Source organism: Mchenga conophoros, linkage group LG15 (assembly GCF_057382185.1).
Source record: "Mchenga conophoros isolate Kocher_MC1m ecotype Shallow Benthic linkage group LG15, M_conophoros_male_GT1.1, whole genome shotgun sequence".
NCBI classification, from domain to species: domain Eukaryota; kingdom Metazoa; phylum Chordata; class Actinopteri; order Cichliformes; family Cichlidae; genus Mchenga; species Mchenga conophoros.
In genome coordinates, this window is record NC_140540.1 from 39,124,844 (window position 1) to 39,266,834 (window position 141,991).

Below are 141,991 nucleotides of genomic sequence, written 5' to 3' on the forward strand. Positions count from 1 at the left end.
TTTCCACTTACTCGGCAGTTATTGAATGGCGCCATGGGAAGAAACAGCGAGGAGGGTAGCCACATTACAGGGGCACTGTTGTTTTTGTCTCTCGTAAGTAATTGTTAATGATTTGAAACGTAGAATGTCCTTCTCTACTTGAAAGTAGTTCTCTAAAGTAAAACTGAATTCACTCTTTAAAGTCATGTGTAACACTGAGTTATTTAAGGACTAGTTTATTTCAATGGATGAATTTACTGACTGACGCGCAGAAGAAATAGTTCTTTTATTGTGCGTGACTCAAAGTCTGGTCCTTGATCACTATGGAGCTTTTCTGGGATACCATAATGAACCAGAAAATTGTCCCAGAGACATTTGGCGACAGTCTTTGCTTTTTGGTTTGGAGTGGGGACAGCGACAGCGTACTTGGTAAAGTGATCTGTTATTACCAGGATGTCTTTGGTTCTGCTCCTGTCAGGTTCCAGTGATAAAAAGTCCATGCAAACCAGTTCCAGAGGTCGATAACTTCGAATGTTCACCAGGGGTGCCGCTCTTTCAGGTAAGGCTTTCCGTTTGGTGCATCTCTCACATGTCTTCACTTTATTCCACACATCATTGGCCATTTTCGGCCAGTAGAATCTTCGACGTACGAGGTCAAGAGTACGTTCGATGCCCAAATGACCCATCTTGTCATGCAGTTCTGACAGTACTTCAGCCCGAAATGTCTGAGGTAACACTAACTGGTGATAGAGCTGGTCCCCAACTTGCCTCCTCCTCATGAGAATGGCGATTTGGAGCTCCAGGCGATGTTGGTCTCGGAGTAGAAGGGGCAGTTCTGGGAGTTCATCCCGCAAGATGGGAGGAGGACTAGAGATGGACCGATCCGATATTACGTATCGGTATCGGTCCGATACTGACCTAAATTACTGGATCGGATATCGGAGAAAAATAAAAAATGTAATCCGATCCATTAAATATCACGAAAGCACCTCACAAAACTTGCAACACGCCGTAACTCACCTCAGAACGTTAGCACGTCGGAGCAGTATGCATCACGTGATAGAGCGGCTGTGGCATGCGGGACCTGTCGGTGGTCTGGATAGCATGTGGAGCTTCGCTAGCAACCTGGCATTTCATCTCCGACAAAGTTATCCCCGAGAGAAGTAAAGCAAGTGTGTAAGTCCATCTCTGAATGTTTGTAAAGCATTCCTGCGTTAAGCTTAACGAGCGACTGCCTCTCGCTCTCCGGCTGCTACTTCAATCATGAAACTGCTTAATGATCAGCTGATCGGCTTTTCTGTCGCGAGTCCGTGTCTCTTGTTTGCTTTTGGCCCACTTTGCACCAGAAAGAGGAAACCAGCGGCTGAACAACAGCAGCACGTTTAAGCTTGATCAGCTGTTGTTAGAATTTATTTATTATTACTTTCTACTCCAGGATCTTTTTCTACGTAGCTGACGGCTGGTAACTGTGCAGGGGCGGATCTAGCAAAGTTTAGCCAGGGGGGCCGATAGGGCGTTAACAGGGAAAAGAGGGCACAAAGACATACTTTTCTTTCTTATTCTCATTTAAAATGTCGAGCTTTTAATTATTTAATATTGATCTGAATCTTACACCCAAAGTTTTAATCTGATGTAAAATGTATAGAAGTCCATTATTGTATATAGTAACTGTTAAGTCTAATATACCCTAGTAAGCTATAGTACTTTTTCCTTTGGGAAGGTACCATCTGTGCAGTCTGCAATTTTGTTGAAGAAAGATGTTGAATCTATTTAATATTTCTTGAAAAATAATTGATTTCTGTGTATTTTTTTCACACTGCATCAAATTAAGGTTGATTACGTTGATTAAGCATCATGAGGTGGAGCGTGAGGGGTGGTTCCCTATTTTTTATTTATTTATTTTTGTTGTTGCTGGGAGTTGGAACCCTATTAGTTAGGTTGCTTAATATTTATGCTAAGTACTCTTTAAAATACCAGAATAGGGAGGATGGTGTAGGTCTAAGTTTATTAGATTGATCAGTATTGCTGAACTATGAAATATTTTTTTTTGCATACAGGTATAACAGAATAGCTTTAGTGTAGTTGTTGTTTTAAACTTGAGTATGAACTTATACAAAATGCAGCAAGATATTTAAAAAACAGTTTTGTTGATTAAAACACACTATATCGGATTCATATCGGTATCGGCAGATATCCAAATTTATGATATCGGTATCGGTATCGGACATAAAAAAGTGGTATCGTGCCATCTCTAAGGAGGACTTTCCCCAGTCTCTAGCAGCAATATGACATGCCTCAGGGTCTGGTCTTCCCTCTATCTCTCAGCGATTTCAGCATTCGTCAGCTGAGGAACAACAGGAGGTGCAAACTGAGTGTCGTTGACGAAGCTGTCAGGCAAACTTTCGGCATGGGCAGTTAGTGACTGGATGAGTGCGGTGGTGGACATCTTTTCAGCCATACTATAAACGAGCTGCCGGTCACAAAGGGCCTTGACTGTGTGTTGATCGATGGAAATTGAGGAAGACTGATCCAGATGATGTTGGGCAAATCGGAGAATTCTCTCCTTCTCCTTTTGGGACATCTGGTCATTGGAGAGTTCTCCATGTGGCCTGCGAGAGAGAGCATCAGCATCTGGATTTTGCCTACCAGATCTGTACATGATTTTGAATGAAAATGTGGAAAGAGCAGAGAGCCAACGGTAACTGGTGGCATCTAATTTAGCAGAGGTAAGTAGATAGGTGAGTGGGTTGCTGTCAGTAATGACAGTGAAGTTGGTGCCGTAGAGATAGTCATGAAACTTCTCCATAACAGCCCACTTGAGAGCCAGAAATTCCAGTTTGTGAGCTGGATATTTTGACTCACTCCTCGACAGACCACGACTTGCATAGGCAATCACCTGGTTTTGTCCTTGTTGCTCCTGGTACAGAATAGCTCCTAGCCCAGTAGAACTAGCATCTGTATGGAGAAGGTAAGGCTTCTGGGGATCGGCGAAAGCAAGTACTGGTGCTGTGGTGAGTTTTTTGATAATGGTGTCAAAGGCTTGTTGACATGCAGGAGTCCAGCGACTGGCAAGTGGTTCCTTAGGATCCAAATATTGCTCTCGCTTGAAGGTGGCTCTGAGTTTCCGCTGTGATGGAGGATATCCAGCAGTAAGGTCATGCAAAGGTTTAACGATGTTGGAGAAGCCTTGGATGAACCTACGGTAATATCCTGCGAAACCCAGAAAAGAGCGGAGTTCTTTAAGAGTCTTTGGAACCGGCCAGGACTTAAGTGTCTCGATTTTATCTGGATCTGTCTGCACACCATCCTTTGACACAACATGCCCCAGGTATTTAACGGATTTCTGGAAAAACATGCACTTTTCAACTGAGAGCTTGAGTCCAAATTCCTTCAGACGGTGAAGGACTTTCAGTAGTCTCCTCTCATGCTCTTCAAGCGTTGGTGCAAAAATAATCAAGTCATCAATGAAGACCAAGACTTCTTTCAAGTTCATTTCTCCCATGCACTTTTCCATTAGTCGTTGGAAGGTACTGGGTGCGTTTGTGACTCCCTGGGGCATTCTGTTGAACTCATAGAATCCAAGTGGACATACAAATGCTGTTTTGCTCTTGTCTTCCTCCTCCATTTCAATCTGATAATAACCAGATTTAAGGTCAAGGACTGAAAACTATTCTGATCCAGAGAGAGCTGTAAAAGTATCCTCCAACTTTGGCAATGCATATGCATCTTTGATGGTCTGCAGATTTAGTTTCCGGTAATCAATGCAGAGCCGCACACTCCCATTTTTCTTTCGCACCACGACAATGGGTGATGCAAAAGGTGACTCTGACTCTCTGATGACCCCAGAGTCAACCAGCTCCGTCAGGTGTTGGCGCACAGCATCCCGTTCTTGAGGATGGATTGGTCTTGGGCGCTGTTTGAAGGGAGTAGGGTCAGAGAGCTTGATCTGATGTTTCACTTTGTCGGTTTTCCCAAAGTCAAGGTCGTGTTTTGCAAAGACATCATGGAGGGCGTTTAACTTCTCAGTAATACGACTCTTCCATTCCGGTGTTAAGGGGGAGTTACCAAAGTTGAAGTTGAACCCAGAAGTCACAGGGTTAGGAGGCATACTGTCATGACTCCTTTCCTGACACTGAATAGACTGAATGGCACTGATCTCTGCAATGATGGCTTTGGCTGGGAGGGTTACATCATGATCAGACTGGTTGCAGATTACCACAGGTAAGTGGTATGGCTGGTGAGAAGGGAAATCCATGACACAAGATGGGACCATTAAGCCACCTGGCAGAGGCGACGAAGTTGGATGTTCCACCAACACAGCCTTCTCGGCCTGGAGGCAGCGTCCGCAAATTAACCCCTCCAAGGGAACAGTTTTTCCAGCTGGGATGGTCTGTGGTCCGTCAGTGTGCAGCTTGATGATTCCATGATGGTTACTGTTGGCCAGTCTGTATTGTTGCTCAAGGATTTTCAGCACCGTTCTGTATCCATGTGGGGCTGGAATGGAGGGTTGTTGGTCTGAGAATGCTTTCTCATATGCCAAGTCCAGAGTATTTGTACCAATCAGTATTGACGGCTGTTGAGCTGATTGGACATCAGGAACTACCAGGGCAAGTGTGTCAACAGCTGTGGTGGAACCCAAGAAGTCGGGAGGGAAAGTCACGTTCAGCTCCACATAACCAAGGTATGGAACAGCTTGGCCATTCGCTCCTTCTATCTCCAGGAGATTTCTCAGAGGTTGTATCTCATGGTTAGAAAGATAATCATGGTGGAAGGAGTGAGAGATGGTGGTTACCTGAGACCCAGTGTCTAACAGGCAGTCAAATACAGTTCCTCCAATCGTGAGTCTTTTAGGCAATGTGATGGAATGTCCATCCTGCTTGTAACTGGGACATGAGTCGACTGCAGCCTCCGCCTGTCCCTCCACAGAGACTGCCTCTAGTTTGATGATTTGTTATTGCTGTCCCAAGCCTGCTGTCTTTTTTCAAGTTGTTTCTTCTTTTTCAGAACCAGTGTCGGGTTCGGAGGGTTGGCGCATCCTGCTGACATGTGCCCATCCTCTCCACATTTAAAGCAGTAGCCTGCTCTAGGCCGGGAACTGGTTGCACTGCTGCTGGGTCTTGGTTGTGCTGATCTGAGTTGAGGTGGTGCTGGCTTGGAGAATTGAGATTTCTGTGAGAGAAGAGCAGCCATTTGACTCTGCAGTTTCTGCATCTGTTGCTTCAGCTCATTAATAGCCTTGGTGTCTGAATGGCTACAAGCACATGTGCTCTGGGAATGAACAGCGGCACGAGGCTTGGATGCAGTTAGGTGCTTCTTCATGAGATTCTCCTTGGCCAGCTGTCTACCCTCCTTCTGTGATGTGCAGTACCAGTTAAAAGTTTGGACACACTTTCCCATTATATTTAATTGTAAAATTGTACAAACTTTTGACTGGTACTGTATGTGGCTAAGAAATCAGCTCTTTGAAGTATGCACCCTACACTTTGTGGCACAGCTATTGAATCTGTTGTCTTTACACTTTAGATTCATAACTTTTATGGCAGCTTTGACTATTTTATGTAAATTCCTCTTCTTTCTCGCTATCTTTTTTCATGTCCAGAAGTCAAAGGCTCCTTCAAAGAAAGACCCTGCACAGGAATTCCTTGCAATGTACAGTCATTCACCACCTTCAGTCGCTTATGGTGAAAAAAGTCCAAAAAAGACAGTAATTGGTCTAAAGCGGAAGATCCAAGACCTGAAACAAGAGAATGATAAACTGAAGGAGTTGCTTGTCCAAGGTATCACTTCCTATCACTAATTTAACAATTAAACAGCCAATATATTTGAAAAAGTCACTCTAGCCTATGTATAAACCATTCTGGTAATCATTTTTTTTTATTAATTTACTATATATAGATGTGCCAGAACTCATGAAGACGATGAAAAAGGTGATTAATTTGGCTGAACCTCTTAAGAGATCCAGTTTGGAGCTTCCCCAGATTTCTCCGCAGTCCACGCCCGGTTCATCATCAGATGGTTCGCTGCTGCCCCCTCCCAAATCTACTTCATCCTTCTCAACACCAGCATCTGTCATTCTATCAACAAAGGAATCCCAGTCATCAAAGGTAATGGAATTTTAAAGAATAAATAGATGAAGTGCATAAATTGGATCTACTGTCTTTCTACTTACAGTTGATCCAACCTTGAACACAGTACCAGTAAAAGTTTGGACAGACTTTCCTATTAGATTTAATGGGAAAATATGTCAAAACTTTTAAATTGGTACTCTACTTATAAGTATGATGGATCTAATTCAAGTGTTAAATTCATTGACTGTGTTTCTGCTGTAAAGTTTCCCTTCTTAACAAAGGAGTCTATGGGGATTGACTCTGTTTTAGAGCCAGCCCCTGGTGGAGCAGAGGCAAACTACAATTTTTCTACAAAAGCTTCACTTTTGCATGGGAATGCCTGTGCGAGTAACAAGTGATGCAGAAAAAAGTTTTGCAATCCAGTAGCTTAGCATCCGGACATTGCAGGTGAACGACGGCTCCGGGAATATACATAAATGTCACTGCCTTCAAAACTAGACGAGAAACAGAGTTTTAAGTCTGGAAAGGTATGTAGTTGTTCTTTACGTCTCTTACATTGATCAAAATGTCTTTTTGTTGGAACAGGTGGAGATTTATCCTGGGACTGGAGTCATGGTAGAGAAACTGGCCTGGGCCTATGCTACTAATGCAAATTCATCTACAACCTTTGTGAGGCATCTGCTCACAGCAGTCTTCCCTGTGGAAATACTGCTAGTGAGCAATCTTCGAGGGGGAAAACGAGGCAGAGGAGATGCACGTTTACCGCTCGACAAAAATAAATTGGATGCCATCTACAGTAAGTTTTTAGCTTTTTATGGCATGTTTTCGCAGTTGTCCACACTTCTGGCATTTAAAGATAACAAAGGACCAATGAAAAACAAGGGCCACACATATGAAGAATATCTTCTTAACATTTATGCATATATTATTGTTGATGAAGAAAGGCCTCCACCAAATAGAGGATTCTAGTTGATCTTTTTTGAGTTATATCCAGATGAATGAATGGTCTTTTCATGACATACTATTGTAGGCCTTAGATTTCTCTGGTGTTTCATTTCCTTTATGGTGCATTTTGTTTGTCCAACTTCAAAGTAACAAATGATGGTAGATAAGTATTTTACATTCTGAATGTTCTTGCATTTGATGTATTTCAGTGACTGCGTTTACATGCAGCCGATAACCCATTCAAAACTGGAATGCTAGCAATAACCCGGTCACACATGGCTTTAAAATACCGGCAAAAATCCAAATATAAATCTTGGAGTTACCCAATATTTTGGCGAGAAAAGGGTCATGTAAAACCTCTATCGGCATATCGCCATCAAAATGAAAATGGATTTGTGTTTTGCACATGTTCTATTCCCACGGAATCCTGGTCTTTTGAGTAGAGGAACTTTGTGTATGTGCCGTCTGGCTCTCTGTGACTCTCTCATCTCATGCATGTGAATGAGTTATCCCGAATGTTTCAGAAACCTGAATAGTGAGCCTAACTCGACCATAACCTGAATATTGGCTGTATGTAAATGTAGTCAATGTAGTGAACCTCTCCATGCATCGTCTGCAAATTTCAAAGCTGGCACCATTAGATATTAAGACTGATTAATGCAGGATCATTGCACTATTGTTTAAGATCATTGGGTTCTTTTACACTACTAATTCTGTTCTTGTCATCATCACCCCCCCCCCCCCCCCCCTCCCCCTGCATTTTTGTACATATATTGGTGCAACCCTTGAGAAGTGGCCTGGGACCCATCCTTCCAGCATTGGTACTACAATCAATGCCAAGATCACAGAACTCCGGGCCAGAAATAAAAATGTCTCTGTCACAGCATCCCCATAACTTGACTTTCGATGTCTCGTTTGGCATGTTATTATAATGCCAATTCATGTTTTATCTATTAAAGATAGATTGTTTGTTTTTTAAGTGGGCAGGTTTTTTGCCCTCCAAAGTTTTACTCATGTTAGCAGGTAAAAGTTCAACAAATTTGCAGCAAAAAGGTATGCAGCTTAGCATGCTCTTTAAACAATAGAGCTTAGATTAGGTTAAATATTTCTGTGAAATATTAGTATGTGACTGTTATATCAGAATAATAAAAGTTGATTGAATTTAAAGATTGCCCAGTATTCATGTTTTTTGTTTTTGTTTTCTTCAGTATTACAATACATTGACTGCCGACCTGTCAAAGAAAGTTATGTTGGCTTACGAGTTTGTCTTTGCATTGCTAGTTTTTAACTGATGTTGGTCAAGCAGGGGCAAATGATACTGTTGTCTTTTTCATATGTGATAGATTTTTTTTTCTAGTAATGTTAATTTGTAATTAAGTTTATAGGTTTTTTTTATGAGATGAGATTTAAGAATTCTTAGAAGAAAAATGTAAAAAAAAAAAGAATAGTTTACCATAATAATGTATTGCCGGAACATAAAGAGAAAACATATGTAATCTAACATATTCTTAGAATATATGTATAAAAAGCATTTAAAAAAAGAGATTATTGCCCTGCAAACTACATTTACTTTACATATAAAAAATTTTTATATAACAGATTTTGTTCATATATGTAAAGCATATGTCTTTATGACAAATATGTACTTAAAAACTTTGCAAAAATTATATGGAACATCTATGGAATACATACTTTGACATTTACTTTCCTTATATAACTCATACTTAGTTTTAACATGATCCTTATGTGATCCACTTTATTATCATGTATGAAAGTAACCCGAAAGTGGCCACTTTCAGGAGAAAATCATACAAGCCTTATATGATTCACTATATATGGAGCAAATTAAAGCTGATGCAAATCTTTTCTAAGTTTTTTCTATTTCTTTAACATATGGGTTTTATACGTTTTTTCTATTTCTTTTCCGTATGGGAATCCACGCAGCCTTACACACATGAAAACTTTTACCAGGTGAAAAATGTGAAGGCTTTCATAAACAATGAGTTCTGCTGGGCGCTTCTTACTGTTTGTGTGTGGAAGAGCTTATGATGATGTAAAGCCATGTCTGGACAATTTAAATCCAGGCTTTAATTTGTGTGATCACATGATTAACGTAGACGCACGCTTTGCTTTCTCGTAGCTGATCTGGTGAGTCCAGTCACTGCACCTCAGATGGTCGTCACTAACTTGAGGAACCGTGAACTGAGCAGGAGCCATCTGAACTCCATGTCCCACCTGGTCCTCACTCTTTACCATAACCTGGTGACTGGGTCCAAGGACTTTCCTTGCATACCTTTTAAAGGATGGTTCCACCGGGACCTGGTGACGACACCATTTGTCGATGTGAGGCAGAGCCAGAGAGAGAACACCACTCCTTCTCCTCCTACGGACTCACCAGCTGGCATGATGCTGCCGCCTGCGGGCTCCAGCTCTCATCCACGCTTCCTGACTCCAGTTCTTCCAGAGAAAGCAGATCTTGCTGTGCTGAAGGCAGATCGGAGGAACTGTGTCCGCACCCTGACTGTCGACGGCCTCCCCGTCACCAGAGTCATCTCCACTGTTTACCAAACAGAGGACACTGAGATGAAGAACCGCTGGAGAGTAACAGACTACAGCGCGGACGGCAGAGTTCTCACTTCGGTGCTCTGCCGTTTTCTAAATATGTCGGCAAAGCGTGCTAAGAGGAAGGCGGAGGAAGAGAGCAGCATCCGGAGCCCGACTCAAGCAAGGAAGCGCTTGAGATTATAATATACAGTGAAGCATGTCGAACGTCAGCAAGCCTGAACAAAGTGGTAAGTAGTAAACAGTGCTTAAGGTTGTTTCTAAAAGAATGTCCTAAAATATTTGAAAATCGTCGAGGTTTTAACTTTTATTCTTTCTTTTCTGCCTCTTGTTTCTAAAAGTCAGGCAAAAGAGTCACGCTGCAAAGAAACACCACACAGAAGATTTTCCCTCAGTAAAATGGTGAATATATTCATCTTGTTATGACGTTTGCTCACAATAACCAGGAGTGTTTCTGAAGTGATTCACTCTCATTTGGTGTTATTTGATCCAAAGACAACTGAGGGTCTTCAGAGCAGCGTGAACGGGCGTCATCTGAGAGCAAGACAGTCCTGGCGCCTTTGTGGTTCCCTCCAGGTACTCCAGCTTCATCCCACAGTCCAGAGAGATGCAGTTAGGTTGAATGTGAGTGTGAATGGTTGTCTGTTTCTCTGTGTTAGACTGACCTGTCCAGGTTATACCCCCGCCTCTGGCCCCATAACAGCTGGGATGGCTCCAATGGTTAAGCAGAAGAAATGGATGGAAGGATGATCCAAAGAGAAACATTGAAGGCCCTCTCACAAAAAAAGATAAGAACTCATTTTACACATTGTTGAAACATCCTGAAAGTTATTTGTTGTGTTTAGAAACTGGTTGAACTGTCATTAGAGTTTGTTTCGACTTGTTGTTCATTTCTTATTCGGTTCAGCTGTGTTTCTATGTGTCCTTAGTTCCCATAATCAGCCTCCTGTGTGTAAATATAGTGTCAGTCTCCCTTTGTCCCTTGTCAGAGTGTTAGTCTCCGTCCCCTCGTGTTTCCTTGCCTCAGTAGTTCTGTTTCCTACAGTTTTCCCCCAGTATAGGTTTTGGTTAGACTTTTTCAGTTCCCTTTGTCAGTCTTTGTATTTGGTATTTCCTCATCAGTCTCATCACTTTCCTCTCCAGAGAGAAAACAATAAAAAGACCTGAAGAGACGTCTATGCAAACGCTCTCATTGTGAAAGATAAGTATACATCCAACTAATCTGTGACTCTGTCACAGCTCTGATCAGCAATTCTTTCAGGTTTGTCTGTTTTGATGATGTTATTAATTGTTATTATCCTTTATCCAGTTAACTTTCAGAGAGGAGCGGAGGGAGGAGCGAAGCCAGCGTGCTCTGTAAACTGTCATTAAAAAAAAGATAAGTATATATTGATTTTATATTATTATGACAGCTCCTCCTCAGTGAACACTTCCTCTAGTTGCTGAAATCATTTACTAATTTTTTTCTTCCCATTTGTCTTTTGTTTTTCAGAGAAAACAGAGGAGCCAAGGTGACATTAAGACCTAAGACAGGACGGATTGAACCCTTTCTCGTAAAAAGATAAGTATTCACTCTGCTTTTAATCAGAATATTGATAAATATCTAAAATTCTGCTCACCTGGTTGATAAAGTTACTAAAATGATTCCCTCTTTTCTGTCATTTGTCCTTTAGAGAGAAGATGAGGAGAGTGAACGTCAGCAAGAATGAACAAAGTGGTAAGTAGTAAATAGTGTTTAAGGTTGTTTCTAAAACATCCCAAACATTAAAAAACTTGTTGAGGTTTTAACTTTTATTCTTTCTTTTCTGCCTCTTGTTTCTAAAAGTCAGGAAAAAGAGCCAAGATGAGAAGAAACTCCACACAGAAGATTTTCCCTCAGTAAAATGGTAAATACATTCATCATGTTATGACGTTTGCTCACAATAACCAGGAGTGTTTCTGAAGGGATTCACTCTCATTTGGTGTTATTTGGTGTTTGTCTTTGAAAGGAGAGGAGCAGTAACGACACTGGGAGACAAACAACAGGATGATCCAAAGAGAAACATCAAAGGCCCTCTCACCAGCTTTCATTTATTAAATTTGTCTTTACTGAACGATTTCTGGTGTGTACTTGTGTTGATACTCAGACAACAGCTCGTCTTTCTGTTTGTGCTGGAAGATTCAGGCAAACACATATTACATATATAGATTGTTATATGACACAGTCTCACATTTAGTGCTATATGATAATGATAAGGTCCAGTTTAATGGTATTGCTAGTGTCTAATGAAATGAACACGTGATTTTCAGATCCAGCAAAGTGAATATTTTTCACTGTGGATAAATTACATGGAAACGTTTAATGAGTCATCAGCTATTTCACTACAAAGATGATGTGATTAAAGGTTCTCATACATGCAGGTCAGAAGTTTTGCTCCATCCTGGATGTTAAATGCTGATCAATGTTTACACATATCTGCACATTTCTAACAGCTCATTTCACAGGTCATCAGTCTCCTGACTGCATATGCAGAGTTTTATCATCACGTGTTCATGGCAGACAAACATAATTATGAATTCTTGTTTTAGTTCCATTCAGTCACTCAACATCAGGTGTCTGCTTGTCCTGAGCTGTGAGAACTACAGTGAGTTGCTTTCCTCTTTAGCTTAGTATTAATAAACCAGGTCGTAGGTGGGCACCTGCATCAAGGAGTCAAGAAGCATATTTTATTGTTTAATGGTGAAAACAATGGATTGTTGGTCATTTGTTTAATGGAAAGACTGAAAGTGCGGCCTGGTGTTGACTTACACTTATTCAAAGTGATGAAGTACCAACAGATACTAAAAGTCACAGCCTGAAACACGTCAACTGCTTTATTATTTCTAGTTATAAATAAACTGTCAGTTTATGGCCCCTGTGGCTCGATCAGGCCCTTCCGGGATGTGGAGATATTTATCATTTACTATAACTTGTGCTTATGTTGGTTTTTGCTGTGGTTTCGCTACTGTGTTTTTCTCTTTTTGCTTGTTTTTATTTTTCCAGCAGGTGATCAAACAGATTTTTAGTGTCTCCTCTCTCTGTGTCTCTCTTCTCCTATCTTTTTGCTTTCCATCTCCTTCTGTTGAGCATCTTCCCAACTTCTCTTTTCTTCATCTTTCTCTTTCCCATCCCCAGTCCTGTCCGTTCTGATTGTAATAATTTCAAAGTAAAGAAAAGAAAGAAATAATAAAGAGCTAATACACTTTGACAATCAAGTGGACCAGTGTGGCAAAAGCTGTAATGATCCATTTGGGAAAATAAATCTGTTGGACTGGTAAACTAATATACTATAGTAATACGGTATGAAAAATGGCAAACATGAGAATTCTGCGTGTTTTCCTTCTTATCTGCAGATTAACAGTCCACAGGTTTGGTGCTCAGACTCTGATTTATCCCCTGGAGATGGAGAAGAGAGAGCACAGAGGACAGCAAGGTGGAGGAGTGAAGGAGAAGGTGGTGCAGCTCAGTGTCCAATCAGGAGTGAGCATCTCTATATATATATATAGAATATATATATTTCAAGTTTTTGTTTTGAGTTTTTGTTGTTTTTTGTTATTTAAAGCAAACACTAAAACTGTCACCCACACCTCTGAAGATGAAGATAACTAATCATAAATAAAGGGAATGTTATGATGATGAGGACACTATCAGAGGTAGTTCAGGGAACTGTTATACTTCAGATACCAGAAAAATCGTTTTTCTTTTCTTGTTTTTTGGCTTAACTTCATGGTAGGCAAAATGAAGAAGAGTGCTTGACTGCGCCTAAGCAAGTAAAAGCTGCATGGCAAAACAACACACACCTTCACTGCAGATGCATGCACAGAAACCAGTATTTTTTGTATCTTAAATATTAAGTAGTGTGTGTACAGTAGTCAATATAATGGGATGTGTCCTAAAGCAGCGAAAGAAGAGTTCTTACAGCATTTTGCAATATTTAGGATTTTATTGAACACTTTTACCTTTCAACATTTGTAAGATTAATGAGTAATGAAGCATTGCACAATAATCCTGTGTTTTTGATTATTTATTGTACACTACAAGTAAACAACAATAAGTTAAACATCTGTCACATCTGTCAGAAGCTTGGATACATTTACTCCTACAAGGATTTTACTCTTATGAAATGTAAAAAGAACACTGAAATTATATTTTACAGAACACTGAAATTATATTTTACAGTTTTTCACATAAACAGTTTTGCTTTGCTTACAGAAACTATAACTTTAATCTCAGCCAAACCGATTTACTCAGGAACAAATAAAATACTAAAAAAAAGCCAAACGATAACATTTTTAAGTTATCTAAGTGACCTATATATGTTTAACCTGAGTAGCGAAAGACTGCGGTGGGTTTGAAAACGATTTGCCAGGAGTCCGGTGTTCTCACGGCTCTAGTGACCTAGCCCCCGGCTCGCTATCGAGCTAGTGGGTAACAGACGTCTCCGAAAACGTCGGAGCGCTTTTGAAAATATGTGGTGTCTTGATAAACTGAGCAGATATTTGAGGTTTACACAGTTACAGTCTCGCCTGAAAATATGTGAAACGTTTATTTTGTGACCCATAAAGAATAATAAGAGTAATATTAAAACTAACTAGCTGCCGCCATTGTTGGAAACTGAGCTGGGCTGCGCTATGAATTCTGGGACAGAGCTACTTCTTCTTCTTCGGGGTTTAACGGCAGCTGGCATCCTTGTACATGCAGTGCTGCCATCTTCTGTTTCAGTCCGTTATTACACTCTTAAATCCTACTACTTATTCCTGCGTCTTTTGGGATCTTACAAAGCTTCAAACAACGCGTCGACTTTTGATAGTCAACGCAATCGTGACTCTTCGAGGGGGGGGGGGGGAGCCCAAGATGGCGCTCTGAGCAGTCACGTATCGCTGAGCTCTGCGAACCTGGCCTTTTTAAAAATATATATTACACACAGTGAACAGAGACTTTATTTACGCCTACGCAATAGTCATCTTTTACTTCTCATTTTGGTATCTATTTGTGAACCAAAATGAGCAAACCCGAGAAGAGAAAGACCGAATCTAAGAAGTTGCATGCTAACAGCGGCTCCGTTAGCAAGCTTGCTAATGTTAGCCAAGCTGCTCAGTCTTCTCTCGCTACTGAGATGCCCGCCGACACTAAAAATACTCTCATCGACTCCATGCACGACTATTTGGAGGCAGTTTCCGAACCGCTTCAGTATTCACGGATGGAAGAAGAGTTTCCCCCTCTCCCTATCACTCCACGTGCCTCTCCCGCGGGTAAGCTAAGAAAAGTTGCGGATACGGAGACATCTACGGTTCTCTCCCAGCTCTCATCACTTACCATGTTGATTAACTCGAGTTCAGACACTTGAAAAAATGGTGAGTGACAACTCCATAGCCATCTCCGAGATGAAAAAAGCTGTCCAAGAGAACACTGAACATATCACAGCTGTTAAGGAGTCATTTGATGCTGTCTGTGCTGAGTTAAATGATATGAAGAGCAGAGTTGTCAGTGTTGAGGCACAGCTCGAAAAATATAAAGCAATCGCTGAAGCACAGGAAAAGCGCATCTCTCACCTGGAGAGCTATTCACGGCGTTGGAATCTGAAGCTCTACGGTCTGACCGAGAGGGACAAGCAGGACGTGCGGCAGGAGGTAATCAAAGTCTGTAGATCAGTCATACCGGAGATGCAAGATAAATTCCCCGACGTCGTTGACACCGTCCACCGCATCGGTCCCAAGAGGTCCAACAACAACCAACCCAGGGGAATCATCATTCAGTTTACATCCAGGATCTACCGCGATGCTGTCTGGCGCGCTGCTAAGAAGTCCACCTACCTGAAAGGTAGGGTTGCCAACCGTCCCTTAAAATACGGAATCGTCCCGTATTTAGAAACAAAAGTACACGTCCGGTATTGAGCTAATAAGGGACGCACTTTGTCCCGTAATACAGTGAGAATCACAAAAAGTCTATAAATGTTAATGGATTTAACGCTTTGTTTGAAAACATAATTCCCAGCCCCTCTCCTGCTCTGATACCAATGAGCTGACAGCACACTTAGCACGAGTATAACGATTCAGATTACCGCTTATCTAATTGGTCGAGGAAAGGTGTGCGGAGAAGATACCGGAAGACAACAGATGATCAGCATGGCCAACAGAGAGACAAACACTGACACTGCGGCGCGACTCTGGGACGACAGTACACCTTTGAACAACAGTGCTTGTTCCCCTCCTAGAAAGAAAAAAAAAGGTTGCAAAAATACAGGGAGGAATGGGAAAATGAAAACAACTGGCTGGGAAAAGTGCGCGATAACACGTATAAAGCGCACTGCACATTGTGCCGGCGCACTTTTTCCATTTGCCATGGTGGACTGACTGACGTTAAGCAGCATGCTTCTACTTGTGGGCACATGATGAATATGAGGGGCGTGAAAGAAAGAGGAACCCTTGACCAATTTGTTGTCCACCAGGCCACGGCAGAAGCAGATATGGTATGTAAACATTGTTGTTTTTTTAAACCCTCTGGTTAAGGTTAATATGGGCATGTGCAATGAATATCAGCACTGTGTGGCCAGAAGTTTGATAATATAATTTGTTTTGTGTAATAAACAAGGATAGATGATTACAACGAATAGATGACTAATACATAAAAGTAATACATAGATGAATAATGATGATGAGTTATGATGCGTAATCATGGGAACAAGTGGGTTTACAAACTGGAGCAGCTGATTAGCATTAGAAAAGCTGAAATAATACCTCAACTGAAGCCACAAAGCCCGAATAAATTGACACAGAAGAGACTTCCGTTTCAAGGCAAGGCAGAGATCCTTCCTTCCCACAGTGATTGTGGTCTTCAACAACTCTTTGAAGACTTGATTAGTCTGAGCTGCAACAACACCTAATTTCCCTCTGGGATTAATAAAGTATTACTGAATTGAATATATATAAAGAATACACATTATATTGAAAACATACATATATATGACCATACCCATTTCTTACAAGTTGCATGCGTAATTTATACTTTAAAGTCAGTTGATAAACTACACAAACTATACAGATATACTGTAATATATATATATATATATATATTTCTATTTTATAGGTGACTGCTGCAGAGGTGACCCATGTCTACCACACTGTAAAGCACGGTTTAAGTTATAACTCGGGTGACTGTGCACTCAAACTGACTGTACGAATGCTGAATGACTCCAGTATTGCCAAAAAGATGTCCTGTGGGAGGACGAAAGCTGAAGCAGTTGTCACAGATGTCCTGTCTCCAAAGGCAATAGAAGAGGTGATCAAAAAATTGAAAAGTGGTGCAACTCCACTCCCATTCTCTCTTCACACTGATGCTTCAAACAAGGGAAATCGGAAGATGTTTCCCTTGGCCTTGCAGTTTTTTACACCAGAGGCTGGAGTTGTCAACAAGATGTTGGATTTTGTTGAAAATCCAGATGAGTCTGCAGAGGGAATAGTAAAAATAATACAAAGCTCTCTTGAAAACGTGGGGCTATCCTTAGATCAGGTTTCTGCATTCAGTGCTGACAATGCAAATGTAAATTATGGCATCCACAACTCAGTCTTCACAAAATTGAAAGAGACCAACAGTGAGATCCTTCGTGGCAACTGTCATGCACATATTGTTCATAACACTGTGAAAAAAGCCCTGGACAAGCTCTCAGTAGATGTGGAAAATATTGTCCTGAAGATATACAGCTTCTTTTCCACCTCTGCCAAAAGGAGAGAGTCCCTGAAAGAGTTCTGTGAATTTTGTGACGTTGAATTCCATGATATCCTGCGCCATGTTGTGACGAGATGGCTGTCACTCAACCCTGCAATCACCCGCCTGCTGCAGAACTGGGACCCGCTGAAGTCATATCTCATCAGCATTGGTGAGGAATGTCCAAGGCGCCTGAAGGAATTGCTGAAGTTGACAGAAGATGCTGCTGGAGTTGAGGGAGAGGCAGACATTGTGGAAGTCTACCTCCTCTTCTGTAATAATGTCATGTGTCTGTTTAAAGAAGTGGTGAAAAAACTGGAGAAGAATGTAACCACGTCTGTTGACCTCTATTCCATCATGGAGTGTTTCCTGACAAGACTTATTCAGAGAAGAGATGATGGGTTCTACGGGTACCTAACAAGACAAAAGCTCCAGCATCTCTCGCCATCTGATGCTGATGGTGCCAGGCAGGAGTTTACAGCCTTCCTAGACACTGCCATCAGTTATGTCTGGAAGTGGTTTGACTTTTCAGAAGAAAACTGGCTTTTCCACCTGCAGCCCCTCTCTCTAGCATCTGGGAAGATTTCCTTTGATGACATGGAGAAGATCATTGAACGGCTTCACCTGGCTGGCAGGTAAGAATAAAACATTTAGCAGTGAAATGATAAACCATGTTTTAATAGTATTGATGGTTAAAAATAAACAAATACAATTGATAGATAACATATATAAATAAAACCATAATCATTAACTTTGTTTGGAGTGTATATACACACGCATGCAATCTTTTATACACTATTTTACAAATTGAAGGAGTTCATATACTTAATATAAGGATGGATAAATACATAATAAATAAACTATACTTATTGTATTGTTTAAATGCTATACAACGTTATAAACATATACAATACATTTTTTCCATTTATTTACCACTGTAAATGTTCTATGTACCACTTAGGATTTAGGTCAACTTCTCATCTCTATTGGCAGGTTAAACATCTCTATGGATGAGCGTTATGAAGAGTGTGTCACTGCAACCAGTCTTCTGAAGCACCTCACCAAAGAACATCAGGAGAAGGAAAAGTGGCAGTCCAAGGGAACAGCAGAGAAGTGGATGGAAATTCTTCAGGCAGCTGACCTCCCCAATATGCAGGCTGTTGTATCCTTTGTACTCAGCATCCCATCTTCCACTGGGTTTGAGGAGAGGATTTTCTCTCTTATGAAGAATAAGTGGACTGATGTGCGGAACAAATGTTCTACTGAATTAATTAGAAGTGAGCTCATTGTCAGTCTAAATTATGATATGTCTTGCTCAGAGTTTTACTCTGCAGTACTGAAAGACAAACAACTCCTAACTGCAGCAAGAGCTCAAAAAAATACAAATGGAAAAAGTAGTCTGTTTCCACATAATGTAGCATTGAGCTTGAGTTCATGAGTTTGTTGTTTTTTTTTAACTTCAACTTTCAGCTACAGTCAAGGCCTTTGTATGGAATGCCAGGACTGCCATAATGAATTAATTAAATACACCATTAAATAATTAATTAAATGTGTCAATAATTAATTAAAATTGGAATTAATTAATTAAATAAATAGTTATGACACATGTAATTAATTAATTATTGACACATTTAATTAATTATTTATGTATTTCACATTTTAATTAATTATTGACACATTTAATTAATTAATTATTGACACATTTAATTAATTCTTTAATGATATATTTATTTATTTCATTTTGGCAGTCCTGGCGCCTGGCTCTCATCATGAAATAATTTTATCTGTCAGCCTCACCCGTCAAACTCAGGGGGCGGGGTTAACGCTGCCATGCAGCTTCTCTAACATTTGATTGGTTGCCGTGCAAAGTAAGTCAAAACAGGTCGATCCTAGATAATCGATTGCTTGTGTAGACTTGGGGCAGCCAGGTATCCCAGAATGCAGATCAAATCACAGGCAGCAATGGTGGTGGTGTAGTTTTTCTGTCACCAGCTACACTTTTAACAGTGTTTTAGCCGCGAATGTCGCGCCGTATGTCTGGTCAGGTTGTCAACATAGAACATGTTTGCAAAAGTGCTCAGATGTTTTCAGAGATTTCACTAGCTCTGCTAACAGTTAGCATGCAGAGCGCACCGAGGGGGTTACGTTAACCGGTTTGTTTACATATTCCACTCTCCGTGTTCCACATGTTGCATTCGCAGATTCTCATTTTCACCGAACGATCGTCTCTTTCCGCCTGGTCTTGTGTCTCTGTGCTTCTGTAACATAAAGAACGAGCTGACATTTTTCTCACGAAACCAGCGATCAGCTCAACAGACCCTCAGTTTACCTGCATGCATCCTCCTCCTCATCTGTCAGCTGTTTAACACCTGCTGCTAATTCAAGAAACACGCCTACGTTACCTGGTGATAGTCACAGTTTAACTGGGCAGCCGGTGCTCGATATAAAGCAATGTCAGCGCATTTTTCTGCACAAGATAAGTAAATATAGTGTTTTCCCCGAGCGCAGAGCTGCTGGAGCTTGTTTCCTTACAGAGCACTTTCTAGGCGAACAGCTTCATCAGCGGCTGATGTCCAATCACCGGCACACAGCTTTCAAACCTCAGCTGAGTTTTAGCTCTCAGTGGTTAAACGCTGGACTTCATTCACTCAGGTTCTGTCTGTCGGGTCACGTTTACTTCGCTGTTTTATTTACAACTGAGCAAATCGGTTTGGCTGAGGTTAAAGTTACGTTTCATAACTGCATAGTTTCACAGACGTTTAATGGTTCACTGGCACATGTGTTAGACTGAACTATCATCTAAATATCATCTGTTTTTTAATAGTTATTCAACTGTATTCTAAGCACCAGCTGTCTGTTAGAATGTGATTTTTTTCTCTCTCTCTGTTGGCAGAGGTATAAAAATGCGCAGAAAAATCTGACGTGCATGGCGAACTTCACCGACGATATTTAGGGAGGAATAAACACACATCAAACATAAATGAACCATTTGCCTGTCTCCATAATTGAGAGTATTTTCTCTTCTTATTGTTACGCCCCCTAGTCTAGGCGTGTAGGGACGCACATAAGGTTGGAGGAGAGAGAGAGACAAATCCCCGCCCTGGTTCCCAAGCCAAACATCCAAACCAGTTGTGAGTAAAAAGGTGATTTTATTTAAGGAAAAGAAGCATAGCTCCAGGGTGAGCCCAGGCCAAAATAATAAACAAAACCAACTAAGTCCCACCAGAGAAAAACTAACTAAACCCTAGGAAAGAAACAGAACAAACAAATGACAGAGCTATCCCTCGCTCCCTACCCGGAAAACAGGAGAAAACGGTTCCAAAAGAAAAGGCGGCTCACCCCTTCCGCTTCAGCCCAAGAGTGCCTACGCTCTCAGCTAATGCACTAGGAGCAGCTTTCACAATTCACGCTCACACAAATACACAATAAAAATACAGGCTGGGAAAGTCAGGGTCAGGGCCGCGTCGGCTGTCAAGCTACTCGCTCGCTCGCTCCACTCTCTCTCCCTCTCCCTGTAGATCTGTCAGAGCGGCTTTTTGAAGGTAGTCACCCGCTCCATGGTCCAATCAGCCGCTCACTACTCTTCATTAGGGGAGGGACCTGGAAAGAGTCTTAAGCACAGTACAGAAACACAGAAAGAAAACAGCCCACACAGGGTCCTCATGGCCACAGCCGTAACATTATGTCAACACTCTCTCTCTCTCTTTTTTTCTTTCTTTCTTTCTTTTTTTTTTTTTTTTTTGCTTTTTCGGTCATGTGATGTTTACCTATCAAAGGCTTGTTACAAACACATGAAACAACATGAAACACATGGTGCAGACTTCTGGATGTTAGAAGAAAACTAATACTGCTCATGAATGAGACTAAAGGCAGGAAGGTGTCCTTTAAAACTAAACATGTTAATAGGACCTCCCTATTTATATCATAGTTTATGATATAGCACGTGTATTTCAGTAATAGCCTGCTGATTTCAGTGTAGTGGTGAACAGTCGCACAGCTCACGTAGGCGTTATCTGTGATACTCCTTAACTATAATTTATCCAAGTTAACTTCAGTTAACCATTCAGACAGTTCTTTTGCAGTGAAAAACATAAACACCCATATGCTGCCGGGAGGTTTCCTCAGTGCCAGCTGTTTACATTATAGCTGCTTATGCAGTAACCATGGTAACCACGGACTCTGAGCGGCTGGATCGACGGAGGTCAGACAACAATTTTACATGTATGATCTTAAAACAGGACACAGCCACTATACGTGCTGGCCTCATATCAAATGTGAAGGCAGACTGAGTCTATGTTTGACGTTTTTTATATCTAATCTTCCTTTTCAAACATTTAAACAGCAGCGAGTCTGCAGCTGAGGGAATACAAACTCAAATTGTCGGAACAGGTTTGCTCGTTTCTTGGATTCATTTGGTGATTTATTAAATGTATAACTGTTATTCTAATCTGCTGCTGAGTCTCTTACACTTTTCTTTATGCTGTATATTTTCACGTCTCTGGAATAGTTGGAAGTTAGATAGTCAGCTGGGAAACTTTGTGTTAACTCATGGAGCTGAGGATATCGTGGATATACTGACCTCGCTGCGTGGTGTACAGAGCGAGGTCAGCATGATTAATATTCACAATAAAAATATTAGCCGAACATCATGAAGTCTGTATGTGTTTCATAGTGTCGAACAACCTTTGTACAGTTAAAGCCAGCAGTTACTACATGACGGAAACACCAACGTTATCTCTTTTATGCGTTTATACACAGGTCACACTGATTACTGAACAAAAACCCAAAGATCAGATGTTAAACAGATTTATTTGCTCTCTCGCCTCCTTAAACATGTTTTTAATGTTAGTTATAATTCAGAATTGGCGACTGAAACACGTAGGACACATAAGAACATCAGGAAATAAAACATCGATAAATATAACCTCAGTAAAAGAAGTCAGCGGGGGTTACTACAGCTGTGTACCGGGGCCTGCGCTTTGTCGGTGGGATTGCTTGCGAGGCGAGCGGGTCTATCCCACGCTTTGCCGTGAGACTGGGCTGGGCAGACATCTCCGAAATCATCGAAACACTTTTGCAAAGAGGCTGTATCTTGACAAACCGACCAGACACATGAAGATTAAACCACTACATTCTCGGCTAAAAAAATATTAAAACGGTATTTGGTGACACACAAACAGGGTTTTTCAAAGTTCAGTTCTGTTAGCTTCCACATGCAGGTTGTTGTGTGCTAGAAACAATGGCCACCAGGCCAAAGCAATGGTTTTGACTCGATCAGCGTTAACCCCGCCCCCTGAGTTTGATGGGTGAGGCTGACAGATAAAATTATTTCATGATGAGAGCCAGGCGCCAGGACTGCCAAAATTAAATAAATAAATATATCATTAAATAATTAATTAAATGTGTCAATAATTAATTAAAATGTGAAATACATAAATAATTAATTAAATGTGTCAATAATTAATTAAATGTGTCAATAATTAATTAAAATGTGAAATACATAAATAATTAATTAAATGTGTCAATAATTAATTAAAATGTGAAATACATAAATAATTAATTAAATGTGTCAATAATTAATTAAAATGTGAAATACATAATTAATTAATTAAATGTGTCAATAATTAATTAATTAAATGTGTCAATAATTAATTAAAATGTGAAATACATAAATAATTAATTAAATGTGTCAATAATTAATTAAATGTGTCAATAATTAATTAAATGTGTCAATAATTAATTAAAATGTGAAATACATAAATAATTAATTAAATGTGTCAATAATTAATTAATTAAATGTGTCAATAATTAATTAAAATGTGAAATACATAAATAATTAATTAAATGTGTCAATAATTAATTAATTACATGTGTCATAACTATTTATTTAATTAATTAATTCCAATTTTAATTAATTATTGCCTCATTTAATTAATTATTTAATGGTGTATTTAATTAATTCATTATGGCAGTCCTGGCGTTCCATACCTTTGAGGCAGAAATGTTGTGTTTACAGGTGTTCCACAGACTTTTTTTGCACTTTTCTAATTGCACTAAATGTGCACTGTTACAAGAATGTTTTTCTTTCTATTGTTTTCTATTAATTTATATAATTTTAGGTTAAGCAGGACAGAGTTCCTTGTGTTAATTTTGTCATTTTGCACAAAAAGTGAAGCGTACCAGTCTTTCGTTTAGGAAAGAGACCTATTTTATTGTGTTAATGTTGTCATTTTGCGTTAAAAATAAATGGATAAATGATCATTTGTTTCCCATGTGTTCATATCACAAAGAATATGCATCTACTTAAATCAACTTCAAGTCAAATGGTTAAAAAAAAAAAAATTCACACTCAAAAAAAAGAGCTAAAAAAATTCACCACACAGGGAAGGGTGAAGACAATTGGGTCGCCCGGCCCTGGCCACTAGGTGTCCCTTATTTTTTTTTCAGGGAGTTGGCAACCCTACTGAAAGGTAACAACCTAAAGCTGGCTGAGGATCTGTCCCCTGACGACCGCGCCCGAAGAAACAGACTCTGGCCGTCTGTGGAAGCTGCGCGCAACGAAAACAAGCTGGCGTTCTTCGTAGGAGGTCGTGCGTTCGTGGAGGGAAAAGAGATTTTTCCAGCCCTATAATTTGATCCAAGGTATTTTGAGGTGAAAACTGAAGTATCTTAAGATTAACTTGGTTTCACTGCCGTTCTTTTTTTGTTTGTTTGTTTTTGTTGTTGGACTCATAAAACGATCAGAGTTAAACTGATGCAGTTTATTTGTTATAAGTTTATTGGTCTTCAGTTTGGCTGCAATATTTTTACTGAAAATGTTATGAGCAAGCTGGATAAGCTTCTTTTTATTTTTTTTTATTTTTATTCTTTTTTTGAATAATTAGTTATTTAAATGGAGCAAGAAAATTTCTATTAAGCTCCCTTTCAATGCTCATATGTGAAGCGTTTATTTATTTTATTTATTTATTTATTTTTACCACATTGGTTTTATTGTTTTAGGCTATTGTATTCCTATTATTATTCAAGTTCACAATTTCCTTACTCAGGGGTTGCAGTTCTCATCTTATATAGGACTCTCTTAAGTGACCAGGTTCAACTGTTCTTCATTTACTTGGTTTAAGCTTTTTCTTATTTGTCACTTTTAATTTTTGTTACTATCATTATGTCTCTGTCTGTTATTTCTTTAAATGCAAGAGGTTTAAGAAACAATGTTAAACGTAAGGCTATTTTTTTGTTTTGCAAGCAGTTCAATTCAGATTTCTGTTTTATACAAGAGTCTCACTCAACAGAACAAGAAAAAACATTTTGGAGATCGCAATGGGGAGATGATCTGTGGATGTCCCATGGTACAGAGCATGCTGCTGGTGTCTGCATACTTAAAGGAAGATTTAATGGTAAAATCTTGAATTCTGACATAGATAAAGATGGTCATTACATTTTTCTAATAGTTGAGGCTGCACACTCTATCTATATTTTAGTCAGTGTGTATGGTTTTAACTGTCAGAGGGAGAATAAACTATATTTTGATAGGTTGGAGGAGCGCCTACTGCGCTGGTTATCGAAATATCCCAATTCTTTTATTATTTTTGGTGGAGACTTTAATACAGTGTTTAACAGCTATTTGGACAGATGGCCTTCTAGAAGTTCAGACTCTAACTCATTCATAAGACTGTTTGCACAAAGATTCAACTTAGTCGATTCTTGGAGGGATTCTCATTCGTCTCAGATAGCTTATACATGGTGTAATAAGACTCAAACCAGACACTCACGTATCGATTTTTGGCTTATCTTATAAGATTTAGAAAAAGTTAAAACGGATATTTATCCTACACCACTCTCAGACCACAAAATGGTTAGCTTATCGATCCCGTTGTCATCCTCCCTAATCACTAAAACCTCTTACTGGAAGTTAAATAGTACCATTCTTGAGCATAAAGAAGTGATTTGTGAAGTTCAGAGATTCATTAAACTTTATTGGAGTAAAGCTCTCACAAATAATACATTTTGTAGTAACTGGGAACTTTTGAAATATGAAATTGGAAAATTCTTTAGAAAATATAGCAGTGATTTAGCAAAAAAAAAGAAGATCTGATGAGATGCAAGTGATACAAAAGATCATATGCCTTACTTCTTGATTTGATTTTGGCTCTTGCAAACTTTTGTGTGTGTGTGTGTGTGTGTGTGTAAGAAGTACCACTTTTAACAACTTCATTAATATTGTTTTGTATCATAGTAATAAAGGTTAGTTTTAATGTCTGTATCCCCTCCTTATTTAATCTGAGATGTTCTTTTCTAAAAACCTCAGGATTGTGCAAGTACTTGGTGAGTTTAGAAGGTAAGTGAAACACTAAACAGAAAAGAAAAGAGACAGAGATGTGTGTTTTCTGTTAATACCATAATTGCAGTCATCTTAAACAAACACATGACATTTCTTTGGCACGATTGCTTTTTCACTGATTTGAAACTTTAATGTGTGGTACAACAATTCTTCTAGTTAAATAGAAAAAAAAATACATTGTGTCAAGTTCCCTGGTTAAATGGGCTGTCTGTGTAAAAAGCATAAATGGCTGTTTGTCTTGGTGTATTGGTCTTTTGCCGGCATGGCAAACTAGATCAATCTGCTGGGACATCTGATTTGAGGACAATCACTTGCTTTTCCAAAGGACACTGACAACCAGACATTAGATGCCACAGCCCTGGCCCACGGTATCCCCCCCCCCCCCTCCCCCCCATGCATGCGGTGGGCCTTCTGTAGAAAGAGAGCAGCTTAATGAAGGTGACAAGGTGAAAACAGGAGGACTGATGTGCCAGTGCTGTGAGGGCATGTATAACACCACCTACCCAAGTGATGAATATAAGGAGGCTTTGAAGAATCTACAATAATTGTGTATTGTTTGTACATGAATCACAATGTGTTACTTCAGAGGTGTGATGTTTTCAGGGTTTTTTAAAATAAAAATCAGCTTTCTTTTTAATTGCTATTAACTGACAGTCAGATAACCAGCTTTTAAAAACATATTCATAAACACTTTGCAGTCAACAAAATTTGCACAGAGGTTATAGATGAAATAAAAGTATCACGTGTGTTCTAGGTGTGTTTATAACTCTGTTATTGTACATATTCTGTGTTATACATCATAATCATTCCAGTCATTTTTTTTTACTGTTTTAATCTTTATAAAACTGTTATTTATTTATTTATTTTTGTGATTTCTGCTGCCCTATTGGTCTGGTCTCTCTTGAAAATCTGAGAATGTGATATTCATAATAAAAGGATTTAAGTTTACTGCCAAAAAATGATTGCACTTCATAACAGAAATGTGCTAACTGGCTTGAAATAGATTGAAACTGTTATGAGATTGCTTCAGGGAGCAGACATGACACCGTCTTTTAGGTTTCGCCATCACTTTGTATTATGCGCACAACACCACCCTCCTCTGGCTTCCACATGAACTGCACCTTAAACATCAACTGTTTACAAATGTCATGACACAAACAAACGTTTCAATACCGTAAATCACTTTTTGGACTGCGATCACTTTTTGGCACAACATCGGCTCTGATAACATTTAAAGCGCACTGAAAAACCATTCTTTAATGCTAAAAACCCATTATCAATTGTAATTATTTATTTATTAATTTAAATTTCAGATATCGATCTTCATTTTTGTAAACTGGTGAATTAATGATTTTTTAAAGAATTAAAACGACAAAGTTTGGCAATATATTTTTTAAAAAGGATGAATAAAGCAGTAAAATAAAATGAGAAATATATATATTTTAAAATCTATGATAATTAGACGAACTTTATTTTAAATAAATAAAATTGATTTTCGGTGACCCTGGGTGTCATGGTGATGATGACGTGTTTGAGTGCAGGTATAAAAGCAGGAGGAAAAAGTGGAATTCGGGTTTCACGTTTGAGCGCAAACAGGAGCTTTTTCCCACTAGTGCTGTGAAAACTCGGATTTTTCAAGCTACAGCTAACGTTTGAAAATCTTCAAGAAGGATTTGCAAAATGACTTCTTCAAACTTGAGTCGCGAGATGCACCTGCTCTCCCTTTTCATTGAGGAGGTGTTAGATCAACGCTATGGTGAGTACAGCAGGCTAATATGTCAGAGTGCTAGCAAACAAATACAACTTCGATTTTTGTCTTTTATTGTTTGGAAGTAGGACTTCATGAGTGTTAACATTTAGGATGAGATGTTTCATACTTGAGTAACATCAATTTTAACATGTGCCAGTACGCTATAAAGATGGCGCCATGTTTTTTTTAATTGCTAACGACTTAAGGCGTTGGAGGACGCTGACGTCAGCGCGCGGCCGTTTTTGCATGTAGAGGGTTTGAGTTGACATGTTTGGGCCGCTGGCGCTGAGTTATACGTGAACGTTTCATAGATTGTGAATGTGTAAAGCTGGAGAAGCTGGAGTTTTAAAAGTTCACAGAGTCGCAGGATGAGTTTGAGATTGAAACAGTGTGTGCCTGCAATAAGGAGGTGGGAGGTTTCTCACCTAAATGTAGCTGCTTTATCCTCAAAATATCGATGCTCAACTAATATGAAGATATTACTCCTTAATGTGAATGCGTATTAAAACCTCAGTGAAAATCCACGCAGCCTTACACCACATGGAAACTTTTACCAGGTGAAAAATGTGAAGGCTTTCATAAACAATGAGTTCTGCTGGGAGCTTCTTACTGCTTGTGTGTGGAAGAGCTTATGATGATGTAAAGCCATGTCTGGACAATTTAAATTCAGGCTTTAATTTGTGTGATCACATGATTAACGTAGACGCACGCTTTGCTTTCTCGTAGCTGATCTGGTGAGTCCAGTCACTGCACCTCAGATGGTCGTCACTAACTTGAGGAACCGTGAACTGAGCAGGAGGCATCTGAACTCCATGTCTCACCTGGTCCTCACTCTTTACCATAGCCTGGTGACTGGGTCCAAGGACTTTCCTTGCATACCTTTTAAAGGATGGTTCCACCGGGACCTGGTGACGACACCATTTGTCAATGTGAGGCAGAGCCAGAGAGAGAACACCACTCCTTCTCCTCCTACGGACTCACCAGCTGGCATGATGCTGCCGCCTGCGGGCTCCAGCTCTCATCCACGCTTCCTGACTCCAGTTCTTCCAGAGAAAGCAGATCTTGCTGTGCTGAAGGCAGATCGGAGGAACTGTGTCCGCACCCTGACTGTCGACGGCCTCCCCGTCACCAGAGTCATCTCCACTGTTTACCAAACAGAGGACACTGAGATGAAGAACCGCTGGAGAGTAACAGACTACAGCGCGGACGGCAGAGTTCTCACTTCGGTGCTCTGCCGTTTTCTAAATATGTCGGCAAAGCGTGCTAAGAGGAAGGCGGAGGAAGAGAGCAGCATCCGGAGCCCGACTCAAGCAAGGAAACGCTTGAGATTATAATATACAGTGAAGCATGTCGAACGTCAGCAAGCCTGAACAAAGTGGTAAGTAGTAAACAGTGCTTAAGGTTGTTTCTAAAAGAATGTCCTAAAATATTTGAAAATCGTCGAGGTTTTAACTTTTATTCTTTCTTTTCTACCTCTTGTTTCTAAAAGTCAGGCAAAAGAGTCACGCTGCGAAGAAACACCACACAGAAGATTTTCCCTCAGTAAAATGGTGAATATATTCATCTTGTTATGACGTTTGCTCACAATAACCAGGAGTGTTTCTGAAGTGATTCACTCTCATTTGGTGTTATTTGATCCAAAGACAACTGAGGGTCTTCAGAGCAGCGTGAACGGGCGTCATCTGAGAGCAAGACAGTCCTGGCGCCTTTGTGGTTCCCTCCAGGTACTCCAGCTTCATCCCACAGTCCAGAGAGATGCAGTTAGGTTGAATGTGAGTGTGAATGGTTGTCTGTTTCTCTGTGTTAGACTGACCTGTCCAGGTTATACCCCCGCCTCTGGCCCCATAACAGCTGGGATGGCTCCAATGGTTAAGCAGAAGAAATGGATGGAAGGATGATCCAAAGAGAAACATTGAAGGCCCTCTCACAAAAAAAGATAAGAACTCATTTTGCACATTGTTGAAACATCCTGAAAGTTATTTGTTGTGTTTAGAAACTGGTTGAACTGTCATTAGAGTTTGTTTCGACTTGTTGTTCATTTCTTATTCGGTTCAGCTGTGTTTCTATGTGTCCTTAGTTCCCATAATCAGCCTCCTGTGTGTAAATATTGTGTCAGTCTCCCTTTGTCCCTTGTCAGAGTGTTAGTCTCCGTCCCCTCGTGTTTCCTTGCCTCAGTAGTTCTGTTTCCTACAGTTTTCCCCCAGTATAGGTTTTGGTTAGACTTTTTCAGTTCCCTTTGTCAGTCTTTGTATTTGGTATTTCCTCATCAGTCTCATCACTTTCCTCTCCAGAGAGAAAACAATAAAAAGACCTGAAGAGACGTCTATGCAAACGCTCTCATTGCGAAAGATAAGTATACATCCAACTAATCTGTGACTCTGTCACAGCTCTGATCAGCAATTCTTTCAGGTTTGTCTGTTTTGATGATGTTATTAATTGTTATTATCCTTTATCCAGTTAACTTTCAGAGAGGAGCGGAGGGAGGAGCGAAGCCAGCGTGCTCTGTAAACGCTGGCTTCGCTCCTCCTAAACTGTCATTAAAAAAAAGATAAGTATATATTGATTTTATATTATTATGACAGCTCCTCCTCAGTGAACACTTCCTCTAGTTGCTGAAATCATTTACTAATTTTTTTCTTCCCATTTGTCTTTTGTTTTTCAGAGAAAACAGAGGAGCCAAGGTGACATTAAGACCTAAGACAGGACGGATTGAACCCTTTCTCGTAAAAAGATAAGTATTCACTCTGCTTTTAATCAGAATATTGATAAATATCTAAAATTCTGCTCACCTGGTTGATAAAGTTACTAAAATGATTCCCTCTTTTCTGTCATTTGTCCTTTAGAGAGAAGATGAGGAGAGTGAACGTCAGCAAGAATGAACAAAGTGGTAAGTAGTAAATAGTGTTTAAGGTTGTTTGTAAAACATCCCAAACATTAAAAAAATTGTTGAGGTTTTAACTTTTATTCTTTCTTTTCTGCCTCTTGTTTCTAAAAGTCAGGAAAAAGAGCCAAGATGAGAAGAAACTCCACACAGAAGATTTTCCCTCAGTAAAATGGTAAATACATTCATCATGTTATGACGTTTGCTCACAATAACCAGGAGTGTTTCTGAAGTGATTCACTCTCATTTGGTGTTATTTGGTGTTTGTCTTTGAAAGGAGAGGAGCAGTAACGACACTGGGAGACAAACAACAGGATGATCCAAAGAGAAACATCAAAGGCCCTCTCACCAGCTTTCATTTATTAAATTTGTCTTTACTGAACGATTTCTGGTGTGTACTTGTGTTGATACTCAGACAACAGCTCGTCTTTCTGTTTGTGCTGGAAGATTCAGGCAAACACATATTACATATATAGATTGTTATATGACACAGTTTCACATTTAGTGCTCTATGATAATGATAAGGTCCAGTTTAATGGTATTGCTAGTGTCTAATGAAATGAACACGTGATTTTCAGATCCAGCAAAGTGAATATTTTTCACTGTGGATAAATTACATGGAAACGTTTAATGAGTCATCAGCTATTTCACTACAAAGATGATGTGATTAAAGGTTCTCATACATGCAGGTCAGAAGTTTTGCTCCATCCTGGATGTTAAATGCTGATCAATGTTTACACATATCTGCACATTTCTAACAGCTCATTTCACAGGTCATCAGTCTCCTGACTGCATATGCAGAGTTTTATCATCACGTGTTCATGGCAGACAAACATAATTATGAATTCTTGTTTTAGTTCCATTCAGTCACTCAACATCAGGTGTCTGCTTGTCCTGAGCTGTGAGAACTACAGTGAGTTGCTTTCCTCTTTAGCTTAGTATTAATAAACCAGGTCGTAGGTGGGCACCTGCATCAAGGAGTCAAGAAGCATATTTTATTGTTTAATGGTGAAAACAATGGATTGTTGGTCATTTGTTTAATGGAAAGACTGAAAGTGCGGCCTGGTGTTGACTTACACTTATTCAAAGTGATGAAGTACCAACAGATACTAAAAGTCACAGCCTGAAACACGTCAACTGCTTTATTATTTCTAGTTATAAATAAACTGTCAGTTTATGGCCCCTGTGGCTCGATCAGGCCCTTCCGGGAGATGGAGATATTTATTATTTACTATAACTTGTGCTTATGTTGGTTTTTGCTGTGGTTTCGCTACTGTGTTTTTCTCTTTTTGCTTGTTTTTATTTTTCCAGCAGGTGATCAAACAGATTTTTAGTGTCTTCTCTCTCTGTGTCTCTCTTCTCCTATCTTTTTGCTTTCCATCTCCTTCTGTTGAGCATCTTCCCAACTTCTCTTTTCTTCATCTTTCTCTTTCCCATCCCCAGTCCTGTCCGTTCTGATTGTAATAATTTCAAGGTAAAGAAAAGAAAGAAATGATAAAGAGCTAATACACTTTGACAATCAAGTGGACCAGTGTGGCAAAAGCTGTAATGATCCATTTGGGAAAATAAATCTGTTGGACTGGTAAACTAATATACTATAATAATACAGTATGAAAAATGGCAAACATGAGAATTCTGCGTGTTTTCCTTCTTATCTGCAGATTAACAGTCCACAGGTTTGGTGCTCAGACTCTGATTTGTTCCCTGGAGATGGAGGAGAGAGAGCACAGAGGACAGCAAGGTGGAGGAGTGAAGGAGAAGGTGGTGCAGCTCAGTGTCCAATCAGGAGTGAGCATCTCTATATATGTATATAGAATATATATATATTTCAAGTTTTTGTTTTGAGTTTTTGTTGTTTTTTGTTTTTTAAAGCAAACACTAAAACTGTCACCCAGACCTCTGAAGATGAAGATAACTAATCATAAATAAAGGGAATGTTATGATGATGAGGACACTATCAGAGGTAGTTCAGGGAACTGTTATACTTCAGATACCAGAAAAATCGTTTTTCTTTTCTTGTTTTTTTGGCTTAACTTCATGGTAGTCAAAATGAAGAAGAGTGCTAAGTAAGTAAAAGCTGCATGGCAAAACACACACCTTCACTGCAGATGCATGCACAGAAACCAGTATTTTTTGTATCTTAAATATTAAGTAGTGTGTGTACAGTAGTCAATATAATGGGATGTGTCCTAAAGCAGCGAAAGAAGAGTTCTTACAGCATTTTGCAATATTTAGGATTTTATTGAACACTTTTACCTTTCAACATTTGTAACATTAGTGAGTAATGAAGCATTGCAGAATAATCCTGTGTTTTTGATTATTTATTGTACACTACAAGTAAACAACAATAAGTTAAACATCTGTGACATCTGTCAGAAGCTTGGATACATTTACTCCTACAAGGATTTTACTCTTATGAAATGTAAAAAGAACACTGAAATTATATTTTACAGAACACGGAAATTATATTTTACAGTTTTTCACATAAACAGTTTTGCTTTGCTTACAGAAACTATAACTTTAATCTCAGCCAAACCGATTTACTCAGGAACAAATAAAATACTAAAAAAAAAGCCAAACGATAACATTTTTAAGTTATCTAAGTGACCTATATATGTTTAACCTGAGTAGCGAAAGACTGCGGTGGGTTTGAAAACGATTTGCGGGAGTCCGGTGTTCTCACGGCTCTAGTGAGCCTAGCCCCCGGCTCGCTATCAAGCTAGTGGGTAACAGACGTCTCCGAAAACGTCGGAGCGCTTTTGAAAATATGTGGTCTTGATAAACTGAGCAGATATTTGAGGTTTACACAGCTACAGTCTCGCCTAAAAATATGTGAAACGTTTATTTTGTGACCCATAAAGAATAATAAGAGTAATATTAAAACTAACTAGCTGCCGCCATTGTTGGAAACTGAGCTGGGCTGCGCTATGAATTCTGGGACAGAGCTGCTTCTTCTTCTTCGGGGTTTAACGGCAGCTGGCATCCTTGTACATGCAGTGCTGCCATCTTCTGTTTCAGTCCGTTATTACACTCTTAAATCCTACTACTTATTCCTGCGTCTTTTGGGATCTTACAAAGCTTCAAACAACGCATTGACTTTTGATAGTCAACGTAATCGTGACTCTTCGAGGGGGGGGAAGCCCAAGATGGCGCTCTGAGCAGTCACATATCGCTGAGCTCTGCGAACCTGGCCTTTTTAAAAATATATATTACACACAGTGAACAGAGACTTTATTTACGCCTACGCAATAGTCATCTTTTACTTCTCATTTTGGTATCTATTTGTGAACCAAAATGAGCAAACCCGAGAAGAGAAAGACCGAATCTAAGAAGTTGCATGCTAACAGCGGCTCCGTTAGCAAGCTTGCTAATGTTAGCCAAGCTGCTCAGTCTTCTCTCGCTACTGAGATGCCCGCCGACACTAAAAATACTCTCATCGACTCCATGCACGACTATTTGGAGGCAGTTTCCGAACCGCTTCAGTATTCACGGATGGAAGAAGAGTTTCCCCCTCTCCCTATCACTCCACGTGCCTCTCCCGCGGGTAAGCTAAGAAAAGTTGCGGATACGGAGACATCTACGGTTCTCTCCCAGCTCTCATCACTTACCATGTTGATTAACTCGAGGTCAGACACTTGAAAAAATGGTGAGTGACAACTCCATAGCCATCTCCGAGATGAAAAAAGCTGTCCAAGAGAACACTGAACATATCACAGCTGTTAAGGAGTCATTTGATGCTGTCTGTGCTGAGTTAAATGATATGAAGAGCAGAGTTGTCAGTGTTGAGGCACAGCTCGAAAAATATAAAGCAATCGCTGAAGCACAGGAAAAGCGCATCTCTCACCTGGAGAGCTATTCACGGCGTTGGAATCTGAAGCTCTACGGTCTGACCGAGAGGGACAAGCAGGACGTGCGGCAGGAGGTAATCAAAGTCTGTAGATCAGTCATACCGGAGATGCAAGATAAATTCCCCGACGTCGTTGACACCGTCCACCGCATCGGTCCCAAGAGGTCCAACAACAACCAACCCAGGGGAATCATCATTCAGTTTACATCCAGGATCTACCGCGATGCTGTCTGGCGCGCTGCTAAGAAGTCCACCTACCTGAAAGGTAGGGTTGCCAACCGTCCCTTAAAATACGGAATCGTCCCGTATTGAGCTAATAAGGGACGCACTTTGTCCCGTAATACAGTGAGAATCACAAAAAGTCTATAAATGTTAATGGATTTAACGCTTTGTTTGAAAACATAATTCCCAGCCCCTCTCCTGCTCTGATACCAATGAGCTGACAGCACACTTAGCACGAGTATAACGATTCAGATTACCGCTTATCTAATTGGTCGAGGAAAGGTGTGCGGAGAAGATACCGGAAGACAACAGATGATCAGCATGGCCAACAGAGAGACAAACACTGACACTGCGGCGCGACTCTGGGACGACAGTACACCTTTGAACAACAGTGCTTGTTCCCCTCCTAGAAAGGAAAAAAAAAAGGTTGCAAAAATACAGGGAGGAATGGGAAAATGAAAACAACTGGCTGGGAAAAGTGCGCGATAACACGTATAAAGCGCACTGCACATTGTGCCGGCGCACTTTTTCCATTTGCCATGGTGGACTGACTGACGTTAAGCAGCATGCTTCTACTTGTGAGCACATGATGAATATGAGGGGCGTGAAAGAAAGAGGAACCCTTGACCAATTTGTTGTCCACCAGGCCACGGCAGAAGCAGATATGGTATGTAAACATTGTTGTTTTTTTAAACCCTCTGGTTAAGGTTAATATGGGCATGTGCAATGAATATCAGCACTGTGTGGCCAGAAGTTTGATAATATAATTTGTTTTGTGTAATAAACAAGGATAGATGATTACAACGAATAGATGACTAATACATAAAAGTAATACATAGATGAATAATGATGATGAGTTATGATGCGTAATCATGGGAACAAGTGGGTTTACAAACTGGAGCAGCTGATTAGCATTAGAAAAGCTGAAATAATACCTCAACTGAAGCCACAAAGCCCGAATAAATTGACACAGAAGAGACTTCCGTTTCAAGGCAAGGCAGAGATCCTTCCTTCCCACAGTGATTGTGGTCTTCAACAACTCTTTGAAGACTTGATTAGTCTGAGCTGCAACAACACCTAATTTCCCTCTGGGATTAATAAAGTATTACTGAATTGAATATATATAAAGAATACACATTATATTGAAAACATACATATATATGACCATACCCATTTCTTACAAGTTGCATGCGTAATTTATACTTTAAAGTCAGTTGATAAACTACACAAACTATACAGATATACTGTAATATATATATATATATATATATTTCTATTTTATAGGTGACTGCTGCAGAGGTGACCCATGTCTACCACACTGTAAAGCACGGTTTAAGTTATAACTCGGGTGACTGTGCACTCAAACTGACTGTACGAATGCTGAATGACTCCAGTATTGCCAAAAAGATGTCCTGTGGGAGGACGAAAGCTGAAGCAGTTGTCACAGATGTCCTGTCTCCAAAGGCAATAGAAGAGGTGATCAAAAAATTGAAAAGTGGTGCAACTCCACTCCCATTCTCTCTTCACACTGATGCTTCAAACAAGGGAAATCGGAAGATGTTTCCCTTGGCCTTGCAGTTTTTTACACCAGAGGCTGGAGTTGTCAACAAGATGTTGGATTTTGTTGAAAATCCAGATGAGTCTGCAGAGGGAATAGTAAAAATAATACAAAGCTCTCTTGAAAACGTGGGGCTATCCTTAGATCAGGTTTCTGCATTCAGTGCTGACAATGCAAATGTAAATTATGGCATCCACAACTCAGTCTTCACAAAATTGAAAGAGACCAACAGTGAGATCCTTCGTGGCAACTGTCATGCACATATTGTTCATAACACTGTGAAAAAAGCCCTGGACAAGCTCTCAGTAGATGTGGAAAATATTGTCCTGAAGATATACAGCTTCTTTTCCACCTCTGCCAAAAGGAGAGAGTCCCTGAAAGAGTTCTGTGAATTTTGTGACGTTGAATTCCATGATATCCTGCGCCATGTTGTGACGAGATGGCTGTCACTCAACCCTGCAATCACCCGCCTGCTGCAGAACTGGGACCCGCTGAAGTCATATCTCATCAGCATTGGTGAGGAATGTCCAAGGCGCCTGAAGGAATTGCTGAAGTTGACAGAAGATGCTGCTGGAGTTGAGGGAGAGGCAGACATTGTGGAAGTCTACCTCCTCTTCTGTAATAATGTCATGTGTCTGTTTAAAGAAGTGGTGAAAAAACTGGAGAAGAATGTAACCACGTCTGTTGACCTCTATTCCATCATGGAGTGTTTCCTGACAAGACTTATTCAGAGAAGAGATGATGGGTTCTACGGGTACCTAACAAGACAAAAGCTCCAGCATCTCTCGCCATCTGATGCTGATGGTGCCAGGCAGGAGTTTACAGCCTTCCTAGACACTGCCATCAGTTATGTCTGGAAGTGGTTTGACTTTTCAGAAGAAAACTGGCTTTTCCACCTGCAGCCCCTCTCTCTAGCATCTGGGAAGATTTCCTTTGATGACATGGAGAAGATCATTGAACGGCTTCACCTGGCTGGCAGGTAAGAATAAAACATTTAGCAGTGAAATGATAAACCATGTTTTAATAGTATTGATGGTTAAAAATAAACAAATACAATTGATAGATAACATATATAAATAAAACCATAATCATTAACTTTGTTTGGAGTGTATATACACACGCATGCAATCTTTTATACACTATTTTACAAATTGAAGGAGTTCATATACTTAATATAAGGATGGATAAATACATAATAAATAAACTATACTTATTGTATTGTTTAAATGCTATACAACGTTATAAACATATACAATACATTTTTTCCATTTATTTACCACTGTAAATGTTCTATGTACCACTTAGGATTTAGGTCAACTTCTCATCTCTATTGGCAGGTTAAACATCTCTATGGATGAGCGTTATGAAGAGTGTGTCACTGCAACCAGTCTTCTGAAGCACCTCACCAAAGAACATCAGGAGAAGGAAAAGTGGCAGTCCAAGGGAACAGCAGAGAAGTGGATGGAAATTCTTCAGGCAGCTGACCTCCCCAATATGCAGGCTGTTGTATCCTTTGTACTCAGCATCCCATCTTCCACTGGGTTTGAGGAGAGGATTTTCTCTCTTATGAAGAATAAGTGGACTGATGTGCGGAACAAATGTTCTACTGAATTAATTAGAAGTGAGCTCATTGTCAGTCTAAATTATGATATGTCTTGCTCAGAGTTTTACTCTGCAGTACTGAAAGACAAACAACTCCTAACTGCAGCAAGAGCTCAAAAAAATACAAATGGAAAAAGTAGTCTGTTTCCACATAATGTAGCATTGAGCTTGAGTTCATGAGTTTGTTGTTTTTTTTTAACTTCAACTTTCAGCTACAGTCAAGGCCTTTGTATGGAATGCCAGGACTGCCATAATGAATTAATTAAATACACCATTAAATAATTAATTAAATGTGTCAATAATTAATTAAAATTGGAATTAATTAATTAAATAAATAGTTATGACACATGTAATTAATTAATTATTGACACATGTAATTAATTAATTATTGACACATTTAATTAATTATTTATGTATTTCACATTTTAATTAATTATTGACACATTTAATTAATTAATTATTGACACATTTAATTAATTCTTTAATGATATATTTATTTATTTCATTTTGGCAGTCCTGGCGCCTGGCTCTCATCATGAAATAATTTTATCTGTCAGCCTCACCCGTCAAACTCAGGGGGCGGGGTTAACGCTGCCATGCAGCTTCTCTAACATTTGATTGGTTGCCGTGCAAAGTAAGTCAAAACAGGTCGATCCTAGATAATCGATTGCTTGTGTAGACTTGGGGCAGCCAGGTATCCCAGAATGCAGATCAAATCACAGGCAGCAATGGTGGTGGTGTAGTTTTTCTGTCACCAGCTACACTTTTAACAGTGTTTTAGCCGCGAATGTCGCGCCGTATGTCTGGTCAGGTTGTCAACATAGAACATGTTTGCAAAAGTGCTCAGATGTTTTCAGAGATTTCACTAGCTCTGCTAACAATTAGCATGCAGAGTGCACCGAGGGGGTTACGTTAACCGGTTTGTTTACATATTCCACTCTCCGTGTTCCACATGTTGCATTCGCAGATTCTCATTTTCACCGAACGATCGTCTCTTTCCGCCTGGTCTTGTGTCTCTGTGCTTCTGTAACATAAAGAACGAGCTGACATTTTTCTCACGAAACCAGCGATCAGCTCAACAGACCCTCAGTTTACCTGCATGCATCCTCCTCCTCATCTGTCAGCTGTTTAACACCTGCTGCTAATTCAAGAAACACGCCTACGTTTCCTGGTGATAGTCACAGTTTAACTGGGCAGCCGGTGCTCGATATAACGCAATGTCAGCGCATTTTTCTGCGCAAGATAAGTAAATATAGTGTTTTCCCCGAGCGCAGAGCTGCTGGAGCTCGTTTCCTTACAGAGCACTTTCTAGGCGAACAGCTTCATCAGCGGCTGATGTCCAATCACCGGCACACAGCTTTGAAACCTCAGCTGAGTTTTAACTCTCAGTGGTTAAAACCTGGACTTCATTCACTCAGGTTCTGTCTGTCGGGTCACGTTTACTTCGCTGTTTTATTTACAACTGAGCAAATCGGTTTGGCTGAGGTTAAAGTTACGTTTCATAACTGCATAGTTTCACAGACGTTTAATGGTTCACTGGCACATGTGTTAGACTGAACTATCATCTAAAATCATCTGTTTTTTAATAGTTATTCAACTGTATTCTAAGCACCAGCTGTCTGTTAGAATGTGATTTTTTTTCTCTCTCTCTGTTGGCAGAGGTATAAAAATGCGCAGAAAAATCTGACGTGCATGGCAAACTTCACCGACGATATTTAGGGAGGAATAAACACACATCAAACATAAATGAACCATTTGCCTGTCTCCATAATTGAGAGTATTTTCTCTTCTTATTGTTACGCCCCCTAGTCTAGGCGTGTAGGGACGCACATAAGGTTGGAGGAGAGAGAGAGACAAATCCCCGCCCTGGTTCCCAAGCCAAACATCCAAACCAGTTGTGAGTAAAAAGGTGATTTTATTTAAGGAAAAGAAGCATAGCTCCAGGGTGAGCCCAGGCCAAAATAATAAACAAAACCAACTAAGTCCCACCAGAGAAAAACTAACTAAACCCTAGGAAAGAAACAGAACAAACAAATGACAGAGCTATCCCTCGCTCCCTACCCGGAAAACAGGAGAAAACGGTTCCAAAAGAAAAGGCGGCTCACCCCTTCCGCTTCAGCCCAAGAGTGCCTACGCTCTCAGCTAATGCACTAGGAGCAGCTTTCACAATTCACGCTCACACAAATACACAATAAAAATACAGGCTGGGAGAGTCAGGGTCAGGGCCGCGTCGGCTGTCAAGCTACTCGCTCGCTCGCTCCACTCTCTCTCCCTCTCCCTGTAGATCTGTCAGAGCGGCTTTTTGAAGGTAGTCACCCGCTCCATGGTCCAATCAGCCGCTCACTACTCTTCATTAGGGGAGGGACCTGGAAAGAGTCTTAAGCACAGTACAGAAACACAGAAAGAAAACAGCCCACACAGGGTCCTCATGGCCACAGCCGTAACATTATGTCAACACTCTCTCTCTCTCTTTTTTTCTTTCTTTCTTTTTTTTTTTTTTTTTTGCTTTTTCGGTCATGTTATGTTTACCTATCAAAGGCTTGTTACAAACACATGAAACAACATGAAACACATGGTGCAGACTTCTGGATGTTAGAAGAAAACTAATACTGCTCATGAATGAGACTAAAGGCAGGAAGGTGTCCTTTAAAACTAAACATGTTAATAGGACCTCCCTATTTATATCATAGTTTATGATATAGCACGTGTATTTCAGTAATAGCCTGCTGATTTCAGTGTAGTGGTGAACAGTCGCACAGCTCACGTAGGCGTTATCTGTGATACTCCTTAACTATAATTTATCCAAGTTAACTTCAGTTAACCATTCAGACAGTTCTTTTGCAGTGAAAAACATAAACACCCATATGCTGCCGGGAGGTTTCCTCAGTGCCAGCTGTTTACATTATAGCTGCTTATGCAGTAACCATGGTAACCACGGACTCTGAGCGGCTGGATCGACGGAGGTCAGACAACAATTTTACATGTATGATCTTAAAACAGGACACAGCCACTATACGTGCTGGCCTCATATCAAATGTGAAGGCAGACTGAGTCTATGTTTGACGTTTTTTATATCTAATCTTCCTTTTCAAACATTTAAACAGCAGCGAGTCTGCAGCTGAGGGAATACAAACTCAAATTGTCGGAACAGGTTTGCTCGTTTCTTGGATTCATTTGGTGATTTATTAAATGTATAACTGTTATTCTAATCTGCTGCCGAGTCTCTTACACTTTTCTTTATGCTGTATATTTTCACGTCTCTGGAATAGTTGGAAGTTAGATAGTCAGCTGGGAAACTTTGTGTTAACTCATGGAGCTGAGGATATCGTGGATATGCTGACCTCGCTGCGTGGTGTACAGAGCGAGGTCAGCATGATTAATATTCACAATAAAAATATTAGCCGAACATCATGAAGTCTGTATGTGTTTCATAGTGTCGAACAACCTTTGTACAGTTAAAGCCAGCAGTTACTACATGACGGAAACACCAACGTTATCTCTTTTATGCGTTTATACACAGGTCACGCTGATTACTGAACAAAAACCCAAAGATCAGATGATCAGATCAGATCAGATTTGCTCTCTCGCCTCCTTAAACATGTTTTTAATGTTAGTTATAATTCAGAATTGGCGACTGAAACACGTAGGACACATAAGAACATCAGGAAATAAAACACCGATAAATATAACCTCAGTGAAAGAAGTCAGCGGGGGTTACTACAGCTGTGTACCGGGGCCTGCGCTTTGTCGGTGGGATTGCTTGCGAGGCGAGCGGGTCTATCCCACGCTTTGCCGTGAGACTGGGCAGACATCTCCGAAATCATCGAAGCACTTTTGCAAAGAGGCTGTATCTTGACAAACCGACCAGACACATGAAGATTAAACCACTACATTCTCGGCTAAAAAAATATTAAAACGGTATTTGGTGACACACAAACAGGGTTTTTCAAAGTTCAGGGGCCCGTTCTTCGTACCTCGCTAAGTAGGTTAGCTGGATTTGATTGTTGACGATTTTGCGTGATCTTGGATCGTTCGGTTCCCCGAAGCTCATCCGGGACTTGCTGCCATAGCAACAGAGCCGTAAGCGTAAACCTGCTCGGGAGCAGGTTTACTTTATGTAAACAGGATTAGATCGCGGCCACGCAGGTATGTCCGCTTCATGTATACGAAAGCAACAGCGATATTTTACCACTGTTTCACCATAAATAAATAACATCAATGTAACTAAAGATAATGCAGCACTTGATCCTTTTATTGATGTCACACAGATACATACAGGTCATTTCCTAAAAAAGGGAAATGTACTATTAACATTCTATTACATGTATGTGATTATTACAGATGTAATTCATATTTCAGAGTAGTAATTGCAAATTACTTCGTGTAATCAAGATGGGAGACCACGGCTATAAAAGCGAAGGTGGATTTGGGAATTCTGTCGCAGCCATGTCCTGTCCGTTTACGCGAGCAGCCCATTGCGGAAGGTGCAAGATTGATAAGGAGAGTTTTCAGTATTCAGCGTATATTGCGGGACAGACAGGATCCTTTAGCTCAGCGCGACAGTGTGCTCATTGAGAGATATCGATATTCCCGTGAGGGTATTATTTACTTAACCAACTTGTTGACGAGGGTGTGCAGGACCACCACCTGTCTTTTTTTGCTCTGCCCCTTTTCTTGGTTGCTGTTATGAACAAACAAACAGATTATTCCAGGGTCTCTTTCCAAGAGACGAAAAGCAATATAAGTGATAAATATTACCATTCTGTAGAATGTTCTTATATTTCACTTTTACTTGTTCCCATGTTCTAGTGGGTCCTGTTGTGGCTCTAATGTGAAAGGGGATATAATATAACATATTATAATATAATATAATGTAATATAATATTGGATAATATAGTGTGATATGATAAATCTACCCTACCGCCTACTGGTGTTGGCCAGAGGGGCCGATGGCGCGATATGGCAGCCTCTGTTCTGTCAGTCTGCGCATTGTAAAGCGCTTTGGGTGCCTTGAAAAGCGCTATATAAATCCACTCCATTATTATTGTTATTATTAAATTACTTACGAGTTTAATTTGTCAGCAACTTTCTGCCAGCCCTCTCTCCTTGCTTTTGCAGCCTTTGCAGTGTTCCCTTGCGTTCTGGTTAAACTCTGAAACTCCTGAAATCCCTCACTCAAGAGTTCTTGCTCTGCTGCCGAAAAATACCGAGCCGAGCGCGCTCCGTCGACATTTTCGCCGACCAATCAGAGGGTTGCCGATCAATGTTTCTACTATCGATGCGTAGCCCCTTTTACGACACCCAGTGATCTCACATTACTTCATCCAGCTGTACTGATCGTCAACAGCAGGTGTGTTCGGAGAACCGGATTAGCGAGCTCACGGTTAGCGCGATGATTTGGTCTTGGATGTGTCATTTGATCTTGGATGTAGTAAGCGACGTACGAAGAACGGGCCCCAGTTCTGTTAGCTTCCACATGCAGGTTGTTGTGTGCTAGAAACAATGGCCACCAGGCCAAAGCAATGGTTTTGACTCGATCAGCGTTAACCCCGCCCCCTGAGTTTGATGGGTGAGGCTGACAGATAAAATTATTTCATGATGAGAGCCAGGCGCCAGGACTGCCAAAATTAAATAAATAAATATATCATTAAATAATTAATTAAATGTGTCAATAATTAATTAATTAAATGTGTCAATAATTAATTAAAATGTGAAATACATAAATAATTAATTAAATGTGTCAATAATTAATTAAAATGTGAAATACATAAATAATTAATTAAATGTGTCAATAATTAATTAATTAAATGTGTCAATAATTAATTAAAATGTGAAATACATAAATAATTAATTAAATGTGTCAATAATTAATTAATTCCATGTGTCATAACTATTTATTTAATTAATTAATTCCAATTTTAATTAATTATTGCCTCATTTAATTAATTATTTAATGGTGTATTTAATTAATTCATTATGGCAGTCCTGGCGTTCCATACCTTTGAGGCAGAAATGTTGTGTTTACAGGTGTTCCACAGACTTTTTTTGCACTTTTCTAATTGCACTAAATGTGCACTGTTACAAGAATGTTTTTCTTTCTATTGTTTTCTATTAATTTATATAATTTTAGGTTAAGCAGGACAGAGTTCTTTGTGTTAATTTTGTCATTTTGCACAAAAAGTGAAGCGTACCAGTCTTTCGTTTAGGAAAGAGACCTATTTTATTGTGTTAATGTTGTCATTTTGCGTTAAAAATAAATGGATAAATGATCATTTGTTTCCCATGTGTTCATATCACAAAGAATATGCATCTACTTAAATCAACTTCAAGTCAAATGGTTAAAAAAAAAAAAATTCACACTCAAAAAAAAGAGCTAAAAAAATTCACCACACAGGGAAGGGTGAAGACAATTGGGTCGCCCGGCCCTGGCCACTAGGTGTCCCTTATTTTTTTTTCAGGGAGTTGGCAACCCTACTGAAAGGTAACAACCTAAAGCTGGCTGAGGATCTGTCCCCTGACGACCGCGCCCGAAGAAACAGACTCTGGCCGTCTGTGGAAGCTGCGCGCAACGAAAACAAGCTGGCGTTCTTCGTAGGAGGTCGTGCGTTCGTGGAGGGAAAAGAGATTTTTCCAGCCCTATAATTTGATCCAAGGTATTTTGAGGTGAAAACTGAAGTATCTTAAGATTAACTTGGTTTCACTGCCGTTCTTTTTTTGTTTGTTTGTTTTTGTTGTTGGACTCATAAAACGATCAGAGTTAAACTGATGCAGTTTATTTGTTATAAGTTTATTGGTCTTCAGTTTGGCTGCAATATTTTTACTGAAAATGTTATGAGCAAGCTGGATAAGCTTCTTTTTATTTTTTACTTTTATTCTTTTTTGAATAATTAGTTATTTAAATGGAGCAAGAAAATTTCTATTAAGCTCCCTTTCAATGCTCATATGTGAAGCGTTTATTTATTTTATTTATTTATTTTTACCACATTGGTTTTATTGTTTTAGGCTATTGTATTCCTATTATTCAATCAATCAATCTTTATTTATAAAGCACTTTTCATACAGAAAAAATGTAGCACAAAGTGCTTTACATAGTTAAAAGCAGCCCACCCCACCCTCCAACTCACTCCCCACACTCTCAATACACATATATCCCCCCACCCCCACCCACATACACATACACACACGCGCACACTTAAAGAGTAAAAATTGGGCTGGGCTCGCATGAGCCAAGTGAGGAAACATTATAACAGAGAGCCGTCTGCACCGGGAGCCGGTCACAGACCGCAGCCTCCGGGCTGGGCACACAGCCGGAGGGAGGCAAAGGAGCCCCCCAACCAGGCTGAGAGGACCCCAGAGACCCAGCAGTCACGGTCAATAACAGCCCCGGTGCAGAGAGCCCCCTCCGAGGAAACACTGGAGATATGCCACAATAGGCTATATACAGGGTAAAATGATAAAATAAATAAGAACGGGTTACAATATAAATATAAATAGAGTAAGAAGATTAAAAAATGGATAAGAATAAAATCAATAAATATTAGGTAAAACCTGAATTAATAATAAAATAACAGGATAGAATAAATAAGCATAAAATAAATAAACGTTAGGTGAAAGCTAAATTAAAAAGGTGGGTCTTGAGCCTGTTCTTAAAAACATGTACGTTCTCTGCGGCCCTGAGCTCCTCCGGCAGGCTGTTCCACAGACGAGGACCATACCACTGAAAAGCTGCCTCTCCGTGAGTATGTGTCCTGACTTTAGGGACAATCAAAAGGCCAGTGCCAGAGGACCTCAGGGTCCGCGAGGGTTCATATGGTAAAAGCAGATCTGAGAGATAAGAAGGCCCAAGACCATTAAGACATTTAAAAACCAATAAAAGAACTTTAAAATCGATCCTGAAACACACGGGGAGCCAGTGCAGCGATTCTAAAACCGGTGTAATGTGAGCCCGCCCTCTGGTCTTCGTCAGCACACGAGCTGCCGAGTATTATTCAAGTTCACAATTTCCTTACTCAGTATGGAACGCCAGCACTGCCATAATGAATTAATTAAATACACCATTAAATAATTAAGTAAATGTGGCAATAATTAATTAATTAAATGTGGCAATAATTAATTAAAATGTGAAATACATAAATAATTAATTAAATATGTCAATAATTAATTAAAATGTGAAATACATAAATAATTAATTAAATGTGTCAATAATTAATTAATTACATGTGTCATAACTATTTATTTAATTAATTAATTCCAATTTTAATTAATTATTGCCACATTTAATTAATTATTTAATGGTGTATTTAATTAATTCATTATGGCAGTCCTGGCGTTCCATAACTCAGGGGTTGCAGTTCTCATCTTATATAGGACTCTCTTAAGTGACCAGGTTCAACTGTTCTTCATTTACTTGGTCTAAGCTTTTTCTTATTTGTCACTTTTAATTTTTGTTACTATCATTATGTCTCTGTCTGTTATTTCTTTAAATGCAAGAGGTTTAAGAAACAATGTTAAACGTAAGGCTATTTTTTTGTTTTGCAAGCAGTTCAATTCAGATTTCTGTTTTATACAAGAGTCTCACTCAACAGAACAAGAAAAAACATTTTGGAGATCGCAATGGGGAGATGATCTGTGGATGTCCCATGGTACAGAGCATGCTGCTGGTGTCTGCATACTTAAAGGAAGATTTAATGGTCAAATCTTGAATTCTGACATAGATAAAGATGGTCATTACATTTTTCTAATAGTTGAGGCTGCACACTCTATCTATATTTTAGTCAATGTGTATGGTTTTAACTGTCAGAGGGAGAATAAACTATATTTTGATAGGTTGGAGGAGCGCCTACTGCGCTGGTTATCTAAATATCCCAATTCTTTTATTGTTTTTGGTGGAGACTTTAATACAGTGTTTAACAGCTATTTGGACAGATGGCCTTCTAGAAGTTCAGACTCTAACTCATTCATAAGACTGTTTGCACAAAGATTCAACTTAGTCGATTCTTGGAGGGATTCTCATTCGTCTCAGATAGCTTATACATGGTGTAATAAGACTCAAACCAGACACTCACGTATCGATTTTTGGCTTATCTTATAAGATTTAGAAAAAGTTAAAACGGATATTTATCCTACACCACTCTCAGACCACAAAATGGTTAGCTTATCGATCCCGTTGTCATCCTCCCTAATCACTAAAACCTCTTACTGGAAGTTAAATAGTACCATTCTTGAGCATAAAGAAGTGATTTGTGAAGTTCAGAGATTCATTAAACTTTATTGGAGTAAAGCTCTCACAAATAATACATTTTGTAGTAACTGGGAACTTTTGAAATATGAAATTGGAAAATTCTTTAGAAAATATAGCAGTGATTTAGCAAAAAAAAGAAGATCTGATGAGACGCAAGTGATACAAAAGATCACATGCCTTACTTCCAAACCAATAGACACCCTCAGTGAATCTGATAAGATAGAACTGGTTGACCTGCAGCACAGGTTAGATGAGCATAGCAAATAGCACATAGCAAAATATTGTTCAAACTTTTATTGCAAACTTTATTCTTCTAGTTATTGCCCTGAAGCTTGTCTGACTTTTTTTAAAATTCTTTAGACAAAATGACTCAGCTGAATGAGGAGGATAGTCAGCTTTGCGACAGATCAATTTCTTTGATTGAGGTTGCAGATGCTATAAAACATCTAAAGATTAACAAATCACCTGGAACTGACGGCCTTACTGCCGAGTTTTACAAACAGTTCGCTGACAGTTTAGCCCCGTTTCTTTTAGAAGTTTTTAAGGAAAGTATGGATAGAGGTGCACTCCCTCCCACTTTATGTCAAGGTTTGATCACCCTCATTCCAAAACCAGGAAAGGATCCTTTGCTCTTAGACAATTGGCGACCAATCTCATTACTGAATAATGATTATAAGATATTGGCACAAATTCTGGCTAATAGAATGAAACCTGTATTAGATCAAGTTATTGATGAGAGTCAGTCTGGTTTCATGCAGAATCGTCATATCTCAAACAACATAAGATTAATTTTAGACATAATAGATTACCCAGAACTTGTACAGGATGATAGTCTTATTCTTTTTTTAGATTTCTACAAGGCGTTCGACTCCTTAGAGCATGAGTTTATTTTTACTGCTTTAAATAAATTTGGGTTTGGTCAGTCCTTCTGTAATGCCGTTCGGACACTGTATTCCAATAGTAACAGCTCCATAAAGCTTGCCACTGGTATTTCCCCAAGATTCTCTCTAAAGCGTGGAGTGAGGCAGGGTTGCCCCCTATCCGTATATTTATTCCTTCTTTCTGTGCAACTCCTTAATTCACACATTAAACTCAGTTCTTTAAAAGGCCTGGTCATTGCTAACAGAGAAATACTCATAAGTCAGCTGGCAGACGATACAGCTCTCTTCCTCAGAGACGCCTCGCAAGTTTCAGTGGCCATTAACAATATACAGCCATTCTCTAAAGCCTCCGGACTTTCACTCAACCTGCATAAATGTGAACTTTTACCAGTTAAAAGTTGTTTAGCAACTTCAATTCATGGAATACCTGTAAGAAACTCTGTAAGATACCTTGGAATTCAAATAATAAAAAATGAGCAATCCAGATGCTCCACAAACTTCATTCCTATTATAGATAAATCCCAAAAAATCTTTAATCATTGGCTACAGCGACACCTGTCATTGAAGGGTAGAGTTCTGCTATCGAAGGCTGAAGGTATCTCCCGTCTAACCTATGCTGCCCAGTCACTACATGTTGATAATACAACCTGTAAGTCAATTAACAAATTATTATACAATTTTTTATGGAAAAATAAAACTCACTACTTGCGTAAATCAGTAGCTTTAAATTCATATGATAAAGGAGGTATAAATTTTATTGATTTCGGTGCTCTTAACAACACCTTTAAAATAAACTGGATTAAAAAGCATTTAAGAAATCCCACTTCTATCTGGAACTTTATCTCACATCATGTGTTCTCTCATTTAGGCGGCCTTAACTTCCTACTGCTCTGCAATTACAGTATTCCAAAAATACCACTGAAACTTTCTCACTTTCATCAACAAATTCTTTTGGCATGGGCGCTGATTTACAAACACAATTTCTCTCCACAAAACTGTTTTATTTGGAATAACTGCAATATTATTTATAAAAATAAAACTCTTTTTTTTAAATAACTGGTTTAATAATGGAATAATCTTGGTTAGTCAGTTATATAGAGAAGATGGACTCTTATATAATGACTCTGAGTTCCTCAGGAGATGTACCGATAACGCCTAAAGAATTCTCAATAGTGTTCGATGCCATCCCATCTGGTCTGTCCATGTTACACAGATGCTCCCACAGTGCTGCACTACAGGTCACTCCCCCGGATGTGTTACATTCTTCTCTTGGCAATGTTTGCTTTTCCTCTCATAAGTCTATAAATACCAAAATAAGATCTCTCTTTCAGGATGCAATGGTCTCTGTTCCATCAGCCATATTTTATTGGGCCAATTTTGTAACAGATATTGAATGGAAAAAAGTTTGGACTTGACCACAAAGGTTTTTCTTAACAAACAAAATTAAAGAGATTTCCTTTAAGTTGATTCATAAGTTTTACCCTACCAAACAATATTTGTCCAAATTTATGGCTGAAATAAATGTACATTGTACCTTCTGTCAAGAGCAACCTGAAACAGTTTCTCATCTGTTTTGGTCATATAAATTTACGTGTAAATTCTGGAAGGATTTCCACAAGTTTATTACTGACTTTGTTCTCCCTAATCTTCAACTATACTATAAGGATGTTATCTTTGGCTATTATAATTTTAAAGACAAGGACAATGATGCTTTCTTCTTTATAAATTTGGTTTTATTTTTGGCAAAATTTCATATACACAAAAGCAAAGTCCTCGGCAGAAAGCCTGAACTTCTTGGATTAAAAATGGAACTTGCACAATATATAAGGACAATCTCCTCATCAAAAAACACTAAGGCTCTCAAGACTGTTAACATCTATATCCGATTGAAACTGCTAACTTGATTTTGGCTCTTGCAAACTTTTGTTTATTTATGTTCCCCTTAATTTATTTTATTTTTTGTCTCACTTTTGTCTCACTGTCCTTGTCACTCTTTCTGTTCCTCATTGTACTACCACAATGTCATCTTTTATGTGATCCCTGTTTTACTTGACTGTATGTTTAAAATGTGATAAATAAAGTTTAAAAAAAAAAATCGTGACTCTTCGACTAATCGTGGCAGCTCTAATTACAGATATCATCTTTCACTTGTGTATTTTAATGTGTTTCAGAACAATATTTCTGTTGTGCAGACTTACGGTTGGTAAACAGCAAATATCCAAGTCATTCAAAATAACATCTGTCATGTAGCTCCTGACTCCCTAAGAGTCAAAAGCTTTACAGTATTTTTTGAAGACATACAAACGTTTATTTTCAAACTAATAACTGAGTTACAGGGTCAAAAATAAAAAATTAACCGTCAGTACTTTTGTTGTTCTTTTTGACAAATTCCTGTTAAATGTATTGGACCCTCTGTTTTTAGGTTTTATTTTTTTCATCTTGACTTCCTTGGAAATGCTAGCAAGAAGTCAGTTCAACAGATGTAACTTATAGTGAGATTGGAGGCGGTGCAGTATTAATATCAGAATCCCTTAGTTTTGATTATTAATCCTCTGGCTGACCCCATATTGCATTTTTTCATCTTAAAATGATGCACAGTCTTTATGTGAAATGCACTGTCTTCTTGATATTTATCAACCCATCAGTTTGTATTTCTGTGTGTTAATAAAGTTCCAACTTTTGTATTGTAACATTTTTGTCTTTTTCTTTCTTTAGTTTTTCAGACAACTCAAACTTTTAAACACTTGTAATGAGCCGTGTGTGTGTGTGTGTGTGTGTGTGTGTGTGTGTGTGTGTGTGTGTGTAAGAAGTACCACTTTTAACAACTTCATTAATATTGTTTTGTATCATAGTAATAAAGGTTAGTTTTAACGTCTGTATCTCCTCCTTATTTAATCTGAGATGTTCTTTTCTAAAAACCTCAGGATTGTGCAAGTACTTGTTGAGTTTAGAAGGTAAGTGAAACACTAAACAGAAAAGAAAAGAGACAGAGATGTGTGTTTTCTGTTAATACCATAATTGCAGTCATCTTAAACAAACACATGACATTTCTTTGGCACGATTGCTTTTTCACTGATTTGAAACTTTAATGTGTGGTACAACAATTCTTCTAGTTAAATAGAAAAAAAATGGGCTGTCTGTGTAAAAAGCATAAATGGCTGTTTGTCTTGGTGTATTGGTCTTTTGCCAGCATGGCAAACTAGATCAATCTGCTGGGACATCTGATTTGAGGACAATCACTTGCTTTTCCAAAGGACACTGACAACCAGACATTAGATGCCACAGCCCTGGCCCACGGTATCCCCCCCCTCTCTCCCCCCCTCTCCCCCCCATGCATGCGGTGGGCCTTCTGTAGTAAGAGAGCAGCTTAATGAAGGTGACAAGGTGAAAACAGGAGGACTGATGTGCCGGTGCTGTGAGGGCATGTATAACACCACCTACCCAAGTGATGAATATAAGGAGGCTTTGAAGAATCTACAATAATTGTGTGTTGTTTGTACATGTGTGATGTTTTCAGGGTTTTTTAAATAAAAATCAGCTTTCTTTTTAATTGCTATTAACTGACAGTCAGATAACCAGCTTTTAAAAACATATTCATAAACACTTTGCAGTCAACAAAATTTGCACAGAGGTTATAGATGAAATAAAAGTATCACGTGTGTTCTAGGTGTGTTTATAACTCTGTTATTGTACATATTCTGTGTTATACATCATAATCATTCCAGTCATTTTTTAACTGTTTTAATCTTTATAAAACTGTTATTTATTTATTTATTTTTGTGATTTCTGCTGCCCTATTGGTCTGGTCTCTCTTGAAAATCTGAGAATGTGATATTCATAATAAAAGGATTTAAGTTTACTGCCAAAAAATGATTGCACTTCATAACAGAAATGTGCTAACTGGCTTGAAATAGATTGAAACTGTTATGAGATTGCTTCAGGGAGCAGACATGACACCGTCTTTTAGGTTTCGCCATCACTTTGTATTATGCGCACAACACCACCCTCCTCTGGCTTCCACATGAACTGCACCTTAAACATCAACTGTTTACAAATGTCATGACACAAACAAACGTTTCAATACCGTAAATCACTTTTTGGACTGCGATCACTTTTTGGCACAACATCGGCTCTGATAACATTTAAAGCGCATTGAAAAACTATTCTTTAATGCTAAAAACCCATTATCAATTGTAATTATTTATTTATTAATTTAAATTTCAGATATCGATCTTCATTTTTGTAAACTGGTGAATTGATGATTTTTTAAAGAATTAAAACGACAAAGTTTGGCAATATATTTTTTAAAAAGGATGAATAAAACAGTAAAATAAAATGAGAAATATATATATATTTTAAAATCTATGATAATTAGACGAAGTTTATTTTAAATAAATAAAATTGATTTTCGGTGACCCTGGGTGTCATGGTGATGATGACGTGTTTGAGTGCAGGTATAAAAGCAGGAGGCAAAAGTGGAATTCGGGTTTCACGTTTGAGCGCAAACAGGAGCTTTTTCCCACTAGTGCTGTGAAAACTCGGATTTTTCAAGCTACAGCTAACGTTTGAAAATCTTCAAGAAGGATTTGCAAAATGACTTCTTCAAACTTGAGTCGCGAGATGCACCTGCTCTCCCTTTTCATTGAGGAGGTGTTAGATCAACGCTATGGTGAGTACAGCAGGCTAATATGTCAGAGTGCTAGCAAACAAATACAACTTCGATTTTTGTCTTTTATTGTTTGGAAGTAGGACTTCATGAGTGTTAACATTTAGGATGAGATGTTTCATACTTGAGTAACATCAATTTTAACATGTGCCAGTACGCTATAAAGATGGCGCCATGTTTTTTTTTAATTGCTAACGACTTAAGGCGTTGGAGGACGCTGACGTCAGCGCGCGGCCGTTTTTGCATGTAGAGGGTTTGAGTTGACATGTTTGGGCCGCTGGCGCTGAGTTATACGTGAAAGTTTCATAGATTGTGAATGTGTAAAGCTGGAGAAGCTGGAGTTTTAAAAGTTCACAGAGTCGCAGGATGAGTTTGAGATTGAAACAGTGTGTGCCTGCAATAAGGAGGTGGGAGGTTTCTCACCTAAATGTAGCTGCTTTATCCTCAAAATATCGATGCTCAACTAATATGAAGATATTACTCCTTAATGTGAATGCGTATTAAAACCTCAGTGAAAATCCACGCAGCCTTACACCACATGAAAACTTTTACCAGGTGAAAAATGTGAAGGCTTTCATAAACAATGAGTTCTGCTGGGCGCTTCTTACTGTTTGTGTGTGGAAGAGCTTATGATGATGTAAAGCCATGTCTGGACAATTTAAATTCAGGCTTTAATTTGTGTGATCACATGATTAACGTAGACGCACGCTTTGCTTTCTCGTAGCTGATCTGGTGAGTCCAGTCACTGCACCTCAGATGGTCGTCACTAACTTGAGGAACCGTGAACTGAGCAGGAGGCATCTGAACTCCATGTCTCACCTGGTCCTCACTCTTTACCATAACCTGGTGACTGGGTCCAAGGACTTTCCTTGCATACCTTTTAAAGGATGGTTCCACCGGGACCTGGTGACGACACCATTTGTCAATGTGAGGCAGAGCCAGAGAGAGAACACCACTCCTTCTCCTCCTACGGACTCACCAGCTGGCATGATGCTGCCGCCTGCGGGCTCCAGCTCTCATCCACGCTTCCTGACTCCAGTTCTTCCAGAGAAAGCAGATCTTGCTGTGCTGAAGGCAGATCGGAGGAACTGTGTCCGCACCCTGACTGTCGACGGCCTCCCCGTCACCAGAGTCATCTCCACTGTTTACCAAACAGAGGACACTGAGATGAAGAACCGCTGGAGAGTAACAGACTACAGCGCGGACGGCAGAGTTCTCACTTCGGTGCTCTGCCGTTTTCTAAATATGTCGGCAAAGCGTGCTAAGAGGAAGGCGGAGGAAGAGAGCAGCATCCGGAGCCCGACTCAAGCAAGGAAGCGCTTGAGATTATAATATACAGTGAAGCATGTCGAACGTCAGCAAGCCTGAACAAAGTGGTAAGTAGTAAATAGTGCTTAAGGTTGTTTCTAAAAGAATGTCCTAAAATATTTGAAAATCGTCGAGGTTTTAACTTTTATTCTTTCTTTTCTGCCTCTTGTTTCTAAAAGTCAGGCAAAAGAGTCACGCTGCAAAGAAACACCACACAGAAGATTTTCCCTCAGTAAAATGGTGAATATATTCATCTTGTTATGACGTTTGCTCACAATAACCAGGAGTGTTTCTGAAGTGATTCACTCTCATTTGGTGTTATTTGATCCAAAGACAACTGAGGGTCTTCAGAGCAGCGTGAACGGGCGTCATCTGAGAGCAAGACAGTCCGCGCTGGCGCCTTTGTGGTTCCCTCCAGGTACTCCAGCTTCATCCCACAGTCCAGAGAGATGCAGTTAGGTTGAATGTGAGTGTGAATGGTTGTCTGTTTCTCTGTGTTAGACTGACCTGTCCAGGTTATACCCCCGCCTCTGGCCCCATAACAGCTGGGATGGCTCCAATGGTTAAGCAGAAGAAATGGATGGAAGGATGATCCAAAGAGAAACATTGAAGGCCCTCTCACAAAAAAAGATAAGAACTCATTTTACACATTGTTGAAACATCCTGAAAGTTATTTGTTGTGTTTAGAATCTGGTTGAACTGTCATTAGAGTTTGTTTCGACTTGTTGTTCATTTCTTATTCGGTTCAGCTGTGTTTCTATGTGTCCTTAGTTCCCATAATCAGCCTCCTGTGTGTAAATATAGTGTCAGTCTCCCTTTGTCCCTTGTCAGAGTGTTAGTCTCCGTCCCCTCGTGTTTCCTTGCCTCAGTAGTTCTGTTTCCTACAGTTTTCCCCCAGTATAGGTTTTGGTTAGACTTTTTCAGTTCCCTTTGTCAGTCTTTGTATTTGGTATTTCCTCATCAGTCTCATCACTTTCCTCTCCAGAAAGAAAACAATAAAAAGACCTGAAGAGACGTCTATGCAAACGCTCTCATTGTGAAAGATAAGTATACATCCAACTAATCTGTGACTCTGTCACAGCTCTGATCAGCAATTCTTTCAGGTTTGTCTGTTTTGATGATGTTATTAATTGTTATTATCCTTTATCCAGTTAACTTTCAGAGAGGAACGGAGGGAGGAGCGAAGCCAGCGTGCTCTGTAAACTGTCATTAAAAAAAAGATAAGTATATATTGATTTTATATTATTATGACAGCTCCTCCTCAGTGAACACTTCCTCTAGTTGCTGAAATCATTTACTAATTTTTTTCTTCCCATTTGTCTTTTGTTTTTCAGAGAAAACAGAGGAGCCAAGGTGACATTAAGACCTAAGACAGGACGGATTGAACCCTTTCTCGTAAAAAGATAAGTATTCACTCTGCTTTTAATCAGAATATTGATAAATATCTAAAATTCTGCTCACCTGGTTGATAAAGTTACTAAAATGATTCCCTCTTTTCTGTCATTTGTCCTTTAGAGAGAAGATGAGGAGAGTGAACGTCAGCAAGAATGAACAAAGTGGTAAGTAGTAAATAGTGTTTAAGGTTGTTTCTAAAACATCCCAAACATTAAAAAAATTGTTGAGGTTTTAACTTTTATTCTTTCTTTTCTGCCTCTTGTTTCTAAAAGTCAGGAAAAAGAGCCAAGATGAGAAGAAACTCCACACAGAAGATTTTCCCTCAGTAAAATGGTAAATACATTCATCATGTTATGACGTTTGCTCACAATAACCAGGAGTGTTTCTGAAGTGATTCACTCTCATTTGGTGTTATTTGGTGTTTGTCTTTGAAAGGAGAGGAGCAGTAACGACACTGGGAGACAAACAACAGGATGATCCAAAGAGAAACATCAAAGGCCCTCTCACCAGCTTTCATTTATTAAATTTGTCTTTACTGAACGATTTCTGGTGTGTACTTGTGTTGATACTCAGACAACAGCTCGTCTTTCTGTTTGTGCTGGAAGATTCAGGCAAACACATATTACATATATATGATTGTTATATGACACAGTCTCACATTTAGTGCTATATGATAATGATAAGGTCCAGTTTAATGGTATTGCTAGTGTCTAATGAAATGAACACGTGATTTTCAGATCCAGCAAAGTGAATATTTTTCACTGTGGATAAATTACATGGAAACGTTTAATGAGTCATCAGCTATTTCACTACAAAGATGATGTGATTAAAGGTTCTCATACATGCAGGTCAGAAGTTTTGCTCCATCCTGGATGTTAAATGCTGATCAATGTTTACACATATCTGCACATTTCTAACAGCTCATTTCACAGGTCATCAGTCTCCTGACTGCATATGCAGAGTTTTATCATCACGTGTTCATGGCAGACAAACATAATTATGAATTCTTGTTTTAGTTCCATTCAGTCACTCAACATCAGGTGTCTGCTTGTCCTGAGCTGTGAGAACTACAGTGAGTTGCTTTCCTCTTTAGCTTAGTATTAATAAACCAGGTCGTAGGTGGGCACCTGCATCAAGGAGTCAAGAAGCATATTTTATTGTTTAATGGTGAAAACAATGGATTGTTGGTCATTTGTTTAATGGAAAGACTGAAAGTGCGGCCTGGTGTTGACTTACACTTATTCAAAGTGATGAAGTACCAACAGATACTAAAAGTCACAGCCTGAAACACGTCAACTGCTTTATTATTTCTAGTTATAAATAAACTGTCAGTTTATGGCCCCTGTGGCTCGATCAGGACCCTTCCGGGATGTGGAGATATTTATTATTTACTATAACTTGTGCTTATGTTGGTTTTTGCTGTGGTTTCGCTACTGTGTTTTTCTCTTTTTGCTTGTTTTTATTTTTCCAGCAGGTGATCAAACAGATTTTTAGTGTCTTCTCTCTCTGTGTCTCTCTTCTCCTATCTTTTTGCTTTCCATCTCCTTCTGTTGAGCATCTTCCCAACTTCTCTTTTCTTCATCTTTCTCTTTCCCATCCCCAGTCCTGTCCGTTCTGATTGTAATAATTTCAAAGTAAAGAAAAGAAAGAAATAATAAAGAGCTAATACACTTTGACAATCAAGTGGACCAGTGTGGCAAAAGCTGTAATGATCCATTTGGGAAAATAAATCTGTTGGACTGGTAAACTAATATACTATAGTAATACGGTATGAAAAATGGCAAACATGAGAATTCTGTGTGTTTTTCTTCTTATCTGCAGACTAACAGTCCACAGGTTTGGTGCTCAGACTCTGATTTGTTCCCTGGAGATGGAGGAGAGAGAGCACAGAGGACAGCAAGGTGGAGGAGTGAAGGAGAAGGTGGTGCAGCTCAGTGTCCAATCAGGAGTGAGCATCTCTATATATGTATATAGAATATATATATATTTCAAGTTTTTGTTGTTTTTTGTTTTTTAAAGCAAACACTAAAACTGTCACCCAGACCTCTGAAGATAAAGATAACTAATCATAAATAAAGGGAATATTATCATGATGAGGACACTATCAGAGGTAGTTCAGGGAACTGTTATACTTCAGATACCAGAAAAATCGTTTTTCTTTTCTTGTTTTTTTGGCTTAACTTCATGGTAGGCAAAATGAAGAAGAGTGCTAAGTAAGTAAAAGCTGCATGGCAAAACACACACCTTCACTGCAGATGCATGCACAGAAACCAGTATTTTTTGTATCTTAAATATTAAGTAGTGTGTGTACAGTAGTCAATATAATGGGATGTGTCCTAAAGCAGCGAAAGAAGAGTTCTTACAGCATTTTGCAATATTTAGGATTTTATTGAACACTTTTACCTTTCAACATTTGTAACATTAGTGAGTAATGAAGCATTGCAGAATAATCCTGTGTTTTTGATTATTTATTGTACACTACAAGTAAACAACAATAAGTTAAACATCTGTCACATCTGTCAGAAGCTTGGATACATTTACTCCTACAAGGATTTTACTCTTATGAAATGTAAAAAGAACACTGAAATTATATTTTACAGAACACGGAAATTATATTTTACAGTTTTTCACATAAACAGTTTTGCTTTGCTTACAGAAACTATAACTTTAATCTCAGCCAAACCGATTTACTCAGGAACAAATAAAATACTAAAAAAAAGCCAAACGATAACATTTTTAAGTTATCTAAGTGACCTATATATGTTTAACCTGAGTAGCGAAAGACTGCGGTGGGTTTGAAAACGATTTGCCAGGAGTCCGGTGTTCTCACAGCTCTAGTGAGCCTAGCCCCCGGCTCGCTATCGAGCTAGTGGGTAACAGACGTCTCCGAAAACGTCGGAGCGCTTTTGAAAATATGTGGTGTCTTGATAAACTGAGCAGATATTTGAGGTTTACACAGTTACAGTCTCGCCTGAAAATATGTGAAACGTTTATTTTGTGACCCATAAAGAATAATAAGAGTAATATTAAAACTAACTAGCTGCCGCCATTGTTGGAAACTGAGCTGGGCTGCTATGAATTCTGGGACACAGCTACTTCTTCTTCTTCGGGGTTTAACGGCAGCTGGCATCCTTGTACATGCAGTGCTGCCATCTTCTGTTTCAGTCCGTTATTACACTCTTAAATCCTACTACTTATTCCTGCGTCTTTTGGGATCTTACAAAGCTTCAAACGACGCGTCGACTTTTGATAGTCAATGTAATCGTGACTCTTCGAGGGGGGGGGAAGCCCAAGATGGCGCTCTGAGCAGTCACATATCGCTGAGCTCTGCGAACCTGGCCTTTTTTAAAATATATATTACACACAGTGAACAGAGACTTTATTTACGCCTACGCAATAGTCATCTTTTAAGTCTCATTTTGGTATCTATTTGTGAACCAAAATGAGTAAACCCGAGAAGAGAAAGACCGAATCTAAGAAGTTGCATGCTAACAGTGGCTCCGTTAGCAAGCTTGCTAATGTTAGCCAAGCTGCTCAGTCTTCTCTCGCTACTGAGATGCCCGCCGACACTAAAAATACTCTCATCGACTCCATGCACGACTATTTGGAGGCAGTTTCCGAACCGCTTCAGTATTCACGGATGGAAGAAGAGTTTCCCCCTCTCCCTATCACTCCATGTGCCTCTCCCGCTGGTAAGCTAAGAAAAGTTGCGGATACGGAGACATCTACGGTTCTCTCCCAGCTCTCATCACTTACCATGTTGATTAACTCGAGTTCAGACACTGGAAAAAATGGTGAGTGACAACTCCATAGCCATCTCCGAGATGAAAAAAGCTGTCCAAGAGAACACTGAAAATATCACAGCTGTTAAGGAGTCATTTGATGCTGTCTGTGCTGAGTTAAATGATATGAAGAGCAGAGTTGTCAGTGTTGAGGCACAGCTCGAAAAATATAAAGCAATCGCTGAAGCACAGGAAAAGCGCATCTCTCACCTGGAGAGCTATTCACGGCGTTGGAATCTGAAGCTCTACGGTCTGACCGAGAGGGACAAGCAGGACGTGCGGCAGGAGGTAATCAAAGTCTGTAGATCAGTCATACCGGAGATGCAAGATAAATTCCCCGACGTCGTTGACACCGTCCACCGCATCGGTCCCAAGAGGTCCAACAACAACCAACCCAGGGGAATCATCATTCAGTTTACATCCAGGATCTACCGCGATGCTGTCTGGCGCGCTGCTAAGAAGTCCACCTACCTGAAACGTAACAACCTAAAGCTGGCTGAGGATCTGTCCCCTGACGACCGCGCCCGAAGAAACAGACTCTGGCCGTCTGTGGAAGCTGCGCGCAAAGAAAACAAGCTGGCGTTCTTCGTAGGAGGTCGTGCGTTCGTGGAGGGAAAAGAGATTTTTCCAGCCCTATAATTTGATCCAAGGTATTTTGAGGTGAAAACTGAAGTATCTTAAGATTAACTTGGTTTCACTGCCGTTCTTTTTTTGTTTGTTTGTTTTTGTTGTTGGACTCATAAAACGATCAGAGTTAAACTGATGCAGTTTATTTGTTATAAGTTTATTGGTCTTCAGTTTGGCTGCAATATTTTTACTGAAAATGTTATGAGCAAGCTGGATAAGCTTCTTTTTATTTTTTTTTATTTTTATTCTTTTTTTGAATAATTAGTTATTTAAATGGAGCAAGAAATTTTCTATTAAGCTCCCTTTCAATGCTCATATGTGAAGCGTTTATTTATTTTATTTATTTATTTTTACCACATTGGTTTTATTGTTTTAGGCTATTGTATTCCTATTATTATTCAAGTTCACAATTTCCTTACTCAGGGGTTGCAGTTCTCATCTTATATAGGACTCTCTTAAGTGACCAGGTTCCCAATTCAACTGTTCTTCATTTACTTGGTCTAAGCTTTTTCTTATTTGTCACTTTTAATTTTTGTTACTATCATTATGTCTCTGTCTGTTATTTCTTTAAATGCAAGAGGTTTAAGAAACAATGTTAAACGTAAGGCTATTTTTTTTGTTTTGCAAGCAGTTCAATTCAGATTTCTGTTTTATACAAGAGTCTCACTCAACAGAACAAGAAAAAACATTTTGGAGATCGCAATGGGGAGATGATCTGTGGATGTCCCATGGTACAGAGCATGCTGCTGATGTCTGCATACTTAAAGGAAGATTTAATGGTAAAATCTTGAATTCTGACATAGATAAAGATGGTCATTACATTTTTCTAATAGTTGAGGCTGCACACTCTATCTATATTTTAGTCAATGTGTATGGTTTTAACTGTCAGAGGGAGAATAAACTATATTTTGATAGGTTGGAGGAGCGCCTACTGCGCTGGTTATCGAAATATCCCAATTCTTTTATTATTTTTGGTGGAGACTTTAATACAGTGTTTAACAGCTATTTGGACAGATGGCCTTCTAGAAGTTTAGACTCTAACTCATTCATAAGACTGTTTGCACAAAGATTCAACTTAGTCGATTCTTGGAGGGATTCTCATTCGTCTCAGATAGCTTATACATGGTGTAATAAGACTCAAACCAGACACTCACGTATCGATTTTTGGCTTATCTTATAAGATTTAGAAAAAGTTAAAACGGATATTTATCCTACACCACTCTCAGACCACAAAATGGTTAGCTTATCGATCCCGTTGTCATCCTCCCTAATCACTAAAACCTCTTACTGGAAGTTAAATAGTACCATTCTTGAGCATAAAGAAGTGATTTGTGAAGTTCAGAGATTCATTAAACTTTATTGGAGTAAAGCTCTCACAAATAATACATTTTGTAGTAACTGGGAACTTTTGAAATATGAAATTGGAAAATTCTTTAGAAAATATAGCAGTGATTTAGCAAAAAAAAAGAAGATCTGATGAGACGCAAGTGATACAAAAGATCATATGCCTTACTTCCAAACCAATAGACACCCTCAGTGAATCTGATAAGATAGAACTGGTTGACCTGCAGCACAGGTTAGATGAGCATAGCAAATAGCACATAGCAAAATATTGTTCAAACTTTTATTGCAAACTTTATTCTTCTAGTTATTGCCCTGAAGCTTGTCTGACTTTTTAAAATTCTTTAGACAGTCTGTCTGACATCTGCATTTGCTCATATTTGTTTAACAGCCCGGGTCTGCGCTCAGGTGTCGCACTTTGGATAAATAAGAGCCGCTAAGTCTGACGTGAAAGTCATTTCTCAGTAGTCAAGTACGCGAGTCCGTACAGCGCAATCGTTTGAAAGTGTACTTGATGACATTTCTGTTACAGAGTTTTTACTGCCACCCCCTCTTAATTTAAATATGAACAGAAATTACACAGATAATTAAAAAATGTATTTTAAGCACGTTGGGACCATTAGCTTACATGTTTTCAGTTTTCAGTTTTATTTGTCATATGCAAGTTAGCACAGGGTCAACATTGCAATGAAATGTGTTTGACGAGCAGCAGTCACTCAGCAGCATGATACAGTAGGAGAAAATATAAGAAAATAAAATAATAAGAAAAAATAAAAATAGTAAGGAGCAAAATATTAGAGAGACATGGTAAAAGAGAAAAGATGACTAAATATATATTTATCTATAAATATAAATATATGTACACTAGTGATTAAATAAGAAAATCTTGAAAAGAAATATGACGGGAGGGCAGATGGGATATTGCACAGGAATGAGCAGCAGAAAATTACAGTATTGCACTTTTAAATATAAATATCAATGACAATAACGTGGAGTGACCAGTGCAGATTAAACATTATATGTATTATGAAACAGATGGTTTGGTGACAGTGGTCCAGGTAAATGCTACATGGACACCTGATCAGAGGACAAGGGCTTAAAAGGTGTCTGTATGTTTCTATAATTGTACATATGGAGGACAGATAGCTGCATCGATGTGTTGCTCATCAATGACCAGCAATTAAGGGAGAGATACCAAATGACAGTTTGTACAAAGATGGCATTACATCCCAAGCCTCCACTGTCCCAGTAACAACAGATTACCATGGAGAATATGGTTTTCAGCTGAGATTTCAGAAGGGTGGTAAAGCAAAGATGAATACATAAATAAATAAATAAAAAATAAAAACAATAATGAAAATGTCATTCTGCCTAATTCAAAATTTCCTAAAACCATACTGGCTGATCAGTTACCGTACAGTGAGATACCGTTTTCTTACTCAAGTACATAAAGGTTGGCTAGATTATAAGAGCGAAAGGTGAACAGTGAAGCTGTTAGTATGTTACTTGAAATTATAAAAAATGGACTTTATAAAATAAATACCTAAAGGTTTTTCAGAAATTATTACATAGAATAACAAAGCCATACTTTTACATATACTGAAAACAAAAAAAGCTTTATCTTAAATGTACATAGTATCAGGGTAGGGGAGCTTGAAAGGAGCATGAAGGGTTTATATTCTCGATTTATTGGTCCTTTCCCAGCGGAAGCAAAGTTAAATCCTGTTACCATTCAGCTGGTTCTGCCTATTAAGGTGAAGATGGATAATATTTTTCATGTCTCCCAGGTGAGGCGAGTTTGTGCAGAAATAAGTTAAGTGTGTGTGTGTGTGTGTGTGTGACAGAGAGACAGACAGACAGAGAGAGAGAGAGAAATCACCAAGCACTAAAATTCAAATTTTGCACTGCAGACCTCACAGTGTCTGTCTGTCTGTGTGTGTGTCTGTGTTTGTGACAGACAGAGAGAGAGAGAGTGACACTTGCTGTGTATTTAAAAAACAAACGAAAGACAATGACAGACGCAGAAGGCGATTGGACTGTTTGTGGCAACAGACGACTCGTTGCTCTCCCCTTGTACAGTGCATCCTGAAGGCATGTGTGGACCAGGAGATGATGCAGTGCTCCAAAGGCCTGGTTCTGCTGTCCCTCTACACCTCTTACTTTTTCAGTTATTCCACTTTTGTCCCATCCTCTCCTGGCTTTTTCCCCATAACCCTAACCTAACCCCTAACCCTGACCTTCGGGGTCCGTGCTCCCAAATTTGATTTACCCTAACCCCTTGTTTTCCCTAGCCCTTCCGGACTCTTTGGTTGTGTTCCCCAGGGACACATAAGCCCTCACGCCACGTCAAGGCAGAGTCCATGTGAGGGTATGTTTTTTTTTTTTTTTTTTTTTGGGGGGGGTAGGATTTTGGAAAATTTAACTTTTTTTTTTTTCGTTTTCTCTCACAAATGTTTACAAAAATAACATATATTATTTTCATCTCAACAATGATTTTTTAACAGAACATGATGTCAAAAACAGAATTATCAGATATATTTACAAAGCGAACATTTCTTGTTTGATTACAAGAATTAAGTTTTCAAAGCAAACAAGGTAAAATTAACAATTTTGGAAACATGTTTACAACCGTAACATGGCATCACACTCGTGTAACATGGGAAAAAAATCAAAACTTAGTTAAAAAAAAAAGACAATAAGTTTTTCATCACATCATAACTTGAAAAAGCACTGGATTGGTGAATTCTGTAACACCAATTCTTTATTTGTCCAACTTTGACACCGAGTGCAGTCTTTTCTTGACAAATGCCTGGTAAGACCAGGCAGACAAGCCTGCAGCCTTGCAATCCCGCACATACTGTGCATATGCATTCTTTACCCTGACTGAAGGGTCCGTGTTCACAAAGCCTATCTCTATGTCTGACCAACGCCTGCTGACATTGGCAGGGATGAACACTGCGCTTGTGCTCACAACCTGAGGCTCTTCATCCTCCAGCAGGACGGGAAGTTCCACGTGATCAAGCTCCAGTTGCAGTGTTGGAGGCTTCTTCTTTGGATGCACTGGCTGGATCACCATACGATATTGGATGTCGTAGTACAGTTTGTACAGGGTGAATCCAAACGTACGCTGACATGGAGATGTAGACAGAATCTTACATTTCTGAAGGTCCGCTTGACTGACCTTTAGCTCGAGTAGCAGATCCTTGATTTTCTCAAAAGATACGAAATCCCGGTTCATCAGGAGGCCAACTGAACTCACCAGAACGAGAATTTTCTTCTGAGTTTCAGGATCGATCTGTTTTGGAAGCCTTTTCAGTACATCGACCAACCATGGCATGCCATGTTCCTTGTATCTGTCAAGATTCCGGGCATAGCAAAGCGAACGTCGCTCCATCTCCATTGAAATATCTCCAACCATGGCTGATGACTGTGCCTCCACCGAAGGCTGTTGGTCATCGTTGGTCAAGGTTTGATCACCCTCATTCCAAAACCAGGAAAGGATCCTTTGCTCTTAGACAATTGGCGACCAATCTCATTACTGAATAATGATTATAAGATATTGGCACAAATTCTGGCTAATAGAATGAAACCTGTATTAGATCAAGTTATTGATGAGAGTCAGTCTGGTTTCATGCAGAATCGTCATATCTCAAACAACATAAGATTAATTTTAGACATAATAGATTACCCAGAACTTGTACAGGATGATAGTCTTATTCTTTTTTTAGATTTCTACAAGGCGTTCGACTCCTTAGAGCATGAGTTTATTTTTACTGCTTTAAATAAATTTGGGTTTGGTCAGTCCTTCTGTAATGCCGTTCGGACACTGTATTCCAATAGTAACAGCTCCATAAAGCTTGCCACTGGTATTTCCCCAAGATTCTCTCTAAAGCGTGGAGTGAGGCAGGGTTGCCCCCTATCCGTATATTTATTCCTTCTTTCTGTGCAACTCCTTAATTCACACATTAAACTCAGTTCTTTAAAAGGCCTGGTCATTGCTAACAGAGAAATACTCATAAGTCAGCTGGCAGACGATACAGCTCTCTTCCTCAGAGACGCCTCGCAAGTTTCAGTGGCCATTAACAATATACAGCCATTCTCTAAAGCCTCCGGACTTTCACTCAACCTGCATAAATGTGAACTTTTACCAGTTAAAAGTTGTTTAGCAACTTCAATTCATGGAATACCTGTAAGAAACTCTGTAAGATACCTTGGAATTCAAATAATAAAAAATGAGCAATCCAGATGCTCCACAAACTTCATTCCTATTATAGATAAATCCCAAAAAATCTTTAATCATTGGCTACAGCGAGACCTGTCATTGAAGGGTAGAGTTCTGCTATCGAAGGCTGAAGGTATCTCCCGTCTAACCTATGCTGCCCAGTCACTACATGTTGATAATACAACCTGTAAGTCAATTAACAAATTATTATACAATTTTTTATGGAAAAATAAAACTCACTACTTGCGTAAATCAGTAGCTTTAAATTCATATGATAAAGGAGGTATAAATTTTATTGATTTCGGTGCTCTTAACAACACCTTTAAAATAAACTGGATTAAAAAGTATTTAAGAAATCCCACTTCTATCTGGAACTTTATCTCACATCATGTGTTCTCTCATTTAGGCGGCCTTAACTTCCTACTGCTCTGCAATTACAGTATTCCAAAAATACCACTGAAACTTTCTCACTTTCATCAACAAATTCTTTTGGCATGGGCGCTGATTTACAAACACAATTTCTCTCCACAAAACTGTTTTATTTGGAATAACTGCAATATTATTTATAAAAATAAAACTCTTTTTTTAAAATAACTGGTTTAATAATGGAATAATCTTGGTTAGTCAGTTATATAGAGAAGATGGACTCTTTTATAATTACTCTGAGTTCCTCAGGAGATGTACCGATAACGCCTAAAGAATTCTCAATAGTGTTCGATGCCATCCCATCTGGTCTGTCCATGTTACACAGATGCTCCCACAGTGCTCCACTACAGGTCACTCCCCCGGATGTGTTACATTCTTCTCTTGGCAATGTTTGCTCTTCCTCTCTGTTACAGGAAAAATGATTCTATGTTTCTTTACCTTCTTTTAAATGTACAAAGATGCCTTTTGTCTGCCCTTTGCCTATGGTTAGATTAGTTTAGAATTATCTTTTTAGACTTTCTCAGCAAAGACATACTGTTTTGGGACGTATTGTTTTAGATTGTTTTATCTCTCACAGCCTTCTCCCAGCTCTCTGCTGACGAGACTAGCGCCACATATGGAGTTGTTTATTTTATTTGTTTTGTATTTTCTTATCCTGTTCTCACTGTCTTTCCTATAAAAATTACCAAGCCACTGTGCATGGTGTGAGTTGTTCTTAGCAGCTCACCCGTGTACACGTTTGATAAAGAAAGTAACTTTGTCTCATTGTGTCTTTATTTCTCCTGGGTCTTTTACAGAGTTTTCCCCCAACATTTCTTGGTCCTTCGGAGCCGGAGCGCCTCCATCGTGTCCCATCTCCGTGACCAGTCCACGTTGCTCGTCTGTCGACAGCCCACATACTAGGTGTGTGGTCAAAGACCAAGGGCGTTAAATTCGAGTCTTGGCCAACGTTCTTAGAAAGCGACCCACGGTGGTGGGGCCCGATCGAGGTGGACCAGACCCGGCGACACTGACCAGGTAGATACAGACACACTGACACAATCTTGCGTAAAATCGCATTTTGAATTCAGGGAATTTAAAATAGCGGAAGTAGCTCGTCGACTGGTAGCTTTGGAAGCTCGTCGACTGGTAGCGTAGCTCGTCGACTGGTAGCTCTGGGAGCTCGTCGACTGGTAGCTTTGGAGCTCTGGGTAGCTCCCCCAGCTGGGTCTAGACTGGGTCTAGGGAGTAAGTAGCTCTGGGAGCTCCCCTTATTATAAGGGTTCCGGTCGCGCGCGTCAAAGCTGTGAATGTGAATGTGTGTGTGTGTATTGTTTTAATTAACGGAGCAAGCTGAATTTTCACGGTCCAATAAGAGACTGAGCCGCTCCTACTGTGTTTTTCTTTTACTGCTATTCACTGACGTGCTGGTGAGTTGAGAGAACGGTCGAGTTCCGTCTCGTAAAGTTCACACCGCTTTTGGAAATAGTCCGAAAGTAGAAGGGCGTGTGAGCAACCACTCTCGTCTCTAATACCAGCGAAGGTGATAGCAGCTGTATTGTGTATTACTTAAACAAAAAATAAGTAAATACATAAATAAGATGGGTAATCAAGCAAGTGAAATTAAAACTCACTCCTGCTGACGAGCAGTGGTGAGAAAAGAAAAGCCCAGACGCCGGACAAAAACAGTGTCTGTAAACTGAGAGATTTAAGAAAACAAAATATAAACAGTCAGAAGAACAGAATCCAACTGACAGTTTAGTAAAACCAGAAGACGAGACACTGTGCAGTTCCCACAATCCTTTTAGTAAACCATCACTCACTCCTGCAGCCGCATCTGCAGCAACACCCATATCAGGAAGAACATAATAATCCCTTATTAAGTGAAAACTAGAGATCAAAGTAGTTTGAAGTAGTTTAAAAGGGTTGAAAACAGACCCCACTGAGTAGATATAAATATAAAAAGTACGAAATAAAGATGAACAAAGGGAAAATTACAGTAGCAATTATCTTTAGAGTATTTGAAATTAATAATAGCAAGGATAACAACCTGTAAAGTGATATTAACAATGAAACACAGTTGGCATGATGACCATGCCCACAATGTATAAAATGAATATAAAGCAAATAATTCACACGAAAATATTTTAATAAAATAAATAAGGTATATTAAGGCTGTGTCATTGTTCAGCCAAGGACAGTGTGTGAAAAGGTAACTGTCTCCACCCTGGGAAAAGGATGATTCTGCAGGTCATCTGAAGCCCTTGATGGATACAAAATAAAATATAAATAATATATTATAATAGAACTGCCTGGTCCGCCATGCAACAGAGAGAACAAATGTGACCGCAGATTGGATGAATTCAAAATTATCTGTTTGCTGAATAAGATGATCCTAACTATCAAATTGGCTCAGTAGTAGTATAGTGGTACACACTGATAAAATATTATAATATGCTATTGCTGTCATATAAGACAAAGAGGATAATATTAACAATGACATAATATTAATATGAAGAGGCACCTTAGTCTGTTATGATGTGAGGTGAATAATTGTTAAGCAGTAGTCTGCATCAAGCTTAAGGTTTGCTGAAACTCAGTGTAATGACATGTGAGATGAAGACAATACGGAGAATAACTAAACTAATGAAGTGCATAGAGGCACTTGACCAGCTTGAAACCTATCATCCTAGAATGACACATTGCTGAGATATAGAGCACACCTATAATAACAACCAATAAGCAAAACCCTGTAGACAACAGCTAAAACTACAGGATTGAGAAGCTGAATTAAATATGTAGACACTGCTAAGCTGATGAGCATGTTCCACATTTTCTTTTCTTTTTATTTATTTGTTTCTTTTAGAGCAGAAGCTGCTGTAACACACCCAAAGAAAGACTCTAGGTCTGACCAACCGTCTCAGTCGTGGGCAAAAAGATGTCAGTCAATAAAATTCTAAAAGATAATTTATTGACAAAAACTATATCAAGAGATAAAAGATAAAACAGTCCAGTGTCCCACTTAAGAATTGTATAAAAACACACAGTCCCAAGGCCAGAGCCAGCTATGCCACACAGCCAAGTTGCACTCCACATGTTGCCTTTAACAGGGTTAGAAGTTGTCCTTGGAGACCCACCACCCTGCAAGCATATAGTCAGTGGTCACTCAAGCCTCTGCAACCCAGCTGCCTTTAGGCTGTGGCATATAATAGGCCCTGGACTGCACAGAGAGACAAAACGACACACTTAATATAAAATTCATAGGGCAAAACCCGTCCATCCCAAACATATCTGATTTCATCACATTACATACCTGCACAGAGAGACAAAACAACACAGCAGTGTTTGTAGTGTGGGCTATAAGAAGACCAGTGTATCAGTGCAATCAAGTACACCTGCCTCTAATTAGTCCAACCCCATTCCAGCCATTGGCTCACCAAAAATGTGACACACACAAAACCACTCCCAACCCAGTGCAACTTCACACAATAATATGGAGCTGAATTAACACAGGCACATTAGTCTACCATGTTACAAGCTGCATGCTATTAAAAGCCAACATATGCAGACTTCTGCCTTGTTCGGGTGGCAGCATCTTTCTTTTTTCTTTTGTGTCCTGACACGTTTATGTTTTTTGTTTTTGTTTGATTATTTTGTTGGTTTTGGAAACGAATTTAAACGAACTTGTGACAATACTTGAGAATCACAGTGACACATAGTGATAGGCATATGATTGAAAAATGCCTAGGTTTAGAGCTGTGAGCTATGCAAAGTTAAATATATATATACATATATATATTTGTATAAATGGGAAACAACCCTAACTTGAAAGTTTGAAATGTGTGAGATCCATGCATTGTTTGAAGAACTAGAAATTATCTAAAACTGCCTTAAGTGAAAATGTAGAGTTGCATCTATTCTCCCAAACAAAAAAACAAAAAACAAAAAAAGGGAGAAGCTTTCTGTAACTTAAAAATAAGGCTGACTGTTGACAACAGACTAAAACACTAATTCGCAGGTGGCTATCAGGAACAGAGAGGCGAGCAAAGTCACAAACACCAAGGCCGCAGACAGCCACGCAGAAACAGCAGATAACATAGAGACAACGCCTGCTAGAACCGTGGAGAGAAAGGTCACTTCACACGAGATTGTTGCGCATGTGAAATACACAAAGATAAACAAATAACCATTTATATAGACAGCCAGTATGTTTTCTCTGCTGTGCATCATTTTGCAAAAAATCTGGAAAACCAGAGGAATGATTACACCAACTGGCAAACCAGCATGCCAACCTCTTACAACGCCTACTGACTCTTTCATTACTACAGGCAACAATTTTGCTGACAGAGCAGCAAAATAGGCGCCACAACAGGCAAACATCACATTGATGGCAGTGAACACACATCAGATTCCACTGGATGTGTTGAAAAATGAACAAAAAGCAGCAAGCACAGCAGAGCAGGCAAAATGGCTAAAACACGGTGCAGTTCTGACAAACGACTTAATGATGTGTTATGGCAAGCCAGTGTTGCCAAAATTCCTCCACAAAATGGCGGCATTAGTGACTCATGGCTGTACGCATTTGTCAACGGGGGGACTGACCAGTATTGTCAACTCTCATTTCTACACTGTAAATTCTACACTGTAAATTTTGAAACCTCAGCAAAACAATTTGTCAGAACGTGCATGACGTGTCAAAAATATAATGCTCAGGGAAACCTGAGACCACACAATCCATATGGACTTTATTGAGCTAAATGAATGCCAAGGGTAAAAATACACCCTAGTGGTTATAGATGTATTCTCAAAGTGGCCAGAAATCTACCCAGTGAAAAAGGCAGATACAATTTCAGTAGCAAAATGTATGTCTAAGTTGTAGGAAAATAAAGAGATGATTGTAAATGACGAAGAATGTAATGATGTCTATCAAGTGTCTTGCAGACTAAAGCCCGGTGACTGGGTTCTGATCAAGGTGCTCCAAAGGAAAAACTGGAGCACACCCAGGTGGGAGGGGCCATACCAAGTCCTCCTCACTACACCGACCGCTTGCAAAATTGCGGGACGACCATCCTGGATCCATCAGAGTCACTGCAGGCGAGTCAGTGAAGCCATCTAAACACAGCTGACGGCAGGCTTGCCCGCTTGTTGTGATCTCGCCCGGTGGAGGGGTCAGCTTTCCTGGCCGGGGGGTCTACTCGCGACAGGAGGGTGTGTTCCGTCGTCATGAGGTGGTGGCTCTTATCAACTGCAGCAGCCCTGACCATGGCCGGGCTCCTCACCTTTGCTTCCATGAGGGACAACAAGTCACGTTATATGGAGAAAAGGCAGACACTGTATGACAAAGGAAAGTACACCAAGTTTCCCCATGGCTATGCCACTAATTTCTGGTGGCAGTTTATGAACACTACAGCTTACTTGAATAATAAAACTGACTGCTATGCAAATACATATACACTTTCTGCCCACCAAGGAACGAGAGGAAGTGTATGGACTGTTCACTCAACGAAACCTGTGCCAGTAACGCGACACTGATGAGCCTCAACTGTCGCTCCGACTACAGCTACCGAATGCCACTACAAACAAAGACTCAGTACCAGACAGGATGTGCACGGACGGCACCCAGCAGCAGAGGAACCAGAGTTTTGGCTGACTGGTACTTCCTATGTGGCAACAAGGCTTATCTGTCACTCCCTGAAGGTTGGGGAGGTCTGTGCGCCCTGGTGGAATTATCAGATCACGTTTTCTTCATGCAAAGTGTTGCACATCACCCAAGCAGCCGGCAGAGACGTGAAGTGGACATCGCCTCCCCCAATTCTTTCGGCATTACCGTGGACACTGGAGTGCCGGGAGAGTTTCGCATCTGGGGAGGAGGAGTGAAATTCTTACAGAGCTTGATCCCCGGCATTGGAGTTGCCGAGGTGCGGGATCACGTGGAGATCAACCGATATGCTCTGCTACGACACATCAACTTGACTAAGACCCTGGGAACTACCTTAGCAGGAGAACAGCAGGCCATCAGAACGATGGTGCTGCAGAACAGACTGACACTAGACCTGCTAACAGCATCACAAGGAGGAGTTTGCAAGCTCATAGGTGAGACATGTTGCACTTTTATCCCTGATGGATACGAAACTGGAGGAGACATTTATGAAGCTTTGCAGAATTTGACCGCTCTGCAAAAATATGTCACTGAACACACACCTGGAGCAGCTACAGCACAAGGCTGGCTGGACTGGCTGTTCAGCGGTTCATGGCTGGCTGCTGTAGCAAAGCCATTTTTCCTTCTAGGTCTCATCATGATAGCACTGCTCATATTAGTGTTGTGTGTGTTGCCATGCCTAAGAGTAATGATTTCAAAGATGATAACAACTACAATGACTGCTTATGTTGCCGTGCCTCAAGAAGAACAACATCCCGTTGCAATTCTGTTAGAGGAGAACTTGTACTAGCTGCTAATAAATGACGTGGTGATTAAAAATGACTTGTCAAGTGATCATGCACTGATTAAAACATTAGTAGTTTATGCAGGTTTTCATGCTTTTATTTTTTTTTGAAGTCTTGACTTTTAAACATAAAGTTTTTCATTTTTATAACGTTTTCATACTTTTATTTTTTGTAAGTTTTCATTTTAAATATAAGGTTTTCATCCTTGTATTTTTTGAAGTTTTCATTTTACATATTAGGTTTTCATCATTTTTTTTTAATACAAAGTTTTCATTTTAGTTTTCATCCTTTTATTTTTTGTAGTTTTAGTTTTATTATTTTTTCTTGTTTATTCCACTTGTTATTTCATTTACTCTGATTTTCATTTACTATGTTTTTCTTTTTATTATTTTCTTTTGTTTTATTCTTTAGACCAAATGACTGCCATTTCTGCTATGCTGACATTTTGAAAATTTTGGAAATTAAAAATGGCCTAAGATACTTAATAAATAATTTTCATAGACAATTGTTGTATACATTTAAAATAAGTTAAACAGGAGGGAATGTTACAGGAAAAATGATTCTATGTTTCTTTACCTTCTTTTAAATGTACAAAGATGCCTTTTGTCTGCCCTTTGCCTATGGTTAGATTAGTTTAGAATTATCTTTTTAGACTTTCTCAGCAAAGACATACTGTTTTGGGACGTATTGTTTTAGATTGTTTTATCTCTCACAGCCTTCTCCCAGCTCTCTGCTGACGAGACTAGCGCCACATATGGAGTTGTTTATTTTATTTGTTTTGTATTTTCTTATCCTGTTCTCACTGTCTTTCCTATAAAAATTACCAAGCCACTGTGCATGGTGTGAGTTGTTCTTAGCAGCTCACCCGTGTACACGTTTGATAAAGAAAGTAACTTTGTCTCATTGTGTCTTTATTTCTCCTGGGTCTTTTACAGAGTTTTCCCCCAACACTCTCATAAGTCTATAAATACCAAAATAAGATCTCTCTTTCAGGATGCAATGGTCTCTGTTCCATCAGCCATATTTTATTGGGCCAATTTTGTAACAGATATTGAATGGAAAAAAGTTTGGACTTGACCACAAAGGTTTTTCTTAACAAACAAAATTAAAGAGATTTCCTTTAAGTTGATTCATAAGTTTTACCCTACCAAACAATATTTGTCCAAATTTATGGCTGAAATAAATGTACATTGTACCTTCTGTCAAGAGCAACCTGAAACAGTTTCTCATCTGTTTTGGTCATGTAAATTTACGTGTAAATTCTGGAAGGATTTCCACAAGTTTATTACTGACTTTGTTCTCCCTAATCTTCAACTATACTATAAGGATGTTATCTTTGGCTATTATAATTTTAAAGACAAGGACAATGATGCTTTCTTCTTTATAAATTAGGTTTTATTTTTGGCAAAATTTCATATACACAAAAGCAAAGTCCTCGGCAGAAAGCCTGAACTTCTTGGATTAAAAATGGAACTTGCACAATATATAAGGACAATCTCCTCATCAAAAAACACTAAGGCTCTCAAGACTGTTAACATCTATAACCGATTGAAACTGCTAACTTGATTTTGGCTCTTGCAAACTTTTGTTTATTTATGTTCCCCTTAATTTATTTTATTTTTTGTACTCACTTTTGTCTCACTGTCCTTGTCACTCTTTCTGTTCCTCATTGTACTACCACAATGTCATCTTTTATGTGATCCCTGTTTTACTTGACTGTATGTTTAAAATGTGATAAATAAAGTTAAAAAAAATAAAATAACAAATCGTGAGTCTTCAACTAATCGTGGCAGCTCTAATTACAGATATCATCTTTCACTTGTGTATTTTAATGTGTTTCAGAACAATATTTCTGTTGTGCAGACTTACGGTTGGTAAACAGCAAATATCCAAGTCATTCAAAATAACATCTGTCATGTAGCTCCTGACTCCCTAAGAGTCAAAAGCTTTACAGTATTTTTTGAAGACATACAAAGGTTTATTTTCAAACTAATAACTGAGTTACAGGGTCAAAAATAAAAAATTAACAGTCAGTACTTTTGTTGTTCTTTTTGACAAATTCCTGTTAAATGTATTGGACCCTCTGTTTTTAGGTTTTATTTTTTTCATCTTGACTTCCTTGGAAATGCTAGCAAGAAGTCAGTTCAACAGATGTAACTTATAGTGAGATTGGAGGCGGTGCAGTATTAATATCAGAATCCCTTAGTTTTGATTATTAATCCTCTGGCTGACCCCATATTGCATTTTTTCATCTTAAAATGATGCACAGTCTTTATGTGAAATGCACTGTCTTCTTGATATTTATCAACCCATCAGTTTGTATTTCTGTGTGTTAATAAAGTTCCAACTTTTGTATTGTAACATTTTTGTCTTTTTCTTTCTTTAGTTTTTCAGACAACTCAAACTTTTAAACACTTGTAATGAGCCGAGTGTGTGTGTGTGTGTGTGTGTGTGTGTAAGAAGTACCACTTTTAACAACTTCATTAATATTGTTTTGTATCATAGTAATAAAGGTTAGTTTTAACGTCTGTATCCCCTCCTTATTTAATCTGAGATGTTCTTTTCTAAAAACCTCAGGATTGTGCAAGTACTTGTTGAGTTTAGAAGGTAAGTGAAACACTAAACAGAAAAGAAAAGAGACAGAGATGTGTGTTTTCTGTTAATACCATAATTGCAGTCATCTTAAACAAACACATGACATTTCTTTGGCACGATTGCTTTTTCACTGATTTGAAACTTTAATGTGTGGTACAACAATTCTTCTAGTTAAATAGAAAAAAAATGGGCTGTCTGTGTAAAAAGCATAAATGGCTGTTTGTCTTGGTGTATTGGTCTTTTGCCAGCATGGCAAACTAGATCAATCTGCTGGGACATCTGATTTGAGGACAATCACTTGCTTTTCCAAAGGACACTGACAACCAGACATTAGATGCCACAGCCCTGGCCCACGGTATCCCCCCCCCTCTCCCCCCCCATGCATGCGGTGGGCCTTCTGTAGTAAGAGAGCAGCTTAATGAAGGTGACAAGGTGAAAACAGGAGGACTGATGTGCCGGTGCTGTGAGGGCATGTATAACACCACCTACCCAAGTGATGAATATAAGGAGGCTTTGAAGAATCTACAATAATTGTGTGTTGTTTGTACATGTGTGATGTTTTCAGGGTTTTTTAAATAAAAATCAGCTTTCTTTTTAATTGCTATTAACTGACAGTCAGATAACCAGCTTTTAAAAACATATTCATAAACACTTTGCAGTCAACAAAATTTGCACAGAGGTTATAGATGAAATAAAAGTATCACGTGTGTTCTAGGTGTGTTTATAACTCTGTTATTGTACATATTCTGTGTTATACATCATAATCATTCCAGTCTTTTTTTTTTTTTTACTGTTTTAATCTTTATAAAACTGTTATTTATTTATTTATTTTTGTGATTTCTGCTGCCCTATTGGTCTGGTCTCTCTTGAAAATCTGAGAATGTGATATTCATAATAAAAGGATTTAAGTTTACTGCCAAAAAATGATTGCACTTCATAACAGAAATGTGCTAACTGGCTTGAAATAGATTGAAACTGTTATGAGATTGCTTCAGGGAGCAGACATGACACCGTCTTTTAGGTTTCGCCATCACTTTGTATTATGCGCACAACACCACCCTCCTCTGGCTTCCACATGAACTGCACCTTAAACATCAACTGTTTACAAATGTCATGACACAAACAAACGTTTCAATACCGTAAATCACTTTTTGGACTGCGATCACTTTTTGGCACAACATCGGCTCTGATAACATTTAAAGCGCATTGAAAAACTATTCTTTAATGCTAAAAATCCATTATCAGTTGTAATTATTTATTTATTAATTTAAATTTCAGATATCGATCTTCATTTTTGTAAACTGGTGAATTAATGATTTTTTAAAGAATTAAAACGACAAAGTTTGGCAATATATTTTTTAAAAAGGATGAATAAAACAGTAAAATAAAATGAGAAATATATATATTTTTTAAAATCTATGATAATTAGACGAACTTTATTTTAAATAAATAAAATTGATTTTCGGTGACCCTGGGTGTCATGGTGATGATGACGTGTTTGAGTGCAGGTATAAAAGCAGGAGGAAAAAGTGGAATTCGGGTTTCACGTTTGAGCGCAAACAGGAGCTTTTTCCCACTAGTGCTGTGAAAACTCGGATTTTTCAAGCTACAGCTAACGTTTGAAAATCTTCAAGAAGGATTTGCAAAATGACTTCTTCAGACTTGAGTCGCGAGATGCACCTGCTCTCCCTTTTCATTGAGGAGGTGTTAGATCAACGCTATGGTGAGTACAGCAGGCTAATATGTCAGAGTGCTAGCAAACAAATACAACTTAGATTTTTGTCTTTTATTGTTTGGAAGTAGGACTTCATGAGTGTTAACATTTAGGATGAGATGTTTCATACTTGAGTAACATCAATTTTAACATGTGCCAGTACGCTATAAAGATGGCGCCATGTTTTTTTTTAAATTGCTAACGACTTAAGGCGTTGGAGGACGCTGACGTCAGCGCGCGGCCGTTTTTGCATGTAGAGGGTTTGAGTTGACATGTTTGGGCCGCTGGCGCTGAGTTATACGTGAACGTTTCATAGATTGTGAATGTGTAAAGCTGGAGAAGCTGGAGTTTTAAAAGTTCACAGAGTCGCAGGATGAGTTTGAGATTGAAACAGTGTGTGCCTGCAATAAGGAGGTGGGAGGTTTCTCACCTAAATGTAGCTGCTTTATCCTCAAAATATCGATGCTCAACTAATATGAAGATATTACTCCTTAATGTGAATGCGTATTAAAACCTCAGTGAAAATCCACGCAGCCTTACACCACATGAAAACTTTTACCAGGTGAAAAATGTGAAGGCTTTCATAAACAATGAGTTCTGCTGGGAGCTTCTTACTGTTTGTGTGTGGAAGAGCTTATGATGATGTAAAGCCATGTCTGGACAATTTAAATTCAGGCTTTAATTTGTGTGATCACATGATTAACGTAGACGCACGCTTTGCTTTCTCTAGCTGATCTGGTGAGTCCAGTCACTGCACCTCAGATGGTCGTCACTAACTTGAGGAACCGTGAACTGAGCAGGAGGCATCTGAACTCCATGTCTCACCTGGTCCTCACTCTTTACCATAGCCTGGTGACTGGGTCCAAGGACTTTCCTTGCATACCTTTTAAAGGATGGTTCCACCGGGACCTGGTGACGACACCATTTGTCAATGTGAGGCAGAGCCAGAGAGAGAACACCACTCCTTCTCCTCCTACGGACTCACCAGCTGGCATGATGCTGCCGCCTGCGGGCTCCAGCTCTCATCCACGCTTCCTGACTCCAGTTCTTCCAGAGAAAGCAGATCTTGCTGTGCTGAAGGCAGATCGGAGGAACTGTGTCCGCACCCTGACTGTCGACGGCCTCCCCGTCACCAGAGTCATCTCCACTGTTTACCAAACAGAGGACACTGAGATGAAGAACCGCTGGAGAGTAACAGACTACAGCGCGGACGGCAGAGTTCTCACTTCGGTGCTCTGCCGTTTTCTAAATATGTCGGCAAAGCGTGCTAAGAGGAAGGCGGAGGAAGAGAGCAGCATCCGGAGCCCGACTCAAGCAAGGAAGCGCTTGAGATTATAATATACAGTGAAGCATGTCGAACGTCAGCAAGCCTGAACAAAGTGGTAAGTAGTAAACAGTGCTTAAGGTTGTTTCTAAAAGGATGTCCTAAAATATTTGAAAATCGTCGAGGTTTTAACTTTTATTCTTTCTTTTCTGCCTCTTGTTTCTAAAAGTCAGGCAAAAGAGTCACGCTGCAAAGAAACACCACACAGAAGATTTTCCCTCAGTAAAATGGTGAATATATTCATCTTGTTATGACGTTTGCTCACAATAACCAGGAGTGTTTCTGAAGTGATTCACTCTCATTTGGTGTTATTTGATCCAAAGACAACTGAGGGTCTTCAGAGCAGCGTGAACGGGCGTCATCTGAGAGCAAGACAGTCCTGGCGCCTTTGTGGTTCCCTCCAGGTACTCCAGCTTCATCCCACAGTCCAGAGAGATGCAGTTAGGTTGAATGTGAGTGTGAATGGTTGTCTGTTTCTCTGTGTTAGACTGACCTGTCCAGGTTATACCCCCGCCTCTGGCCCCATAACAGCTGGGATGGCTCCAATGGTTAAGCAGAAGAAATGGATGGAAGGATGATCCAAAGAGAAACATTGAAGGCCCTCTCACAAAAAAAGATAAGAACTCATTTTACACATTGTTGAAACATCCTGAAAGTTATTTGTTGTGTTTAGAATCTGGTTGAACTGTCATTAGAGTTTGTTTCGACTTGTTGTTCATTTCTTATTCGGTTCAGCTGTGTTTCTATGTGTCCTTAGTTCCCATAATCAGCCTCCTGTGTGTAAATATTGTGTCAGTCTCCCTTTGTCCCTTGTCAGAGTGTTAGTCTCCGTCCCCTCGTGTTTCCTTGCCTCAGTAGTTCTGTTTCCTACAGTTTTCCCCCAGTATAGGTTTTGGTTAGACTTTTTCAGTTCCCTTTGTCAGTCTTTGTATTTGGTATTTCCTCATCAGTCTCATCACTTTCCTCTCCAGAGAGAAAACAATAAAAAGACCTGAAGAGACGTCTATGCAAACGCTCTCATTGTGAAAGATAAGTATACATCCAACTAATCTGTGACTCTGTCACAGCTCTGATCAGCAATTCTTTCAGGTTTGTCTGTTTTGATGATGTTATTAATTGTTATTATCCTTTATCCAGTTAACTTTCAGAGAGGAGCGGAGGGAGGAGCGAAGCCAGCGTGCTCTGTAAACTGTCATTAAAAAAAAGATAAGTATATATTGATTTTATATTATTATGACAGCTCCTCCTCAGTGAACACTTCCTCTAGTTGCTGAAATCATTTACTAATTTTTTTCTTCCCATTTGTCTTTTGTTTTTCAGAGAAAACAGAGGAGCCAAGGTGACATTAAGACCTAAGACAGGACGGATTGAACCCTTTCTCGTAAAAAGATAAGTATTCACTCTGCTTTTAATCAGAATATTGATAAATATCTAAAATTCTGCTCACCTGGTTGATAAAGTTACTAAAATGATTCCCTCTTTTCTGTCATTTGTCCTTTAGAGAGAAGATGAGGAGAGTGAACGTCAGCAAGAATGAACAAAGTGGTAAGTAGTAAATAGTGTTTAAGGTTGTTTCTAAAACATCCCAAACATTAAAAAACTTGTTGAGGTTTTAACTTTTATTCTTTCTTTTCTGCCTCTTGTTTCTAAAAGTCAGGAAAAAGAGCCAAGATGAGAAGAAACTCCACACAGAAGATTTTCCCTCAGTAAAATGGTAAATACATTCATCATGTTATGACGTTTGCTCACAATAACCAGGAGTGTTTCTGAAGTGATTCACTCTCATTTGGTGTTATTTGGTGTTTGTCTTTGAAAGGAGAGGAGCAGTAACGACACTGGGAGACAAACAACAGGATGATCCAAAGAGAAACATCAAAGGCCCTCTCACCAGCTTTCATTTATTAAATTTGTCTTTACTGAACGATTTCTGGTGTGTACTTGTGTTGATACTCAGACAACAGCTCGTCTTTCTGTTTGTGCTGGAAGATTCAGGCAAACACATATTACATATATATGATTGTTATATGACACAGTTTCACATTTAGTGCTATATGATAATGATAAGGTCCAGTTTAATGGTATTGCTAGTGTCTAATGAAATGAACACGTGATTTTCAGATCCAGCAAAGTGAATATTTTTCACTGTGGATAAATTACATGGAAACGTTTAATGAGTCATCAGCTATTTCACTACAAAGATGATGTGATTAAAGGTTCTCATACATGCAGGTCAGAAGTTTTGCTCCATCCTGGATGTTAAATGCTGATCAATGTTTACACATATCTGCACATTTCTAACAGCTCATTTCACAGGTCATCAGTCTCCTGACTGCATATGCAGAGTTTTATCATCACGTGTTCATGGCAGACAAACATAATTATGAATTCTTGTTTTAGTTCCATTCAGTCACTCAACATCAGGTGTCTGCTTGTCCTGAGCTGTGAGAACTACAGTGAGTTGCTTTCCTCTTTAGCTTAGTATTAATAAACCAGGTCGTAGGTGGGCACCTGCATCAAGGAGTCAAGAAGCATATTTTATTGTTTAATGGTGAAAACAATGGATTGTTGGTCATTTGTTTAATGGAAAGACTGAAAGTGCGGCCTGGTGTTGACTTACACTTATTCAAAGTGATGAAGTACCAACAGATACTAAAAGTCACAGCCTGAAACACGTCAACTGCTTTATTATTTCTAGTTATAAATAAACTGTCAGTTTATGGCCCCTGTGGCTCGATCAGGCCCTTCCGGGATGTGGAGATATTTATTATTTACTATAACTTGTGCTTATGTTGGTTTTTGCTGTGGTTTCGCTACTGTGTTTTTCTCTTTTTGCTTGTTTTTATTTTTCCAGCAGGTGATCAAACAGATTTTTAGTGTCTTCTCTCTCTGTGTCTCTCTTCTCCTATCTTTTTGCTTTCCATCTCCTTCTGTTGAGCATCTTCCCAACTTCTCTTTTCTTCATCTTTCTCTTTCCCATCCCCAGTCCTGTCCGTTCTGATTGTAATAATTTCAAGGTAAAGAAAAGAAAGAAATAATAAAGAGCTAATACACTTTGACAATCAAGTGGACCAGTGTGGCAAAAGCTGAAATGATCCATTTGGGAAAATAAATCTGTTGGACTGGTAAACTAATATACTATAATAATACGGTATGAAAAATGGCAAACATGAGAATTCTGTGTGTTTTCCTTCTTATCTGCAGACTAACAGTCCACAGGTTTGGTGCTCAGACTCTGATTTATTCCCTGGAGATGGAGGAGAGAGAGCACAGAGGACAGCAAGGTGGAGGAGTGAAGGAGAAGGTGGTGCAGCTCAGTGTCCAATCAGGAGTGAGCATCTCTATATATGTATATAGAATATATATATTTCAAGTTGTTGTTGTTTTTTGTTTTTTAAAGCAAACACTAAAACTGTCACCCACACCTCTGAAGATAAAGATAACTAATCATAAATAAAGGGAATGTTATGATGATGAGGACACTATCAGAGGTAGTTCAGGGAACTGTTATACTTCAGATACCAGAAAAATCGTTTTTCTTTTCTTGTTTTTTTGGCTTAACTTCATGGTAGTCAAAATGAAGAAGAGTGCTAAGTAAGTAAAAGCTGCATGGCAAAACACACACCTTCACTGCAGATGCATGCACAGAAACCAGTATTTTTTATATCTTAAATTTTAAGTAGTGTGTGTACAGTAGTCAATATAATGGGATGTGTCCTAAAGCAGCGAAAGAAGAGTTCTTACAGCATTTTGCAATATTTAGGATTTTATTGAACACTTTTACCTTTCAACATTTGTAACATTAGTGAGTAATGAAGCATTGCAGAATAATCCTGTGTTTTTGGTTATTTATTGTACACTACAAGTAAACAACAATAAGTTAAACATCTGTCACTAGGGTTGCCAACTCCCTGAAAAATAAATAAGGGACACCTCGTGGCCAGGGCCGGGCAACCCAGTTCACCCTTCCCAGTGTGGTGAATTTTGTAGCTCTTTTTTTTGTGTGTGAAATTATTTTTTAACCATTTGACTTGAATTTGATTTAAGCAGATGCATATTAAATGCCCGTGGTTAACAAAAGGATTACACAAGGCCTGTAAGAAGAAAAATTCTTTATACAGACAATTCACTAAGTTAAGAACTGAAGAAGCAGAGTATAGATATAAAAAATATAAAAATAAACTAACGGAAATATTAAGAACTAGTAAGAAATTATACTATACTAATTTAATACATAAAAATAAAAACAACACTAAAGAGATATGGGGAATACTTAACACTATTATTAAAGGTAACACAAAAAAGTGCTCATATCCAGATTATTTCACTAATAATAACAGTGACAATTACAATCTAAACGAGATGGTGGAGTGCTTTAACAGCTTTTTTGTAAATGTGGGACCGGAGCTGGCTACAACAATTCCAAAAAGTAATCACAGCGAAATGTCACTGATAGAAATAAATTCAAAGACTATGTTCTTGTCGGGAGTTACTGAATTAGATATTTTAGATGTAGTTAACAACTGTAAGAACAAGACCTCTACTGATTGTTTTGGTATAGATATGACATTAGTTAAACGAATCATACATAGCATTGCCAGACCTCTAGCTTATATATGTAATTTATCATTTCAAACGGGGAAATGCCCAAAGAAAATGAAAATAGCTAAAGTTATACCCATATATAAAAGTGGAAACAAACACATCTTCACTAACTATCGACCAGTGTCCCTGCTCCCACAGTTTTCTAAAATATTAGAAAAACTTTATAATAATAGACTAGGTAAATTTATTGACAAACATAAACTAATCAATGAAAGTCAGTACGGATTTAGGACAGGGAGGTCAACTTCAATGGCTCTCATTGATGCAATAGAAGAGATAACCAACAGTCTGGATAGAAAAAGACATGCAGCAGGGATATTTATTGACTTGAAGAAAGCATTTGATACGATTAATCATAGCAGATTATTTAAAAAATTAGACAGATATGGTATTAGGGGAGTGGCCTTGAAATGGATCCAAAGTTATTTGACTGAGAGACAGCAGTATGTGAAGATGGGCGAATTTGAATCGGGGTATTTGGGCATTAGCTGTGGAGTGCCACAAGGATCAGTTCTGGGACCAACTCTATTTAATCTTTATATAAACGACATATTTAATGTATCAAAGTTATTAAAATTAGTTATATTTGCTGACGACACCAATATTTTTTATTCTAACGACGACCATAGTGACCTAGTACTTAACATTAACAATGAGTTAAGGAAATTAAAAATATGGATGGATGTTAACAAATTATCTATAAATTTGAGCAAAACCAAGGTAATGTTCTTTGGGAATTACAATGTAAATGAAGATACTGTGATAAAAATAGATGGTGTAGTCATAGATGTAGTATCAGAAATAAAATTCTTGGGAGTAATGATTGATAGCAAATTATGCTGGAAATCACACATCAGACATATACAAAATAAAGTGTCCAAAAGTATCTCAATCATAAATAGAGCCAAGTTCTTCTTAAACTGCCATGCAATGTTTTTGTTATACTGTGTACTAGCCCTACCATACTTGACTTATTGTGTAGAGGTGTGGGGCAATAATTACAAAAGTTCTCTGCATCACCTGGCTATACTACAAAAATGTGCTATAAGAATAATGTATAAGGTAGGATATTATAGTCACACTAATATTTTGTTTTTGCAGTCAAAACTATTAAAATTGATTGATCTAGTTGAATTCTCAACTGCTCAACTCCTATATAAGGCAAATAAGGGTATACTGCCAGAAAATATCCAAAAGCTCTTTACACATAAAGAAGGAGGTTACAATTTGAGGGGATGTAGTAACTTTAAAAGGCAGATAGTTAGAACTACCAGGAAAGGTTTGTGTGTGTCTGTGTGTGGAGTGAAACTTTGGAACAGAATGGATGTAGAGCTCAAGCAATGTCCAAATATTCATCTGTTTAAATCGAGGTACAAAAAATGTATATTGTCAAGGTACAAAGAGGAATCGAGTGTGTGATTGTTTATCCATGATAGTAAATAATAATATATTCTTTGTATTATTTCTTTCTTTTTTCTTTGTTTATATATAGAATGTTAACAACAAATACTTATATAAACAATTATTTTGTAGAGTTGAAATGGACACTGTTGATATTGTCTTACGCTGTTGTTATTACTGTTATCTCCATTATTAGGAAACAGTAGACCAGAATTAATTCTTAAAAGTAAAATTGATGAAGTTACAACTATACAATGGAAGCAAACTTCATTGATATTTTCATAGCTAAAATATAAATAATATACGGAGAGGATGTAATGACCATGATGGTGATGACTGTGATATTCAGCGGTGGTAACAAAGACTGTATTATTGATGCTAAATATTTACACTACTGTATGTTGTAATTATGACAATGCGATAATTTTATAACCGTAATTGTATGTCACAAATATTTAAATGTACTGCGCAACTACAAAATTTAAAACTCAGATAAGATTGTAGGGGTGGGAGTTAAAAAGCTTGTCTTCATCCCACTCCTTTTCGAGCTAAACTTGTTTTTTCTTTTTTTGTGTAATTGTACATTACAATAACTTTATTATTTGGTTGCTCGAATAAAAGACATTCATTCATTCATTCATATTCTTTGTGATATGACCATATGGGAAACAAATGATCATTTAGCCATTTATTTTTAGCTCAAAATGACAACATTAACACAGTAAAACAGGTCTCCTTCTTAAACAGAAGCCTGTCATGCTTAACTTTTGAGAATATAAGTAAACCTTTCTTTAAAAGCACTCTGTCCTGCTTAACTTAAAATTATATAAATTAATAGAAAACAATAGAACGAAAAATATTCTTGTGACTGTGCGCATATAGTGCATTTAGTACAATTGGCTTCAGTTGAGGTATTATTTCAGCTTTTCTAATGCTAATCAGCTGCTCCTGTTTGTAAACCCGCTTGTTCCCATGATTACGCATCATAACTCATCATCATTACTCATCAATGTATTACTTTTATGTAATAGTCATCTATTTGTTGTAATCATCTATCCTTGTAGTTGTTTATTACACAAAATAAATTATATTATTACACTTCTGGCCACATAGCGCTGATGTTCACCGCACATGCCCATATTAACCTTAACCAGAGGATTTAAAAACAAACAAACCAGTGTTTACATACCATATCTGCTTCTGCCGTGGCCTGGTGGACAAAAAATTGGTTAAGGGTTCCCCGAGCTTTCACGCCCCTCATGTTCTTCATGTGCCCACCACTAGAAGCATGCCTATGGTTAAAGTGCGCCGGCACACAGTGCAGTGCGCTTTAAAGGTGTTATCGTGCATTTTCCCAGCCAGGTGTTTTTCCCATTCCTCCCTGTACTTTTGCAGCCTTGTTTTTTTTTTCTTTCTCTGAGCGAACAAACATTGCTGCTCTAATGCTGGGCTTACACTGTGCTATTTTTGGCCCATTTTGAGACGATTTTTGAGTCATGCGACCGATTTGGTGATCGGCCCGATTTTGGCCTTCATCGTGCATCGTGTAGTATACGTGGGGTAACGAGAAGTGATTAACACCTCACGACCAGCTCCCGATCGTCAATCGCTCGTGAGGGTGTCAACGCAGCCGCTCACACTGCACACGCGCAAACACGTAAACGTCGGTGAAAAAGACGGAGCAGCACGGCTGTGCAGCCTGTGATCTGGACACAAGCGATGGAGGCACAACTTGTAGAACTTTGGAAAGCTCATCCGAGCCTTTTCGATGTGGCATCACAAAATTATCACGACCACAACAACCGTGAAAATAGTTGGATCTACTCTGCTGCTCAATCACAGCTGCCTGATCATGTTTTTCATTAGCAATTTAGCAAAGTTGATGGTGGTGTGTGTGTCTGTGTGAGTGAAAGACAGAGAGAGAGAGCGAGCGACAGAATTTCTGTTATAACCTTCATGTTATGGAGGCACAGTGTGAGTACTCAGGTCGCATCGGAGCATCGGGCCGTATAGTGTGAGACCCTGCATCGTGACTTATGAACTTCTAACCCTGCGAGTCAACCGTACAGTTTGAGCAGGTGCTGAATAACGTGACTGAAAAAATCGCACAGTGTCTGCCCAGCTTTAGGTGTACTGTCGTCCGAGACTTGCACCGCAGTGTCGGCGTTTGTTTCCCTGTTGGCCATGCTTGTTGTTGTGGTCATCTGTTGTCTTCCGGTATTTTCTCCGTAAGCGACCTTTCCTCGACCAATGAGATGAGCGGTAATCTGAATTGTCATACTCGAATAGCTAGGTTTCATTTGACGTAGACGTGACGTCGACGTAAAGCGCGAAATTTGACTGGCGGTCGGAAGTGAAAAAGATAAGCGCAAAATCACAGACAGACAGTACGCAAAATGCCTATGTCCTGTTGTGTTTACGGATGCTCCAATAGGTCGACCAGAGAAACTGATAAACGGTATTTTAGGGTACCAAAAATAGCCCAACGAAGAGGAGAAAAATGGAAAATTCTAACCGAAAAACGTAGGAAAAAATGGATTTTAAATTTACGTTTACAGTCGGGAGGAGCAGAGTCTGCCAATGCCCGTGTCTGCAGCGACCACTTCGTCAGAGGTAATGTTATGTTTGCAAACGAACTTATTAGCATTAGGTTGTCGTTAAATTCTCGTTTACTTAGTGCTTTTAAGTTAGTAGTCTAATATTGACTTGATTGGGACTATAGGCTACCCAAGTGCTTTGGATGACGAAGAGTCGGAGGACTGGGCTCCGACGGTCAATCTCGGCTACGAACGAAAACCCAGATCGGAATCAGTTCTCAAACGAGAGAAAAGAATGAAGCTTAAGGCAGAACATCTCCCCCCCATGCATGCGGTGGGCCTTCTGTAGTAAGAGAGCAGCTTAATGAAGGTGACAAGGTGAAAACAGGAGGACTGATGTGCCGGTGCTGTGAGGGCATGTATAACACCACCTACCCAAGTGTTGAATATAAGGAGGCTTTGAAGAATCTACAATAATTGTGTGTTGTTTGTACATGTGTGATGTTTTCAGGGTTTTTTAAATAAAAATCAGCTTTCTTTTTAATTGCTATTAACTGACAGTCAGATAACCAGCTTTTAAAAACATATTCATAAACACTTTGCAGTCAACAAAATTTGCACAGAGGTTATAGATGAAATAAAAGTATCACGTGTGTTCTAGGTGTGTTTATAACTCTGTTATTGTACATATTCTGTGTTATACATCATAATCATTCCAGTCTTTATTTTTTTACTGTTTTAATCTTTATAAAACTGTTATTTATTTATTTATTTTTGTGATTTCTGCTGTCCTATTGGTCTGGTCTCTCTTGAACATCTGAGAATGTGATATTCATAATAAAAGGATTTAAGTTTACTGCCAAAAAATGATTGCACTTCATAACAGAAATGTGCTAACTGGCTTGAAATAGATTGAAACTGTTATGAGATTGCTTCAGGGAGCAGACATGACACCGTCTTTTAGGTTTCGCCATCACTTTGTATCATGCCATTGACTGAGGTGAGCAGATGAAAGAAGAAGAAGAGCAAAAACGTCAGTGTGTATTTGTGCTATGTTTTACAAAATAGCAAAATACATGAATAAAAGTAAAACATAAATCTCCTTCCATACACCAAAAAACAAATCGCACTTCCGAACAGAGCCAAAAGGGGGCAGCATGTAACAGACGTTTTAAAGAGACTTGATGTGACTCAAACTAACCTGGACCTGACAAATCCTAAACGCCGCTGTCCTCTATGAGACTCTTAATTATGGGTTAATCCATCAATTTAAACATACATTGCAAACAAATTCAAAAGTTGAGGAACAGGTTTTTTAAACTTAAGAAATTCCAGAAAGAAAAAAAAAAAACAAGTCACGGGACAATAAATAATATGCGGATTTGTTTCTTTCCATTCAGTTGACATTTTATAACAGAACAATGTATTTATATCTTCACTTTACATTCATATATTCCTCCAGGAATATAGTTTCCAGGAATGCTTTTCACTCTTCTTTAATGCAAAAATGAAGCTGTAGTTTATACTAACAGACGACTCTTAAACCGAGTTTTATAGAGCTCTGTTATTAAATGTTGCATAATTGTTGAGTATAACTTAGATAGCTATAGATGTTTGCGCTTATTTATAATCATTCGTGTTTTAGCACAAGAAACCAAGAAACCACGAGAAAAGAAGAACAGTTTACACTAACAGGAACTGTATCTTTTCACTTGGTTCAGTCCCCCCTACAGTCATGCTGAAATGGTTTGTCCTTGCATATAAACGGTGAATCTCGTGCTGTCACAGCAGATTGTACTCAGCACTACAATGACATAAAACGGGAATGCTGCGATGGACAGGAGCACTTCAGAGGATGGACAGATGAAGTACGGTGTCTTTGCGTTTAGTTCACGTAGAGTAGCTCACACATGAGCTGACAGGCAGTAGAACGCTTCTAGGATTTAGTAGTAATTAAAAAAAAGTTGTTCTCCTTTCTCTCTCAGTGCTGCTGTTGACTGGAAACAGCAGTAAGATGCTGCCTTGGAAGAAGAATAAGTTCGACCTGATTGAGGAAGACAAGCAGTCCAAGCAGAAGGGCTATGCGGTGAGTCTCAACTACTCGGCGCTCACCTCCTTCGCCAAGTCCTGCCCCGAGAGCGCACTCAACAGGGTGGGCAGCATGTTCAAGTCAAAGAGGAAAAAGCTGAAGATCACCAGCGAAGATCCCACGTACACGGTGCTTTACCTGGGGAACGCTACCACGATCCAGTCCAAAGGAGACGGCTGCACGGACGTAGCGGTGAGCAAGATCTGGGGCAAAAGCGAGATGGGCAAGAACGGCACTAAGATGAGGCTGACCATCAGCTCCCAGGGCATCCGCATGGTGCATGTGGATGACAAGGCCAGGAGACCGGGACACTTGTACTTGCTGCACCGGATAACCTACTGCGTCGCGGACCCGCGGCTACCCAAGATTTTCGCTTGGATTTACAGGCACGAGATGAAGCACAAGGCCGTAATGCTGCGCTGCCACGCAGTGCTGGTGTCCAAGCCGGAGAAGGCAAAAGCCATGGCGCTGCTGCTGTACCAGACCTCGGCAACAGCCCTGGCTGAGTTTAAAAGACTAAAGCGGAGGGACGATGCCAGGCACCAGCAGCAGCAGCTCATAGGGGAACAAACCATCCCCTTGGTGCCTCTCAGGAAGCTGCTGAACGGACAGTGCTACTACAAACCCCCGGTGGAGCGCAGCCGGAGTGCACCAAAATTGGGCTCTATCACGGAGGACTTGGTGGGGGAGGAAGAGGAGGAGAAAGCAATGCACTTTGAGTGTGAGGACATTCTGGACACGGACAATGATTGTGTTGCCAATGGCAAACAAGAGTTGACTCAAATTATTAATGACTTGGGAGAGATGAGCATAGGAAACGACGTGCAGACGCTGAAAGCTGACCTCAGAGTCACCAGACTCCTCTCTGGTGAGAGCACAGGGAGCGAATCCTCTATAGAAAGCAACCAGGAGCCGCCACCACTAATCAATGGCTTTGATGAGGTAAAGGTGCAAGAAACTGCCTAAAAAACTTTGCGCATTTCTGGGCACCTGTAGCGCACCGTTCTGTTGAGCCACGATGTCTCCTTGAGAAACAGTTACAAAGTGCTTGTTTGACATGTGCCACTGAGACTAATAATTGAGAAGACATAAACGTAATTTGGGGGCAAAACAGACAGACAGTTAGGCTACTGAACTAAGTTAAAAGATTGTGTAAACAAAGAAAAAAAAAGGCATACCCATTTGAGAGACAACTTTAATGGCAAATTCCCAGCGCGCCTCAGGGCGCACGGCACTAATTCCATCTCTTTTGTTTAAGAGGATTTGCTGTAGCATCGAGCTTGTTTACTTGACGTTTTTTTTCCTCACTTGAAAATGTCATGTTTCTTCTGTAACATGCTCCAATCATCAAGATCCAGAAGCTCCCAAACATTCCTTAAAAAGCATTTACAAAAGCAGATTTGTTTTCCATCAGGCTTCCTTTACAATCCCCATCAGGGCGCCTGCTCGTCACCTTTTTATTTCTGCACTGTTGCGACTTCATTGAAGTATTATTTTGACTACCATGTACATACGTTTGCTGGTATGTTGTCTGAAACATAAGTGTCTTATCTTTGCTGTGCAAAAGAAAAAAAATACCTTTTATGTATTAAGATGTAAAGTAAGATGTTTTAAGTATAAATATGTTATTTTTTAAAATATAAATATATATGTGGTTTGTTATGTGAAATTCAAAGAATTAGCAATAAAAAAGGAATTAAATGAATGTTTTATGTGAATTAATGCTGAAATACAAGTAGGACATCTTTTCTTTCAGCACTGTCTGATATGAGCGGGTTTACCTTGGGAGGCTCAAAATGAGGTCAGATTTGCACTGCTGAATAAAAGTCACATGGAGGCTTAAAAAGCACAACCCTAAACTTCACATCAATATTATCTGTTACCACCAAGCTATTGGTGTGACTGTAAATGGGTATTTCATTTAATAGCCTTGAATTGATCTTTATCCCCGACCACCACCACCTTTTTTTTTTTTTTTCTTTTTTCCCAAATTGCTTTCAGGCTGTTGAAGTTATTTAGTTAAGGTACTGAAGGCCCATTCATTGTAGCTGGCCTCAGGGAAGGCAGGCCACACATACAGACGTCACCGGTAGCACAAGCTGTGAGAACATCACATGGCAGAAGTAGCACCAGAAGTTCTTCAGCAGCATATTCTAGCTGGTATTTACTTTTACATCAGTTTGCCTTTATTGAGCGACAACAGATAGAATTCAGAGCATTACAGATTTATATGCTGCAATATGTGACGGGTATATAGACTCATGCGTTTGAGTCACCCGGTTCATTTCATTCATATTTGCTCAGCTCACTAAAATCAGATAATCTACATTGTTCCTTTGGTGTGTTGCTAAAGTGTCACCTAAATCAAAGTGTGACTGATAAAAAGATGGAGTCACATCTTTTTCTTAAAGGCACAGCACTCAGCCTAACATGTAACACTCACAGAAGCAAAGACACAAAATCACCTGATGTGATCTGTGGTCAGCGAAGGATATGACTGGGCCAGCAGCTCTAAATGTGGAAGATGTGTTACTAAATATCACCGTCACTTTCATTTTAGAGACAGCAGCAGGCCCACGCTGATGCCACACAGCTCTTCCCAGTGTTAGCCAGATCGGCATATAAACTCAGAAGCACAGATACTGATGCACGGATGCCATCGGTATTGAGGGCCTGCATGTGAGGGTGAACACTCTAGTCCCATGGAGCATGCTCTGGAGGAACAGCTCTCCATTCTCACTAATGACACTGGTACTGTTAGTGAACACAAACGGGACAGAGTGAGACACGAGGAGCAAAAACCCAAGCTCTCCGTGGTATAGAGGTGGTCGATTGTCATATGGACAGATAGGAACATACAGATGAAAAACAAATAAAGGAAGAAAGAGAGAACTGCTTCGTGTATTTCCGTCAGTGGTTGGTGAGTCATAAAACAAGCTTTCCAGTGTCTCATTATAAATTGATGTGCTTTCAGGGGACACAAATACACACACACACTAAATTGAGACTGTGGGTGCTTTATTTGTGGTCTGTGAAACGGTGAAATAGGAACAGAGTACAGAAACCCATATAGTTAGTTTCTCTTCCTCATGCAATCTGATGGGCTGCTTGCACCAGCTGCACTCTCATGGAAATCACCTGTTACTCTGCAAAGACACAATGACATCATGTGCCCAGCGTCATGTAATTAGAGAAGACGCAGCGTTGTGACCACAGAAACACACGAGACGGAGCAAAAGGCCATTTGTCTGACGCTCCTGCCTTTTGCAGCTGCTTAGTCTGCTTATGGATGTCTGGATGTTTCTCTCTGACCTACATTCTCACACAACCATTCTTGTGTTCCATCTCTCTTATAGCAGTTGTGCTCCCCGAATCTCCCAGGTTACCTGGAAATCAGCCACTTGTGAAGCCAGCCCTTCCGCACAATTAAAGGCTTGAGAGTCTTTGTTCACAGCAAGAGGTTGTAGGACACGTTTCACACTGCCAAGGGAGAAAGCTGAGCTTCTGATTGTTTAGAGGAGAGCTAGCAAAAAAGTCTTCTTCATGTTCACTTGCCACTTTTTTCCTTTGAACAAGCACTCAGGTGTTTGACCTACCAACTATTATTATTATTATCGTTATTATGAGATGCTGAGAGTAAATGTGATGTCCACATATGAGGATGCAGGGTCTCAGTAGATTAATGGCTGCTGTTCTTTTCACACATTACAATATGCAAACATGTATACTGTAATGTGCAGATTTTATTATAATAGTATAAACAGAAGAAAATGGAGGCATGGACTGATGTTCTTTTTTGGACAGATGATTATAATAATTGAAATGTCATTACTCTGTCTCAGGCAGTTAAAGACAGTTTAACATAACTATCTCAATTCACTGATTCATTTTTGTTTAACCAAGAATTAATAGCGGGGAGGTTAACACATTTGCCTAACAAGGAAAAGATCCCTGGTTTGAGCCCGGGAGGAGATATAAATTTCTTTGGGAATGCACCAGGGATAAAACAAATCTTGAACAAATCAAATGTGTAGAGCTACCTGCTGTGTTGACCCTGTGTGAATAACAGAGCAGCCGAAATTAGCTGCCTTCTAATCAGAAAGTAGAGATAGAGCACCTCTCTTGAATCCTGGGTGTCCTCAAGATAAGCAGCATGAACCTGACGTGCCCTTCGATAGTGGGGGAAGCAGGATTCTCAGTGGAAACCAGCACAAGCAGATAGAGACCATGCAAACATACAGCCTGCCTGCGGTCAATCCCCAAAGTCTCTGTGGGGGACCAGTGTTAACCACTCATATCTGCGACCAAAATGACCAAAAAAAAAAAGAGCCTTTTTAAGGCTGCAGCCTGCAATCATTATCTCAGTAAGTGTAATAGGATACTGGAATATTAGTTACAAATACCCCAAAAGTAATCAAATTGTTTGATTTGAATGGTGAATGGTACAAAATAGAAAAACATCCCATTTATTATCACACAAAACAAAGAAAGTTAAATTATTAGAAGTACAAGGTCATTGTAATTTAAATAGTTCCAATAATCTAAATAATTTTTTTTTGTCAATCAACTGTTTGAATAATAGACTTATCAACAATTTATTGTCTGAAGTATTCATCTTATTTACTCAAGTGAAATCAGATTTCCTCATTATAATATCAGTTTTTTGCAAGTCTGCATCAGAGTATAATTTGAGTAAAAGTATGAAACAATTAATAGATGACAAGAATGCATCCCACAAGAGGGAACCTTACATGTGTTATATTACTGTAAATTATACACAGTTTATACAATTATTATCACTGATGTGAAGCTGTGGAGCTATTCGTAGCTATACTATGCATTGTTAGGTGGTTTAATCTTATTTTATAAACCCAGATTTAGTTTTGTGCATAAAGTAAATGCAATGCCATGTAGCACAGTGAAAAGCACATCATTATTTCTGACAGCAGAACCACAAAGTAGCACAAAACCTCCAAATATCTGACTAAAGTTGTTTTCCAGCACTGTATCCAGAAGTGACTCACAGGGTTCAGTGGGTGCATGACATGTATTGCTCTCTGCAGCGGTAGAGTCAGCACATGAAAGCCCTTCATCAAAATTGATCACTCTATAATTTACTGGGATAATGCAGTGCGTGTATAATATAATTTAATGTTTATACCTTTACCCCCAGCTACTCGCAGACAAATAATAAATGGACCTGGCAGTTTGGGTCTGCATTGAAACACACACAGAAGAGCAGAGCTTCCCAATTATCTGCTATTTGAATGGCACCGCAGGCCATCCCTGTACCAGATCACCACCGATGCCAGACCGCCACACGGCTTAATTTTGAACCACGCTACAAAATCCATTCATCTATAATGCATGAGAAGAGCTGGGAAAGCATCAGCGCTGTTAGATAGTGGGCCTGGATCTGATTACACCAGCGGCGTGAGAGACGTCAGACGGGTTGAATCAGAGCGCAGAGCCATGCTGACCTTTGCTTGCTGGTGGAAACACATGAACGACATCTCAAGTTTTTGCGGCAGGGAGGAACATGAGCCGTCGTGCCCACAGCTCATTTTTAGCTGTTGCATGTAGACTGTATCTAAGAACTGCAGGCAAGAGACAGGGATCTGGATGCATGAGATTACTATTTGTAGTACAAGGGTGTATAATTATCACACTCTTCAATTACAGCAACCACTACTGAAGGTCAGGATGAGCACAACATAAAATTAGGTGCAGTGGGCACTGAGGCAGAGTTGTGGCAAACTTTGTTGGTCTGTTTTTGGACAAGATGATGTGTTTTGACCGCCGTATTTACAGGTAGACAATGTCAGATAGAGTCAGTGTCCAATTGCATCCATGGCATGTGCAGGATGATGGCTGAGTGTGTTAGAAAGATAGACACAGATAGACAACAACAGAGAAAGAAATCTACTGTCATGATATTGTCATATATCATTAGTTTGACTCTGATAGCAACCCTCCAGGAGCTGTTTAGATGTGTGTGCCTATGCATGCAAGTTAACCCAGTGAGTTAGCACTTTTTGGTCTTTGCCCAATTTACAAATGCTTTATGTTTTGACTTAGTGTAGAAGGGGCAAAGACAGATATGCTTTAATAAATATTTGAGAACCTGGATGCATTATAGTGTGTTTGGATTATATAGCCCAAGATGAAGCACTTACACTAAAGCTCATCCAGCTGCAGATAACAGCTGATCTCAAAATCATTCCACATCAGCTGAATGCTCAGCAAAATATGCAAATATCCGATTATCTGAGATTAACTTGATAGCTGTGCTGTTTAAGATCCGTTAGCCTACCTACAGTTACTGTCTCGGCAAGCTGCTTTGCAACCCACGTCCACTGCAGCTCCTCCTTTACACACTGTCTGACTTGATTGTAGTCTTAAATAGCTGCTCTGTTCTGCAGAGGGGTCTTGCTGCTTTTCTCCCCAGCTTAAACTTGTTAGATATTCATGTGCAAATTACCAAATCAAACCCATACCAGCATCACAAATGGAAAGAATCTTCTTTTGACTGAAGTCAATGACTGAACTTAGAGTTTAGTGCAAACCAGAGGCTGCAAGCCAATACTTTGGCACAGTGGAAATGCAGATATGTCCAATAAATCCAGCTTGCAGGCAGAAAGGGCATTTGAGGATGGCGGGAATCTTGGTGTGGGTATTGTTGTCATATTTGTGAAACACTGTGTAGGAATGGTGATCTCAGTTGTATAGTCGGATACTTGGTGGTAAACACTGTTTGCACGGGAGAAAAGATTTTGCGTGACTCATTTATTTCTCTGAGAAACGATCTTAACCGCTCCATCCTTTGCTCACCACATGCACTGCTGCAGGTACTATTATTTCATCTGCACCCTGTCATTCAGCCTCAGATAAGATTCCAGCTTACAGTTTCCTCTGTGAATTGTACATGCTCAGTGTCTCGCATGACACTTCCCAGTTGGTCTCCATACAGTCTGATCATGTAATGACCCGTGTCTGTATCTATGCACCGAGCCCCAGGAGGCCTTGAAACTCTAGATCTCGCAGTGTCCCATTCAGCCACCGCTGCTCTTGTTTTCCACTTGCTCCAACACAAAGGCTCTGCCCCTGGAGAGCCACAGATTTCAGCAGGGTTATTTTGGTCTTTCCGTTCACAGGGAGGAAATGGAATAATAACAGAGGACAGGGAGAAAAAAAATCACGGGGTGACCCTCAGACAGGCGCGCTGTCAGAGCAGAAAATCAGAATCCAGTATGAGATTTGTGAGTGTTTTGGGTGTTTTAATGAGATACACATCAGTGTGGTTTGTGTGGAGGGAGGTACATCTACCCCCCACTGAACTCTTGCTTTCCTCTTCTTTTATGTTCACTGAACAAAGAGGATGGTGAGTAGGTTTTGCAAAACTTTATTCACCAGATACTGCAGACGATTTTTCAGGTCTCTCCAAATATGAGGAAACTATGGTGAAATCCACATGGGTAGTTTTCCTGTTTCAGATCCAAGCAGGAAACAGGTGCAGTGTCCAAAATATCAGTTCTCAGGTTTTGTCCCATAGGACGCACATGTGTTTTTGTGTGGATGCATGCACCTGTGAGTTTTTCGGCTTTTATCTGCTGACAGGAACTCTTCAGGCACCAGTGCCATATCAGTGGAAGACAGTGCATAAATGTATTTATATGTTTCACGCTCACCTCAAAGCGTAAAGGTCTGAGCCCTAGCTGGATATTTATGAATACCTGTTATCTCAAAACCTGACATTTCATTATGAAAGCTCCAGCCCCCTTTGTGCTGAGGTGTTCGTTCTTTAAGCTGCACATAAAAGATTCTAAAAAGTCTCCCTGTCGGAATAAACAGTACATGGGATTTATTTGTAATTATTGATGCAATCCATTGAGTTTAAAAAATTATTCTAATATCAGTATCTTCAGATTAAATTAGCTAGTTCTTGCTAATGCTAATAAAATCCAGTTACACATCTTGGGGTAATTAAGCCCAGGGGCGTAATTTCCAGGGGGGGTTAGGGGGGTCATGACCCCCCCAATAATCGGACCCAACCAAAATACCCCCCCCCCCCCAATAAAATTATGAATTATCTTGCATAAATAGGCTGTTGATTTTCTTTACTCATTTCAGGTATTGCCAGCAAAATAGTTGCATGTTTAATCATCTGGGAATTTGCCCAGATTTATTTATTTATTTAGACAGAGGTCTTGACCCCCCCAATGTTCAGCACATAGTTACCCTGATGATTACGCCCCTGACAAATACAATAACAGCATCTTTTTACAATGCAGTGTTGCAGATTGTTGTCCAGATCCACGGAGTTCTGCTATCCACCATGAGGAACCAAAGGATCTGCTGGAGCATCTTTGTTCATGATACCACAGGACACACCTCTGGTCCTGTGCGAAGGATTAGAGCTGTTTTAAAAGTACAGTGGCAACAGGCAGGTAGTTTCAGTGTCATGGTTAGCCCGTATAGTTACTCATGTTTTGTAATCTGATCATTCAAAACTGATTACATGTGATCTGTAAATACCCATCACCACTAATAGATCCTGAGCTCTGTGTTTAGATCAATTCTTTGCAGTGCATTGTGTTAAGGCATGCTGCCACCAGGTATCGACAGGGAAGGGCTGTCAGATGGGATCATTGCCTCTTCATTTGACATCCAAAAGGATCCTATAGACAGCTCAAAGCTGATCAATACACAGCCTGGGCGTGCTCACAGGTCTAATGGGTTTATTGTCTGTCAAGATAAAGGTGTCATAAATAAAGGACCTGATGCATAGGGGTAATATATGCATACTCAATTTACATCACTGACTATAGACAAAATATTAGACACACTTTCACTTCTTGGCATCATATAGTAAACTGTCATCATTAGTATCAATCTTGGGACCGGGGGAAGGAACGCCTTGCTCACAAGCACATTCCAAGTAACTGCCTTTCACCTACATGCATCAGTTTGATGCCACAAGTTTATGGGGTTGAGTCCGTTTGTAATCACTAACCTCTTCACCCCATTCTCATGATCAAGAGGTCAGAAGATACCTCATGAATAGAGCGTCATTAAGTATCTCTGCTGTGGGCACACTGCCCAAACCATGTGTCTGCAAGAAGGAAGTGCAGAAAACTGAGTCTTTTGTTCACAGAAACTCCAGCAATGAGTCTCTGTTGTCACTTTGACTAGAAACCAGTCACATGAGAAACTGGGACTAGTATAGAGGGCCACATCATTAAATTGAGCTCTCCAAAATAGTCCCAGTTTCTCTTTGAGCGTCTTGAGAAAATTAATTGCCCAGGCCTGGCTTAATATTGCACTGAAATAAAAACAAGTCGAATGCAACATAAAGCCACAAAACAGTCAGGTGATATTGTAAACTGTGCTGTGCTGGTTTGTAAAGGCTGATGTCAGAATGTCACACGGATTTTGGACTTCACATATCGAGCCATCAGAAAAGCGCTCATTGCTGTAATTGACTCATAGTCTGCTTTCCTTGGTGGCAGGAAATTGACTGAGAGTGTGGGTGTAGCTTTCCTAGTAATATTATCATTTCACCTGTTAACCAGAATAAACAGCTTAGCAAAGACAAAATGAAGTGATTGCAAACTGCGTAGTTCTTTGAGAGATGTGAGCAGACTGGTAGGGTGAAGGCTGCGTGCCTTCACTTTCTCTCTCCCTGCAGGGCTTGGACCATGCTTGACAGTGATGTGACATGTGAAACTGTAAACAGACACAACCCTACAAACCTGATGATGCAACCTGGCAGCACTGTCAGTAAAATTCCCTGTTTGTGGTTCACAGTTTCTATTGATTGATTTCTTCAATGTAATGTCAACTACAACTAATTTAACTTTTCTATTTATTTTTCATAATTAAAAGCTCATTAGAAAAGAGTGATGTCAGATTATGTGGTTCATATCACACAGATACACCCATTAGCACTGCTTTCCAGGGACTACTTGTTACAAATAACTCATACTGTGTACATGACCCCTACAGCGAGGGGATGTAGTAGCTATGCTGAGCTGTGGGGGGCATTTTCTGGCATAGTTTGAAACCATCTGTCCCACCAGTCTCTTTCAAGCTGACAAATAATGCCCAGATCCATCGGATAAGAGATGCCACTAAATGGAAGTGACTAAATGTGTATGAAATCCATGTGAATCATATGGTATGGTGTTTGAAGTCTCGAGATCTCTACTAAAACTAACAGCTTTGGGAGATTATGTATGCTTATTGCTCTCCACCATCATCAAAACACCAGTGTGCTTACCTATGTACTTATAGCTGGTTTATTTTTTTGCACAGCTATTATTATAAATAGGAAGGAAACAAAAATAAAGAGCCATCATATGAACTCATACATTTTATATATTGTTTAGATTCTAGTTCAGAAGACTCCATTCTTCTAGCAGGTAAAAGAAACCTCGTTTTGAGTCAGCAGCAGTCCTTTGCTGCATCACGGCACATCAGCAGTGTCGACATATTCCTAACCAACCACGTGTGGTTAGCCGTTCAAGATTTAGCCAGATGGCAGCTCATCTCTTCCAAGCCTCTTAAAACCTCTTAAGACAGCCCATGAGCTGCAGGAAACAGCAGAGCAACCTTTCTGGACTTCGATGGCTAGACGGTAATCTCACCACCCCCTCCCTACAACGCTGTCTCCATGGAATTAGCATGTCGTCAGGTCTCACGAGCCACACACAGTCTAGGAAACGCACAGTGCCCTTGCCTGTTGCTATGTCCAGTTTGTCACTTGGCTTGGCCAGCCTGAAGGTAAACCTTAAAGCCGCAATACGTGAATGTGAGCTTTGACTTGGGTACGTTGCCAGTAAACGCAAATTTTACGGTTTTTTATAACTACAGTTTCAGTATTACTGTTGAAACACTGAAGGGCAGCCAGGGTTGTAATTCATCATCCCATGAATACGTTTTTTCTTCATTTTATCACCTGTTGTAGCTGCCAAGAACACAAAACTCCATCACTTCCTCTTCATCAGGGGATTTTTCATGTGAAAGAGCAACCTCACATTGTGTGCTTAGACCAGCAAGTTTTCTTTCTGAAAAGGTTGAACTTTGTCTTTTATTAACTGGTAGAAGAGAGCAGATTTTCACTTTAAAACTATTAGACAACCAGCGCATACCATTATAGGGTGTCAATTTATCTGTGGGCTCATTTAAAATGCTTGTTGTTCTCTACAGTTTATCATTCAAAGGCTTTTATTGTGTGCCAAAAAATTCACGCGGCAGAAAATGTACTGCTATTATAGCACAGAATAAAATGTACTATGTTTAGCTGGTGCCACACCCAGATGAAGATTAAAAGGATAATTGTGTCCTAGGACAAAAACACAGCCTGACTGAAGGATGCAAACATGCAAACCAGACAAGCAAGCCGGGAAAAAAATGCAGGTGGCTTAAAGCTGGCTAGAAAGACAAGTCAGTCTCCGTTGAGTCACCCGTGCACATTTTTATAGTTTAAACTTTGCATGGCTACTGAATGGCATCAGGAACTGGACCTATTTATTTTGGAGTACACTGAATGCAGCTACGCATAACGCAACTGCTGTTTGGTTAACTGCACACTGATTCAACACACGAATGGCCTGAGGATAAAAACTCCTCTTGAGCCTCTCTGGCTGGGATGGGATGGGTCCTTCAAAATCTGAGTTGCTCTAGTCCAGCATCTCTTGACGTAAATGTCCTGTAGGGAAGGGAGAACAGTCCTGCAGCAGCGTTCTGCCATACAGATCACTCTCTGAATAGCTTTTTTTATCCTTGACACAGCTGTTTCCATACCAGGATGTGATGTTCTGTGTGAGGATGCTCTCCACAGCGCCTGTATAGAAAGTCCTGAGGATCACTGGAGAGACCCTGAACTTCCTCAGTTGTCGTAGGTGCTACAGGCACTTTACACTCCTGCTAAGTATGTTAAAGCACTCATTAAGCTGAAAGGCTTTATAAACCCTTGGGTAACATTTCAACATTTTATGCACAGGATCTAACACACCTTAAACACATACAAAGTAATGAGATTATTCAGATTTCAGAAACCGTCAAGTGTGTGTGTTTGCTTAAGAAACGTTGTGTAAAGCACATTTATGCAAAAGTATGATAACAAACAAGCCAGTGGCATTCTTGCAGTGACCTTTGCCCTTCCTGTGGCATTCCTGTCTTGTTTTTGTGTCGGCTTCTGCAGATGAATCATCCTTCTCTCGATCACGAAGGTCAACGAGAAATTCTAACTGTTGATCTCGGGCTATAGGCCTGTTCGGGCCAACAATAGGAAACATCTCCGGGTGCTGTTTGATCCCGGCCTGTCGTGTTTTGACGGCGACAGCCATATTTATGTCGCCAGTCCTGCTCGCTGCCCTCTGGGTTATCAGTGTGGAATAACTGGCTTCCTACGGTTGCCTAAGTGAATGCGCAGAAATAATTTCCTTGGCATGTGATCAGCTATGAAATTTGCAATTCTTTTTCTCTCTCTGTGTGTGTGTGTGCATAACCTCCCATTCGGCAATTTCTTGATGCTCAAGAGCTTACTTGCAGAAGGAGGTGACAGCTGTTTGAAAAATGAGATGCAGACTTTGACAAAATGAGTTCTGAATAAAAGAAAGGAGAAATTATTGAAGTGATCAGCTGTTGTGGTTGTTGTGTGTAGAAAACACAAGTATCAAAACAGTTATTTACCACTTCTTGTTTACCTTCCTTCTTTGTGACTCTTTCCCACTTGTTATCCATCGGCACAACAGTGTTTTTTTCCTGTTGTCTCTCTGATTGTGTCCTCTTCAATTCTATTTGCTCTCCATGTTCTTTGTTTATCATCCTGTGCCTGAGATCCTGTGTTTTGTATGGCAGTCAACAACAACACCCTATGTGTTTGTGTGTTTTTCCAGGTTTCCATACAGGATGATAAAGAGAGAGTGGCAGCTTAGCTGTTTCAGAGAGCAAGCCTTCGTCATTTCCTTCCCGTTTCCTTCATTTCTTTCTCTGGTCTCCTGCTGCAAACTGCCCCCTCCTTCCTCCACCTGGAAATGCACACACACACACACAAAGAATTTGAGATGCTGCACAAACAAGCTCATACAATCCTTTTCTCCACACATATGCAAATGCTTTTTGAACATAAACAAAAGCACACAAACACAATGCAGGTGCATGAGTTCCACAGAAACAGCTGTAAGCACCCTCTAATCCAGCCCTGCAGCGGCGATCTACATATACAGCAGATTAATATTCGTAGATACACCTCGACATGCAAATACAATATATAGCACATTTTAAGCGGTTTGTTTTGGGTTTATATTTGTGTCTTTAGTTTCAAAACAGTGCTCGGGCAAACTGCACTAAATTTTCAAACTGTTTTAGAATCACATTACACATAACTTTTGATTTACGTAAGCATACTGTGCATTTATGTGTCATTAATCATTTTACAAGTGAGATCACTGAGTTTGCAAAGCTGAGTCAGCGTATATTTAGTAATGGCAAAAAACCCTGCAGACTTTCAGGTAGAGCGGGTTATAAAAGCTGGTCAGAATGGAGGCTCCTCTGTGATAGCTTAGCAATAATAAATGAATGTGAGTAAGTGCCCCCTGTTGTGACGCTGCTAAGCAAAGTGCCACTGAACAATAACAAGAACTGTCCTCTGCGGATGGATTACATACGACCTCTTTTGTTGTTTCAGGGACAAGTTTATGTAGCAGCAGCGCTCAGTGGGAAAGATCAGCAGAACGTCAGACAACCAGTTTGCTTAACTCACGTACAGCTTTAGACGTGGGAAAGCAGAGAAACTGCGGTGCGCTGAACTGGATAGAGAGGATAAGCACATTGCTCTGTAATCTCTGAGCTCGTGAAAATGAAATTGACAGGTACCATTGTTTGCTCTAATAAGCAAATGGTGCTAACTGCATGTGACAGGAATGCTCCCAGTCAGGATTCTTGTGATTAAATAGGATTGTAGTTCTCTGTGTGTGGGTACATGTGAAAGTATGCCACGGTGCAGTTTTTGGTGTTCGTCTTTGTGTAAAACAAGATAGTAAAAAAGACAGAATTTTACTGTTGCATGCTATGAGACCTAGTTTATGCATGTATGTTTATATATATATAATTATATATATAGCACCAAATATTAGAGTAAGTTTGTTATTGTTCATAGGTCACCCCGGGACACGTCTTACCCATCCTATTCCAGGCCAAAATAAGAGGGGCGGGGTTAATACAGCCCCCACTCTGTCCCATTTTTGCTTATTTCTGGTGTTTTTCAAAAAATTCCCACTATCTTTAGATAGTTTTCTTTGAATTTTTCTCAAATCTTGTTGCGATCTGTCTGCAGAAGAGTCACATGCCTCCACCCACCTGTCCACCTCAAAAAAGACTGGAATGCAAAGTAACTCATATCTGGCCTCTCTGAAGAATTTGGCTTTCCTCCAGTTGCCAGGGAGAAAGAAAGATGAAAGATCAAATAAATGAGATATATGTTTGAATGGAGAACAAAAGAGAGCAAAAGGTACAACAGAAACTGAAGGTGGTGAGAACGCAAGAGGTAAGCAGGGAAGTTAGGACTAGGGATGGGTATCATTTAGGTTTTATCCGATACCAGTGTCAAACCGGTACTTTGGAAATGGTGCCGGTGCTTAAATGGTGCTCGAACTGGTGCTTAAAGAATGAAGAACACAAACTTTGTCCAAAAACCTCTCATGTTTAGCCGTTTTTTTGTAAAAAGATAACAATGTTAGCCTTTTCTGCAGCTATGGGGCATATATGGTATCACTCTTGGCTGGAAGCAGTGCTTAAACAATGGAAAAAAAACACAAACTTTGTCCAAAAACCTCTCATGTTTAGCTGTTTTCCACTTTTTCTTTGGTCATTTTAGCCTTTTTGGCCAGGGTGAAGGGAGCATCTGCCATCAAACAAGAAGACAGCCGCATGTAATTACGACGGTGTTCGCTAGTTCACCTTACCTGCATTAATTTAATAACGTGGTTAGCCTACTCAACGTAAATTACACACAGACAACATTAAGCTACTCACGCAGAGAAGAACGGCTGCTGCTGCATCATCATCATTTCTGCTACACTGGCAGGGCTAGGGACCAGGACTTTCCTCTTCGGGTTCTTGGGGGATGTTGCTAACTCCAGGTCCAATAACAGGCACCACACCGCAGTAGATGTGCTCGGTGTGACGTCTTGCAACAAGCTATCAAATACGGTGCATTTTTCGGCTTTTAAAAAAACGCTATGCGTCACCAGGTGTTTCATCAGATTCGAGGTGTTACTTCCTTTGCACAGTAACACCTTAAAGCACTTGTTGCTGCTGAGTTTGCATCTTTTGCTGTGAAGTACAGCCAGACTTTGACCGCTTCGCCTTGGGCATTTTTAATCTGTAGCTCTGCTCTAAAAGAACGTACGTACCTGGACCCGCCTACTATCCTTGGAAAGGTAAAATTACTGGCTGGAATCCAAAGTGTATGACATCGCAGGAAAAAAAAAGCACCGAAATAAAGCACCGAAATGTGCGCTGCTTTTCGGTCTGGTTACCATTTATGTCAGAACCGGTGCCATTGATACCGGTACCCATCCTTGGACTTGGCTGGCATAGCAGTTGAAGTGGTGCTTGCAACTTAGAAATGTCATTCTAAGCGAACGAAGGGAGTTGAAGGCAGCATCGGCATGTTGGCTGCTCGGATTCTTACCAACAGTTTGACCCTTCACTGGTCCGCATATTGCTCCCCTAAATATAAGTCATCTGATCTCAGCTTGAAGTAACCTTCCCTAACTACAATGCCAATGTAACAGGCAAAAAACCCCTACATTTATTACCTGGCACAGGTCTCAATAGTTGCCAGGTTTAGCTAATGACTTAGCATTTCAAATGTTGTATCTGATGTTAGCCTGCTGATGGAGAGTACTATAATTAACAACCGAATTGAAAAAAAAAACCCCCACAACAACATATGGGGAACAACTGAGTTTGAAAAGTCAGTTAAAAGATAAAAACAGACTCCATAACCAACGCTCTCATTTAGAGCGCTGTGGTGTACCAGACACACAGAATCAGACTGTACTATAGATGTTACCCATCCATTACTGCTTTACACATCTGCTGACAAGCAAATGAGCACAGCCGAATAACACCAACACGCTTAACTTTGATGAGGTTTCAAGGAACATCATTATCTACAGTCATTTGGCAAATTCCCTGTATTCTGCCTGGCCGATTCTCTCTGTATCTAACCTGAGAGGGAGCCAGAGACGATAAATATAATGCAATACAGAAGGTGAAAGCAGGTCAGAAACCCCATCTATATCAAGTGTTGCATATGCAGCAACACAATTAAAAACAGCTGCAGCAGCAGTGTACATGAGAAAGTGAAAAAGCCACATGCTAATGTGAGATTCAGCCCCCTCCCCTGAGAATGAATGGTTTTTTTTTCACTTCTGAATATGGCTGCGAGCCATTTATCATAACGTTAATAAACACTTCATGGTCTAAAGCATGAAACGACAAAGACATGACATGCACGTGTAAGTGCAAGTACTGTATGTTTCTGACAAAACAAACAACCCGAAACTCTGTGTGTATATCCAGCACTGGTGTAAAAATAATGATCAAGGGCCTGAGGTGGGCTCATTGGCGTTAAGCAGAGGCCCAGCAGAGACTCTCTTATTTCAGTGGCAGAGTGGGAAACACGGGCTTAAAGCAAAAGTCAAGCTCAGTACTAAAAACACACGAAGCTGACTCTGCCCAGTACATAAGCAGCATGGTTAAAAATAGATAGCAACAGTGCCTCTGAAGCAGCGAGCAGACAGCCTCTGAGCTTCTGCCTCTGGCTGCTGTGTGAGAAGAGAAAGAGGGGGCGAGGGTTTGGGTTTAGGTTTGGCAGAGCGTAGTGGGGTAAGTGATTTCTTCATCAGCATCTCCCTCTTCTTCCACGACACGAAAGGGGAAGTGGGGATAATTCATCTTCAAAAACAGAAACTGTCCCCTCACAAAAAACGATTAATAGTTTGTACACGCAATTTTCACGAGTTATGACAAATACGTTTTGAAGGAAAGTGACCTCTGGTGGCCGTTTGAATGAGACTGTCAGAAAGTACAAGTACAAATGGCACTGCTGTCGTCGTCTTTAGCCACAGCAGAAATTGGATTAAAAAGCATGGATTTCAACACAAGCAACATATCTGTGTTTCACTTACAACAAATAGTAAGTGAAACACAGATATGCTTTCTAGTCTGCTCCATCAACCTCCTAATTTCAGCTTTTTGGCATTTTAATTCCAATATTCAGTTTTCTGAAAATTAAAAATTGACCTTGATGGTGGTTTCTTTCCTTCTTTCCTACTTTAGCTTTTGGTGTTTGGTGTTGCAGATAACATGGAAGGCATCCAGAGCAACTAGGTGTTCAGCTCAAGGACACTTAGACTTAGACACATCACCAAACCAATCAATATATCCAATCTTGCGAACAGCACCGGCCCCAGCAGGTTACTGCTAGATTTATGAGAGAGAACATAGCAGACAGTTACGGCATATTTGTGTGAGGGGGATTTTTTTTTTTAAGTGGTTATCATTGTGTAAAAGCAACAACCCGACTGCCACAGAACCTTTTCTTTGAGGTTTAAATGATGGATTTGTTGCTTCTCCAAGGTTATAGCAAATCATGCTTTTAGTACAAACACTCAACAGATTTGCTGATTGCCTCAAAACACTGGCACCCACAGCTTCCATGTGAAAATGTGAATAACTGTACACTTTTCTCTGTCCTTTGATCTATACACTATGTATAAGTTCACTGTTTAAACAGAGCTTACAGAGGTGATACAGTATGACCAAGTTCAGCTGAAGTAAAAGTTTTCTTATTTTGGTGATAAGAAAACCATCATTTGTCACATTATTATCTGCAAAAGTGAGATATTTGAGGAATTCTGTTATTTGAGCTTTCAGGCTGTGAAAATGGAGAATTTCCTCGTGTGAAAAAAAGGCTGCATGGATCTGTGAGGACTGTCACTCAGGAGAAATTTAAGTTGGCGTGACTGACAGGCCAAAAATGATTTCTGATCAGGTCATGACACTGAATGCCTACAGCCAATCAGAGCTCGAATATATAGATGGAAATACTTACAGTGACACATTATAATGGTCTTAATTTGAGTTTTATGAATCCCTGGACTGTCTTGTATCCACTGGTACATATCTGCTCTAACTAAGCACCTTTTTCTTCACGGCTTGTTTACCTAGTCATACACACATGCATACCAGAGCTGTTTTCTACGCCTTGTCTAACATTCATGCACACCCTCACACTATCTTGCATCATCCAGGGATCACACTACTGCCGACCTGCTCCGAAATCATCGGTCATTTGTCATCCTGTTCTTCTGACTAACAAGGGAACAGGCCTCACCTGACCATAGATATACTTCAGTCAGTCAATTGGCCAATGACTTTCAAGTCTATGAAAATGGGGGACTGTGTATACAAGTGGCTGTAATTCCTAAAACCCCAACAAACCCTTGAATTAAAGTCTGCATTTCAAACGGTGGTGCACAGAGACGGAATTACAAAAATAGTGTTTTTCTCCAAGAAATTATGGACTTACCAATATAATAGCATGCACTTTAAACTGCATGTGTGCCTACCTGTGTGACTTAATTTGTGCTAGTGTGTGTTTATGTTCTGTGTGCTTGTTTCCCTTTTGTCCCTGATTGTTTGTCCCCTCAGTTCTTCCCTTCATGCAATAGAGACGTTGGAACGCCGCAGCCTCCCGGCTCTGAACCGACACTTTCACCGAGCTGTGATTTATGTGCTGGAATGAGTGTCTGTGTGCTTGTGAGAGCCTGAGAATGGCGGGAACATTAAAAACAAATAGAGAGAGGCGGACTGAGACAGAGCAATGTGCTCACAAACATATAAAGATTCGCACACACACACATACGCACACACACACACACACACTCTCCAGCATGCACGGACAGGAAGTGAGATGGATAAACAAGCGTCATGGCGGATGGCAGTGGGGCCAGAACAGAACACCGCACTGAAATGTTTTCCTTGATTTAGTGACCTGCACTCTTCAGCGTAACCTTTGACCTGCCTCCAAATATAGAGTGAGGACATTTTTTCCCCTTTCTTCTGTTTTTTTTCAAAGCTTGTCACAAAAGAAAGGGAAAGCACAGAACCTCTGCCAGTCCATGCACAGATACTGAGTAGATTTCCATTTTATCACACGGTCCTCTGCTGGTGCAGCAAGGTATCATATGTGCTGTACCATATAATGTAAAACTGGACAGAATATTTTTATTGGGAGGATAGAATTAAAGCTCAAAGATGACAGGGATTTATTCATTTACTTGAGATTTTAGGAGAGAGCTTAAATCTTTAACGACTAGAAAGAAAGTTAACGCACTAATTTTTGTGAAACTTTGGATAGTGCTGTGTCTTTGTTTGAAGCAATACACTTGATGAACGAATGCCTGAACAAGGAAGCAAGTTTGTGAACATATTAAATGAGTCTCGGAGCTAACAAACAGGAAAACGGATAAGAACATGTGTGACCGTCTTGTGTGTTTTCAGTCTAAACGGCAGGTCTTTACACTATTGTTGAAAGCTCTGCTTCGCACCAGCGGACGAAAATAGATATCATGACACTGTAAACAGGAACCAGAAGAGAGGTTTTGTGTGTGTGTGTTTCTGTAACTTCCTCTATCCTGATATCTGCCACCTTTCTCTCTCTGTCTCGTTATTACTCCTCATTCATCATCTCTTACACATCACTGTACCAAGTGTAGATAATGAATCAAGCATCATCAAGCATGTTTTTGTGTGCCTTGACCTCACAGCCCCAGGAGGGTCACACCGACTGAGGACTGCAATGTCAGTTGGAGGTGGCGCGGTACTCTTCAGAATCTGAACATCCAAAAAAAGCAAAGGAAATAACAAAAAAGTAAACTTCCACTCATATTATGTGACAAGATAAGACAATTACTGTTGGGAGATTATTAACTGGTTTTAAGGATTATTGCAAAGAACTCATCTATTTGCACAAATGCAGAAACAGGGAACAGAGATTCCTGGAAAACAGCCACGAGGGAAGTGTGAACGAGCTGTAAACACTGACCCCCTCTGTTTACTTTAAAACTCTAAGCGGACAGTCTTATCCACAGTGACTTCAAAACACGCAGCAGTAGAACAAACTGCCTTAATTCTGTTATATCTGGCTTTCAGATTGGGATAATTAGTAATATTCTTAAAACATTAAGCATTTATTTATTTATTTATTTTTAAAATTAAGTTTTATTTCTTTTTAAAAAGGCCAAAAAGGCACTGCAAATGTAAAGCTCCTCATTGTGGATTCATAGTTCTGTGTTTTATCTTTGCCACAGGTATGTCCTAACTGCAAACCCCTCAGATACCCTACAAATGTTCCCCCATCATAACCACTCTACAAAGGGTGAATCTTTTGTTTTTAATGTGCACTTTAAAAAAATTTTTTAATAATGCCATTACTCTCATCCTTCAGAGGAAAAAAACGCTTCTCCTGTGTCCACAGTCTTATTGCACCCACAGTTATTGGCCATATGTGAGAGCAGGGACACAAAACAACCTTCATACTGGTTGTTTTCATCTTCTCACTCAGGTTTGACTGCAACAGACTGGTACAGCAGCCACAAAGCACCAGAAAACCAGAGCCTTTCACTTTGAGATGGTAAATCACATCCCAGCTGCTTCATACTTAACCGCTAACCACACTAATATAAATTTGTGGTTATCGTTCAATAACGTCAACAATAAAGCCACACTGTCAAAAATAACAAAACAAAAAATGTGATCCTGAGACCAGACACCCTCCACCTCTCTACCCTGGTAGTTACTCTGTGTTTTGTTTTGATAGTCGTCTATCTGGCCTGTTTTACCAGATTTACTTCCTCTCATTTACCTTGATTAGCTGTGTCTTGTTACTCTGGTCTGTCCAATCTCCCCGATTAGTCCTCAGCATGTCTGTGCATATCTTTGTACTTTGTCTTGTATCTATTTATCTCTATTGTATGTGCAAAACAGCTGTTTTGGATTTCCCAGTCTCTTTGTATTCATGGATTTTGCTCTTTAGTCATGGACTTCTGTATTTGACTGGTTTCCAGTTTAGCCAGTCTGCCTGGGAATCGTGCATTTGAATCTATTTCTTGCCTACCTGTGACAGCTCCTTGGTTTTGTTTAGAAATGATGCCCATTAAAACTCATGAACACCATCAGTGACAAGCGGTAGCACTGGTGGAGTCTAATGCACTGCTTTATTTACATGTTACACAATTAGCAGGAACACGTGTCTGTGCAAAACACCATTACGTTAAATTGAAGGCATGCTGGTGTTAGCAGATATATTATCATTATATGTTCAGACACAAATCCCATCCTTATATGAATTATCCCTGAAACTCTGTAAAAGTATTCTTTTAATCCAGTACTTAACTACTGATATGTCATGATCCTGGGTCTGCTGACCCAGCGTTTTGTGTTTAGTTTATGTAGCCTTCAGGTTTCCTAAGTTCATTATAATCATGCCTAGGTGTTTCTAGTTATTTTCCCCTCGTGTTTCCACTATGTTAAGTCTCCCCTGCTTTTCATGTATTTCATGTCTGTGGCTTATGTTGTCAGTTCAGGTTGTCATGTCTATATCTCACTGTATTTCCTGTTTTATTGTGAAGAGGTCTGGTGTGTCTGTGTTCATCATGTTCAGTTACTCTCCCCCTGTGACGTAATTATGTTCATGTGTCAGCTGGGTTCCCCAGGTGCTGCCACTTCCCTCATTATCCTCCTGTGTCCATTTAGTCTGTGTGCTCTCAGCCATTCTTTGTCAGGTCGTCCGTTGTATTCACCTGTTGTACTCGTCCGTTGTTTCCTATGTCTCCACTCCAGGTATCCCTGTCAGTTTGTTATGTTTAGAGTTTTCTATGTTTTGTTTTAGTTCACCCAGTTTAGGTCATTGTTTAGTTTTCATCGATTCCCTATTATTTTGTACCCTCGTTTCTTGCCTTAATAAACGGCTTGTTTTGTTATTCATATCTCATTTCGGTCTGCGCTTGAGTCCTTCCCTGCAACATACGGTCTGCCCTAGCCAGACCGTGACATGATAAAAGTAAAACTAATTGACAAACAGTGTGCAGCATTCTTCACATTTCCCCCATGCCACTGTATACTAAAACACATTTCTAAATTACATCAGCACTAAAAGGCTTATAAAATACGCATGAGAGGAAAAAATTACATTCATAAAAGGTTCGAGAATCATCTTGAAACTCAGGAGGTAAGACAGCAAAATAAGGAAGTGTTAAATAAAGTGTCACAGAACAGGAACAAGCTTTCGTTTCATGGACTTCAACGAGCACAGTCACCTGCTGAAAGTAACAGTTTAAAAATAGTTTTTTGTAGATGACTGCCAATGCATTAAAAATGGTTGGTTACTTAGAAAATGCATGTTTTAAAAGAGGAAGTAAAACTTACATTAACTTGGAGTAAAAACAAGTATTTCCTTCCCTCTTTACTTTAGAGCAGGTCTCCAACTCCAGGCCTCAAGGGCCGGTGTCCTGCAGGTTTTAGATATAACTGTGGGTCAACACACCTGAGTCACATGATTAGTTTATTACCAGGCCTCTGGAGAACTTCAGGACATGTTGAGGAGGTCATTTAGCCATTTGAATCAGCTGTGTTGGACCAAGGACACATCTAACACCTGCAGCCCTCGAGGCCGGGAGTTGGAGACCTCAGCTCTAAATTTTGAAATGTGGTACAGTTATGAAGAACAAAGTGCAGGGTAACAAGTACCTTTAATGAAGTTTGACATTACCATCCATCTAGCTATCCATCCATCTATCTATGGAGCTTTAAAATATTCTAACATAGAATATTAAATTACTGTACAGTACTGTAAAGTACCTTAAGTACTTAAATACAGTGCTTGAGTGAATGCCTCGGGTTACGGTGCGGGGAAAGAGCTGTGCCAAGTTGACAAGTTCCACTCCCTTGTCTCCTCTCAGCATGTTTTCACATGTACAAAGTATTCATGCAAACACAGATACACCAACACACTTGCAAACATGGCTGTCGCCTGCCCCACCCAGAAGAGCTTGATCTGTGTCTGGCTCCTGTTCTGCATCCTCTTCTGTCTCTGCTGATTGAGGAAGCCTTAGAGGAGACGACACCATGAGCACTCTGCACCGACTTGGCCTGAATGTCTGGGCTATTTCCAGCCGCCGCCTGCGTGGCCTCAGGATGCAGCCCAGAGCAAGAAGAAAGAAAGCAGAGGATCCTGACTCCCGCTCTACTCCTGTCTCTGGCTGGTGTCCTCGGTGGCTCCGGAAAAGGGCCTCTGGAGGTGTTTAAATCTGAAAGACAACAACCTGGTGGTGAACCCGAGAGCTTTGTTTGAAACGACACAGTAATGGATCGCTGTTTTTGATCAGTTTCAGCACAAAGGGCCATTAATGTTACAGGATGCTGTGCGTAATAATATTGTTGGCAGTAAAGCTAACTCAGCATCTTTTTTTGTTAACCTGACAGGAAAATTTGTATCTTTTCTAAGGTCTGCTTAACACTTTCTTACCCATATTTTCACATTTGACTAATTTACATAACTTTCCTCTGCAAGTCTTCTGTGATATTTGCACACTTACACACCCACAGTCATACAGGTGTTTTCCTGGGTATGGGCCTTTCTTATTTGTTGTGCTCGCTCGTATTTTCCAGTAAACCTTGAGCTTTTGTGTCATATAGATGTTTTTCTGCTGCTGCCTTTAGCAAGCTTGTTCACATGACCAGCAAGTTCCCAAGAATCCACTCCTAATCTAAGATAAAGTGATATGTGCGTGTCTGGCTGTGTGTGTCACAGGCATAGTGTGTGCAGTATTCTTAGCAGTAGCTTGGTTTAAGTGGTTTAGAGCAGCAGATAAACCAAAGATAACAAAAGGTCCTGACTCCTCTTGCTATAAACCTCAGTTCCAATAATAGAGATGTTAAAAGCAATCAAGCCACTGGAGATACTGACCTGATAAGAACCCGAGAGATTTAGAGTGACAGAAATGTGAGAAACAGGATCATGTTCCTCACTTTCCCCCCAAAAATGAATGTTTTGCGAAACTTTGAAATTTGACACCTGCGACAACGACATGAAAAGCCAAGAAAAAGGAAATGTTCATCTTGAAAAGAAAACACATTATGGAAGCATGTGTTTCTGACGTCGACACAGAGAGAGCTGTAGGTGGTTCAGTCATATTTCTCACTAACACGACCGTTTACTTACTAAGAAAATTGCTCAAGACTAGAATAATTAATACTCAGGTAATTATATGAGTATTTTTTAGTAAACTGCTAACAATTATTTGTGACACCTGTTTCAAATGTTTACAATGTTCAGACCCTGGGATAATATGTCTCTGTGTTATTCCAGTTCCAAAGTCCCGCTGCGGATTATCTTGTCCCTGGAATTTTCTTGTATAGATGCAGTATGATGACATAACTTCAGCAAATCTTGAAAGTGCTCTTAAATTAAATAAACACTAAAGTGTTATTCAATAAGATCCAATGAAATCTCAACAGAGAACAGCCAATAAAACTCTATTGATATAAAGGTGACTACACTTATCTCAGAAGGTTCAGATTGATGGTTACCTTCTATGACGCGGTGATATTAAAGTGCTGAAGACCAAGCAAATCACATCAATACAGTCCAGACCGCGTGAGCGTGCAAACCCTCGAAAGTAAACGACCTTTTGCTTTGTCGAATTGTGACTCAAACAGTAACAGATTTCTGATTTAAAGCACAGAATTTAAAGGTCTCGACATTGGATTAGTAGCGAACAGACAATTAAAAATCTTTCAATAGTTCACTATAACCTTGACACAGAGAGCAGCTGGTGTTTAGTCATGATTGTGACTACAAGCCCCACCTTTCACTTACTAGGAAAATTGCTCAAGAGTAGATTTATACTTAGACAATAATGTCAGTGTGTGTCAGTAAACTGCTATCAATTATCAGTAACCATTAACTGTGACACCTGTTTCAAATGTTATGTTTACAATTTCTGAATCCCACCAAAGGATAACAGGATAACAGGTCTGTCGCTTCAGCTCCAAAATCCCACATCTGATCATCTTGTACCTGGAATTTTCTGGGATAGATTTGCAGTAACAGATGCAATTTTATGATCTGACTTCAGTGGATTTTGAAAGTGCTCATAAACTAAGTAAATATTAAAGTGTGTATCCAATAAAATTTCAATACCCTTCAGTGACTAGACTCACAAAACCTACTTCATTGGACACCTCAAAGACCGAGGAGATGATAGCAGATTTATGAGAATTCAGGCCTCCGCTCAGTGTCTTCTAAATTCATGCTGCTCAGTGAATTCTTATTTGCTGAACATTTCTCAAGTAATGATGCCTCTGCTGATTGCCTCTACAGCAGTCATTCAAGCACTATGAATGACACCCACAGCAACAGAGTGGCTTCCAATTAAATGTTTCTGTACAATAACAAACCCCTATTTTAGACAGTAAGCTCTATCAGGTACACAGGCATGCGATTTGTCAACAGCAGAGATATAGAATAACAACATCCTGAGATCTGGTTTATCTAATTCCTTATCTTGCTTCTGGTCCCAGTCTGCATAGTGAATAACACTAATGTTTTCCTGGGCCTACTGCTTTGAGTGTAATCACATAAGGATTTTTGGCAGCACTGATCCAAATTAGCTTTCAGTGCTCGTCTCCTGCTGGATACCAGGACGTTCTGGTGACTGTAAGAAACTTTTGGAGGCTGTAATCAGTGTTACCGGCTTGATTCGATGCCAGCTGACTCACAGGGCGCTGCATGTTTGCTGCACAGCAACACGCGCCAGTGGCAGCACAATGGCAGAGGAAGCTGTCCGGCTAGCACGTATCCCTGACAATGCAGTCATGAAAACATTGTTTGGAAGCAAGACTCCACCAAAATGAACTTTTAGCACTGTCACACACTTTAAAGACACAGGGTGATTAGTTCGTTGATAGTGAAACCACATGCTCACTAGTCACTGTCTAAGCACTATTTTGACACTTTGCTTCTGTCGGTAACCACTTCATAATTTTCTGTTTAAACTGATGTGTCATTTCTGCTTTTGTTGCGTGTCTGTCTAGAGGCATCTATTCTTGGATGTACAGTAACTAGTGCATGAATTGAGAGGATGTGACAAATAAAAAAACAGGATTTTAACATCTTTTTCACTGCGCTTCCACTTCTTTTGACTTTTTACACAGCAACTGAAAGTGGCTGATTAGTAACTCCATACATTCACATGTTTCAGCTTTGTTCTCTGTAACCTTTGATCCTCTTAACTTCTGTTCTTGGAGCATTACTCAATCCAAGCTCCACCTTTTGCCATGACTGATCTTTAGTTCTTCTCTTGTTTCTTGCTGACACAGTTCTTTTGGGTTTTGGGTCTTTTTTTGTGCAAATTTCTCTTCTTGAGAAGAAAAAGGGAAAAAATGAAACAGTTTGCTTCAACAGTTCTGTTTTACTGTCTACAGATTTTTATACATCAGCACAAGGGGAGCTGATGAGTGGAAATTCATGGCACGAACCAAAAAAATAAACATGAATATGTGAATTAGGGTTGTAATGATGAATGTGTATTTACTGCATGAATACCATAACGGTTTATTGATGTGAAACAGTTACAACATTGTGGAAAAGTTTTGATCCACCCCTCATTTCGTTATATTTGGCTTCCAAGGAGACAGGCTTTCTTGTAAATTCTTTAAGCGATATGGTGCAATAATTCTCCAGACTTTATGGAGCTCTTTCAATGTTTTCTTTTACATTAGCTGCTTTTCAACTTGTTTACAGTCCAAACCTTATAAAAAAAAGTCCTTCAAAGGAAGTTCTTAAAAAGAGGCTTAAAAACAATTTACAGTTGATGAGCAGTATCTGAAATACTATAAGACGTAGGAAGAAATTCCAGTGAAGTTATTATACAAGCCATGAGAGATGAATCTCGTCCATCTTTAAAGCATCTGACTAACAATGGCTTCATTTTTTGGTCCTGCAATGATTCCAAACACTGATAATGCAGTAAAAACAAACCTGGATAGAAGAACACGCAATAGAACGCCATCAGTCATGGATTGGTCTCCCCGGAGCCCATCTCTAAATTACTAGCGCAGATCAAGAGGCTGCAAAAATCCACAGAAGAGCTTTGAATGTCCTTCAAAAGGCCTGGAGAACTCTTGATGAAATTACAAGAAAATACTGACTTGTACTAATTCCTTATGTGCTGTATTTCAATGAATATTTGCATACAATTTACTAAATCTATGTCCCTATTTTTCAAAATATGAAGAAATGATGGCTGGTTCAAGACTGTTGGAAGACAAACAGGTAAAAGAATCAACCAATCACACAAGATTCCTTTAACACTCATTTTTTCCAAAATAAAAGCCTCTGATTACTCATCGTATATTAAGATGTTTTAATGCTTTCATGCTTTTGTACAGACTCTCTGAGGTGGATGAGATGCATGCTGCATTGGTTGCCAGTTTATAGCAGGGGTAACGCAGAGAGACTGATAAACATTCACTGGCTGCTGATTTAAACACAGGGCCTTCTTGCTATGACTGCTATCCAGTTTATATTCTAAATATTGATTTTGTTGAAAGGCATTTAAAAGTCTGACTGCCCTCTTTGTCTTTAAGTATCTTTAGACTCTACAAGAGTGAGCAGGACGTCTTTAAACTCTGCACTTTAATCATTTACTATTGGAGTCACAATTCGTCAAAGCAAAAGTTTATTTATTTGTGATATCTTCTCACACTGTCTGGGCTTCTGTCACTTTATGCAGTGACAGGAGATAACCTGCACTGCAGGTTGCAGCTTTTAAATTCACTGTGTCATAGAGGGTAACCCTAAATCACTGAAAAGATCATTTGGTTTCCTAGTAACAAAACGACTCTTGTATAAATTTGTATGTGAATGAAGTTGGCATACAAGGTTCTTTCAGGCCTCTCTGCTGGTTTCTATCACCAGTGTTATGTGATTATTTCACAGAAAGTGAAAACAACAGAAAGCCTCACGCAGTAATTGCTTGAGGATTTAATGGTGTTTCATAACTGTTTATCCTGACGTCTCACAAAGAACCGGTGTCACTTAAAGGTGTAGATGAGTCATATTATGAAAAGTGCACAACAGGGAATGGTGTCATCTGTCTGTCTGTGAAAGCAATGAGTGTGCAGTGATTCATTTCTAATGTATTTTGTCCTGTGAATGGCTCCCAGTGTGGTCCGTCATGCATTAAAAACAATACATTTGGGGCATTTAATTTTAACTGGTTTTTTTTTCTTTTGTCAGGCAAACATCAGAAAGCTGGTTTAATCTTTGTGCGGGCAGGTTTTATCACCCACATCTTTATGAGCCTGACAAACAGAGGGCCATGTGCGGCCAACCTTTTAAACTGGTGTGATGAACAGCCAACAGATGCTCCTTGGTTATATTGGCCAAGTGAGGGAGTTTAAAAAAGCTGCTCAGTGCAGTGCAGATTTTTAACACGACGACGTGCATAAATTAAAGTGTCACACAGAATTCAAGGAACGTGTATGAAGATATCATCACAGGTACACATGGGCAGTAGGTAAATATACTAGATGGAGCCAGTGTAAGGATTATCAGGGCAGGTGATAAGGAAAAGAGTAAGTGGGAAAGGAGGAGAAAGCAGATAGAGGTTTTATTTTTGTTTGAGCTCCAGGTTGCTGGGGGACAAGACATTATCACCACTGATATAGTCTCACTGACTGACCTACAGTGTCTGCATCCCCTTCTGCACAGTGTTTACTCCCAAACACTGCAGTTGCAATAAAAAGAAATAGACATACACAGGTGCATGGCATGATTTAGACAAAAAGCAAAGAACCACACATGTGCAAGCAGGGACGTGCAGAGGGGGGGGCTAGAGGGGCTTGAGCACCCGCCCCTTTCCTGATGAGTGCCCAAAGTGCCCTTTTGTTGAGGCAACTTTTAAATTTTTTTTATTTATTTATTATTTTTTTTGTGTGTGTGTGCGTGCGGAGTCCTGTCTGTGCCCCTCAACAATAATATTTAACTATTAATCATAGTTTTGCTAAATAAAAGGATCTGGCTTGCATCAGTCACATGATCACATTTAACCAATGATCGCCCTCGACGGCAGAACGCGCTGGTTATGAGCCGGGAACGAGCTCACAAAGAGCACGCGCATATTTTGCGGTCCGGAGCTGCAGGAAAAACACAAGTTAACTCAGAGACACAGACTGATGCGACAAAACCAATAAGTAGGTGTACAGCGTGCACTGTAGTGTGTAGCACCCAGGAGTATTAGCTTATTACGTACACGTTGGTAAGCTGTCTTGTTGCAACTGACGAACTGAAACAAACGAGCGTGCTGTGTGTGCAACAGCGCGACAAACATTACCTGTCCTTTTATTAACTGCACAAGTAGTGCTGGTCATAGCTGCTGGCTACCTGTGTAAGGCTGTCATGGGTCTGTAGCTCTGTCACCGTTTTAGGGAACATATTTAGTTTTAAAGTAAGTTTCTGGGCATTTCCTGCCTTTCTGGAGGGATTATATTTCACTAAAAAACGATCTAATATGCATGTCCACATAATAATAATTATAATATATTAAAAACACACGCTGTATTTTAAAGAACATACATTAAGAAGCAGATTATATTAGATTTATATTTTAAATAAGACAAAAGATTGTATCTCTACAGTTTAAAAATGTAATAAGCTTTGCCCTGCACAGAGTGGATAGTGAAACAAATGGAATCATCATAAATACATTATTTCATATTTATTACTTCTTGCTTTGCTTTATTATTGTAGCTCTAGTAATAAATAATAATGTAAGGATGCCCATAGTATATACAGTATTCTGAAGAAGGTCTAAAATGTCACTGTGTGTGCATGTGTGTGTTTTATGTATATAGATTTTTTTAAATTATTACTCATGATATAACATTGTGCAGACATGGCTGGTAAGGACATGAGGAGGAAACAGTAGGAGCGTATGAGGCTACTAAAGGCAGGGCTATAACATTTTTCTGTCATCATTTTATTATAGATTAAGTGCAAGAGTTGTTAGGTGTGGATAATTAGATTATAGTTTATTGCAATAGCAAGTTGTGCCTTGTTCTCACATAGACAGCAAGTGGAGAGTGATGTATGAAATGATGGGAGGGAAGGAAGAAGAGAAGCAAAGAGTGATTCACAGGCAGAGCCGAGTTTATGTCACAGTTTTTCGTTGCCTTATGGTTCCAAGCGCTGTCACCAATCTTTGCATTTTGTTATTATCTCATGACACTTGTTTAATCAGCTACCATCTCTCCTGTGGACTTTTTAATGTCTACAGTCTCAGATCAACACAGCCCTGCCCTTCCCATATTAGATTCTTGATGAATGTGTGTTGTTGTTATTCAGCATGGTTCAATGTGCCCCTTTTTAACTTTGAGCACCCGCCCCTTTAAACCTCTCTGCACGTCCCTGTGTGCAAGAACACTGAGTGTGGCTTCAAGTGTCATACTCACAAGAACGACTCACTACCACAAACCCACACAGACCAATGCAAGCTCTTTTATTTACACAAGCAAAGTAGCAGCCAGGATTCAGGTAAGTAATCTCAAGTATTTTGCATTAAAGGGGGCTGAACAGTGAAGTGCCAAATAAGAGAGAAGAGGTTAGTGGTGTTTCCAGTGAGTCCGAGGTTTGAAATGTGCCCAGAGAATTTTGATTGAGTTCTTACTTGGATTTCTTGGAGTCACAGGTGGGAGAGGCAGGCTACAGTTACGGAGGACAGAAATGGTGGAGCCTGGGCAAGAAGGTGGATGTTTGCGCATTGATCAGGAATTGGCAGTTCTTTGTTTGCTGGCAAATTCAACTTGAGGCAGTGAGAGAACAAAGGATTCCTATAATTTGCATGAAAACATAATACATCCGTGGCACATGCCAGGAAAAACCAGAAACGGAGACGAGAGAATGATGTCAGAAAGCTGGAACACACTTAATAAACAAATCATGAGTTAGGGAGGCTGATTACCACCACAAGAGTAAAATGGATAAAGTGTCTTATAAACCAGGTGTGTAATTGGTTGGCGTTAGCTCCATTATAAGATCAGCACCATCCTAATTAATGTTGGTGTAAAAATGATAAAACTCAGTGCCACAAAAGACAAAACTGGCAATCAAAATAAAACCTAATGTGTACAGGCTGCAGATTATTTTATGCTAAAGCGAGAAGCCTTTTTTTTTAGTTTCATTCAAAAGGGTAAACTTACATGGATCTTATATTCATGACATGTAAAGTGAATGATTTCAGGCTCTTTTGTTTTAATTTCTGATGATCTTTATGTTTTGTTGTTGTTTTTTTGTCTAAGATCAGTGAAAAAACAATACAGAAATGGAGGCAACCAGCTTGTGGCACTGCTGAGATTATATTGAAGCCTAGGATGCTTTAATTAGTCTGTGCTTTTGGGCTGGAGTTTCTCATAGTTCTTCTGAAAATACACCCCCAATCTCTGTGGGGTTCACTTCAGTCAAGGTGGGTGGCCAATCTAACACAGTCATAACAGGGAAAGCCACTTGGTAGTGGTTTTGTCCCTGTGAACAGGTGTGGGAGTCCCGCTGGAACAGGAAATTGGCATCTCCATAAAGCTTATCAGCAGAAAGAAGCATGAGTTGCTGTAAAAATCTCCTGGTAGATGCTGTGTTTACTTTGGACTTGATAAAACACCGTGGACAAGCCAGTAGCAACACCAGCAGATGACACTTCACCCCAGATCATCAAAGCCTGAAACTTCACACTGCGTATGCGTCAAGCATCTTGGATTCTGTGCTTCTCGACTCTTCCTCCAGACTCTAAGACTTTGATTTGTCCAGAATCTGAAGAGTCTGGACCACTGAGCAGCACAGTTTGTAAACCTTTTTGACCTTTTGTGTCTTTTTATGTATATGTAATCTGTATCTTGACTGGAAAGCCTTTTATGTAGATTTTTTTGTTTTCAATTATTTTATAAAACAAAGACAGAAAGAGGAGAGGTTGTGAAAGTAGTGATGACTGAGTTTCATCACTGTCACTCTGGTAATTATTTGACTAGGATGTGAGCTTTCAACTCAAATCTTGATCACAGTTGTGTGTAATTAGTGCATTTCATGCTGTTCAAACTCTAGTATCTGCAGTGGGTATGTACACACCATCTGCATAACACTGTGCATGCAAATCCACTCTCACACTGGGTGTGCCTGATGTAATCTGCTGAAACCCATTTCACCCAGGAAACTTCAGCTGATCAGGATATGGCAACAAAAAGGAGACCTGATGTTGGAATGACAATATTTATAAGGTACCCATTTGGAGATACAGACTGGAATTAAATGGCTCTACTTTGCTGAAAGAGATTCCCCAGTTATGGCACAAACTAATCTTCATAGTATTCTCATCGTAACCTGATATACAGTAAAAGCTCAATTATGAACTCAAACATTAAAAGCATACAAGGTTCAGACTGTAAGACAACAACAATAACAAAACAACAGCAAATTTGAGAGGACCATTAAACAGTGAAAATCAGAATTGGTGAAACATAACTTTTACTGCAGCTGTACTATAAAATTTCATCTCATTGCATCCCCCACCATGCTCCTGCAGTCAGAGGACCAATCATGCTGGTAAAGAATAGCTGGTATTAAAATGAAGCACCCTGCTGCCAGCAGACAGCACCATGTACAACATTTACACTGTGCAGAAAAAATAAAATATGGAATAACTGACTGACCAGGTTAGCTGTTTGAAAGATTCAGCTCTAAATATGGGACCTGCTGATAGTCATTCTTCTAAGGTGTGTGATCATCAGAGTAGACTAAAAAGATGAGTGACGATTAGCATTATAATTAATCTCTGGCTCTCTTCCACAGCGTGCCTTGTATCCTGTCTTCCTCCCCTCACACCCCAAGGAGATGGCTGTCCCTCCCTGAGCCTGGTTCTGCTGGAGGTTTCGTACTGTTATAAGGGAGTTCTTCCGTCCCGCTGTTGCCAAGTGCTTGCTCACAGTGGGTGGTCTGATTGTTGGGATTTTCTCTGTATTATTGTCGGGTCTTTACCTAACAAAATAAAATGCCTAGAGGTAACTGTTGTTGTGATATAAATAAAATTGAATTGTGTGACTTTAGTGCCAACTATATAAACAGTTTCAGTTTAGTGAAGCATTGCAGGTTTTCAGCAGAGTAGAATTAATGACAGATTACCTCTGTGTGAGTATACAGGATTACAAATCAACCTCTGATCAGGGTCTGCTATCAAAATATCTGCTGAGCACTTCTACACCCTATAGCCCCTGGTGGTGTTCATGCCTTGTGAGAGTGGCCACATAAGTGGACCGAGTTCATTGGTTTGGTCGTCTCAAAGTGAAGCACAGAGATCAGATAAACAATGGAAAAACACTAAAAGAAGGACCAACTGGGGCTCTGTAAGAAGTGTTCAGCTTGCCAGAACTCAAACTGTGGACATCTATTCTTCGAATTATCTCACACAACCTCTCCATGCAGGGTGAAACAGAAATGCATTGCCAAGGTATTAAGATATCTGGAATTTTTATGTCTCTAACATCTCCACTAGAGCTGGAGATTATATGCTTTGCTCTACTAAAGAGGACATAATCAGATTCTTTTTGTATTATACTATTGACATAAACAGACAGAAAAAACTAACTCTCTAAAGTAAATAAAATACCTGTATTCAAGTCTCATCTAAGGCTAAGCAACAGCCCAGCAACCTGTTAGAAGAGTTCTTGAGTCTGTTAGTGTAAATGGAGGGACTCATGAGACAAACTGTCTAAATATATGTGATGTGTATAAAAATGGAAGTCAGGTTGTTCTTGGATCGCTTAAAAAATGTTAGAAAAACTAAACAACACAATAAATGTCTGCATATGTGGTGCATGGAAGCGATCACACAGCATTAACAATATCTGTCCATGAAAGCTGAGCATAAACACCTGGATGTTAGCAGTGTAGAAAGGTTTTTTATTATTTGTTTAATGCTTGCAGCTGTGATTTACTTCCAGTGGCATCGCAAAATGTCACAGTAGGAGATCTCAAAAAAAGTTAGTCTTACTGTTCACTGTCAGTCTCTGTTTCAGTGTGTTTTTTGAGGGCAGAATAAATATTCATACACTTGTAGACAGATGGTAGAATATAAATCATCAACATTCAGTACATTCAGCTATATTAGTTAAACTTTAAATAAGTCACTTCCCTAACTTCCAGCTACTTCTGCCCCAGGGGTTTAGGTCAGTCTGAGGGTGGAGGAAGTGCTTCTGCATGAGTAGGTCTCTGTCTAATGCAAACTGTCACAGCTGTCCACTCGGAGAGCTCAGAGAGTAGCACAATGTGCTGGTTAGTCTTAGTAAGTCTTTACTTGGGGTTGCAACAACGGGGCCTGAGGCCATGTTCTGATAAATATCAGAGTTATGTAACATGCACGCACGCACGCACGCACACACGCACGCACACACACACACACACACACACACACATACCTACAGCTGTGCAAAGAACGTCTATCACACACACATAAATACATTTCTTCACTTCAACACGTTTGAACTGTCGGATGAACCACTACCAAAAAACATCGGCACACGTGTTGTAAACTGCTCACACATGAATACTTGAACACCTGAGCACACCTGCTTTCCGCTCATGTATGACACACTTTTAAAACAGCGAACAGAGAAACATGGCTGATTAATATTTTACCACTCTTGTCTCCCGTTGCCCCAAGGTATGACAATCAGAGTAGATATCTGCATCTCACTCGTGCTACTTTACCATTTAAATATTTAATGTAACAAAGAGGGATTTCATTCCTGGTTCAAAATCAACTGTCTTCTGTTTTAAGTAATATTGGACACTTCTATCAAGTACATTTACACTTTAAGAAAAACATTTACACAAGGAGAATAAACTTGCACTCGAGACCTCTTCAATATTTATTGGCTGTTTATTGAACCTTTGTGTTTGTCTTCCAGCAGCTTGTTAGTGGACAAATCTCGAAAGATAAAGAGATAATATTCACCAAAGCAACGTAAATGATCAGCATCTGATTGAAAAAAGAAATGCGTGTAAATCTATTTGCACTGTTAATTGCATGTAAGAATGTTGATTTTAGTGCAAAGTTGATACCAGTGCGTTTAGACAACTAAGCACTTTATTTAAGGGTTGCATTGGCAACCAAGGAAGAAATACAGTTTAACTGGGGTTAAACACCTAAAATCGTTTGTCTTAATCAAGGTGTGATTTGCCAGGGGAGATTGTTGATGCTGGTGCCTGCGGGTCCGCTGCCTCTGCTAAACTATTTTTATCCCCTCATTTGGATTTTTAGCTTTGTATTTTATAACAGCTTAAAGTGCAAACAACAGTTAAATTAGGAACTTATTTTTACTGGGACGTATTAGAACTGACGGAGTATGGATGGGTGGGGGATGGAGTGAAGAAATTACGACCATGATTTGTTGGCTTTTTAAAAATGCCGAGGCTGCTCTGAAGGTCCGATAGAGACGAACAGCCACACTCCGAATAAAAACCTGAAAATCATTTACTGCATAATTTGTAAGTTTGAACCTTTGGTTTATGATTCTATAAAGTCTTATTTGATCAACTCTGAAAGGCCACCGTGTGGTGTTTTTCAGATGTGGGTAAAAAAGGGAGACTCTGCAGTAAAGCACACTGGAAAAGTTTCCACTGCTGACTCTACTGTAGTGGAATATTTATTTATCTTTTTTTTTTAACAGACAGCATTTTGTGTTGTTGAAATTTAAGATGATTGCATGTAAAATATTGCAGTTAAATGGCAGAGGCCAAACATTGCTGATTAGAAAGTGGATTTAATTCTGGCATGTTAAACTGTTTGTATTGTTACGTTTGATCGGGTCACCTGTGTCTGAAGAGGACAACGTGAGACTGAGAATAATAAAGAGTAACAGAGTAATAAAGACAGGGTACAAGCCCACCAGAGTGGACTTATGTATGTGTTGTGTTGCTGAAAGCTTTTATTATTGTTTAAAATATGGAAATTGTTACATGACTTAATAGACTTTTGTAGAATAGTGAAACATTTCTGGCATGATACGAGCAATGAGAGACTCATTAGCAGCAAAATATAAAGCACTGCCTGTTGCTCAGTTAGTGGTTGCTGCTGGCAGAGGCCCCAAGTGCTCCATAGCTCCTCCATAATGCTTAGCAAATGAAATAACAGAAGTTGTTCTTCATCATACTCTGCCTCTGCTTTCGATGATTGCGGCCTGGCGGCTCAGTGGTCATTCATCACATGTAATCATGTATTCGTGACCCTTCCATAAACTTAAACAGGTGCGTTCAGCTACCTAGCATAGACCGATACCGAGGGCAATCGTGAAAAACACTGGCAGCAAATAGTTTTTCAGTAACAAGGTGACATTCTTCAATGCTGCACTTACCCCCACATATATTCTGAAAATGAAAAATGGTTGCATGTGAAAATAATTTGTAGAGCAAGGTCTGATTCAGGCGGTGATGTGTCATTCATGGTCTTTTCCAGGAGTCTCGCAGTTTTGATAATGTGTGTTGCAGCACGTGGCAGAAAGCCCAGAAATCTTGTGATGAGCTTTTTATTGATCTGTTTATTTCCCGCTGTGCCACAGGAAGCCCTGCTGTGCGCTGGACCAGCACATTCTAGAATTGCACGTAAACAGAATGCACACACGCAGGCCGAAAATACCAACAATGCCAAGCTCTGCTCATAATAAAGCATTCTGAATCCAGATTATTTTTAAGCGATCAGTCTATCACATCCTTACAAACATTGGTGATTTTCAAGTAGATGGCCAAACTGTTTTTAATTTTAAAGTTAGTCTCTTCTTAAGTTCCTCAATATTTTTCTAGTGTATTATCTCTGAATAATGGGAAACATTTTGTTGTTTAAAGACATTTAGCTGGACTAGGCTTCTGAATGAGACACAGTGCCAACATCTGGAGTACTTTGAAACATCCTTAATGTTATCATGATGAACGTCTTATTTCTTGTTCTTTCTGTGTTTTATATTTGTAATGTGAAAACAAAAAAGAAATCAATAATAAAAACATGTATTCTTAGTATCAGTAAGTATGATTACAAATATGAGATTTGATTTTGAGCAGAAAATCTTCTAAACAAAAAAACACACACACACAAAAAAAAGCCGAGTGATTTTAGAATATCTCCTAGTTTTCATTTATAATCTGCAGACAGAATTAGTGGAGTCTCTTTGGATGTCCCCATTTCTGTTCTCGACAAAATTCAGGGCACCTTGTCAGTCAGGCACAGCTGGGGGTAACCTATCTTTAGAAGTACATGCTCCCGTACTCTGACTGCTGCTGGTGAAAATAATATTTGACTTCTATAAACATCTGAAACTCTATATTTACCTCCACAGAGGAAGATGTAGGTTCAAAGTTTAAAATGCAGTTTGTATAGCCCAGTTTGTCACGAGACCACCTTCCCTGTGTACTTCATGCACGTGACATTTAAGAATGAAAGAAAGGTGAGGCTGTAAAAAGGGCAACATGTTGTCTCCACTGTAACATGCACACACACACACACACACACACACACACACACACACACACACACACACACACACACACACACATTTTTCTCAAGTGTGACAGTTTCTATGTTTAAGACAGTGTCGCCTGTACTTCTTGTCTTCAGTCGGACTCAGTGACATACTGGAGATGAAGATAAGTCCTAAAAACTAGATCTGTGTGACAGGAATTTAGAACGTTTTGAACCTGAGTAGATCCTGGTGAAAAACATCTGAGCTGTTTGATGACATTTGGTGAAAAGTTCACCCGCATGAAGGAAATGAAGTGTTCAAACTTACTTAGGAGGAGCCCAGCACGCCTGCTTAAAGAAAAATAAGTGTGCTGATGTGGATTCTTGCAGCGACTGCTGTATAGAGGCCATCCTGCTACACATGAAACACATCAGTGTCATAATTGTTATTTTAGTCACATGTTTGTTTATTATCTGCAAACTGTCTGCAAACATCTCAGAGAGAGGAGACACCAGCATCTGAACAGAGACTCAAACCAGCAACCTGAAGCTCCTTGTTTGGCTTCTCCAGTTTTCTCCTCACTCATGTTGCCCACCAGTGATTTCTAGCTGCCCACCCACACAGCAGGCTAGAATATGCGCTGAGCCTCAGCACCAAGGTTGTTATACCTGCACACGTTTTCTTAATTAAATAATGAACCAGACCCCAGAAAGTAAACAGCTGTTGTTGCTAGGCAATGGGAGCAGCATGTTCATTTCTTGGTTTAAAAGGCCAAAATGAATAACGGGATATCGACTAGAGGATTGTGAGCGCTTCACCAAACACCACAGTCTATGAGCTGACTGAGCTATGAGAAGCATTTGAAGTAATACAGGCTGAAAATTTAAAATGAAAAGAAGAGGCAAAGACATCTGCACAGATTGTGGAAAATCTGAACAAGCAAACATGCAGTTGTCTGGATGAAAACAAGGAAACAATTGACAAACGTATGAAGGCTGCAGATTCATACAAAGAAAACTGGATGTGCTAAATGGAAACATGGAAGGTCAAAATCCCAAAGCCCTTAAAGAGGAGGAAAATGTATCCGAGGAGCCTAAGGATACTAAAAGAAGAGAAAACCACATCACAAGAGGCAAAAAAGAAATTTCAAACTGCAAAGAAGGAAGCTGAAAATGTAAAGGCTGAAGCTGAAATACTAAGAAAGGAATTATTGTATGTGAAGCAAGAACTCGAAGAGGAGAAAAATGGTAAACATGAGCCTAAAAATGAGGGTGAAAATATCAAGAAAGAATTGTTGGAAGCTCAAAAAGTGTTGGAGGAAGAGAAAATTAAAACACTGGAAGCAAAAAAAGAAATGGAAGATACAAAGAGCTAGACTAAAACATGAAGAAGAAGTTGCTGGAAGCACAGAAAGGACTAGAAAAAGAGAAACATGGAAAATGGGAGGCAAAACAGGAAAGTGAAAATCTCAAGAAGGAACTGATGAAAGTGCAAGAGGCAGTTACAGAGGAGAAAATTGAGGCGAATGGATTCCAGAAAGAAACGACAGGCTCTGAGGTGATCAAGAAAGACTGTAAAAATGCACTGACAGAACTGCAAAAGCACAAAAAAGAAGGTAAAGAGCTCCTCAAACAGACAGTAAAACTGGCCAAACAGCAGCTAAAACAAAAAGTTAAAGATGCCGAGGAGCAGCTAAACAAAACCTCCAAAGAGCTGAAGGCAAAAGAGAAAGAAAAGAAACACAGTAATGTCACAAATGTAAGTTTAGTCACAAGTTTATGTATTATACTTTTTTCCTTGGATACTTTTTACTTCTCCTTTCATCCTTCCTTCTCCGGCTGCAGAGACCGGCCACAAGCTGACTCAAAGGGACCCCAAGGTGCCGACTGCAGGAGCACAACAACAACAGAGAGCGGAAACATCTGCAGAGAGGGTCAGCAACACATCCGTCCATGGATGATGACTCACAAAAAACACCCAGAGAGAGAACATCCAGTAAAAACTGTATTATAAATACATCTACAGAAACAAATAAAACTGTCATAACTTGATGGGACTGCATGTTGCCTGCTTATGTTCTGATCTGTCTGTGGATTTAAAACAATAACACACTTTCCATCCTGTCTGTAACTGAGAACAAATGCATTTTACTTCACTTTAAAATGCAGTGATATGAAGTAATAGTTTGAAATTAATACATTTCCAAATACTTAAGTCTAATTACTATCCATCCATTAACTACACTGGTTTTGTCTTCTATACAACATCTGATGAAAGGCTTGGTATGCCTAAGCCCTGAACTGTCACCTGACCATTGTTAGGCCATCACATAGGAACAGACAGTCAGTTTAGATTCCTGAACTGTGTGAGGAAACCACTGCACCACCACAGCAGCTCTTGAAGTGACCACACATCTCCATTCTGAGCAAGACGGACGTCACCAGACCGGTCATGCTTGGGTCAGCTACTACATCTGCTGAATTAATGTCAGACTGCCCTACTTACCAGGGCATTTCATTTTCTGACTAAGGCTTGGTCTCAGTGTAAGTGCTGAAAGAATAAACGCTGCCCACGAGGTTAAATGTTATTGCATTTACGGCAAACACACAGATCCAAACAAATTATCACCAGGTGAGCAACTCAGCCTCGATACAAGGAAGAGAGTATTTCTGAAAATAATAATAAAAAAAGAACTGATCACAGTGAAAGCTGAAATTATAATTTGGTGTATTTAACAGCATTTTTACACAATAGCTCCCAGGTCATGATGGAACCACACACAGTAAGCTGTCCTGCCAAAAGAACTTTAGGATAGAGCCGTTGTATAATGGGTGCACACCTGCAACAACAGCAGTTTTAATATCGAAGAACATAAAATAATCACATATGGATATTTCTTTCCCCAGTTATTGCAGCTATCATTTTTTCATGCAGGACCTAAAACAAATATGGGTTCTTCTGTGACTGGATGTCCAGACACCACGTTTTATATGTATGAACTGTTTCATTCACATAGATAACAATTATTGGGAATTATTAAATATTTGATCATCTAAAATACACATTTATCCTTTTCAGGGTTGCAGGAGCTTTCTTAGGGCAAGAGGCAGGGTACACCAGTCTGTCGCAGGGCTAACACACAGACAGAGACAACCATTCACACTCATATTCACACCTATGGGCAATTTAGTGTTTCCATTAGACCTATTCCCACACCTTTGGACTGTGGGAAGAAGCCAGAGTACCCAGGGAGAAACCATGCACAGAAACAAAATGCAAACTCCACACAGAAAGAGGTGGACTTGAACTCAGGACCTTCTTGCAGTGAGGCAGTAGTGCTAACCACTGTGCCACCGTGATACATGCACACTTATATATATTTGTTAACTTAAACTAAGTATAACATAATCCAGGTCAAAAAACAATGAAACCCAGGAAACTTCTTTGAGGAAACCGTACTGCAAAGGAGGAAGTGATTAGGACAGACTGGAGACACCTGGGAAACAAAACTGAACATAATCTAACTAATGAGACAGGAGAAGCAATCCTGAATATAATGCACATGAGACAAGGGACTATCAAAATAAAACAGGAAGTAACAAACACTTAAACCAGGAATAACACAAATGAACTTAAACAGGGAAATGACTGGGGTGTTTTTTGGGCAAATGTAAGATGGCCTTCTGTTCAGCAGTAGTTTTTACCTTGGAACTCTCCCATGATTGACATTTTTGCTCAGTCTCTTTCTTATTATTGAATTGTGAACTCTTTAACTGAGGCAAGTGAGGCCTGCAGTGCTTTAGATCAGCGGTCCCCAACCCCCGGGCCTCGGGTCGTTTAGTACTGGGCCGCGAGAGTTGAGGCTCAGGTGTGAAATGTATGGTTTTCAGGGTTTTTATTGTTTTTCAGCGTTATTTTGTTATCGTTTTTATCGTTAACTCGGTTTTCCTGGGTCTTTTCACGTGTGTTATGAGTAATTTTTTCGGTACCGGTACTAGTTTTATTTTGTTGTATTTATCCGCGACACCTTAAAGGCCGGTCCGTGAAAATATTGTCGGGCATAAGCCGGTCCGTGGTGCCAAAAAGGTTGGGGACCGCTGCATTAGATGATGTTGTTGACCTCCTGGGTGAGTCGTTGATGTGGGAAGGGTCTCGAATGTTCCAAGTTTTCTCCATTTATGAATTATATCTCTCACCAGACCGATAGATGTTAACGACTTTGATTCTCATCGGGTTCTTTAGATGATGGCGTGATGGGTTATATTTGACATCATTTTGAGATGAGTCTTTTGATTTAGGCATTTAGGTTTTTGCACAGGGCCAGAAAGGTTTCTGTCTTTTTCCTTAATAAATGAAATCATAATTTTAAAACTGCATTTTGTATTTATTCAACTTTGTCCAATATTAAAATTAGTTTGATGATGTGACACATCACATCCTGGCAAAAAACTAGGAAATCAGGAATGGAGCAAAGACTTTTTAAACCAACTGCAGATGACTAGTACAATGTTGATGAATTCACAGATTTTGTTTAATATACTGAGAGTAACTTTAAATATATGCACAAGAGAAATGGGAAGGGACAGAGTCAAGTCATAAATTCTATTGAAGTCCACAATAGACTGTGTTTAGATTTTGGTGATACCTTCATTTTGTCGCTGACTGGTCTATGGAACACACTTCATGTTCCTGGTGTGACACACAAGTGGCACATTTTAATGTCTGCAGTTTCCCCCTTATTAAAAACATTTACACTACCTGTGGAAGCCTGTAAAATCATGTGACAGTGGGGGAACTAGGACTCAAAGACACCAAAAGAACAGAAGAAGAAAGGGGAACGGAGAGATGTCTCTTTGTAATTTGAACATCTGCTTGTTTGGTCTACTGCTGCAGAAGCTGTCTACTTGTGTAAATGGAATAGCACTCATCCCATCAAGTCACCCACCATTCCCATCCTTTACCCCTCCCCCCTGTGGCCTACATATTTTCCCAATTCGGAGAATGACAATCACGTGGAAGTTCAGCAGCGTGTCCCACCTAATCTGTATAAGCACATATCTGCATGCAAAGCTTTTGGAAAAGGCACAAGATACACTTCCTGGATTGTGTTTGTCATTGTATTGAAAAGTCTTTGTCAGCATGCAGGTAGACAGAGAGTGAATGCTGTGTGCAGACAACAATGTTGTAGCCGGATCTTTGAAATAACTGTTGCTGAGACAGATGTTCAACTTCATACTTGATCTACGCATGATACACCGAGCCCCTGAACACTCCTGTAGAAGCAATTATGTTTTATTGTGTCATACGTCTTTCTGTCTTGGTTTGTCTTTCGCTAAATACTTCCATCATATTGTCATTAAATGGGATATTTTCAGTTTTCAGTGTATTGTAAGCATTACTTTATACCATAAGAAAAAAAAACTTCCATATTTCACTGTGGGCCAGTGATAAGGACCCTCACTGTGTTTCAAAATTCTCCAGTGTCTCTTATCCACTGAGCCCAAGGTTGTTCTTTGTGGCTTCATAGGTATGGAGCTGTGTGCTGACCTTATTTGATGGTATTTATCAGGTGGTACTTTAAAGAGAAGTAGTCTAGAGTCTAGCTTTTGAACTTGTAAAGAAACATTTCAAGTTAAAAGCAGCGAGTTTAGCTGGAAGCCTGCTTCACAATATTCTGAATAAATATATGAATTAGTTTCTGTTCCTGCAACCTCAACTGCATGTTTATTCAGCTACACTTACTTGCTAAGTGTCTGCTTTTTTTTCTTTTTAAACATTTTAATATCTTATGCATATAAAAGGAATGATATTTATTTCAGGATATTGCTCCACTTGATGAGCTGTTCCCTCCGTTTAATGGAGGGGCTGTGTTTGGGACTCATCCTTGGGAGTTGTTGCTGTAGGACCTCACGTTGTGGATTCAACATTGCATTCAGTTCAGTTTAATGTTGTACAGGATTAGTGTTGCACCCACCTGCTGTAATGCTAATTGGTAATTGTGTGATGGCCTACATAGAACAGCGGGACTGTGTATTTGCACTTCTGCTCACAGGAGGGGAGAAAGAAAAGACAGCGGGAAGCTCAGTTCCCACTTCCAGCACGAAGATAAAGCAACATATGAGGTGTGATCAAAAAGTTCTGAGAACAGGCCCACAAAAATCAAAAGCTTCACTCGATTTAAATTTTGCTGATCTCTGTTCAAGGCCATCTTCTCAACCATGTCCAGAGAGAACACAACTGCTATTTTTAGATAACTCTCTATTCCGATTATTTTTACCGCACACTTTCTAATTTCAACTCAGCCTTTCAAAATGACCAGAATTTTATGTGGAGGATCAATATTGGTAATTAGAGCTGGTTCTTGAGTTCTGAAACCTCGGATTTGGGCATTTTTCAGGAAAAATGTCCCGAAGGCAACATGTCAGGTGAAGAGTGAGAGTGGGAGAATGCTCATTTTTATTTTAACATTAATTGGTTTGTGCACCGTGAATGTGTCCCCCGTGGTGATAATGGCAGCAAGGAGTTCTGCTGGAACGTTGCGAGGCATCGAAAGGAGAAAATTCAGGAGGAATTTTATGACGTGTGAATTTAACTTGTCTGCCACATGTAAGAATGAATTAACACATCATTTATCAGAAGACGGTGTCATGGTCCTGGGCCATGTGGGCCCAGTATTCTTAGTTTCCATGTATTTTTGTATTTCGTTCCTTATTTAGACCGTGTTTTCTGAGTTGCCCTGTTGTGTTGTTCCCTAAGTGTTTTCCCTTCATGGCTTTTACCCCCTGTGTGCCCCTCTGTGTATCTGTGAGCCCTCGTCTCTCCTTATGTTTTATTCCATGTTTCCCCTGCCCTTTATGTCTAAGTTCTCCCCGTGCTCTCTCCCCCCTGTGTGCCCTCTATATATTTATGAGCCCTCGTCTCCCTTTGTGGTTGTTTCATGTTTCCCCAGCCTGTTATGTCTGTGTTTTCCCCGTGCTCTCTCTCCTCCTGTCTGAACCTCTGTGCCTGTACCCGTCAGTGTTATGTTCACTCCGCCCTGTCTCGTTATGGTTATCTGTGTCACCTGTGTTCCCCGTGTGTTCCCACTTTCCTCGTTAACCCTCTGTGTATTTCTGTCTGCGTCTTCCTCTGTTCGGCGTCGCGTTCTCCCTCATGCCGTGTGTGGTTCTCCCCGTGTCTTCCAGTATATGTTACTTTAGCTTTTCCCAGTTTAGTGTAGTTTTGTATTGCTTTTTGTATCATCGTTATTGTTTATCACTTATCAGCAATAAAGCTGCATTTTGAGTTTATCCCCCGTGTGTGTGAGTCTGCAATTTGGGTCCTCATCCTGCCTGCCACGCGGCCGAAACATGACAGAAGAACGCGACCTCGACATGGACCCAGCGATTCACAACCCCTCCGCTGAGCTCCGTGAGGATCTAATCCACACGGTGGTATATGACTGTCAGAAGTGGTTGACGCTGCCAAGGGGAGGATACCGGGAGATCTTAGCCAGCCGTCTACAGCGGATGGTGTCCGGACTCCCCTGGTTATTCGGCGCGCTACACCCCCGCATCCGGGACTTCCTCGTGTCCACCATGGGCATCCGCCCGGAACTGCCTCTCCGGTGGGAAGAGTCGGAGGACGTTCAGTCCGGTCCGCTGGAGGATTCGCGGCCCGGCTCAGCTCCTCCACCATCCCGGAGAAAACGGCGTTCACGCCGCCGTCGTACCACCCCACAGCCGGACATTCGGACTTCTAATTCACCTGCTGTGGTGAGTGAGGACTCTGTGTCTTTTCCAGACATTATGACTGTTCATTCAGGAGCTGTGTCTTGTGTGGCGGATGTTAAAGCGAGCTGCTTATCGCCTGTGCAGCTACCAGCGGCTCAGTTAGCACCCTCGCAGCCATCCTCAGTTCAGTTAGTTTCCTCGCAGCCACGCTCAGTTCAGTTAGCTCCCTCGCAGCCACGCTCAGTTCAGTTAGCTCCCTCGCGGCCACGCTCAGTTCAGTTAGCTCCCTCGCAGCCACGCTCAGTTCAGTTAGCTCCCTCGCAGCCACGCTCGGTTCAGTCAGCTACCCTCCTGGAAGCCCCCGCTGCCTGGTATTTTCAGCATCGGCATCTTTTCCCGTCTAGGTTTATCGCTAAATCATTCGATCCCCCCTTAAGAGAGAGACTGCGTCCTCGCTGCCTTCACCCCAGTACACCAGTGTCACCTGGGTCTCCAGTAGCTCAGCTCCCAGTGTCACCTACCCCGCAACCACTTTCAGCTCAGTTTCCAGAGCCACCTGTTTCAGTTCAGGCCCCAGTAGCTCCAGTGCCGCCTGTTTCAGTTCAGGCCCCAGTAGCTCCAGTGCCGCCTGTTTCAGTTCAGGCCCCAGTAGCTCCAGTGCCGCCTGTTTCAGTTCAGGCCCCAGTAGCTCCAGTGCCGCCTGTTTCAGTTCAGGCCCCAGTAGCTCCAGTGCCGCCTGTTTCAGTTCAGGCCCCAGTAGCTCCAGAGCCACCTGTTTCAGTTCAGGCCCCAGTAGCTCCAGTGCCGCCTGTTTCAGTTCAGGCCCCAGTAGCTCCAGAGCCACCTGTTTCAGTTCAGGCCCCAGTAGCTCCAGTGCCGCCTGTAGCGCAGGCTCCAGTAGCTCCTGTAGCCCAGTCCCCGATAGCAGTACGGTCCGCTGGTCAGCTCAACATTCAGCCAGGGGTCTCAGGTCTCTCTGGCTCTACTTCAGCTCCTGCTGGAAGCTCGGATGAGCTCATCCAGGACTCCGCGGCTCCCACGCCGCCATCTACCTCGTCCGCTGGGGGTTCCAGTGAGCCCGGCCAGCACCTCCCTGTCTCCGCTGGAGGGTCCGAGAGGCCCGTTCAGCCTCCTGTCTCCGCTGGAGGGTCCGAGAGGCCCGTTCAGCCTCCTGTCTCCGCTGGAGGGTCCGAGGGGCCCGTTCAGCCTCCTGTCTCCGCTGGAGGGTCCGAGGGGCCCGTTCAGCCTCCTGTTTCCGCTGGAGGGTCCGAGGGGCCCGTTCAGCCTCACGCCGCATCAGCTGGAGGGCCCGAGGAGCCTGTCCAGCCGCCATCTGCGACCGCCTCGTCATCACCTGGCCCGGCTACATCCGCCTGTGCTTCTGCTACGCCTGGCCCGGCCTCAGCCTCTGCAACCTCGCCTGGCCCGGCCTCCGAGCCTTCGTCTGCCGCAGCCTCCTCTTCAGAGCCTTCGTCTGCCGCAGCCTCCTCTTCAGAGCCTTCGTCTGCCGCAGCCTCCTCTTCAGAGCCTTCGTCTGCCGCAGCCTCCTCTTCAGAGCCTTCGTCTGCCGCAGCCTCCTCTTCAGAGCCTTCGTCTGCCGCAGCCTCCTCTTCAGAGCCTTCGTCTGCCGCAGCCTCCTCTTCAGAGCCTTCGTCTGCCGCAGCCTCCTCTTCAGAGCCTTCGTCTGCCGCAGCCTCCTCTTCAGAGCCTTCGTCTGCTCCAGCATCCTCATCAGCTGCTTCGTCTGCTCCAGCATCCTCATCAGCTGCTTCGTCTGGTCCAGCATCCTCATCAGCTGCTTCGTCTGGTCCAGCATCCTCATCAGCTGCTTCGTCTGGTCCAGCATCCTCATCAGCTGCTTCGTCTGGTCCAGCATCCTCATCAGCTGCTTCGTCTGGTCCAGCATCCTCATCAGCTGCTTCGTCTGGTCCAGCATCCTCATCAGCTGCCTCGTCTGGTCCAGCATCCTCATCAGCTGCCTCGTCTGGTCCAGCATCCTCATCAGCTGCCTCGTCTGGTCCAGCATCCTCATCAGCTGCCTCGTCTGGTCCAGCATCCTCATCAGCTGCCTCGTCTGGTCCAGCATCCTCATCAGCTGCCTCGTCTGGTCCAGCATCCTCATCAGCTGCCTCGCCTGGTCCAGCATCCTCATCAGCTGCCTCGCCTGGTCCAGCCTCAGAGCCTTCGCCTGGTCCAGCCTCAGAGCCTTCGCCTGGTCCAGCCTCAGAGCCTTCGCCTGGTCCAGCCTCAGAGCCTTCGCCTGGTCCAGCCTCCGAGTCTTCTGCTTCGTCTGCCGCAGCTTCGGCCTGTGCTTCGTCTGCCGCAGCTTCGGCCTGTGCTTCGTCTGCCGCAGCTCCGGCCTGTGCTTCGTCTGGTCCTGTGCCCACCGGGCCATGGCCGGCGCGCCTGACGCTGGAGAGCCGCCGCTGCCTTCCGCGCGGCCGGCCCCCTGAACTGCTCCGTCGTCTCCTCCGCCGCCGCCGCTGCCTTCCGCGCGGCCGGCCCCCTGAACTGCTCCGTCGTCTCCTCCGCCGCCGCCGCTGCCTTCCGCGCGGCCGGCCCCCTGAACTGCTCCGTTGTCTCCTCCGCCGCCGCCGCTGCTTTCCGCGCGGCCGGCCCCCTGAACTGCTCCGTCGTCTCCTCCGCCGCCGCCGCTGCCTTCCGCGCGGCCGGCCCCCTGAACTGCTCCGTCGTCTCCTTCGCCGCCGCCGCTGCCTTCCGCACGGCCGGCCTCCGGACCAGCTCTGCCACCTGTGCCACCCGCCTGGTCGGCCCCCCGACCGTGTGACCCGTGAACTCTTGTGCCTGTGGGCTCTGGGTCGGCCCCCTGACCTTTATTTTGACTATGGTCATGTGCTCCTGTGTTTTCTGTTGTTTGTTTTGTTTCCCGTTCTGGTCCCTCCGTCCTGGTCCCCCGCCTCCCGCCCTGGGTGGGTTGTTTTCTGTTTTTGTTTTTGTTTCTCGGGTTTGGGCTGTCGGGAGCCAGCCCTTTAGGGGGGGGTGATGTCATGGTCCTGGGCCATGTGGGCCCAGTATTCTTAGTTTCCATGTATTTTTGTATTTCGTTCCTTATTTAGACCGTGTTTTCTGAGTTGCCCTGTTGTGTTGTTCCCTAAGTGTTTTCCCTTCATGGCTTTTACCCCCTGTGTGCCCCTCTGTGTATCTGTGAGCCCTCGTCTCTCCTTATGTTTTATTCCATGTTTCCCCTGCCCTTTATGTCTAAGTTCTCCCCGTGCTCTCTCCCCCCTGTGTGCCCTCTATATATTTATGAGCCCTCGTCTCCCTTTGTGGTTGTTTCATGTTTCCCCAGCCTGTTATGTCTGTGTTTTCCCCGTGCTCTCTCTCCTCCTGTCTGAACCTCTGTGCCTGTACCCGTCAGTGTTATGTTCACTCCGCCCTGTCTCGTTATGGTTATCTGTGTCACCTGTGTTCCCCGTGTGTTCCCACTTTCCTCGTTAACCCTCTGTGTATTTCTGTCTGCGTCTTCCTCTGTTCGGCGTCGCGTTCTCCCTCATGCCGTGTGTGGTTCTCCCCGTGTCTTCCAGTATATGTTACTTTAGCTTTTCCCAGTTTAGTGTAGTTTTGTATTGCTTTTTGTATCATCGTTATTGTTTATCACTTATCAGCAATAAAGCTGCATTTTGAGTTTATCCCCCGTGTGTGTGAGTCTGCAATTTGGGTCCTCATCCTGCCTGCCACGCGGCCGAAACATGACAGACGGTAGCTTACCTTTACGATAACTTAACAGTCAGCTAATGTCAATATCAGGTAACTGCTAATAGCAAAACAAGTTAAAATATGCGGTTTTCTTAAGTTGTTGCTGAATAAGTATGTAATCTAAGTAAACAAAAACAAAAGGCAAAAGACCAAACTAATCAGTCATAAAACATAAACCGACTCGCTGACAGGAAACAAAACAGACAGAACCACGACTACAATAAGGGAGAACGCAACAGAGAACAGAGGGGAGCGCAGACAACATTTAAACACAAAGGAAGCACAACTGAACATAATACACACAAGATGGAGACTATCAAAGTAAAACAGGAACTACAGCAACACTGAGACACAGACTAAGACACATGAACTTGACACTAGCACTGGGACTAACTCGACAAGGTGACACAACAGACTGGAGACAGAAGGGAACATAAAACACGGAGACAAGAGATGAACGAACATGAAGACAAGAGTGACTAAACATGTAAGGTGGAATAGAGGGAAGGAAACAGAAACCTAAAGACTAAATGACTAAACTAAGACCAGAATATACAAATAGGACACCACACAGAAACACAACAATAAGAACCAAAATCAGGAACATCAATTGAACTTTAGAATATTAAATAAGCCAGAATCAAATAGTCCAAATACTTAAACCCTGACAGTAATCTTTTATGCTGAGTGACAAATCTGAACTCGGACAGCTCTGTACAGTCCAATTCTTTTTTTCCTACATGTGCTAGCAAGCTAAACTTGAGATTTGGATTGATAACTTCCTAAATTATTTCTGAAGAGTGCTCTTTTGGCAGTGATCAATTCCCCCAGACTGTCTCCTCAAGCAGAGCATGTGCCACGTTCACTTCAGGCAGTGATAAATTCATGTGAGGCTGTAAAAGGTCAAGTTTGAATCTGTAGCACTTTATAATACAGCCTGTGCCTAAGGGTGTAATTCCACTAGACTATAATAACATTTAAATGCAATTCATCTGATATTACAATGTAATTATATTTATATACAAATATTTACCAGAAGGTGCACTTAAAAAACAAGTAACAATTCAAGCTCTCGCTACATGAACTGAATAATTGTGGAACATCCCAGATGTACAGCAACATAATGCATAAAAAAATGTAAAAAAGCTGGTTATAATATGGCTCGCACCCCTGTAAGTATGTCGTATTTACAGTGGAAGATCAAGAAATTTCATCTTCTTTTTACTAAATTACCTGAAAGTTATCTACATCCATCCATTCGCTTCCACTTATCCTTCTTCAGGGTGGCTGGAGCCTATCCCAGCTGTTATAGGACAAGAGGTGGGGTACACCTTGGACAGGTCGCAGGGGTAACACACAGAGACAGACAACCATTCCCACTCACATTCACACCTATGGGCAATTTAGATTGATCAGTTAACCTATCCCCACTAACTGCATGTCTTTGGACTGTGGGAGGAAGCCGGAGTACCCAGGGAGAACCCACCCACACACGTGGAGAACATGCACACTCCACACAGAAAGACCCCGGCCTGATGTTGGAATTGAACGCAGGACCTCCCTGCTGTGCGGTAACAGTGCTACCCACCGTGCTGCCAGAAAGAAAGTTATGTGCTACTTAAAATTACTGGCACACTTTATCCAAAGTATAAACCTGATATAAAAACTGTCGTGCAGACTGATGTTTTCAGCATGAGTTAAGACACTGAAACACCAGTGATGACAGTTAAAACCAATGGGTTCATTTCTTGTTTCCCTTGTTGATGGTCCAGTTTATACGTTCAGAAAAGGCTCCATCAATCTGCACTTAAATTTAATATAGAGGAACAAAGTAGAGGAAATATAGAGGAACAGTGCGGAATTAGGCTTTCAGTCTGGATCAATACTACGACTCTCAACAGGCTCACAGTGACCGGACTTTGTGATCTGGCAGTGGTCAGCTCCTGCACAATTTCAGGAATGGACAAGGTCACCTTACACATAAAAACGTCTTCTCTAAAGAGGCTGGAGCCAATTTTCTAACTCTGCACCGTTCATCTTCCCAGATTTGACCTGGCATACACACACACATTCCCACACACACACACACACACACACACACACACACACAAACAAACAAACAGTCCTGGTTGTTTAACTTGTTGGGAAGAATGCTGAGAGGCAGCTGAAGGAATGCACACTTATACAAGATGAATTTATCATCCTAGCCGCTGTTGTCATATACAGTACATACACAATAATGAATACCCAGCACAATGAGACTATTAAAGACTTATTCAGGTAATCACACTGTGTTTCAAAAGATAAATCAGTATCTCCAAAGTGATGCTGCGAGTCCCCAATTTCACTTGTCATTTGATGTTTTTCATCCTTGACAATAGCACATTTTGACAATCCATTCTCTTAATAAAGTGGCTAAATCAGGACAGCAAATCTTTACTCTCACACATTACGCGGTGACACGGCATTCCATCAACACAGGAAATGATATTAGCAGACCTTTAGAGGCTGCACGTTGCCAACAGCGGCCGTGTTTAATGCAGCTGATGGCATTTTCACGTGGCAGGTAGTCTATTAATGAAAATCATAATACTGCACGAGCATATGAGACAACCGTGAAGAAAGGCTGGAAGCAGATTAGACAGCCTCAGCTTCATCCGCTTGGCGCTCTGCTTTGTAAGCATCAGGTCAGGGTCAGAATGCTAGTCAAACCTTTGCTGCTCCAAGCTGTATTATGTATAATGTTTGGAAAATTAAATGGAGATCTTCACATAGTGCATCCATCATTTGTTTCAAAGTTAAAATGTGTTAAAATTAGGCACTGAAAATATATGCAAGAGTTTATTTATCTGCAATGAGGAACAAAGTTCCTCTTACTTAAACAGCGACGCAGAGCTAAAAATATAAATCTTGTATCATTTTGACTAGCATCACCGCACTTTGGCCAAGTGTGTTGTTACAGTTACTTTTTTTGGTTACATTTTATTTTTAATAAATATGCCTTGAAATACACACTGCAAATGTCAAACTTGTGCTGCTCTCCCATGACTTCTATGTGGGTGCTCATTTGCACATTCATTCAACGTCCACATGCCGCTAACATCTGCTTATTAATAGCACCCATTAGTAGTACCTTGGAACTACTTTAAAATTGTATAACTTCTGAAATTTTCTGAGAGAGATAATAACATGAAAGTGATCTTGGCCTACGGGCATTAGAAGTTCTATCAGTCACCGACAGGCTACCCCTCCGCACTCTTAAGAGAGCTACGGCTGCAGGATGAACCTTTTAAAGTGGAAATTAGTCAGGTGCTGTAATACAGGGGATCTAGCCATTCTAATTTTGCCCACCAAGAAGCCTGCGCGATCATTTCATGCACGAGTAGGTCACAGCTGAAAGGAAGTTTAGCTCCTAAATGATAAAAGTACTTTTTGGGGCTTCTGCCACAATATGCAGATAACTTTGAAGTGAAAGGAGGAGAAGTTCTGAGGTGCTGAGTTGAGACATAAAAAAGAGCAAAAACAGTTAAAGTTTTCTGGAGTAATTAAAGTGTTTTACTTGCACTGCCACCTGCTTGTTTGCACCACACATACTAGGCACCTAAAATAAATAATTACTCATATAATAATGCACACATCTGGCTTTCAATAATACCCTAAGTATGCTGCTCACCTGCAAATATTGTCATTAGCAAGTGCTCTGTAACAAATAAACAACAGAAAATATTAAGCTGCATGACCGGCATGCATCTCATCCCACTCTGAGGCATCTGTGATCTCAGAGCTCACACTGGACATTCTGGTTGGAGTGGAGCTCAGCAGTGTGTCCATGTCTTCTAATGCAATAACAGAGTGACCAGGACACAGATGTTCAGTCTTTTCATCAGTCATGCTCTTGATAAAGAAAACATTACATTTTAAAAATAGCTCGCCAAATTTCCTTTGGCAGTTGTTAATATAACTGGCAAAAGTGAATCCTGTGTAGGAAACACAGCAGTAAACACAGCAGTCACTGTTCAGTCCCTGTGGCTGTGTTTGACTTTCAGTCGCTGTTGAAGCCAAACATTTTTTAGGGGTTTACACAGGTCAGGTGACAAGTGAGCAGAACTTCATCTGAGAAAACTGTTACGCAATGATGTGAGTCAGCATTTCATATGCAGGTATACAGAGTTTGAGATGTATTTTGGTTACAATCTATTCATTAATTAAAGGTATAATTGTATTAACATATAATAATATTAATTTTTTTTTTTAAATTTTGGTCAGCTGTTTGGTCGGTGACCAGTCTGTGTTGTTAAACAGTTTTAAAGAGTGTTCTCGGTTTCTAGCACTAAAGTGAACTACAGGAATAGTTCATGTGTGTGTGAACTGGACAGAAGACAGACATGCAGATGTGGAGCGTTCTTCACATGGATTCGTTTTAGCTACGTTAGAAAGCTGCACTGCAGAGAAGACGCTTTTAGAGCCAAATGAATATTCAATCATTTGCAGTTGCCATTTCAAGTCCGATGACTTTGGCAGGACTGGACAGACAACTGGTTTAAATAATGATGGTTTTACCTCTTGCACTTTAAGATCACTTTTTACCGAAGAACATCTTAGAAGCAGCTGCAGTCCATTCGAAAAATTTTAAATGCTACTTTTAATATAATCTTAGGTCTGTGTATGAAAAAGCACATTTTAAACAAAAACCTTAAATTCTGAATGCATCACGTACGTGTGTCTGGTATTTGAAATAAAGCAAAATTAAAACTGGTTCAAATTTAACAGCAAGTTAAATGATTTTTAAGAATTTTATGATTGAATACATTTTCATGCAAACAATATGGTGTCAGTGCTAATGCATCATTCCAATGAACAGGAGTGGGACCTAAACTT

General features: G+C 40.2%; 8 protein-coding genes and 2 long non-coding RNA genes across 15 annotated transcripts; 9 read left to right on the plus strand and 1 right to left on the minus strand.

Annotated features, from left to right (window-relative positions):
* Positions 1-5,893: 5,893 nt before the first annotated feature.
* On the plus strand, positions 5,894-11,652 carry LOC146558884 (uncharacterized). The gene is made up of 9 exons (XM_085247870.1): positions 5,894-6,083; positions 6,633-6,843; positions 9,133-9,784; positions 9,896-9,956; positions 10,050-10,130; positions 10,214-11,119; positions 11,232-11,271; positions 11,380-11,440; positions 11,543-11,652. Exons 1-3 carry the CDS (start codon positions 5,898-5,900, stop codon positions 9,738-9,740), a joined length of 1,005 nt encoding a protein of 334 aa, XP_085103996.1. The 5' UTR covers positions 5,894-5,897; the 3' UTR covers positions 9,741-9,784; positions 9,896-9,956; positions 10,050-10,130; positions 10,214-11,119; positions 11,232-11,271; positions 11,380-11,440; positions 11,543-11,652.
* Positions 11,653-14,429: 2,777 nt separating this feature from the next.
* Positions 14,430-25,523, plus strand: LOC146558885 (uncharacterized). 3 transcript variants are annotated; one of them, XM_085247734.1, is made up of 3 exons: positions 14,430-15,393; positions 16,660-17,912; positions 18,271-18,804. In XM_085247734.1, exons 2-3 carry the CDS (start codon positions 16,753-16,755, stop codon positions 18,713-18,715), a joined length of 1,605 nt encoding a protein of 534 aa, XP_085103860.1. In that variant the 5' UTR covers positions 14,430-15,393; positions 16,660-16,752; the 3' UTR covers positions 18,716-18,804. The 3 variants fall into 3 exon arrangements, with proteins under 3 accessions (XP_085103860.1, XP_085103862.1, XP_085103859.1); XM_085247733.1 differs by lacking the exon at positions 14,430-15,393 and adding an exon at positions 15,464-16,042; XM_085247736.1 differs by lacking the exons at positions 16,660-17,912; positions 18,271-18,804 and adding an exon at positions 23,748-25,523.
* A 1,678-nt stretch (positions 25,524-27,201) lies between these two features.
* On the plus strand, positions 27,202-29,248 carry LOC146558886 (uncharacterized). Its single transcript, XM_085247122.1, has 5 exons — positions 27,202-27,371; positions 28,092-28,743; positions 28,855-28,915; positions 29,009-29,089; positions 29,173-29,248. The coding sequence occupies exons 1-2, from the start codon at positions 27,296-27,298 to the stop codon at positions 28,697-28,699; spliced, it is 684 nt and encodes a 227-aa protein (XP_085103248.1). The 5' UTR covers positions 27,202-27,295; the 3' UTR covers positions 28,700-28,743; positions 28,855-28,915; positions 29,009-29,089; positions 29,173-29,248.
* Positions 29,249-29,902: 654 nt separating this feature from the next.
* Positions 29,903-30,633, plus strand: LOC146558887 (uncharacterized). Its single transcript, XR_014888591.1, has 3 exons — positions 29,903-30,252; positions 30,361-30,421; positions 30,524-30,633. It is a non-coding gene; the product is annotated as an uncharacterized LOC146558887 (long non-coding RNA).
* Positions 30,634-33,392: 2,759 nt separating this feature from the next.
* Positions 33,393-45,484, plus strand: LOC146558888 (uncharacterized). Of its 3 annotated transcripts, none has more exons than XM_085247798.1 (3): positions 33,393-34,982; positions 35,600-36,852; positions 37,211-37,744. In XM_085247798.1, exons 1-3 carry the CDS (start codon positions 34,902-34,904, stop codon positions 37,653-37,655), a joined length of 1,779 nt encoding a protein of 592 aa, XP_085103924.1. In that variant the 5' UTR covers positions 33,393-34,901; the 3' UTR covers positions 37,656-37,744. The 3 variants fall into 3 exon arrangements, with proteins under 3 accessions (XP_085103924.1, XP_085103925.1, XP_085103926.1); XM_085247799.1 differs by having other exon boundaries at positions 33,393-34,358; XM_085247800.1 differs by lacking the exons at positions 35,600-36,852; positions 37,211-37,744 and adding an exon at positions 43,957-45,484 and having other exon boundaries at positions 33,393-34,358.
* Positions 45,485-52,095: 6,611 nt separating this feature from the next.
* LOC146558889 (uncharacterized) lies at positions 52,096-55,511 on the plus strand. Its single transcript, XM_085246276.1, has 7 exons — positions 52,096-52,266; positions 52,988-53,639; positions 53,751-53,811; positions 53,905-53,989; positions 54,073-55,130; positions 55,239-55,299; positions 55,402-55,511. The coding sequence occupies exons 1-2, from the start codon at positions 52,191-52,193 to the stop codon at positions 53,593-53,595; spliced, it is 684 nt and encodes a 227-aa protein (XP_085102402.1). The 5' UTR covers positions 52,096-52,190; the 3' UTR covers positions 53,596-53,639; positions 53,751-53,811; positions 53,905-53,989; positions 54,073-55,130; positions 55,239-55,299; positions 55,402-55,511.
* Positions 55,512-65,775: 10,264 nt separating this feature from the next.
* On the plus strand, positions 65,776-72,685 carry LOC146558890 (syncytin-A-like). 2 transcript variants are annotated; one of them, XM_085246274.1, is made up of 2 exons: positions 65,776-66,381; positions 69,362-72,685. In XM_085246274.1, exon 2 carries the CDS (start codon positions 70,830-70,832, stop codon positions 71,790-71,792), a length of 963 nt encoding a protein of 320 aa, XP_085102400.1. In that variant the 5' UTR covers positions 65,776-66,381; positions 69,362-70,829; the 3' UTR covers positions 71,793-72,685. The 2 variants fall into 2 exon arrangements, with proteins under 2 accessions (XP_085102400.1, XP_085102401.1); XM_085246275.1 differs by having other exon boundaries at positions 70,275-72,685.
* Positions 72,686-76,029: 3,344 nt separating this feature from the next.
* Positions 76,030-79,346, plus strand: LOC146558891 (uncharacterized). Its single transcript, XM_085247592.1, has 7 exons — positions 76,030-76,105; positions 76,827-77,478; positions 77,590-77,650; positions 77,744-77,824; positions 77,908-78,965; positions 79,074-79,134; positions 79,237-79,346. The coding sequence occupies exons 1-2, from the start codon at positions 76,030-76,032 to the stop codon at positions 77,432-77,434; spliced, it is 684 nt and encodes a 227-aa protein (XP_085103718.1). The 3' UTR covers positions 77,435-77,478; positions 77,590-77,650; positions 77,744-77,824; positions 77,908-78,965; positions 79,074-79,134; positions 79,237-79,346.
* Positions 79,347-87,715: 8,369 nt separating this feature from the next.
* Positions 87,716-89,754, plus strand: fam43a (family with sequence similarity 43 member A). Its single transcript, XM_085247640.1, has 2 exons — positions 87,716-87,828; positions 87,946-89,754. Coding segments are annotated over exons 1-2 (1,071 nt in total). The 5' UTR covers positions 87,716-87,827; the 3' UTR covers positions 89,016-89,754.
* Positions 89,755-99,590: 9,836 nt separating this feature from the next.
* On the minus strand, positions 99,591-110,633 carry LOC146558893 (uncharacterized). Its single transcript, XR_014888732.1, has 3 exons — positions 110,556-110,633; positions 100,760-101,083; positions 99,591-100,657 (listed from the first exon to the last, which is right to left on the minus strand). It is a non-coding gene; the product is annotated as an uncharacterized LOC146558893 (long non-coding RNA).
* Between the last annotated feature and the right edge of the window lie 31,358 nt (positions 110,634-141,991).

Excerpts from the sequence above, each read along its gene's own strand:
- LOC146558884 (XM_085247870.1), top strand. The coding sequence starts at position 5,898 with ATGAAAAAGGTGATTAATTTGGCTGAACCTCTTAAGAGATCCAGTTTG. Across the intron at positions 6,084-6,632 it reads AGGAATCCCAGTCATCAAAG|GTGGAGATTTATCCTGGGAC; the intron begins GTAATGGAATTT and ends TTGTTGGAACAG. Across the intron at positions 6,844-9,132 it reads TAAATTGGATGCCATCTACA|CTGATCTGGTGAGTCCAGTC; the intron begins GTAAGTTTTTAG and ends GCTTTCTCGTAG.
- LOC146558885 (XM_085247733.1), top strand. The coding sequence starts at position 15,962 with ATGATGAATATGAGGGGCGTGAAAGAAAGAGGAACCCTTGACCAATTT. Across the intron at positions 16,043-16,659 it reads CCACGGCAGAAGCAGATATG|GTGACTGCTGCAGAGGTGAC; the intron begins GTATGTAAACAT and ends TCTATTTTATAG. Across the intron at positions 17,913-18,270 it reads CGGCTTCACCTGGCTGGCAG|GTTAAACATCTCTATGGATG; the intron begins GTAAGAATAAAA and ends CTCTATTGGCAG.
- LOC146558886 (XM_085247122.1), top strand. The coding sequence starts at position 27,296 with ATGACTTCTTCAAACTTGAGTCGCGAGATGCACCTGCTCTCCCTTTTC. Across the intron at positions 27,372-28,091 it reads GGTGTTAGATCAACGCTATG|CTGATCTGGTGAGTCCAGTC; the intron begins GTGAGTACAGCA and ends GCTTTCTCGTAG.
- LOC146558888 (XM_085247798.1), top strand. The coding sequence starts at position 34,902 with ATGATGAATATGAGGGGCGTGAAAGAAAGAGGAACCCTTGACCAATTT. Across the intron at positions 34,983-35,599 it reads CCACGGCAGAAGCAGATATG|GTGACTGCTGCAGAGGTGAC; the intron begins GTATGTAAACAT and ends TCTATTTTATAG. Across the intron at positions 36,853-37,210 it reads CGGCTTCACCTGGCTGGCAG|GTTAAACATCTCTATGGATG; the intron begins GTAAGAATAAAA and ends CTCTATTGGCAG.
- LOC146558889 (XM_085246276.1), top strand. The coding sequence starts at position 52,191 with ATGACTTCTTCAAACTTGAGTCGCGAGATGCACCTGCTCTCCCTTTTC. Across the intron at positions 52,267-52,987 it reads GGTGTTAGATCAACGCTATG|CTGATCTGGTGAGTCCAGTC; the intron begins GTGAGTACAGCA and ends GCTTTCTCGTAG.
- LOC146558890 (XM_085246274.1), top strand. The coding sequence starts at position 70,830 with ATGGACTGTTCACTCAACGAAACCTGTGCCAGTAACGCGACACTGATG.
- LOC146558891 (XM_085247592.1), top strand. The coding sequence starts at position 76,030 with ATGACTTCTTCAGACTTGAGTCGCGAGATGCACCTGCTCTCCCTTTTC. Across the intron at positions 76,106-76,826 it reads GGTGTTAGATCAACGCTATG|CTGATCTGGTGAGTCCAGTC; the intron begins GTGAGTACAGCA and ends TGCTTTCTCTAG.